We start from the raw sequence: 101053 nt of genomic DNA, 5'->3' as shown, positions 1-101053 counted from the left end.
AAAATAATTGTGAGGCACTTAATTTTGGTGCATTCCCAGTATTTCTTTTATTTAAATTTTTAGTTTTCCTGATTTTCTGCAAAAGCAACTAGCAATGGTAGAGCAACACAACCTTGTTTATTTTTAAAGAAAGCTTGGTGACTTCCTGGGACAGTGAAATTGGTGACATAAAGAGGTGTCCAGCTACACAACAAAATTGAGATCAGCTCATTAGCATTATTTAAAAGGACACACCCAAAAATGGCACATTTTTACTCACACCTACAAAGTGGCAATTTTAACATGCTATAATTCTGGACGGAAGTTGAAACACACATCTTATGTGCATCCTCTGCATTTCATTTTAGTGTCACAATAGCAATGAAAACATCCAGTCTTTATCACAAAGTCAAACTGCCTATGCTCTCATTTTATTGTTACCAAAATCACCTGAATTATATCACACAAGGAGTAGAGCGAGTATATGAACACTGCCAGACACAGCTGTATAATACAAGACTGACTGGTGGAGCTTCTCTCCGTTGCTGAATAGATGTTGCTTTGCTGATTGTCCTGAATTCTCATGACCTACATAAGAGTCCACCAGCAGGGCTGAGTCAATATATTCACATGGACGTTTAAGCAACTAAACAGTCCCTGCATTTTGTACGCTTGTTTATCTCCAAGACAACAGATGGGGTCTTGAATGAATCATTATGTATCTACAAAGCCTAACAACAAATATTAACCCTAAAATTTAAACAAATGCTAAATCTTTCCGTTTTGCATGTATTTAATTGAGCATATTAAGGTCAACTGACCCTTTATATTGCATTTAGCTCCCTGTAATTACAGTAAATGCATTAAGTTGTCATCCAAAATCCAACAGGACCTTATTTCTATATGAAATTATGAATTATGGCTTTGGATCAGTAACATTCCCTTGGATGAGTACTAACAGACATCCTGTGCTGGTTTGTTTATTTGAAGCATAGTTTAAAGCCAATAAGCTTTAGCCGCCCTGTTCTGCTTCCTCTATGACCGAATCAGAAAACATTATGCTTCTTTTCTCGAGGGTAAGAGACAGCGGGGTCAGATTTATGTGGTTTGACTGTATGATCAGTGTACTAGAGAGCCACAATGATTCAGTAACACATTGCCCTCTACCTGCGCTTAGAGGCAATATGACAAAAGCCTTCAGTTTCACTAGATGTCCGAGGAAATAAAGCACACAATGCTGTAATCTTAAAATGTACCACTACATAGAACAACCATTTTATCCAATCGTCCAATCAGTGCTCAATTTTAATTTTACATAATTTATTCTAAGGGTGTAAATGGGACAGTTTATTACAATGCGATACAATATCGATTTTCTTCACCAGCTCTGCAATATTTGCAGAAACATCAAACAATTCTTTAAGGTCTTTATTATATTTTTTATAACTTACAAATGCAACCAAAATATAAAACATTAGCGTTTAATTAAACTTTTTGAAAATGGCACAATCTCTGTCCCAATCTACAACAGAAAAATTACTTTTTTTAAAAAGGAAAGGGTGCAAAATGTAACATAAAATCAAGCTTATGATGTTAAGAGTCAAAGTCTTTCAATATTTTGTAACAAAATGTGCAATGATGACAATCACTAAGGTAGTTGTAGAATAAAATATTTAAATTGAAAATAAATGTTATATAAAAAATAAAGCTATTCAACTTAAGCATTTGATCTTTCACACAACTTTAAGATCTAATAGACAATATCACCTGCTGTGCTAAACACACGCTCGTCTTATGTTTTTTCAGCTTCAACCGCTTTGTTGCTGCATCGCAGTCACTTGCTGACACTAGCAGACAAAAATAAACGAAAATGAGTGCTTTGGCAAAAATGCGTAGATGGGCGTTATGTCAAGGAATGAGCACGTGGACAGTGTCAAAATAAAGGTACCTCATATTGATATTTATGTGCGGCATCTACACTGCAAAAAATGACTTTCTTACTTGGTATTTTTGTCTTGTTTTCAATAGAAATATCTAAAAATTCTTAAATTAAGATGCTTTTTCTTGATGAGCAAAATGACCCAAGTAAATAAGTCTAGTTTTAAGACAAATAATATACAATTTAAGTGAAATTGTCCTTAAAACAAGCTAAATTATTTGCCAATGGGGTCAGAAAAAAAATTGTGAAATAAGATTTCTTTTTTCTTAAACACTTAATTCAAGTCCTAACCTAACCTAACCTAACCTAACCCTAACCTAACCTAAAAACTAGTATTATTTTCTCAGGTCATTTTGCTCATCAAGAAAATATGTCTTGATTTTAGAATTTTTAGATATTTCTACTGAAAACAAGACAAAAATACTAAGTAAGAAAGTCATTTTTTTGCAGTGTATCCATTGTATCATTAAAAATATAATCAACGAATCAATCCATATCAATGTATTGTTAAATACTTACTTTATTCCTATATAGTGCATTTTGGATAATACAAAAAATATTAGGATACAGGAGCAGGGCTCTGAACCGGTTCAAGGAACGAAAACGAAAACCAGAAACGAACGAAATTTTAACAGGAACAAAAACGAAAACTAAAACGAAATCAATTTTAATCGTTCTGAACAGAAACGTTTATTTAAAATGACCATTAACCGGTTAATAACGTTATTTTATTGTTTTCTTTAATATTGTACTTATCAGTGACCAATCATGATTTGAACAGTACAACATGTGACTTTGACGCATCAAGCGTGAGTGACTTTGACACATAGCGTGAGTGAAATGCCCGCGCAGCAGTCATCGAGTCTCCGGCCCGATAGCATTTGTCTTAAATAACCACAAAGCTACCCATCAAATGTTTAGAGGTATGTTTAAGTTAAAGCTTGCTTGGAAATATGAAGATGCAAACTGTAACTCAAAAAAGCCAGGGGACTTATACCACTGTCAATTACTTTTTAGATGGGTCGCCACCAAGAAATTCCTTTTCGTTATTATTCGTTAGTCTTAACAAGTCTGTCTGCAATATTGAAGGATGTGGGGGAGAAGTACAGTAGCCGGGAATCACTGAGGTAACTTACAGAGGCACATTTAACATAAACATCCAGCAGAGTATGCTTCGGTTTCAACCAGTAAAAGACATGGTTGAAAACGGGTCGTTTTTTTCAGCTGTTTATACTTAAAATGAATGCAGGTATTTCTTTTGTGGTTTTAACAATTAATGAAATGTTGAAGTTTAGTTATATCATGTGTTATGTTATTATTTTTTGTGTGAAAATTAGTCTGTATGCATGCATTTGTTAAAGTATAGCCTGAATTAAAATAACGTTATTAACCGGTATTTTTTCTAAGTAAACCGTTTTCGGAACGTAAATGTTCAATGAGGAACGCAAAAACGGAAACGTTAAAATATCGATTCTGCTCGGAGTGAAACGATTGATAATTTTTTTCGTTTTTAAGCCCTGTACAGGAGAGAAATTATCTTTTTGAATCCCATGTCATGCCTTGTTGAAACGCATAGGAGACCATCAGCATAAGTGCTGATGAATGCTGCTCCCCAATTTTTAACAATTTTTAACTAGCTTAACTTCAACAAGACTGCTCAACTAACCTCACCAAGTACCATGCTTGTTAATATGCAGTGATAATTGTAAACATTATGGCTACACAGATCCACAATATAGTCTAACAATGACTAGCCTGGATCAAGATGTAAAGTCATTCTGATCTTTACAGGAGTATAGACTAGGTTGGATGAGATGCCCTCATCTTTAAAATCCAAAATCACCTAAAGTAAACAGGAACCTGACAGCATTAAACAGTAAATATAATATTGTGTTGACACATGAGAAACTTAGTCTTAGAGTGTCTAAATAAAACCTCCTGTCCTGTTATTGTTTTCCACATCATGAGGACATTTAAACAGCATTGCTTCATTGATTCATCCCAGTAGAGTTGTGGGACAAAACGTTCCTTGGCTATCCTGCATTTAGTTCTATCACCATGATGAAAAACTTCAGGCCCAAATGGATAAAAAAACAGCTTATCGATGCAGAAGAACTGATATCAGGATGGGAAAGAACTACAGTACTGGTTCAGTCACTTCATTGTTTGCTGTCTTTCTCAGCACGCTGCATCAGTTGATTTTGTTCAGGCATTGTTGACAAAATGTTTGCCTCAAACTACTCATAATCCTTTGTTTTTCTCCCTTTTGCTGCCTGTTTTCTTCCTTCATTCATATTTTCGCTCTGGTCACGATTGGGGTCCCTGTTGGGTTTGCCGAGAGACCAAGAGCACAATCACAGTAACACCCAGAGCTCCATCACGCTAACAATTCTCACTGTTCATCATACCTCACTCCAATCTACATCAACACCCCCCATCACCAACTCCTTTGGCTGCATGGCAACCAGCTCCCATGGCAACCACTCCAACAAGGGTGTATGGGGTAAGTACCAGTGCCTGATGGGAAGATGAGAGAAAGCAGCAATGAAGAGCTGCAGCTCTCTATTCAGTCTCTTGAATGTAGCAATGTTTTATTAAAAGTCACCCAAAAATTCTCTCTCTATCATCATTTACATATTATATGATCAAAGATAAAATATTAAACAATTTGAAAGAATCATTAAAGGAGCAGTATGTAAGAAATTTATATCAATTGATCATAAAATGGCCCTGATATGTCACTAGACATTAAGAAATAATTTTCATTTCAAATACTTATATCACTGACAACAGTGGTCTGGGCAGGATATTGTCATTTAAAAAGTGGAGTTGCAGCCCTCAACTGATGTTTATGTTGTCATGTTGTGTATTGGCCACCAGTTGTGTGATTGCAGTACCAGTTTTAGCCACAAGTTTTGTGATTGCAGCACCAGTTTCGGCCACAATCCTACATACTGTTCCTTTAAAAAGTGGTCTAGACGAGATGAGTCTATAATATTCTATATCTGACTCATATAAGCTGTATTACAAGCCTTTTCATGACACGCCAAAAACGTAACATTTAAGCCAAAATTGAAGTGGACTAAACTAAAACACATGATTGAGGTGTCTCAACTGAATATGACTTGAACATACAGATCTTAAAATATGCCGGTGCCATTGATTTGTCTTAAGTTACACACCAATAACGTCTTTTCTAAGGCATGTTTTTAAAAAATGCTTAAACGTCTTTATTTAACTAAGACCTAGTCCTGACTTTAGCTAAGCCTTGTCTGTGAAACCAGGCATGAAAGTCATCATCTGAAAGTATGGGACTACTTTAATATCAGGGTTAAGGCTTCAGAATTTCAGGGAACTTTCACATCTGTAATTCGGTAGATTTGGTCCACATAAAATAATTCATTGTAGCTTTTTTAGCAGTTTTGGTTCCTTTTCACAACACACCGATTGCGCAACTGGTCCGCTCCAGTTAAAAATGAACCAAAATGCAGTCATGTGATAACATCCACATCACTCACTGGCCAAACGTATTTCCTAAACTGCTTTTCGATTGGTCAGAATCAACACGCGGGAAATTTCAACGAACCCAGAAGTAAACGTGTAAAAAGAAGCTGAAAATACAGCAGACATCGCGCCACTGTTTATGCAGTATGAAGAGATGAAGCGTTTTAGTTGTATGGTCGTTATATACTACATAGTTTGTATACACCACTTTAGGCAAACTATTCATTTTGAGAATGAAGCACCGATGCAGCTTAAAAATAATGTTTTAATGCACTGCAAACGACGAAGTTTGTCCGCGAGCTGCCATCATGCTTTTGTTGTCTGTACTAAAGGGGGTCGTGTCTATAGGACAACTCTGACGTATTGTACACCGGAAGTGCACATTAAATAGTGCAAGCTTAGTCAGATAGCGTCTACTTCAAAATGCAAAATATACATTGGCAGCCAATGTTAATCGCTAACGATTTGGGACAAATATGATGTCATTTAATGTTAAACTACCGGTATGTGAGTGGCGCTCTGTGGATTTGATCAGCGTCCTGAGTCATAGCGGACAGACACTGATGGTGTGCGTACATTCATAGAAAATAATGTATTCTGTTTTTAGATTCATTGCGCGGCGCTGTGCTTCCAGTGTGCAACCCCCTTAACTGTCAACAAACACTTCCTCATACCATAAGCCATAGCGCAGCTGGATTAGATTAGTTTATTAATTAGGTCTCTGTACCTTTGTTTGGTCCACTTTTGGTGCACACCCGAGTTTGATTGCTGCATTCTCACCTGACCAAATGAACCACACCAAGTGGGATAACGAACTATAGTTTGAGTTAACCGAACTAAATAAGGCATGTGAGGACCAATATCATGCAAATGCACAAGAACTTAAGACATATAATGACACATAATGAGCAAACATTTAAAGAATTTTATAAAGTATTTACCCTTGTTTTATAAAGTATTTACAAGGAGTAAATGATGACAGAATATTAATTTTTGGGTGAACTATGCCTTTAAGTACTAAGCTATAACATTATTGTGGACAGCACAGCAACAGTAATTTGAAAGAATTGAATGCGTTATTGGTCGGATGTACATTGTAGAATAAATGCCAAGATCTTATTTAAGACGCTTAACAAAAACCCGATTCAAAAAGCCCATTGACTATGGGACGATGGAACTGTAAGTGCTAAAATGCTAACTTGCTTCCGGGTTTTGCCTACAAAAGTGCGTCATCCCTGCGGCACTCTATTGCAAACTTAGCAACTCAACAAAGCATGTGTCACTCATGAGACTCTGAGACTTCAGATGAGACGCTGGAGTCTTTCTCTCAAAAGATAAAGCAGAAGACAACTTTTCATCTCACTGATATCCAGGAGAAACTATTGAGAAATAAATGAGATCTTACGTGTGACTCTTTCCTATGGGCACAGTTATTAGCCGTACATTGATGAGACGACTCAACTCTGTTCTTCGGAGGTACTGCTGGACTGTTAACAGTGAGCCACTTAAACCCCATTCACACAGACCTCTGGTCCCAGAAAATACCCGTAAAATTGCCAGACAAGCGTCTGTGTGAACAAAAACTCGTTCCGTTAATCTTCTGGGATCGTTGCCGGAAAGAGGACCTAGTAAGATACGCGGGTAACCCTCTGTGTGAACAAGAAGCCGGAAGAATGCCCTAAAGGGCGTGTCGAAGTGAGGACGCGCGCGTCATCATCACAACACAAGTTATGGTTCAGCTCCTTACAACGAGAGATAACATGCATATAAACATTCACCACGAGAAATGTTGCAAACTAGATTGAAGCAGTTATCAGGAAATGATAAATGAGACGCATAAACAATGACGCACGTGCCGTAGTGAGGACGCGCGTGTCATGGCAACATGAAGTTGGTTCAACTCTTTAAAATGAGGGATTTACAACATTCATGACGAGAAATGTCAGCAAACTGGACTGAAGCAGATATCAGGTAAGTTATCTCGTTACTTACTGCGTTGAAACGGAGATCATTCAGCAGCATAAAAGAATATCGCGTCACGTGCTCATTTGAGCTATAATAAACGAAAATACCCGCATGTCAAATATCCACTCTGAAGCTGAGATCATTCACCAGCATAGAACTGTGCGTTCACGCGCTCCTTTGTAGTCTTATTATAAACAAAAATGCACGCGAGTTGTTTCTGGAGAGAGAAATAATATATAATATGCAAACTTCAGACGTTGCGTAGAAGAGAGGGCGGGACTTTCAACAGGTCACGTGTCTTTCCGGGACCATCAGATGCCATGTAATCTTGGCAGTGTGAACAAACAAAAACTCTAACCATTCCGGAAAAATCCAGGATGCATTTTACGTGTATTTCCCGGAATGTCTGTGTGAAAAGGGCTTAAGTGAAAAGTGAAAAAGAGGACAGGCCCACAGATGGCCCACAGCAGGGTTGGGATGTGCCACATGGCTTCTCCTAGACAGCTAGTGGTATCCAACACAGGGAGCAGAAGTCTACAACTTTGTTATGCTAATGGAGGGGGACAGCTGCCTGGGGTCAAAGGGCAAACTTAGAAAGTAACAGCACGTGTGGAACGAAAAACCCAATGAACCTGTCATTACAGCTGACCCTGGTTCCTATGCAGGCGGCGGGTGCCAATTCTTGAATCCTATAATAGGGCTGAGGAGAAGATGGGCTTTTTGGTAGTCATAAATCTGTTCAAATTCAACATAGAGTTGTGCCGATACAGCATTTTCCATAATGCATAGTGATGTATCAAATTGTGACGTATGCATTGTGGCATGCATCACTTCCTGAAGCATGTTGTGGCACATTTCAATTAAGGTTTGGGAGGAAATAATCAAAGTTTTTAAGGAACATTAAGAGGTGTTCAATATGTCCTGCTTTTGTTTGAACTCAAGCCAGTGTGTCTACAAGCAGAAACCATTATCCTTTCAAGCTATGCCTGGAAACATTATCTCAAAATAAACAGCCCAAATCAAACATGGTCCATATATATCTGTTTGGAAACGTGTTGTGTCCTCCAGAATAAGAAATAACAGACGGTTGTAATTTTCAGACTGAATTGATGGAGCATTAGTAGTGGCTTGCAGGCCTTGCCCGATATACTAGATGACCTTCGCCGGGCTGATACAATGTATTGATTCAAACTAAAAGGCAGCATCAGCCCAGCAGACAGAATGAAATTAGTTTCCTGTGCTAGACGACAGTTATCTCCACCTTTCAAGCTGGCAGTGAAAGACTTGTGTCATTTAAGCTCGAAAAGTTCACCGTACCGTTGAGTGTTTAGTCTGGTTGTTAGGAAACAAAGCCCAGCGAGAGAAAAGGCCCTCTGACTTAACAAAAAGCAATTCAACCAGGCAGAGATGTTTCCTTTAAATGTTTCCAGCTTGATAAAGGCACGAATGGTTTGAGGGAAGTTCTTGTTTGGGCATCCAGGAAACATTTTGTTGCTCTTTAATTTAAGGAGAAATTAAAAAATGCAAGAAAATTAAGCCACATGATGACAAATGTAACCCTGGACAACAAAACCAGTAATAAGTCGCCATTATTGTCGCTGTATTGTTATGCAGCTGTTTACCAGTAACTTACTGTAAATTTAAATGATGTTATTTACTGGCAACAGTTTGTTCAACGTTAAATAAACATAAAACATTAACAAGTCTTTGTCTTTACAGAATAAACTATAAAATAACAGCCACGTGCAAAGCATTCTGGGAACCAAAAAACCTCATAAACCTTTTTCTGTAATTTTCCTTTCAATTTTGGGTGTTATTTTAGATTTATTCTGTAAATATAAAGACTTGTTAATGTTTAATTTAATTTTGAACAAACTGTTACCACTTGCCGGTAAATAACATATTTTATGTTCATTTAAATCTACAGTAAGTTACTGGCAAACCACTGCCAGTAATACTGTAATTTCTACAGTAATGTTTTACAGTGTATATTTGAATCAATAGCCAACAATACATTGTATGGGTCAAAATTATTAATCAAATTATCTTAATTAATCAAAATTATATTATTTTTATGCCAAAAATCATTAGGATATTAGGTAAATATCATGTTAGATCATTAGGGGCTGTCCACACGGAGACGCGAATCACTGTATACGCATAAATTTGTTATCGTATTGGCGTTTCATCCACACGGATCCGGCGATTTCAGAGAGTGAAACCGCTATTTTTTGAAACCTGGTCCTAAAGTGGATAAATCTGAAACCGACACCCTTGCGGTTTCGTCTGTACAGCCAATCCGTATATTTTGTGAAGCGAAAACGTCATCACATCACGTGTCGGAAGCGTCCCACGTAACAGCAACAACAATAACGGCGGATTACGTGATTGTGTTCGTGCTACAGAAGCTACTAAAGCCTACTAGCTTTATTACAGCAAAATCTATTGCGTCTATGCAATTGTGGTGACCAACAAGCGATAATGGACAACACCATACGTTGGCTATGCGCATGCTCAAAGTCTTCTTCTCCGTGTATAGTGTATATCTGTGGCAGAATTACAGCGCCCCATACTGGTAGTGATGTTACCAGTGACACCGAAGCTCCGAAGCGTGTGTCAAAAAAACGAACCGATTTTCATTGAAGCTTTGTATCGAAGCTTGATTCGTTCTGGCAAAATCACGTGACCAATGACGTCCGAAGCTTCGTTTCACACACACCCACGTGACTGCTTCGTTATCTGATTCAAAGGTTTAGAATTGTGCGATGCGCGGCGCGCCCTCATGGGTTGTATTGGAGTATTACATTACACGGAATCGATTACTGTATAGTGAGTTTATGAGATATATATATATATATATATATATATATATATATATATAGTAGTAAAAAGCCTTTTCTGCTTTACTTAATATCATGATATATTTTTTAATTGGTTCACACTTTATACTTTTGAGTCAAGGTCTATCCTTAATTTGTTTTTTGTTTGGAGTACCATTCGCATGAAATGGAACATGCTTTGGTCATGTATTTAATATATTGTTACATTTATTTATGAATCTATCCTTAATTTGTCAATCCATTATCTTTTGCATTTATAATTAATACGTTGTTTGGTTGTGGAACATGTTGTGAAACAGCACTTTCACCAGCAGAGGTCCTCATTGACCTCTGATTTGAAAAGCTTCGAGTAATGAACCTTTTTCCGATACAATTGGGTTGAAAGCTTCACTGCTTCAAGAAAGCTTCACTTCGCCATCACTACATACTGGTCCGGCATATATACTACACCGCTTTCAGTCGGTTTCAGTGGTTTCGTGTTTACGGATTATTTTTTTAGAGCAAGGAAAAAAATGATCGGATAGGGAATGCACCGGCTTCGTGTGGATATAGCCTTAGTAATATGTGTTGCTAAGGACTTCACTTTTGGCGATTTTCTCAATATGTTAATTATTCTTCACCCTCTCGACCAAATATTGTACTATCTGAACAAACCATACATCAATGGAAAGCTTATTTTTCAGATGATGTATCATTCTCAATTTAAAAAAAATACCCATATGACTGATTTTGTGGTCTTGGGTCACATATATTAAGAGTACATTCATTGTACAAAATGCTTGGTCAGGTATCCAAAGGTGTTACCAGAATTTGATTTGAAATGTTTGATTTCTTATCTCATGTTAAGTAAGACTTGCAAGACTTTATATCAGTTAGTGAGATCTCTTCGGAAAAAGGAGACAATAGAAACTAACCCCTAACTTTTGAGTATGTGAGTTTGTTTATAAAAAATGTTGTCTCCTTAAACAAAATGTTAAATGCATCCCTATTTGTAAAATTCTTTGGATAAAAATGTCTGCTAAATAAATACAATGCAATGCAACTATGGCCTTTTTAGGATCCAAATCTAAAAAGTAAGAGCCTTAAGCACCATCTGCTGTTTAGAATAAACAAGTGAAGGGATCTTGTGTAATTTTTCTATACTCTGGAATGAAAGATATAGGGTCCAGATACATCTAGGTCTCGTAAGTGTTTGAATGACAGACCAAGACAATTGTAAGGATTTGAGCCGGGTGGGCATACAGAGATTAAAAGCGGGAATCACAGATGGCCACCGCGTCTCATCTTTCGGTGGGCCCCAGCAAATAATTAGCAGAGGTATGCTACGCTTCTTTTGTCAGCACGTGCGTCTGTCAAAACGAGCGTGTGTCAAGAACAATGGCTGAAGTATAAAGGCCCACGACCCAGCCTCCCCGCCACTGCAATTGTTGTGAATTGCAAGGCACGCGTAACTGGTCACGGTCAGAACAATAGGGAAGGGGGACGGGTACTGGGTGGCATCGAGCCGAAACAAGGCCAACGCCTAAGGTATCTGTTCAAAAAGCTTTCACATTCTGTCATGGATTAAGCCTTCATGCTATGCTGAAATTTACTTTTACTGTCACTTTTAAACTGTTTTGTGTCCTGTTGTCTATAATAATAATATATAAAAATATAATAAAATGTTGTCAAGATTGAAATCAATATTTGAAATCAAACTTTGATGCTCCTAATCTTATAATTACATTTTATTTCAAGGGGGACATTTCGAACCCACGACCTTTACACTACTAACACAATCTTTTAGGGATGCACCGATACCACTTTTTTGGAATACGAGTACAAGTACGAGTACTTGCATTTCAGTACTTGCCGATACCGATACCCAGTACTTAATAAAAAAAACATGATTTAAATGTACAGGTAACACCTTAAGTCATATAATTAAACAAAAAAACAAAGGACTAGTTTTCCAGTTTGTTGTAAACTCTGCCTCTTTGGACAACACAAGAGGCATTAACCCCTTACACGCCGCTCAAACATAGACATTTTTCAGACTGTGATATCGATTCCAGGTATCGGAGGACTTTTAACGAGTACGAGTACTTTAGAAAATGTGATATCGAGGCCGATACCCGATACCAGTATCGGTATCGGTGCATCCCTACAATCTTTTACCAGTTGAGCTACAGTGTTGGGTATATTTGGCCATGGAGGTCTTTCGGACCCCAGACAGAACATTAGGATACCAGAATTGCACCGTTGCCCAATTCCTAAAATTCCCAAGATATAAAAGGGTGTGGCACGCAGTTTTTGAGCACATGCCTGCTGAATGTGCATGGAAGCCGGGTTTAATTCGGTGGAAGGGAGGTCACTCCAAAAGAAAGGACCATAAAAAGAGCTTAACAGCTGGGACAGATCTACAGGGATACAAAGGAGTCTGCATGGGGGAGGGGGACTGTCAGAAGAGAAACGGGACAGGAAAAAAATCAAGATGGGTAGACGGGCCACCTTTCTAGCGGCCTGACAGGGGTCCTTTGTTATGGCAGCTGGTAACAGAGAGGTCAGACCAGCTGTGATTCCACTGACCCCCTTCCCTCTCGCCCTGCTCTGCTCTCTGACCAAACACAGCCAGCTGTATAAGGGTTTGGGGGTTTATTGAGTTTGGAGGAGGGTATCCACTAGGGCTGAACGATACATCGAATTTTCATCGTCATCGTGATATGAACTCACATGATGAACACATCGAAACAGACAGCCTTGATGCGATGAATGAAGGGGAAACGGTAAGCGCATGTAATAAACGCTCGTTTTTTCCAGGTATTTCAAAAACATTTTAACTTTTCAGAATGACACAAGCGCAGCGTGCAGATCATGTGACAATAGCGTTTTCCACACATTTTAAGGCGCGACATGTGAATGGCCCCTAAAACATGAAAAAATATAAAATATTTATTGCAACTCACATCGTCATTGCAACATTAAACAATGTCATCGCACATCACAACTTTTCCTCACATCGTGCAGCCCTAGTATCCACATATAAAGCGAATGTGCTGGATTGTAATGCTCTATTATACTGTAGTAGTATATTACATTGACCACCGGTTTCATAGACAAGACTTAAGGCAAGTCCTAGACTAAGGGCGCACTCAGATTATCCAAACCAAACCAAACCAAGCCCCAGCGCGATTGTCACCCCTCCCTACTCCCCCAGATGCACGCACTCACACTGTATTTCTTATCGATCTGAGTCCAGGCGCGCTTTCGTCATTAAGATGCGATTGTTTTGAAAAAAGCAGGAAGTAAAGCTCTCTCTTAACACTGGAACCCACCGTAATGATAAGTCTGTGTTTTTCATTCAGAGTCGTTTGGTGCGCGATTACAGACAGCCCTCTCACATGTCATCATATTGCTTAGTTCATCTGTCACATGTGCAGCTCAGACATTCACGTAACCCCGCTGCGCGAATCAAAAGGTTTTTACGGAGGCAGATGAAGGTGAGTGGTCACGCAGCTGAGGTCTTCACCTTTTGAATCGCGCTCAGGCGCGATTGCGCTCACACCACAGCCTTCCGCGCCAGAGCCCAAGTGAACCGCGCTCCGGCCCACCTCTGCAACCCGGCCGCAGCGCGATTAAACAATCCGCGCCCGGGCGCGGAACGGAGCGATCACACTAGTCAAACAAACCAGGCTTTGGGGGTCAAACACGCCCGAGCGCGGTTTGGTTTGGATAATGTGAGTGCGCCCTAAAGCCCTTTTCACACAGAGATTACGGAAAATGCACAGAAAATGACATGTGACATAATTTTTCCACAGCGTACGAAAGTTAATTTCAGTGATTTCTCTCTCGAGAGAAACCACGCGCATGCATTTAATTTTAGGATAAGATCATAAGGAGCGTGCGTCATGCTGGTGAATGATCTCAGCTTCAGCGCGGATAGTGACGAGCACCCCTGATCACTGCTTTAGTCCCGTTTGGCAACATTTCTCAACGTAACTGTTGATCTGCGTTTAAATCCCTGTGTGAAAGAGCTGAACCATAACTTCTGGTTCCAATGACACGTGCTTCTTCACTACAGCACACCCTTACGGCTTTGTTTCTGTGTCTTGTTCACACAGAATGCTATCTGTGTATGCTACGGTAACGTTACTAGGTCCTCTTTATGGGAGCGATCCCAGAACATTTACAGGATGTGTTTGTGTTCACACAGAAGCCTCTCTGCCAATTTTACGGAATTTTTCTGGGACCAAAGTGCTGTGTGAATGGGTTTAAGACAGATGTTTGAGTTTTCTCAACTGAAACCGCTATTGTTTTTTCTCACACCAGTCACATATTTTCTAAGGGATATTCTGCCCAACATTAACCCAATCATGGGTTAAAAACAACCCAGCATTTTTTAAAGTGTACAGCACTAAAAAATTCAAAATACATTACTGTAATGAGTTTGGTCTGTGATGTGTAAAAAGCATTCAGCACATGCAATGAGTGGAACAAATGATCACTAAAAGATGCTTTTGCATTAGCCAGAAATGTTTCTTGTATTTTCAGCAATAAAAGCTGCTGAAATATTTAAAGTGAAACTATTGATCCCAGTATATGTACTAGCAGTCTGCTCGTAAACCCCCAGCAATGCTCATTCACTGATTGGCTCATGAGTCCTATGAATTCTGGAATAGACATTAAACCACCTGATGTCCTAGTGCCAGACACAATTGAGATAACAAATCCAGATATGGATATATAACACTTAAAACAACAATTTCGGTAGAGCTCTCTAGAATCTGCAATGATGGTCGACAGGCACATTAGGAAAATGTAAATGTTTGCAGTTGTAGTTCACTCTGAAACTGTTCAAACTAAAGTCTAAGTAGACTTTGAAATTTGAGGCCCACTTGAGCATGTGTGTGTGTGTGTGTGTGTGTGTGTGTGTGTGTGTGTGTGTGTACACCTGTGTGTCTATAAAACTGCCCTTAGTCATTTCAGATGGCACTCAGCTCTTCAGTTGCGGGCAATAAAAGCTTATATAAATGAAATTTCCATTCAGAATACGTCTCAATGGAGACCTACATCATGAGGAGGAAATTTTAGGTCATCGGAAACTTCCAAAGTTGGCCTTTAGCTATTGAAAGTATTCAGCCAAACATACAGACTGCTAACAGTCATCCCACAGTCCTAAAGTACAAAACTGACAAACAATAAGCGCACACATTCAGGAAATCTTTAACAAGAAAAGCAGATGCATTAGGGTTTGACTGTAGCTTTGAATGGCCAACAATATAAGATTATGGATTATAGGGATTTGCATTTTAATTATTTTGCCGACGACTACTCAACACAGTATAACTCTTTAAGATGAATAAGTGTGATGATGTATGAAATGCAAATTGTAGTATGATTTATTTATTAATGTACAGTATTTTCTGATCAAAAAACAGTTATGGCCGCTGCACCCAATGATTCTGTGTATCACTTAGGGATGCAACAATACAGTTGGTCCACAATAGTCCAAACAACTTACTGTTCGATCAAGCCAGTTGAAGTGTCTTTGCATTATTCTATGCTTAGGAAACAGGAACAGTGAGATGTTAAGGAAGAAAAGAAATTTAATGGTGCAACATCACTTTATGTTGTGTACACAGTATACCATATATATTCATCTCGTTCTAGATAACTTGCAGGATTTACTTTGTGTCAAGTGTTTAATGAAGTGATTAAAACGAAAAGCGCACATTTTACAATTTGCGTCTATCCGCATCCTTCCTTTGACTGTATGTAATCTATTAGTGGAAATTTGTGTTGTCACGGTACCAAAAATTCGGTAGATGGTACAGATACCAGTAAAAATTTACGGTTTTTGGTACAAATTTCGGTACCAAAGCAAAACACAAAAACATGCTAATTAAACACTATTTTATTAATAAAGTTAAAGGTCAATATAAAATCATAATAAAAAGCATTGTCATTCTGTATTTACTTTACATTTATACATTAAGTATAAAATTTATTTGTTGCTGAAAGGTTTCAACATCAAATACGTGATCCCTCGCATTTGGTGCAACAAATACGTGATCCCTCGCATTTGGTGTGTAAGCAGCATAAATCTGTAGTGTGTGTTAATTATTTGCACTAGGGTTGTCAAAAGTAACGGGTCTTTGGGAACCAAGCCGGTACAAAAAAAAGTCATCGGTACCAGGTTTTTTTTACTTTTCATAGAAGCAACAAAAAGATGCGAGTCATGACAAGCACAAATGCAGGGTCACTGAACTCCACAAAATTAAAGATGTGCAGAGTCGCGTTCTTGCGTACTTCAGATTTAAGAGGATCACCCAGAGAACGAGTGAAGTGTCGCGATGAAAGGAGGAAACACATTAAAGTTGTCAGCTTGATTCAATAGAGTTCAAGCAGGTGAGCTTCAGTTTTAATTGTGTTTGCATTATGAGTGTTGTGGTAGCCTTTTAATGTTGGACTGAAATAAACCCCTGTTTGTAAACTTAATAGTTAAAGGATAATTCCGGTATTTAACACTTTGGGTCTAATTTCTGGTTTGTTTTGGATGAACTACAGTGATGGACACAGAAATTTTGACAATGGGTCGTGTCTTGAGTTTTTGACTTGTTTAGAAGCGTCTCTGACTGCTTCAGAATGGAAGTCAATGACCATGCACAAACATGTCATTAAAACAACACTTAACGTTCATTTTCAAAACTGTACTACTCACCGAGTGGTGCGTGGCTGACACTGTCATCGGTGTATAAATGGGTGAATGTGAGGCTAATTGTAAAGCGCTTTGGATGGCCATAGGTCTGTTAAAAGCGCTATATAAATGCAGTCCATTTACAGTACCAACGGGGCTGATGCTCATTCTGTAAGAGGTCCTTATTAATTTTTTAATGCTTTAAAAACTTTTACATGGAATAGTGCAGATTAAGGGGCCGTATTATCCCCTTCTGACATCACGGGGGAGCCAAATTTCAATGACATATTTTTCCACATGCTTGCAGAGAATGCTTTACCAAAACTAAGTTACTGAATTGTTCTTTATTACATTTTCTAGCTTGATAGAAGCACTGGGGACCCAATTATAGCACTTAAACAAGGAAAAAGTCAGATTTTCGTGATATGTTCCCTTCAAATCTATGTAGTATTTTGTAAATGTAAAATAATAGCTCAGTTTTGTTATTTTAAACCAATTATTTAGTGCCAGTCATCTAATGTTATATGCATCTATGTTTAACTAGTTGTCACTGAAGTATTTGTCTTTTTTTTTTTGTTATTTTTTGGGCCATTTTTGCCGTTATTGTAAAAAAAATACAAAAGGAGATGACAGGAAAGTATAGGGTGAAGAGAGGTGTATGGGATTGGCAAAGGATCTCGAGCCGGGATTCGAACTCGGGTCGCCAAAAGTGCGTCTGCACCATGTGTTGGAGCGCCGTCCACTACACCATCGGCTCCGACATTGTATTCGTCTTTTAAAGCATCATAGGATGATGTTCATCAGCAGGAAGGCCACATTAAAAGACCGTGGCACTGCCTCGCATTGGTGTCTCTCTTCTCCGCTCACAATGGTAGTGTGTGTGTGAAATCTGACACCAGCATGGCAAGTTAAGCACCTGTAGCTTTAGCGCATAGTGATTGAATATTTTGTCGCGGGGAGGCGCATGGATTTGGAGACACACGAACAGATGCGCAGGGAATAATAAAACGGACCAATTTGGCCAAATACCCCCCCACAAAAAATTAAATAAATTTACATCTGTGTATTGGACAGTGGAGGTTGTACCGAACGGTTCAATAATATATTCAGAATTGTGGCATCCCTAGTATCACTGCGCAGCACCCTTGGCAATTTAAACATATGTGAAAATTTTGTTTTTAGTTGGTCAGGGACTATTTTTTCCAGCAGAAAGAAGTCTAAGGGGCCAATCTCACCAAAAGCTTTTTAAACGCTTGGAAACGTTCCATGTTACTGTAAACTTCCGTCACCACAAAAGGAAGGCATGCCCTCTCCCCTCATTCGATTGGACAATGGAAGAACGCAAATGACATCGTGCGCTTTTCCACTCCGAGCACTCCAAAAACACGTGGTGCGGCAGGCAGCAAAAAAACGTGAGGCATTTGGCGCACATAAAGCTCACTGCCCATAGAAAACCATTAAAAAAGGCACCTGCAACTGCCATAAACGCGTTTGTTGTGATTGGCCTTTTATGTAAGGGATAATGTAGAGGCAGCTTCGCGTCGGGTCCTGATCACACTGTCGGGGCTTATTACCCGATAACTACCGGCTGCCTCTACATTATCCCGCTTATTACACGGCTACTTGCCACATAAGAAAAAAAACTGGACATGAACATGAATTTGAAACATTTTATTGGCATATTTGTTTTAAATTAACATTTTTATCCTTCCGTGAAACTTTGCACAGATGCATAAAATGATCGTAATACCTTATTAAGATCCTCTGCTTTATACTTGTCTGTCTCCATTTTTTCTCTTTTAGCCAGTCTTTGAGAAGTTTTAATGCCCATTCTGTATTTTTTTGTGTGTTGGCTTCGTAGCTGTCATGCTCTATTTTGTCAAGTTCAGTCTCAGTAAGCTCTCTGTGTCTTGTCGTTGTTCGTTCTTCTATCCACTGTTTAAATGTTTTGTTTTTTCCGTACATGTTAAAATTAATGTCAAAATGTTGTGGTTGTCCAGTGTTTGTCACAAGATGGCGCCAAACAGTAATCTTTATTGGCGCGGAGCGATTTAAATCGTACAAGTAGTACCGGCTATGCAATATTACTTTGGAGCGGTTATTATTTGAAAAAAACGAACCTGCAAATGTCTCAACTGACCAATAAGAATCAAGCATTCCAGAGAGCCGTGTAATAATGTGATTTAACTTGATGAAAGTTGCACTAATACATTTTTTTCTTTATTATTTATATTGTGTGTTAACCATTTTATAAAAGCTATAAGTACTCAAAGCTAATGGGGTACAATACCTTTCATCCCTGACTTATTCCGGTAATAGTGTTGGCTAAGTCTAAGTTTCTTGGCTTATTAACAAGGGTGTTGTAGAAAATGACACTCAGTGGAGTATATTCAGGGAAATATTGCTAATGTTTTGCTGGTTAGTCTTGTATAAAACATTTCCACTCATTCTGACAAGCCCACCCATAATTATTACCGAAAAGAACTAGCTATATCTAGCTCTCATTTCTTTTCTTCACTGAGCCATGGCATATTTTAATGTACAGCAGGGAAAAGAAAGCCAGTAAAGTTTAAGTATTTTGTATTTTGCTAGTTAGGCAGTTAAGCATTTCTCTAAATGACTTCCAGTGCACATTGCTTGAAAAGTAAAGCGTTTGTCAAAGTGTCTATGCTTCTACAATAGCTTGTAAAATGAATTACTATCTTTTCTAGCTAATGTGCTAATATTAGCTTGCACATTTTGGCAAAACCAACTAGCATATGATGATCAAGTCAATTCAATGATGGGGTGTAAACTGTGGCTACAAATCTGTAATTAAATTAAACACAAATTTTGGCAGATGACAACATGAGAGTGAATAAATGATGACAGATTTTCATTTTTGGGTGAACTACCCCTTTAAAACCAGTGAGTGAGTTGTTCCCGCTTTCTGCCACACAAGAAATTTTAGAGACCCAAAGCATCAATTGGAAATAATGTCATCATGTTTAAGGAGGTTACAAAAAAATAACAAATAAATAAATGAGTAAACTATTGCCCCGCCCCCTGATACTATCGTGTATAGATCTCAAAGGTTGACGATAGGACAAACTCAGTATGGGGCATATCGCTATGCCTGTTCCTCTACTTCCCCTCCTCTTTTTTTTAAGTTGCCATAAGTTTAATGCCTTCCAGAAAATGTTCTTCTTTAAATATATAAACATACAACATATCCAATGAAAGAACAGACCCTCTACTTTAAAAAAAAAACCTTTTGTAAAGGACTTTTGTTAGAGATCAGATTCAGAACGATGATCAAAACATACGCAGAGTTTTTACAGTTTTTGGATCAGTGTATGCTTCAGTGTTTTATAAGTTGGGTAAGAGCACCATCAAGTGGAAAATAGCGGAAATATGGATTGTGTAAAAATTTATTGACGATATAACTCTTTAATGGCTGGGAAAGACTTAAACACGTAACATACTTTTTTTTTACTCTATTTATCTCTGTGTTAAAACTTAGCCTAAAGGTCTGGTTTACTAGCTTGTATTTTGCTATTTATTTACTGAACACTTTGCTCTGACTTTATCAATGGGACTTGGACTTCAACTACCAACAAGCATTGCTTCAAAATGACTTCTTTCCTACTATGAACTAATTGCCTTGCAAAGAAGTATTGAATCATTAGTAACATCAGTAATGTATTCAATCATTCACATTCATGTATTACAGATGAAGAAATAACTTGCACATATATCACTTAAAAACTCCCTAATACACACGCTTCATCCTCAGGAATTGAATACCTCACTTTTTCTTGTCTGCACTCAAACCGATGAAAAGTGAAAGTGAGTGAGGCCTTTTAGACCAAGCTAAAGAACAAGCGGTGCAATAATAGATGATTGCAATGCAACATGTATTGATTGAGGGCAGGAGGCTAAGCACAGCAAGACATGTACAGATGTGATTTAGCATACTGAGGAAGGAAAAGAAGGATACCAACTTTCTCCCAAGGGCTATGTCATCATTACTCCCCTCACTGTTCTCTTCATATATCAAATACTCAGGACAACACCATCCATCTTGATAGATCTTTTGCCCACTCTTTTGGTTATCAAACATCATATCATATCCCGTCCTTTAACATGCCGATACAGTCTATTTGTTCATCCACCAAAGAAAATCTCAAGTTTGCCAGCTAAGAAACATAACAGCCCGTCTAAAATATCTTACATGGACGCTGCACGAATAGTGTGGGCAATTAGTAGACTGAAAGTGTAACTACATACCACAGCAAGACTCATTGATCCTGTTGGTAAGATGAAACAATGCCTGCAGAACGGACTTGTTTCAATAGATGGAGGTCTGCTGGCTCATTAGAGGTTCACAATGCAAAACTTTCATCCAGGCAAGCAGGCAGCCAGCCTGGCATAGGAGAACCTACAGAAAGCATTCATGTATTTCCAGTTAGCTATCAGCGGTCACTGAACCACCAGTAACACACCGGAAAATGTCAAGCGCATTAATAAAGCCTGCATGCTCCATGGACTTCCATTCTCATTTCTCAATAAGTTGGCATTTCATTTTTATAAATTACCCTGCCTGACAAAACTGAACTGAAGCCATTTTTAGTGATTTACTGTTTTTTACATAAAATCATCCAAGGTAATGTAAGACCATTCTGTGAAAATGTAACCTTGATATCTATTGATATCTATCTGATTGATATTGACTGAGTAAGGTCATGTTAAAGATTGAAATCAACGTGAGAAAATAAACTTTGACGCTCCAAAAATTACAATTAGATTACGAGACTTTAGCCTGGATTTACAACATTAGCACATGTTATTTACCCCAAAACTGAAGGGCTACAAATATAGCAAACAGAAAATAGCATCTCAAAGGCTTCTTGTAGATATCGAGCTATCGAGATATCTCAAGATTCAAGATTACTTCATTGGTCCCAAAGGAAATTTGTCTTGGACAAAAGGCTGGCACATAAAACATCCAATTATAGTACAATTACAAAACAAAATACAAGACACTACTACTCAATTCACACTGCATTACATCCTGAATTTAGATTTACTGATAAAGGAATGAAAGAATCTATCTATCTGTGATTTAAAGGTTCTTTGTTTGAATGCCTTTTTGATAAAGATAAGATGCTGTACAAAAAATAAGCATATTACAGCTTTATGCACAAATAAACGTAAGATCATCCTGAAGTGGATTGCATGTACATTTGGGTAAATGAAGATTCCAAACCTGAAGTCATTACTGAAACGGTTATCAGTACTACTGTTTGGCTTCGAGGCTTAATAACACGCATCCAACTTGTTTCCTCCAACTCATCCTCCTCCACCTTATTCCAGCAGGATCCTCTGTCACAGATCAGAGGAGATGCTACAGTACATCTGTTAAACAGCTGAAGGCATCCGACAGATGTTTTGAAAGGGGAGGAATGGAAACAGGGAAACAGGCAAAAAGGGAAAAGCATCCACACCCTCCTTCATTTGTCTATGTTAGCATTAGGCGTGAGTCACAGATGTGTAATTGCACTGCAGGGCATTGAGGGGTGCACCAGTACAAGCCACACCCACCTTTAACCAAGTGACAGACATGCGATAGCCTTAACCTTTTCAGATGAGTATTTGTGGCAAGTCAAAAACAAAATGTAAATGTCTTGGCAAACAAAGTGTATGCCGATCTGGATGTCCCTAAACTGCCGTGTCGTTTTTTTTTTTTTCAATATTAAAATACTAGCCCAGCCCAGAGCACAGAGATCATAATAAGTGACCCATGGCATTCGTAGGTGGATTTTTCTTAAAAATGTATTGTTATTACTATGGCACATTTGTCTTTGCTTGCTACTAAGATAAGGGAAACAAACTGTTTTGATAACTATACAAAAAAGTGGATTATCACAGTAAAGGTGGCGAAACTGCTGCTGCTGGAAACTTGTAGCTAGTGGTCAAAAATAACATTTAACAGGTAAATATATCATAACAATGTCATAAATGTCAGCTTTTTGATTTGGAACCAACTTTGCAGTCCGTCCTTAACATTTAAGAACACTTACACAACACATGTAATTGATTTTCTAATCTATATTCTTATATCTATAAAAGTCTACACTCAAAAAAACGCTGGGTTGTTTAAACCCATTAATCAAATGTAAACATTTTCTGAGTTAAAGGACAAGTTCGGTATTTTAGACTTAAAGCCCTGTTTTCAGATTGTTTATGGTGAAATAGAACGGTTTTGACTGAAATTTCGACATTTGCGGCTGCCCTGAGAATTTTCGCGTGTTTGTGTTTCAGCTCAGACCTCTACAATGGGTTTAATGGTGCACTGGAACAATCCTTCCTAAAATGCATTAAACTTTCGTTTACAAAGACGTGAAACTCACCGAGTGGTCAGGGGTGTTCACTGGTATGCTCACACAAAAATCGCTCCAAAAGACGCATTCCAACAGGTTTTATCGTAGTTTTGTCCAACTCCATTGACTTGTATTAGATGTCCTGTGAGGTACGGTATTACTCCGCGCCGGGAACTTTGTTTCTATTCTTGCAATTGGCAATGGCGGATTAGCGCCACCACCTGGGCTGGAGTGTTTATTATTCAAGCTCTCAGCGGAAAAATATACGGGTGTGAGGTGTTTGGAAAAATAGGTCCACAAGTTAACAACGAATGCTAAAACAGCTGTTGGAAAGCATCTTTTGCAGCGATTTTTGTGTGAGCATATCAGTGAACACCCCTGACCACTCGGTGAGTTTCACATCTTTGTAAACGAAAGTTTAATGCATTTTCGGAAGGATTGTTCCAGTGCACCATTAAACCCATTGTAGAGGTGTGAGGTGAAACACAAACACGCGAAAATTCTCAGGGCAGCCGCAAATGTCGAAATTTCAGTCAAAACCATTCTATTTCACCATAAACAATCTGAAAACAGGGCTTTAAGTCTAAAATACCGAACTTGTCCTTTAATTTAACCCAGGTTTGTCCCTTTTTAACCTAACTATGAATTAAACATAACTCAGCATTTGTATAGTTTATGTTGAAATAAGCTTTGTTTGCTTTAGGAATGTATTGGATATCATAGAGTCGCAGACTGCAATGCATCTGCTAAAATTTGAGCTGTGCCCTGCGGTTTCAAGCTGTGGATGCCGAACACAGATGCTGCAAAGAACAAAAGCAGAAGATGCTCTATGGAGAAACTGGAATCAGACTGAATTTCATTTCATTTAGCAATGTCTCTCACTTTGCAACACGAGGAGCTCTCTAAGGTGCTACTATGTGTTTATACATCATATTCAGAGCATGAGCTCTTGTAAAGCATCTGCAGTAGTTCTGTTTACGACTAAAACGAGCTGATCTATTCTTACCGTTGAGCCTTTCAATTCCACCACCCTCCTTCACACAACCTGTAACCCCTGACTGAGCACTCCACCAACACTTATTCGACTTTTGGAAAACAGAATAAAAGATGCCAGATAATACAAAACTTGCCATTTGCAAGATTTGATTTTATTCACTTGGAATTGATTGGAAAGTGAAACGTAGGAGATTATGGCAAAATAAAGGCCTATAGCTAAATAATTATTGAAGAGAAAATATATGTTCAGCCCCTCCTTCCGAAGCTTCGAATATTCGATTTGATTTCTACTAGAGCTTCGAAGCTCAAAAAATGGTATTCGGAACAGCCCTACTTCATAGCATGTTTTGCCCCTTAATTATCGGTTTAAGAAAATACCAATACATGTGAGTATCATGATACTTTGTTTGAAAATACTGTAACGATTCTTAAAAAAAGGCAATACTAGGGCTGTGACAGTGGCAGTTTTTACCACCGCAGTGGTAATGCACAAATTCACTGCGGTGGTGCGGTGGTTATAGATTTATTGTGTGTGGGGGGCATGGTCGTATGCGCACGTGCACATTGATGCATATAGGTCTTAAATCATACATATATTTTGAAATATACAAATGTAAACGATGATCAGATATATCGTTCTTAACAAACGTGCGTGTTTATAGGCGCCACATTTTTTCTCCGCCGGTGGGTGCTCGTCACAGCGTCAAGCAATGCTTAGGTTACTTAGCAACGAAAGACGCTCTGAAGTGCCCACATGCTTTGAAGAGGAGGAAAGCGGCGCGGTCACGTGAAGCAACTGTGCGTTATGTGCTTGGCAATTTCGGTGGCTGCTCGAGCCGAGCCCCGGTGCACACAGGGGATCGGCGCATATCTGCGTGTTTATTATAGCACTTCCACTCATGAAACAACAAGTGAGAAACTTTTTTGGTGTTATAATTTTTCCGGCCGCGCTGAAAACGCGTTCTGATGGTGTACTGGTAGTGCAGATTGAAACTTTTTCGTGACCAAGAGAGAACGGCCGTTTCTTAATCTGAATCAATCTGTCATCAAGCCTGATTTATTATTTTTAGACATTTGCAAGTCATAAGCATATTACAACAATGTATGATTAACAAAGAATAATAGTCAACTTTATAATTGTTAATGTTATAAGTCTTGATGACGTATGCAGCTTGCAAATTCGACCTCCTGAGGCTACAGTCTTCGGATTGAGAAACCGCCAATATCTTTCCTCATTGTTCCGCCCCCAAGCCAGCGAGTCATCACTGATATCAGTTGCCTTCCCTTGCAAATTAGCGCATTAACTCCACGTTTGCTGGCTGTTTGCTTTAACACGAAGCTGAAGACATGTCACTGGGCGAGATTGTACTTTATGTTTTTCATCATTTGTGAGGTGCACACCACAGCGCGGCACACTTCCCGACTGCCGGTCGCACTCCACCACAGCGGTTGTGCGGTGGTAATTACTAGGGGTGGCACGGTTCACAAAACCCTCGGTTCGGTTAGTATCACGGTTCTATGGTCACGGTTCAGTACGGTTCTTGTTGTTATTTTTGCTTTAAATTTTTAACACTCCAGAAATGTATTATCTTATTAATGTATTAATTATCCATAATTTAGGATACAGTATTACAAAAAAAAGTTATATCATGTAATCATGCACAAACTGAATTTGACTTTAAGCACATTATTGGGACCATCTCTGAGGAAAGCCAGATGAGATTTTGATAGAGCAAGAGGGAAGACATTGATGATTTCAACATGCTTTTCATTTATTTGGCAAAAAAGAGAATGTGTATTGCCATCTACATGAACTTTATGTGCATTTTTAGCACACAAAGATAACTTGCATTTATTAAAATGCCAACTTCAGTGTAGCTCTTAGATTTATCACTGAGAGGCTGCTTTAATACTGAGAGTATATGTGGATGAGAGAGAAACATAACCTTTACACCTGTAATATTTAAATCTCTTTAAGTCTCTTTTGTCCACTTTTGACCACTTCTGTCCTGATTACTTTGAGGGGAAATTTCTGAAATAAGATCGCGCAACTTTCACACGCTAGCAAAATGAAACTACGCGGAAATCAGCCGCTTTAATTGTATCAATGAAAGGCTAAAAATAGCGCTGAATACGAAAAGACGTAAAACATTGTGTTCATTACCTCAGATTAGATAAATGGTCGGAGAGAAGGCGGTCTCCTGTGGCTGTTCGAGCACATTCGACTGCAGTTCTATCTATTGTTTTATTTCCGCTGTCATCATAAGTAACATGAAATAAAAATATGTTTCCACACACCAAACTTATACGACGCTGGCGCATCCTCCAACTGCGGGCAGACTTACTTTTCTCTCCCACTTGCCATTTCTACACGTAACATAACCCGCAGTACTTATACTCCAAACCAGTCACCTCTTCTTTCGCTCGAAAGGGAAACACGCTATCTGAGGTCACATACAGGGCATGAGACTACATTGCGCATGCCATGAACCGTTGAACCGTGCGGCACAGACGCGCTCCGAACCGAGACAAGCGAACCGAACGGTTCTGATTTTTTTCATGGACCGTGCCACCCCTAGTAATTACAACCGTCCCAGCCCTAGGCAATACCGATATTTTAAAAATAAAAATCATACAAGATGCAGGGCAGTTGTTAAGTTTGGAGTTTAAATACCGACCACTGGAAAGCATTCTTCTTATCTCTGAACTTAAAACTGTGACAGGAAGTACTAGCATAGGGGTGTGCCACCATTTTTATTTTTTTTTTTTTTGCATATGGTGGTGTGTTCTCAATGACAGCTTTCCTAAAATTATATCATATTATATTCCTAAAATAGGAAATATCCCAATATATTGCATTGCAATGTATCGCAACACGTTACGCAACAACCCATGTACACAAAATTGTTGCAGATACACAGCACTAGTTTTCATGTGGATCTAGATTTTTTTTTAAACCTGCTTAGATTTTTTAATGGAGGAAAAACTCTGTTTATAAAAATACTCATGTACGTGTCTACTGACAAACAATTAAACCAAGTCATTGACATTCAATTTCACAGTCACATTCACAGGCCAGCATAGCATCATGTTTATCATGACTTATCAACTTCTGATTTTATTAATGTATTTTCAAATAGACCCACTCAAAAAATACCTCTTTGTACATCATTTAAGTTAAGTGATCTAAAGAGCAGATCTAACAGAGTCTACGTGTCTAGATAACCATTTACACTCCTTAATTCAATAGAAGAAGGTCTGATAAGAGACAGACCTTTACAGAATCCGGATGCGTTACCATAACATCACTAAATCACCCATTATACGCACTAAGAAAGGAAAGAGCTGCATCATTCTGTTACTCTGGAGTCCATTCAAAGTGTGCTCATGCATAATGTAAACAGTCGTAGACCAGATATGAGCAAAAGAAAATGTGAGGTGTACAAACAAGCACTCAGACATGTGCATGCCGTGTAAAGAGAAACTATTTTGAATTTCATAGCTGAATGCCCTGCACATTTTGATGTGATTACATATAATCACCCAGGGATTTTCCACACAATGGAAATGGGAAAGTAATTTTTCCAAAGAATTTCTGAAGTCTTCCGAAAAGTCTTTTTAATGTTAACCTAAATTACCTCTTTGATCAAAACAAACAGGTGATGGAGAATTACACACTAAAAAATGCTGGGTTATTTTCAACCCAGTGTTGGGTCAAAAAAGAACAAGCCCAGCTGTTGGGTTAAATGAACCAAGAAAATGTTTATATTTGACCCAACAATGGGTTAAAACAACCCAGCATAGGTTAAATTACAACCCAACAGGCTGGGCTCGTACCTTTTTAACCCAACACTAGGTTAAAAACAACGAAGCCTTTTTTTAGAGTGTACTGGTCTTAGTCTCATATTAAAGCTTAAAATACTTTACATTTACATATAGATGTAAAGTTTGTGGATAAAAGTTTTTTTAATGTTTTTTTTTTTTTTTTTTGCAAAGTGCCATGTGCACAGAAAACTGCTGATTTGTGCAATACGCATAGCCTCAAGGTATATAAAAACTTTTTTTGTTTGTAATTGTCAGGTATGAGACAAGTGCAGAACCACAAAACCAAACAACCCTCTATACTGAGACCAGCTCACGGATGCTGTGCGACAAAACACTTCACTTATTTCAGTTCAAGAATGGCTGAGCAAAAAACGGAAAGGGATTTTTAAAGCAGCCGCTCCAGTCCATTGTGTACAAGTCACACCCTGATTATTACAAAGGAAATGACATCGTTCTTCGGTATCATAGCTTAGACGGCAGCCCATTGATTGGCCTTTGCCCTTGTGCTATTGTGGTTTCAGCTGCTGGGACCTCTTGTCCGTCCATCTGGATAACAATGGGGTGTAGACTTATACCGCAGACCCCAAAACAGACGGTACCCACTCTGGACAGTCAAAAAGACCCATTCAGCTGTCATGCACATCCAGTCCAATACCAACGGTGAGCGGGACAGGTGATTAAATAGTGTGGCACAGAAAAGCTTTATGATCATTATAACTTTTAATGGCCAAACCAATCCGTTTCACTGCTTTTTGGTTTACATGATTTTAAATACAACCACAATTTTTGGGGTGTACTTTATGAATTAGGCAAATATTAGGCTGTACACCATTAAAATGTTCATTTCAAATGTTCAAATGTTTACGACATGCTTCATGTAACAACAATGTAACAGCTACACAACTTTACTTTCTACATTGCATTGTGTGCAAATCCAACAGACAGGTTTTTGTTTTAGGATTAACTAGTCTTTATTTACAAGAAGTGTGCTAAGACAGTAGTGACCACTTTCAGTGAATTGCTACCATCCTAAAAAGGAAATTCGTCTTTGCATCAAAATCTAATTTAAAATACTCAAAAATCGGGTCAAGATCTCATGCAATAATGGCAAATAATGTATCTATTCTAGCACGTTTTGTAGTGTTAGCAGCGCAAAAGGTCATGGGTTCGAACCCCACATACTAATAAAGCACTCCACTTAGTATAAAAGCGTCTGCTAAAGGCATAAATATAAATAATCTCTTAATAATATTGTTTATAATAATACATATAAGTCATCTGACAGCAAGTAACACTTTAGTTGTCTTGTACTCATATTATATTTCAAGTGAGGACACTTACAAACTCTTGATAGTGTACGGCCTAAGCATTATGGATCGATAACAATCCTTTAATGTAAAGCATTTCTGTTAGATATCACAGGCCTTTCACCCAAGTCTTACATAATTTCACATTAGTTTACATTAGTCTAACAAAAGCACGTTTTTCTTACGTAAGCAAGCGATTAAATAAAAACAAAATGCACGTTGAAGAAACCGAAGCTGCGCTTGAAAACAGCGAAAAATTCGTATTTTTACTACAGACAAACACAATGGGACGTTTATGATGTGTACTCAGGAACATCTGGGTCCAATCGCAATGACATGTTGGTGTTGCCAGTTTACAAAAAGCTACCACTTTGGTATTGTATTTATCACCACTTAATACTTATAATACACTACCATATAGGTAGAAAAAGCAAAAAATCTGCATTTTCCACCACAGAAATAGACTTCATAAAACCAGATATCCGCTATATGGACAAGCAATCTTCAGTCACTTCAGCCCTATCCTGTGAATTCCCACAAGCTATTAATAATGCATGTTAAATGTCGTTTTAGAGCACAGATTGCCCATAGAGACTTACCGACTGGAAGGATACTACAATGAGTGCTCGTGCCTCCTTTTGTGTAATCCAAAGAAAATGTGAGGGGAAATATTTCAGATTATTCTACATCAGAACAAGATCGTTCAGCTCCCCACAATGACCCTCGATCAGATGCACGTGTAGTGAAGCTCCTTAAACGGTCGTAAATTTTTGAAGAGGATGGTAAGAAACGGACGGGTTTGTGATAATCTCTGCGCGTGTGGACGGACGGCAGCAGTCACTAGCGCATAGAGACAGAGCGCCGCGCGTCATAACCTGAAAACCACGCCCACCGGGGGGGAAAACAATCCAACCGTCTCCATTGACTTTGTATTGCGAGAGGCTGCCTCCTTGTCATTTCTGGCTTATAACAAAAAACAGAATAATGCCTAAAAACTGCTGTGTGACAATATGTACAGCTAACAAGCCAAAGAACCCAGAAATAAGTTTTTATAAGCTGTCGAGCCGTAAAACCCTGTCTTTAAGGAGAATAAAGTGGATCGCCGACTACGTTTCCCCCTATTGGACGCAGTTTTACTAATAGTATTACTATGAAAAGTTGCCTGTTTCCATTTTTGTGTCTTTAAACGCTCGTTTTTGGGGTCGACAGCTTATAAAAACTTATTTACATATTAAAATTAAAAACAGAATAATACATAAAAGCTGCTGTGTGGCAAGGTGTACAGCTAAAAAGCCAAAAAACCCAGAAATAAGTTTTTTTTAAGCTGTCGACCTCATAAAACGAGCGTTTAAAGAAACAAAAGTGGAAACAGGCAACTTTTCATAGTACTTCTATTAGTAGAACTGCGTCCACTAGGGGGAAACGTAGTCGGCGATCCACTTTATTCTCCTTAAAAGACAGGGTTTTACGGCTCGACAGCTTATAAAAACTTATTTCTGGGTTCTTTGGCTTGTTAGCTGTACATATTGTCACACAGCAGTTTTTAGGCATTATTCTGTTTTTTGTTATAAGCCAGAAATGACAAGGAGGCAGCCTCTCACAATACAAAGTCAATGGAGACGGTTGGATTGTTTTCCCCCCCGGTGGGCGTGGTTTTCAAATTTGCATATCGGCGCTCTGTCTCTATAAACTGCGCTCCTCCCGCGGCTCCACCCTCTAGCCCCGCCCTCTCGACGCACCCATTGGCGCAACCAAGCCTATATGCAAATTATTCTTCCCGCTGATGTTCAAGTCTTACTATTATTAAAAAATTATCATAAATATTTTATTTTAAACCTGAGAGGAGTTCGTAGTTATTGCTCTTTGGTTTGTATTCTGTCTCAGAAAAAAAACAGTACTACCATATTCGTGTACTACTGTATTTATATGATTTTTAAAAAGTGTTAGATTTCACAGTACTACTATTGTATTTTTTTTACATTGTTTTAATAAATGCTTCAAAAGTCAGTGGTCTCGTTGCAAATATAAAATACATTATTACACCGCTTGACGTGCAGCTCATACAGAAATGCCTGTGTCAGTTATTTTTTAATGATGATAAATTGTACAAGGATTTATGCTCTTCTAACACGAAATAAATTGCAATGTTGACTCAAAGCAACACAATGTCCCCACTTGATATGTATCCTATGATTTATATAATGCATCACAGTCAGATAAACATTTTGAGATGTAGTCTGCTCCTTTATTTTCAATGTTTCGAAAAAAGCTTTGCAATAGTAATTGAAGACATTCACAAAACAACTTTTACACTTGAAACACGTAAACAAATAAATGGGAATATCTTTTAATGATTTACAGTATAATATACATAAGACAAACACACAGTTGCAGTGCACAAAATCTTACCCTTATTATGTTAACTTATTCAAGTATAAAAATAAGCCACAGACACAGAGGTTTAACACCAAACATGTTAATTTTCTGAGTGACAAAATGGTCAAAAATAAACACTGTAGTAAGAATAATACAAGCATAAAACATGTCAGTCTTTGGCTGTAATGCAGTGTAGAGCATATACCATTTTATCATGGTACTTCATGGTCCATGTACTTCCTGTTAGACTTAAGCCTGGGTGCCTATTTTTTGTCTCTGATGGTTATAGGAATTGTAAATATCAAGAAACATTTTTCGGCAAGTGATGCGGGCCTTCAGCTTGGAACAGATGAGGAATGATCCAGCCATTTTTCGGTGTAGTGAATAAGACTCTTCTGGAGGGGGTGTAAGTCGGTGTCGAAGCATTACGGGGATCAGACTCTGGATGCGCTTTGTGGTGTTCTGGTTGCCAAAGTCAAACGCATCAGGAGAAGCGAACGCTTCGCCGAGGATCATGACAGCCTCGACGTGTGCATCCTCGAATGCCTACGGATTGTTATAAACCATAATGAAATTAAAAGCTTTGATGTATGTGTAGTATGTAATAGCAAAGGAAAAGAAGTACGTAGATAGAAAATATGCAAAATATTACAACAAGCTAACCTTGGCTTCAAAACCAGTGAGAAACTTCAGGTCCTTGGATTTCTGCAAGACAGTCGCTTTGTCTCCGATTGAAGCTGCATGCACCACCTTGAATAGGAATAGTTACTGTATAATAACATGATAACAAATACATAGTTTCAGGTAGACTACAGAAAAGGGTTCGAGTGGAACATTATGATATTACTGTTAAAGATTTACCTTAGATCTTTAATAAATAATACTCTTTAAACATTCAACATAATGTTCAACATCGTTTTACAGTTCCAACCTGAATTGTTAAGGAAGCCACATATTTACATTTGCACTTATCTATACTGTATAGTATGTACTCCTTAAAGCCACTTTACTACAATGTGTCATGTGCAAATATTCACAGCATACGCACCTCTATATAATCGTCTGTGAATGACGCTGGGAAGTCTCGACAGGCTCCAAAGTCCAACAGATATATCTGTTATAATCAAAGGTGTGCATACTGTTTTAATGGGAAGCACTAGACGGACAGTAGACATTTATCAAAGATACATAAAATTGAGAGTTGAGAGTGTAAAAGAATGTAAAAAAAGATCAATAATAGTGGTGTTATCAGTACCCTGGTGTCCACTTAACATTTGTGCAAAACTTTAGCGTTTAGCATTTTAACGCGGTTTCCATCAACCGATGTTAAGGGACTAAAGCATAATTTTGTTTTCTCGTTCATGTCCTTTAATTTATTTATGTGGTAAAATTTTTTATAAATCTGTCTAATAAATTTACTGTGAATTAATACAATACATTATCCCTTAAATGCCATGTTGTGCAAAAAACTGTTGCATGTGTTTGCCTGCGTCAAACTGATTCTGGCTGGAAAGGATTTACAGTGAGTTTTCAAACTCACGGTAATCAAACACGGTTGTAATGATTACATTTTAAACAATAATACTAACCGTCAGGACATTTTATCAAGGTTAATCGTGAAACCGGTAATCGTCCCATCCTCGTGAAACCGGAAATCGTCCTATCCCCTTTTCAATCCAACTAGCCATTTTTTTTAAGTTGCCTGCCAGCATTTTTTGTGAATTTCACAAAAGTTTCACAAAATGCCTTCCAGGAAAAAAATTTTTCTCTGATCATGAACTTTTAAATATGGATATTTTTCTTCAAAATTACAAAATTTTCAGCAAAAGCTAAAATAATTGCATTTTTGTGAAGGAATTTTGTTATAGATCAGATTCAGAATGATTATCAAAACATACACACACTGTAAAATTATTAATAAATTATTTTATGTTTCATTTTTATATATTGGGTAAGTGCGCCTTCTAGTGTATAACCACGGTATTACAGATAACCATTAAAACTCTTCAGGAACACGTTTTTCATGCAAATGTTTTCTTTTAATTGACAAGATAATTTGTCAATGGCAGGGAAGAGTTAAAAGTACACATGATTGTGTGATAGTAAAATGCAAAAGTACATCATTGCCATGGAAGACAATATGCTGTACACTTTGCTTATAGTTGTTAATCGATAGGGACTGTCGCAAAGAACAGGCGAGTATATACAGAGCCCCTCCATGTCATTCTTAACGATTAACGATTGCCTCTTTTACTGGAAGGCGTGACCTCTTTGCTAGAGTGGCCATATTGCGATCTCTCTCATTCATAGCAATAGCAGTGACACATCTTGGTAATATCAAATTCATATGGCCCGCGCTGACCAACATGCAGATGACATGAAAATACAGCGAGAGTGATTTAAAAGCATACAGAGCAGTCGACTCACGAATCGCTCTTTCGTATTTTGATGTTATGCGCTTGTCAGTTCTTGCGACACTACATGAAGTCGAACACATTTCTTCCTTTTTGTCCTCCAACCAAACATAACGTGCTATATAAAAAAGAATCATCATGTGACTTGTACGCATGTCAGGTGACCTATAAATGCGAAAAAACTTAACTAATATATTTTTTACCAATTGCCCGAAAAACAACCTTACTTGAGCATCAAAACATTTTTGCAATATATAGCAAATTAAATCATGAAATTGACGCGTTTTCATTTAGCACATTTTCAATATTCCATTTCAATTTGAAGGGTAATGAAACGTGTCTATTGTCTCGGTGGTTGCTTACCTTGTTTTGTTCACTATTATAGAAGAAGTTGGCCCAGTTGGGGTCTGTCTGCATGAAGCGAAACTCAAACAACTCTCTCAGACACAACTGCAGGATGTTATAGCATATCTAAAGAATGAAATTAATCTTAGTATTATAGATGCAAGAGGAAATACATATATTATTTATTTATTTACTTTAATTTAAATTAAATGGGGAAAACATGGTTAAAATAAAAAACAAAAAAAGATGCAGTGTTTTCCGAACAATTCCAAAAAATTGATAAATCATTTTCAACAACAAAATACTAATGTTTTTACATGTATTTTAGGGAAAAATCAAAAATGAATCTTGTCATGCTCTCAGTCTTTTATATTTGCTGTTGCGTGACTTTATGTCACTCCTGAGGTTTGCTCCAAGCCATCTCCAAACCATGACAAATATTATTGTAGCTTAATAGGTCATTTTTGGTAACAATACAACAAAATAATGAGAAATAATGAGTTTTTTTTTTTTACTTTACGCAAAAGTAACAGTAATGACCTAAATCTTAATTCATTCTTTGTGACTATAATTCACCTCATTTCTAGTCTCCTGATCCAAATCGACACAACGGTCCAAAGGAACTCCATTTACAAGCTCCATAGTAAGCACTCGACGTGCTGAAAGTTCATCAAAGACCTCAGGGACCACAAACACCGGATCTCCTTTAAGATAACTCCTGTAAAGGGCAGAATAAAATACATTTATGGTAGACTTTATTTATGGTAAACATTATTTCTTCAATAACTCTGACTTAAATAGGACACCAGACCAAAACAATCATTAACTAAAAGAGCACCTGAAGCGTTTCGCACAGTCTGTCTCTCTCCTGTAGTCGCACTCCCACGCCAGCTCTTTCTGAAGAACCTCGAGACTGCTGTCAGCAAAAAGGCCTGCGAGAACAAAACACAAGCAAATGATATGAATGACTCAATATCCATACTGCGATTCGTTTTTAAGTTTGTTCAAAACTTCTGTATAAAAATCAAAGTACTCACCATCAGGTAAAACAACACTCATCTTTAAAACTGACATGAGATTGTCGATGTCACTGTGAATGCTCTCAGCAACGCCCGGGTACTGCACAAGATCATATAATTATTATTAATCGCAGAGCAGTTTTACTGTACGTTAATACAATTTACATTTAATTGCAAAACAGCCAAAATTTGTTCAGGTCAAGCATTTGTCATCAGTACCTGTATCTTCATAGCAACTTCTCTTCCATCCAGCAACACTCCATGATGCACTTGGCCAATGGATGCTGCAGCAAAGGGTTTTTCCTCAAATGATGATAGTTTCTCTTTCCAATTGGACCCTAACTCCTCCTCGAGTACTTTCTGTATAAGGCACAGCATCAATACATCAGTCACAGAGATCATAAAGTGAACCGACAACATCTGACAGCTCAGAGTCCAGTGATGGCTCGGGAGATTTTCAGCAACCACAAGCAAAAGCAGATTTAAAATTGTGCACTTCTGAGAAAAGGGTCATGTACTTGTTTTTGGGGATTTCTTTTAAACAGGACCACTAAGAGTGTGTTTTTTCCAGAGCTCTATAATAGTACACTAGCATTGTTCAGCCCACTGGCGCCCCACAGTGGCTGGGGGGCAGAATGTCCACCTATTACACAAGCTGACACCAGAACAGCATTTCTCTGATTCATACAAGATGTAAGAAGAAACAAGTGCATAATAGAGCTGAAATATATTACTTACATTCATTTGCCAGGATGGCATGAAGTCTGCACTTTGTCGAACCCTCTCGAATATTTTCTGTAGTTGCGGGCTAATGAAGCTGTTGTCTATTAAAAACGTCACATACATCATGTAATGAACCATATCACAGTTCATCCAACTATTTATTTATTTTTACATTGGAAATGCTGTGTATAATATTTTGTGACAGGTCAGATCGCACTAATCTCAAAATGGATTAGTTTGATTTAACTAAATTAAATTCTGTACCCTGAATGCTCAGCATCTGTCCGATCTTGAGAGCTGCTCCTCTAACCTTACACAATGTGTCCACTATTCTCTCTGCATTGGCCTCTGACAGAAGTGGTGAGTCTAAAAGAGCCTTCATTTCTAAAAGAGAAAGACAACATAACTTTAACAAAAATGCCAAATAATCATTTTAATATGGATGATCTGTAAACAATTTTAGTAAAGAGACCAAGCCGCATGATCTAGACACCATAGCATATATCTTACCTGAACGTTTTCCCCCAAAAGACTGTTTTGCCACCTCAGCAATGGCTCCAATGCTAAGTCCGATAGCTAAACCTACATAAAAGCACAGCAGTGTTACTGTAGTTGGGACAATAAATGCATTATTTTACTGAGAAGTCATTGAAAAACTCAGATGCAAAACCCTCTCAGCACATCTGATATGTTTTCTTGTAAAACAGCATTTTTTTATAAGGCACTTATATTAAGGTTCAGTAATTTCACTTTAATGAAAAAGTTATTAGGCCGTTGTTCATCCAGTTCTTTTTACGTGCACTTAAAGGACTGGAATCGCTGTGGTGTTTTACAGTTTCTGCCAACTAACCAGTATTTCTGAATGAGGCTGGGATTATTCGGATTTGAAGCAGAAGTAAATGATGAACGTGTAATATGTGCTGAGAGCATTCGCTCAATATCATCATCTCATTTTTGACGCAGGTTGTGTGTAGCGGCTTATGCATTTGAGCTCTTCAACTGTACACTTATTGCAATAGAGAGGTGTACGTATCCATTTTTTTGCACTTCATAGAATTCGTAATGTTTAATAGGGCTGTAACGATTTATCGTGCAAATGCACATTTTCACATGAATTTGAATGAATTACGGTGAAATGCCGCCAAATCCAAAAGCCAGAGGGCGCTCTCGTGTAGAAACTCCAAATGTCTACAGGAATATTTATATCGCCTTTCTTCAGATTGTTTCAGGTATTTTCATGATAATAAAGAATATTTTGAATGATTTTGTTTAACGAGTGTTGCTCATGTTTTCTCATAATGTTTTTAGATTGATATGGACTTCTTACCGACCAAAACGCCCAAGTACACGCACAAGCTGCGCATGAAACACAGAACCGCAGCCTTGCGATGCAGAATCGATTTTAGACAGGTCTTTCTTAATGGGACACGCGATATATCGTTACAGCCCTAATGTTTTACAAGTATTAAGTAAACTACGTTATTACTGACCCCCAAAATTGGCAAGACGACTAATCCGTGTAGCAGGAACCTTCCGTTCTTTGGCTCGATCGCTAAGCTGCAAACCAAAAACAAAAAACTAAGGTTATAAAAGATGCATATGTTGATAAAAGACAGATTTTTAAAAAATATATTCCTTAACTCTTTCACCGCCATTGTCGAGTTAACTCGTCAATTAAGAGAAAACGCCTCCCTGCCAATGACAAGTTTTTCCGGCCATCCGTATTTCCCCTATTATCCACCAGGTGGCGCTCTTACCCAACTTTTAAAACCCGTAAGCAACCACTTAGGGCAAACTCTGTGTATGTTTTGATAATCGCTCTGAATCTGACCTCTATCAAAAGTCCTTCACAAAAATGCATTTATTTCAGCTTTTGCTCAAAAATTTTTATTTTTGAAAAAACTACCCATATTTGATAGATGATAAAAAGAGAACTGATGAAGGTAGGTTGAAACTTTTTTGTTATTTCAAAGCAGTGTCTGTTCTTTCATTTGATATATTCTACGTTTATATATTAAAGAAGAGCATTTTCTGGAAGGCATTAAACTTTTTTGCTGGCAACTTAAAAAAACGCTGGTGGGGAAAGCGTTAATGGCATCAGAGAAATGTGAAAATATTTTTAATATTAAAATTGTAACAGAAACCATTTAACATCAGTTCCAGTTTAATGTTTCTCACCTTTTGTCGTACAGGTCTGGCAATGTTCTTTTTTGCCTCCCTTGCCTTTTTAATGTCCTCAGGGCTTAACCCGGCCACCACAGAATCATGAAGAAACCTAACAGGGTGATGAGACATTGACACATGCAAAAATCGAGTGTTTTGACCAGGCCAGCCAGTTCCTTTGACTGTGCCAGTAGACGAACCAATGGGCATCCCTGATGTCTCTCCAACATCAATGCCATCTGTGCTGGAGATGTCTGGAGGCAGCTCGGAGCCCACCACCCACTTGGCGGCTTCATCATGTTCCATCTCCTCCCAATTGTAATTATCAGGGAACCCTTGAGTCTCGGGTATCTGATAATACCAATAACAATAAACTAAAACATTAAAAAAACTCCTTGCCTTGATTATTTTAAATATACAGATATGTAAATGAGGTTTTACCAACCACATCTGACTGCATGACTGTGCCCATCGCACCCTCGACCAACTCCTGCACCGCTTTGATCCCTGAACCAAAGGTTGAGTTGCACGCCATCAGCCTCAGCTGTTCACCCTGAGTTGTGGCAAATGCAGTGCCCACCCTGCCAGCCCCCCTCAACACCTGCAGCACTTCTGCCAATGTCACTGAAAAATCATTTATTTAAAAAAATATTTTTAACCTTAGATAATACAATTTTGACAATATAATTTCAATAGTATAATTGTATATGAACATTGCACAAGATTAGTAATAAACGCTACAATTGTACTTTAATAATATCATTAATCATATCATTGTATACTTTCTTTTCACTGTAATACACATGCATTTACATTTAACTTATTATTTTTCAAGGGCAGTCCTTGTTATTAATTATGATGTTTAGTGAAAACAGACATATTTTAGAGTGTTCATCTCATGTACAACCACAATACAAATATTGCTACATATCTTGTACAATAAAATGCAAGTTATTAGTGTATAGCATGGACACATAGATTTCAACACACGTGCACTGTTTCTTTCAGTTTTAGGAATGACTGAAACAGTATATTTCCCAAATCCTCTATCATTTCTTCTGATAATTATATTGAAAAAAACTCACTCGTGTTAAAAGATTTGATGCTTTTGAGTGTCTGCGGTTCAGTGTCCTTTCCACTCCATACAACTCTGCGTGTTTTGCAACTACTACCGGACACGGAAGGGCTTTGAAGGTTGACAACACGGGTAGCCAATCAAATTGACAAATACAAAGAAAGGGTGGGTTTTTATGTCTGACAACCAATCATGAGCGGGAACCAACCATGGCTCCTCGTGGCTGAATCTTGTGATAGACAGATGCTCTGGTGCAATCGGACTTGGCACAGGGCGTTCCTAAAATCTCAGTGGCCAGTAGTAACTGTGTACTGGGATAACACACGTGTAGGATGCGGCGCTGCGCAGACCGATCGAAGGACGACATACAAGTACCGCGAGAGCAATTGGAAAGCTGTGCTCTCGCGGTACTTTGCTGTTATATGCCAGTCAGTCCGCGCAGCGTATGTGTTTTTGAAGTGAAGCTTTGCAAGGATGTAAGTGACTTTCATTTGATTTTCAAAATGAAGCGGTAGCTTAGGATCATTCTTATCAATTAACAATGTCTTAAAGGATAGATACAAATTTTTAAATAAATATATTGTGTGTCTCTTTAATAACTAACTTAATACATGTTTATGTTTTAAGATAAAACACAGCTTTAAGAATTTAAATGTATATAATGTAAAGCAGATCAATAGTTAATATACATTATCAATATATGAATCATCATTTTATTGCATATTGAATATATTTAAATATATTTAAATGTTAACTCAATTTATCATGTAACAATTTAAAATAATATGTTTAATAAAAAAGAGTTGTAAAGTGTTACTCATATTTAAATACATTATTAATTTACTCAATTATTTGCAGCCAGTATATAGCTAGTTAGCTTATACCCCTTTCACACAGAGCAGTGATCTGAGAAAATTCCCATGCCTTCTGTGTAAACGCAAACACATCCAGGAAATACTCATGGGATCGATGCTGGAATGGGACCCTGGTAACATTGCTGGGAACAGTTTTGCAATGTGTCCTGTGTGAACAAAAGGCAGGAATAATGCCATAGGAGGTGTTTCGTAGCGATGACAGGTGTCGTTGCAATGACAGGTATTGTGCGACGCTTTAAATCTCTAAATACAGAATAAAGTTTACTAGGAAGAGATGTCTGCAACTTGGTATGAAGCAGACACCAGGGAGCTCCTCACTATCCACACTGAAGCTGAGATCATTCACAAGCTTAATGGAAAGATAATTGATGCTCTACTTTATGATCAAATCAGAGAAATGCACAAGCGTGGTTCCTCGGGAGAGAAATTGCAGAACATAAGCTGCTTAAACTTAAGACACTGCAGGAAATTTTCCACCAAGTGCACGATTACAATTGCATTACACGCCAAACCCTGCTGTCACGTGTCTTTACAGGATCTTTTCAAGATGTGTGTAAATGAACGTATGCACAGATTCCAGAAAATCACTGGCAGTGTGAATACACTAAAATTAAACAATCCCAGGGCAAATCCCGGAACACATTATCAGCATATTTTCCGGAATGTCTGTGTGAAAAGGGCTTAAGTGTTAAGAGTGTAAAAACAAAATAAATTAGTATTAATTTTAAATATATATTAATGATATTACTTTTATTTTAAATGCATTCATCTTAAAAACAGTATTAATGGATATATTATTAAAAAAGCTTACATAAAAGTACATAAAATATATTATTGGATATTTTCTTTCTTTATCTGAAAACACAGTGAATTATTGGCATGCATGGGCTAATGCTTTCTTTACAAGCTTCACATTTATGGAAAAGTGGTGAAAGTGAAAGACTCTGGTGGTGATGCAGAAAATTATTTCTCATTCTGGGTGTATAGAGATAGAGGAGGTGTCTAAACATCCATATATGGGCATGCCATCAACTTTGTCTTTTCATTGGCTACTAGCGTCTTGCAGCTGCTTGTCAACAAAATGGCCTTCCTCAATTTTTTTTCGTGGACTTACCAACTGTTTTTGTTTTGGTGAAATAGTATTGAAACACTGGTTAAATTAAAGAGACGGCAGTTTTTTGTGGCACAGTATTTATCAACATATTACTAGGATGACAGCAAACATGTTTCGTTGCTGGTAAAGCTGGGCGAGTATTGCGATTTTTCTGCATTACCGAGTTAGCTGACAAATGCTAACAGTCTCCCCTGCAACCATCATCGACATAAGCCTTAAATTCTGATGGTTTGAAAGACACGCAAAGAATTTTAAAGGATTGTTTTTTAAATTCAACAATATAGCCGTGTACTGGTTATACAGTAAAAGCTGTCAGAACGAAACCTGGGGAATTTTTTAATGGAAGGTAAGATATATGATTCTAGCTGACCTGCTCATGTTTTAGCCGAGCTAATTATTTATTGTTGTGAAAGACATTAAGTATAACTGTATAGAAACGTTTAATGCCATATAAAATGTACACATTCGGTACATCAGCGTCAGATTAATGTATGCAATAATTAATTATACAGTTTTATAGAGTATAAATGTGCGAGTTTTACACTTCATGGAGACTTTAGCTTAGCTAGCAATGCTAAACATTTGCTAATAACATTTTGACGCAGATAAATATAGGCTAACACCACAGTGAAAATTATTTTTTGGTAGTCTACCCTTTAAAGTTATCGCTACCGATTATATTGGTTGACAATTATAGTTTTAATGGAAGAATGTTAGTTCGTTGTCCGATACTAAAGCTGACTACTAGTTTGCAATGGTTGCTAGTCGCTAATCATTTTGGTTGGGGTTTTAACTGCCTCGAGTCCAACGACCTCCAATACTTTATATTCATTTGTGCCTTTCAGTGTTTACATTGAAAGATTTGTTATAAGTTTAAGAAAAACATTTTAGATGTGTTTGTGATTGTCTGCTAAATGCTTAAATGTATACATGGATCTGAAAGACGAGCAGGCCAAAAAGGAGAGCAAGAATAAAACAGATGCAGATGCCATAAATTACAACATAATTTATTGCTTATGGTGTTTGTGAAATCTAAAAAATTCAATCATTTATGAATCAGATATTCACTGCGAGTTTATTTAACGTTAGCTAGCTTTAATTAAATCACCAGCAGTGTCGATTATGCTTTCATTTTATTGCTGGTGCTGGGTTAACCTTTGATAGTGTGTGTTTATTGTCCTGTTTTAATGGTGGTGTTTTCAGGGTTTTTTTGTCTAATACGTCGAGTGTAATATCATATTAACAGCAGACAGGAACAAAACCAGAATAATTGTTGAGCCATGCTTAATTTACATTCAGCAAAACAATATTTCTGTATGTTCGTCGACTGACTTGTTTAGCAAGTCCTTTTAATGTTTGTTTTTCCTGATAGGCAAATCTCTAGTAATCTGGTCTTCTTTTGTGTTTGGCTCAAATTTATTTATTTTCCAGATTAACACAAACAACTCTGCATTTATTAAAAACAAATTCAAACTGCTATAACAATTTTTCTGTTTAATATTTTCACCTCAAACATTAAATTGTCTTCTTTAAAACAAGACCAAGATTAGACTTCTAGACCAAAAAAATGCTTATTTATGAGTTATATTCATGGGGGGTGACCGTAAAGGGGTTGATTTAAAAATAAAATTAACAAATGTAAGTATTTTACAAAATAAATACTGTTAACATACAACCATAAGTCTAAGTAGTTGTGATCCAAATTTCAAGTTAAAATCACAAAAAACAACGGTTTTACCAACAACTGCCACTAGGAGTCAACGGTTTGCTGCACACTCTTGTCACAAATTAATAAATTACTTTAACTGCATTATTATTACTGCTACGTAATACAAAGGAACAAAACGTTTGAAGTATGAAAACTACACTCTCAGAGCTTTCCAATTATATATAGTTTGTCAAGATTGTTTAGGTTTAGAATAGGGTATTAATGTTATAAATATTTTATACAACATGGGCCCACCTGTGGACCCGTGGGATTTTAGAAAATGGCTCTCAAAATGCAGATGATCAAAAAAAAAGCTTTCAAGTGAGATTGATTAGATAAGAATTCATATGCAAAACACTGAAGTAAATGTAGGCATCCCACTGGTGGGACAGTGACATTTAGCAGGATATAAATGTATTGAGGCACACTCTTTCATAAATGAATCAATTACTCTCCCTACACAATTTACTTTATAAAACACTGCTGAAATGTCTATTCTAGAGGCTTAGACCTTTCAAACAATATATAGTTTGTCATGATAGATTAAAATGTACATAAAAAATATTGAAGTAAACTTGTCGCGTATACAGGATTGGCAACAGTTAAGAGGTTAAAGTACATGGTTAGTGACATTTCTTTCAAAACCTAGATTCAGTTTGCAGTTTCACATTGCATTTAAGTTTAGCAAAGAGATTTACAAAGCGATGTGTTTGTAATGAGCAAACCTGAAGTACAACACTCCATCTTAAATCGCAATGTGTCAAATCTCCATGCATATGGTTCGATAATGCAGGTCTTTATTATAATCTCTATTTATAAGCCATAAACTCTAAAAGATGGTAGGTTTTAGAGCATTCAAGTTAAGATTGTAAATCAAGAATTAGTTTGGGTGGGGTTAAAATATCTTTTAGGTTTTTAAGGCGTCTTTAAGCTTTTTATTATAATTATATTCTACATTTTATTTAATCATAAAAATAATCAAATGCGAGGGGCGGTGTACAGTGTGGGTGAAGCAAATTTCATCATCAGAATAGTACGTGCAGGTCGGACATACACATACAAGAGTTCTACACATACGCACGTAAAAAAATGATGTTACCTATTTACCAGCAGGATAGAAAAGAGCAGTGTGCAGATGGTATTTTGTATCGCAAAACGTTGAAATCACCACTGCTTTTAGCTGTAGAGTTATCATGTAGAAAGCATCTCCCAGATATGGTCTTTAAAATAGACTCATTACAAAATCCTGCTTTTTTCTTATTTAAGAATGTGTAGCCCTAGGATGGCTTAGTGTTGAGAGGATTACAGCTACACTAGTAGCTTTTCATATCATGCTCATGCCTGTTCTTATTAAGAAGACATTAAATTTGTTAGACTACTAAAATCCATTGACATTTCATTTAGTGATTTCATAAATATAATTAATTGCAGCCTGTCGGGCTGTCAGGTTTATTGTTTGTCCTCTTGCCCTTCTGTTAAAGAGCAGTAGATGGTACCAATGCTTTAGATGTTTTAGATGAAAGGTTTCATAAAATGCATTTAAATTTCAGAGAGGTACACAAGCTTTGTTGATTGTTAGAGCTGGCCGGTTTACTAATTGGAAAGGATTCCATTAAACTATTAAAAAGTCAAGGTATTTTGCTGTTATTTAAAACGTTTTTTTTTTTTTTTTTGGTTGAACGTTTAGCAGTCTTTCCTCAAAATAAAGGAACTTTATGAATATTATTTTTATCATGTTTCAAATTAGGGATGCACCGATAGGATTTTTTTGGGCCGATACCGATTTAAACAGACAACTTCTGGCCGATACCGATGCCAATACTGATATTAAATACTTGTATACAATACTATACAGCTGGTCTATTAGCTAGTTTATTTCTGCATCAAAATATTTTTACTGAACATGGATTGGATCTAATTAACATTCAACTGACCAACATAATAAGAGAGACACAAATTAAGCTTAAACAAATATAATAAGACAGCATGACAACCTTCAAAGGTGGTTTTTGCTATTCAGCATTTATTTTATTAACAACATTAACTCATTTTTTTACATATAATGGATTTCTTTATGCAGTTAATTAATAGGCCGATACCGATTGTTTTTCTCATGCTATTGCCGATATGCCGATGGTTTCAAATTCATCAAAAATCGGCCGATAAATATCGGCGGCCGATACATCGGTGCATCACTATTTCAAATAGATATCAAGATAAACAGATTTTGTTGATGAAGAAGCATAATATACAGTATTAACAAGTGTTTAATGTTCTAGCAGTCATATCAAGGGGGGCATCTCACAGAACCAAGATTTATATAAATGCAATGACGTTAATTATTCCCCCTTTTTCTTTTTCTCTTCTCAGATGGAGTAATCATTCTGTTCAACTGGAACTTGCAGACCTGAACAGTGAGAATGAGTGGTGAATTGAAAAGTAGCTGCCCAGCGTAGAGGCAGGTATATGCTCCCTATGGGCTCACGATGAACCGTGACACCTTCTCCCACATCCGACTGTGGTGCCCACGCCCTTTTGGCACCTACTCCCAGAATAAGCCATACAGCAATGGAACAATTCACAGTGGAACAACTACCACCCATTGTAAGGCCGACGATGCTGGGGTAACAACCATAGAGGCCCATGGAGTCGGTGAGGAGCAAGACGAGGATGTTGGTACTGAGAACACCCCTCCAGATTCATCTTCGACCCTGCTGGCTCCACCACTCCCTGCTGCACCACCCTCTTCCAGTTCACAGATGGAAGATGGCAGGGTACTCCTTGATACATGGTATGTCATCAAACCAGGCAACACCAAGGAGAAAATTGCCTTCTTTGTAGCTCACCAGTGTAACGATGCTGGAATTCCCAGACCTAGTGCAATGAAATTCAAGGGAAATTGGGCTACTGATTGTACCAAGGCCAAACGGCGGCGGCGCTGTTCCTCCTATGACCCTCCCGCTAAAGCTCAAAATGTTGCTGTTGATATACCCAATGCCGAGTCCAACCTGGCAGAGGATGGTGTTGGAGTTAGTGAAACAGATCTGATTTCTGTAGCTGAAATGGTGGCCCTTGTAGAACAACGTACAGCCTTGGCTCTTCAAGGTATGGTCGCTCAAGGACAGACAAGTTCTTATACAGTTCATCAGAAACCTGTCGTAATCATCTCAGATCCCCATTTATCTGCACCAGCTTCTCAAAGTGACTTTGATCAGCAGCAGCAGCAAGAATCCAGACGGGTTGCTCAAGCTGTAGCACATTTTGAATCTCGACAGCAAAACCTTGACAATACTACTCTGCGGCCTGAACTTAATGGTTCAGCAAGAGATTGTATTCATACTGGGGATGCTGTCGGTGGTGCATCAAGCCATGGTCGAGGGGAAGTACGAATTGCTTTTCGGGTGTCGAGTTTGGACCCTCGCGCCCAATCTGAACCGGTCGGCCACCCAAAATGCATGTTTATGAGTTGTGGGGTAGGAGGGAGCCAAGCAGGAGCCAGGGGCAAAGAAAAGATCACTTGTGACCTCTATCAGCTGGTAAGTCCTTCATCTCGAGATCCAGGTACCCTCCTGGCTGGCTCAGCAAAGGGTGATTCACACAGTGAGAGCATCACAGATAGACCTTCATCGACAACACCAGACCCTAACCAAGAACCTGCCTCAGGAGAGAAGGCCACAGTGGCTAGAGAAAGGGTTACTGGCTTCCACGTTGAGGTTGTGGTAACTGGTGCAGTAGACCAATGTGTCTTTTATGGGAAAGACAGCACAGAGAATGTTCAAGAAGAGACTGTATGTTTTGCAATGTCTAATGGAGGTAATTCAAATGATGCCTCTGAGGACCCACCCCCTGGACAGCTGTTCTTCCTACAGTCACCAGCTACTGAAGATGAAACTTGTTCAGGGGTTAACAGTGGAATGAGGTCTTTAGATTGTGCAAACAACAATGGGCCTATGGGGACTTCAGTAGAAAGGCCAGACTCCCCACTGGCTACTGTGGATGATTGTTCTGATCCTCCATTGTGCCGCCTCTATCGCCATGTGTCCCATGACTTCCTTGAGATTCGCTTTCAGATCCAGCGGCTTTTGGAACCACGGCAATATATGCTTTCGCTTCCAGACCACATCATGGTCAATATCTTTAGCTACCTGCCTACCCATGCGCTTGCAGCCCTCAAATGCACCTGCCATGACTTTAAGGCCCTGATCGAAACCTACGGCGTACGTGCCACGGACTCTCGGTGGAACCAGGACCCCCTCTATCGTGATGATCCCTGCAAGCAGTGCAAGCGGCAGTATGAGCGGGGAGATGTGTCGCTTTGCCGCTGGCACCCTAAACCTTACCACCACGACTTGCCTTATGGACGCTCCTACTGGATGTGTTGCCGGCGCACAGATAAAGACACACCTGGCTGTCGAGTTGGACTTCATGATAACAACTGGGTACAGCCATGTGAGTTGGTTCATGCCCGCACCAAAAGAGACGATGGGAGGTAAAGGGCTGAATCAGGGAACTCTCATTTCTCCCCCTGTTCTCACTCTACTGAAACCTCATGCCACTGTACTATTTATGGTTGAGCTTGCCTCTCCTATCTTAGCTTGTTAACCTTGCTATTATTGTCAGTATCGGTTCTTATCAGTGCACCATACTTAATTCTCAGTCCTGTCAGTTGCAGACCAGTGTTCTCAAATACGAAAGCCAATGCTGGTTAAATGAGGTAGTTTTCTGCATGGGACGAATCTTTACATGAACTTGTGGATTGGTGAGAAGTTCTTATGGCTTGGCAATCTTCTAAGACCAGCTCTGAAGCTCACCCCAACCTTGCAAAGAAACTGCAGGCTAGACACAGAACTTGCGAGTATATACAACTTCAGGGGTTGTTGTCAAGTTTAATTTGCTGTCTCTTTGGTCAAAAGCGTGCAAAATGATGTCACTTTAACAATACCTGATGTCACTTTGTTTTCAAAAGTTTGATTGCTTGTTAGATTGTTCTGTTTTGTGTGTGGACATGATTGAATTGTATATCTTTTGGTTATCTTCAGTTTTTCTTTCCCTCAAAATGATTTATGAATCAATCTTTATTTCTTGACCAAACCTTTTCTCTTACCCATCTCTTTGCCTGCCAGGCTGTCTGTGTGCGTGTTGGCAAGGGCAGCTTTTGCCAAAGCAGTTATTAGCTTCATGTGGCTAAAAGAACAATTACAACAATGAACAGGACAACTCGACACCTGATTCTAGCCTTAACCCTGTTCGTTCTGCTCATTCCACCAGTCTGTGAAATATTACAAACAAAAACATGGATGCTGATGCCTCTGGTTTTGGGAGACCGTTATAGGTTTCACTGTCAATCTGCTATTGGGAATCTTTGCCTCTAAAGTGAATAAAAGTTATTTAAAACTGGCATCTGTGCTCTTACTTCTTTTTAGAAATGACACTTAAGCCTGGTTTCACATACAAAGCTAAGCTAAAGCCAGGACTAGACCTTAGTTAATTAAGATGTTTAATCCTCTTTAAATAACATGCCTTAGAAAAGACATTACTGGTGTGTATCTTAAAGGAATAGTCAATTTTCTTAAAAGAAAAATCCAGATAATTTACTCACCACAATGTCATCCAAAATGTTGATGTCTTTCTTTTTTCAGTCGAGAAGAAATTATGTTTTTTGAGGAAAACATTGCAGGATTTTTCTCATTTTAATGGACTTTAATAGACCGCAACAATTAACACTTAACTCAACACGTAACAGTTTTTTTCAACGGAGTTTCAAAAGACTCTAAACGATCCCAAACGAGGCATAAGGGTCTTATCTAGCAAAAGGATTGTCATTTTTGATAATAAAAATAACAAATATACACTTTTAGAGCGCAACTTCTCGTCTAAATCCGGTCCAGCGCGACCTAACGTAAATGCGTAGTGACGTAGGGAGCTCACGTGTTACATATATAAAACGCACATTTGCGGACCATTGTAAACAATAAACTGACACAAAGACATTAATTAGTATCAGTTGACATACAACAACGTAGGAACGGTCCTCGTTCTCAACACTTGTAAACACTGGGGTGGAGTTTCGCGTTCGTCCTCTGTGACCTCTTGACGTCATGACGTATTGCGTGGGGTCACGTTGGCGCATCACGACCGGATTTAAACGAGAAGTTGTGCTTTAAAAGTGTATATTTGTTATTTTTATTGTCAAAAATGACAATCGTTTTGCTAGATAAGACCCTTATGCCTCGTTTGGGATCGTTTAGAGTCCTTTGAAACTCCGTTGAAAAAAACTGTTAAGTGTTGAGTTAAGTATTAAGTGTTGGGCTCTATTAAAGTCCATTAAAATGAGAAAAATCCTGCAATGTTTTCCTCAAAAAACATAATTTCTTCTCGACTGAACAAAGAAAGACATCAACATTTTGGATGACATGGTGGTGAATAAATTATCTGGATTTTTCTTTTAAGAAAATGGAATATTCCTTTAAGACTAATCAATGGCACTGGCTTATTTTAAGATTTGTCTGGGCAAGTTAGTTGAGATGGCTCCAACATGTGTTTTAGTCTAGGACCAGGCTTAAACCTTGTCTGTGAAACCAGGGGTTAAAAATAAATACACTGATAACGTAAGGTCACGTAAACGCATAGACAACCTACTGGCTTCTCGAACGATTAGGCATACTATAGGTTGTGATGCTGCCACTGCATGCGAGAAACCTGACAAATCTCCAAATCTAAACAGTTTTCCGAGTAGCTGGTTTATTGATATGCTTGTAAATGCATGACAACAAATATTTATCAAAAATTAGCTGATAGAAATCTGCTTATTTTGTGCATGTAAATGCACTCATTAATGCCATTATAGGAGAACCATTTTTTTTTTGCTCCCCAAAGAACCTTGCTTACCTTTTTATAGTCTGTAAAAACGTTAGGCCTGTTAGAACCCTTTAGGGCAGTTTCCCGGACAGGGTTAGATTAATCCAGGACTAGGCCATAGTTATTAGGACATTTAAGGAGTTTTTACAAGCAAACCTTACAAAAAAACATTACTGGTGTGCATCTTAAGACAAAACAACAGCACTGATATGTTAAGATCTGTCAATGCAAGGTGTTTTTAAATTAAGGCACCTCAAACATGCGTTTTTGTTTGAATTAGAATAAACCCTGTCTGGGAAACAGCAAGTTTCTGTGGATGTCAAAGTTCCTTTAACCTCCAAAGACACATTTTTTTGTTGTTTGCATCATAATACTTAATTCTGTGTAACTGGAACCTGTTTTACACAATTTGGTTATTTTATTTATTAGTTCTTCCTAACCCCAAAATAGGAAGAAATCTGAAATAAAAAGACAAACCAAACCTCTGGTCTTAGGAGGTTAAGGAACCATAAGGAATATGTATATGTGATTGTTTTACTTATATGCATTGTGCATGAAATTCATCAGTATGGATTTGGTCTGCAAGTGTATCCAAAAAAAAACGGTTAAAGTCTGATAATGAGTTCTCACTCAGTTTGTCACACCACAAAAAAAAGGTGTTATTAACTACCCATCTAAATTGGAATGATGATAAAAAGAATTGACTTTACACAGACTTTAATTCCTTTAAACAGTGTCAACAATATTAGGGACATTGGATTTTATTAACTGATTCTATAAGATATGAAAATTTAAGTGAGTTTCCAAGGATTTTATACAGCATGAATTTCTAATGCTCTTAGGCATAGAAACCCCAACAATAAACCGCTACCGTCATCATTATAAGGGCATTAGCATTGACCAAATTCTTCCACAGTGGAGCCTCAGTTATGTCAGGCAATTGTTTTGATGCTTCAGTCACTTCCTCTTCTGTGGGTTCTGGAGCTTGAGTGTCATTTATGCCACAAAACCAGCCAATAATCTTCCTCATTACAGAACGCTCACCGGGTTCAACTATGACAGAGAGCATACAAATAAATATCAGTGATTATTTTGTTTGAAAATTGAGAAAAATAACCACCACACCTGAAATACAACTTATGTGTACAAATGCGAAGTCTTACTTTGTTCTTCGTCGGTTATGGCCTTTATCTTAACATCTGCTGCTCTTCGAGCATTTCTTCCCCGTTCTTGCTCTTCCCTGTCAAGATCGATTCTTTCTTCTTTAGAGTGCCGTAAGCTAAACACGAGCCGATGAAGCTTCACAGAGAGAATAAGGTGAATGTAATTGATGAAGTGAAAGCTTCTTAATGTGTTTTCAAAGAACTTACATGTTTGTCTTCTATAGGTGGACTGAAGAAGCTTATTATTAGCACCAGAATAGCAGTGCAGAAGAAGAGCAAAATAGCAAAATAAAGGTAATGGACTCCACATATGATTTTTGGGCAGTTGGTTGGTTTCAGACAAGTTCCAGAACCAAATGCAAACTCGGGAACCATGCGGCACAGACCCATAGCCAGTCCTCCCATCAGGCCCCAGAAAGCCCCCTAAGAAAATGGAAAGTGAGGATTAATTTTTTTGTAAAAATGGTTGTTTAAGCGATCCTCCAGCCAAATATCAAAAATTACCCCATGATTTACTTACCCTTAAGCAATTCAAGATATATATGTCCATCATCATTCAGACATCACATTAGGAGTTATTTTAGTAAATGTCTTTGCATTTCCAAGCTTATAATGGAAGAAAACAGGGATCAGGGAACAACTTCTTACTTTAAAGCCCAAAAAAGTGCATTCATCCTTTACAGAAGTAATCTACTCAGATCTAATGGGTTAATAAAGGTCTTCTGTGGGTAATCGGTGTGATATTGTAGAAAAATACACATATTTTAAACTATAATAACTACCTTCCATTACTATGCTAAAACTCTTGTAAATCGAGTCAGTCAAATATGGCTCCGTTACCGGAAGCTAGTTATTACAGTTTATAAAGTTTAAACTTTTATAAAGGATATTTTATAAAATACAAAATTGCATCGATTATCCACAGAAGACATTTATTAACCCATTGGAGCTGTGTGGATTACTACTGTGAAGGATGAATGCACTTTTTGGGGGGTTTAAAGTCAGAAGTTTATCCCTGTTTTCTACCATTATAAAGCTTAGTGGAGCAAGGACATTTCCTAAAATAACTCCAAATGTCTTCGGCTGAAAAATGATGTATATATGTATCACAGATTGCTTGTAGGTGAGTAAATCATTGGGTAATTTTGATATTTGTCTAAAGTATGCCTTTTCAAAAAAGAATGAATATGTACAAAGCAGATAATGACTTACTGACTCATTGACCCTCTTTACAAAAATGGCAAGGAAGAAGACTGCTGCGATAGGTGGAGCTAAGTAACTAGTCACTGACTGAATATAGTCAAACAGTTGACCGCTCTGGGCTGCCTGGACAACTGGGATCCAGCAAATGCTAATGCCGACAATGCAGAGTATCCAGACCCTGTTAAAGAAATCAATCAGTGTGTTCAAAACATTAATACAACCAAGACTGAGCACTTTAAATTACATAAAACTTTTAGGGGCTGTTTACAGACTAAATTAATCATTATTGTATTAAAGTGACTGTAATTTAAACCAGAATACACTGTAAAAAAAATCTGTAGAAATTGCAGCTGGGTTGCCGGTAATTTACCGTAGATTTAAATTTATGTTTTTTACTGGCAAAATTTTGTTCAAAGTTAAATGAACATTAAACATTTACAAGTCTTTGTCTTTACAGAGTAAAACTAAAAAAACAGCATCAAGCAAAACATTCTGGGAAACAAAATCTGAAGCAAAAAACAGAAAAAGGTTGATGATGATTTCTGGTTCCCAGAATGCTTTGCATGAGGCTGTTATTGTATAGTTTTATTCTGTAAAGATAAAGACTTGTTAATATTAAAAATGTATTTAACTTTGAACAAACTCTTGCCAGTAAATAACATAAATGTAAATCTACGGTAAATTACCGGCAACCCAGCTGCAATATCATTGTAATTTCTACGGATTTTTTTTACCGTTTAGTTAAATTTCCATCCTTATTTTGTAACTGCAATTTTTCACACTTTAATAAACAGTTTGACCTGACACAGTGCGTTTATGAAAAGTATTTACAGTTACTTTTTTACAGACAATTGGAAATGAAACATCAGTTTGAACAAACCTTCCAACAACCATAAGTTCTTGATCTTTAGCTTGAGGTCGGATCCGAGTCCAAATGTCCATGGTAAATAAGGTGCTGCTGCTGTTGAAGATAGATGCTAGGGAACTCATGAGAGCGGCTAACATTACAGCCAGCATCAAACCTCTGAGACCTGGTTAGTTATGGATTAGATCAGCGTGGAGAAGAAAGAAGCGTTAAACTTGCCTTACGAGCCGATCGGCTTACTCTTAATCTTATTTAGATGAATTTGTAAAGGTGATGATGTCATATGAATGTACTATAAAAATATACTTTAGCTCAATGGGTATAGCATTGTGTTACTGGCACAAAGATCAAAGGATTGATCCCCAGGGAACACACATACGGATAAAATGTATACTTTGTCGCTTAGAAGAAAAGTGTTTTTTTTTTAATGCATAGATGTATATGTTTGTTATTTACCTGATGGCATAACAGAAACCACAAGTTTGGGGTAGGCAATGTTGGAACAACCAACCTTTGTACCACACACTTTCTCACAGATCTCTGGTACCACACACCCCACCTCATCTGTCAAATTGAATACATTTTTAAAGATTAGAAAGTAAAACTCACTATGTATAGATGTATAAACTATTTAAATACATACCAGGGTAAAGCACTCTGCTGATCATGCCTGGAAACACCATGAGAAACATAGGGAGCAGTTTCAGGTACCCACACAATATACATCCAGCCTTTACGTGAGTCAGACTGCGGGCAGCCAGACAGCGTTGTACAATTACCTACACAACAAAAGGTTTAATGTGAAAAGTTAAGCAAAAATTGTGATGGTTATACTCACAATCTTTATAAGTCTCAGTTCACCTGATCAGAACACCAGTACCAGCTACCAATAATCGCAATGCCAAATACCACACCAGGCCATGGCAGATCCCCAGTCGTGGGATCCCTAAGCAGATGAAAGGCATCCTCACGTGGAGTATAACAATGTTCAGAGAGGTTTGCGGTCTGAGTTGGTAACGCTAAGCTATACTTCTCTAGTAAAGCATTGTAACCTCCAACTTCATAGAAGGCTGTAAACAAAGAGGAAAAACAAAAACATTATCTTATTTCTGGAGCCAGGTGACAAATTAAACATGCTAATTGTTTTGTGCCATTTTCCTAATTTATTACATTAACTAAATACTTAAATATGTGACACATTTTTTTTGAAAGATTTTTACTACTACATTTTTGCCATGTGGCTTAAGCTATATGATATGAAGAGCTCAGATGCAAATACCACTAAAGGCCACCACTGTCAAAAATGGGACAATTATATTGCTCTTTGGACGTGCTATACGTTTATCAAATACTTTTTTCTTTTCAGATCCGCTTAATCCTCGGCCTCAGGCCATTCAGAAATTCTGGTCTGTGACAGAATCTGTTAAACACCATGTCCTAGAAGTCCTAAAAGTACACGGAAGATAAAATTGGATGAACGTTGTTGCAAAGTTTTGGTTAATCGCACCCTGGTCGGCTGGTAGAGGTGTGCTTGGGCGCGGTTCACTCGGAGCTTGTGCCAGAACGCCGCTCAAAAAGAGAGACGTCAATTGTGCAACCACTCACCTTCATCTGCTTTCGTAAAAACCTTCTCATGTGCCTAGCAGGGATACATGAATGTCTGAGTTGCACACGTGACAGATCAACTAAGCAATTTGATTGATGATTTGAGGGGTGTGTGTCATCATTGCGCACCAAACAACTCAGCATAAAAAACGCATCATGGGTTCCAGTGTTGACATAGAGCTTTACTTGTTTTCTTTAAAACGTGACGAAAAACACGAAAGAATATGCTAGGCTCGGATCGGTCAAAGTACAGTGTGAATGCGTGCTTCTGGGGTAGTAGGGAGGGGGGACAATCACGCTCGGGAAGGTTTGGTTGGGTTACGTATGATATGAGTGCGCCCATAGAGGGTTTTGCATCTGAACTGAACTTCACATAATCACATATTTTGACATTTCAAGTAAGAAACACTTACAGAATCCCATGAGGACAAATGCTCCAGCAATGATAACAAAGGTCTGGACAGTATCTGTATACATGAGCGCTGCCAACCCTCCTACAGAGACATTACAGGTCAAAGATTATCATTTTGCAGACCTTAAGAAACTAAGATGCAGAGTTGTCACAAATTTTGTCACAGTATTTGTATATAATGAATTATTAATATGGTCACTAATCCAAATCATACACTTGAAAAAAAATTCCTTGTTGCACTTAAATTTGTAAGTTTAATCAACTTAAACTTACAATTCTTTCAAACATTCTTCACTTGTAAGGAGTTGCTATAAATTATAAAAATTAAGTTGTATTAGCATAAAATATTTCAACTTTATTTTATAGCATTTATAGCAACGAGCAATCTTGTCAATTAAGAGAAAACATTTCTCTGCCAATGACGCTTTCCTGATGAGTTTTTACGGTAATCTGTAATTCCGCTATTATTCACTTGATGGCGCTCTAATTCAGTTAAAAAAACTGAAGCAAAAACGAATTAAATAAATTTTAAACTCTGTGAATGTTTTGATAATCGTTACAAAAATTGTATTCTTTTAGCTTTTTGCTCAAAATTTGGTTTTTCGAAAAAACCTACCCATATTTAAGAGTTTATAAACAGAAAATAGATGAAATGAAAAAGATAGGATGAAATGGTTCTGTTCTTTCATATATTTGTATGTTTATATATTTATAGAAGAAAATTCCACTGGAAGGCATTTTGAAAATCACAAAAAATAAATGCTGGCAGGCAACGTTTTTACAAAAGGCTGATAGGGAATGAGTTAAGAAAGTTTAAATTAATTGCAATTTTAAGTTGATTAAACTTAAAAATTTAAGTGCAACAAGGAATTTTACAGTGTTTGCTGTTTTAATAAGCCTGCATAGAAAACCATTGTAAACAAATGATAGTCAGCATTTGAAGTCAATCAAAAAAGTTAATCAAAGTTGTCCTAAGCCAAGAACGGGTTTTATTAAACATTTTAAGACAACTTGAACTAGTGGGTTTGATCGTGGGTGTAGTTCCTCTTTAGATATATATTTTTTACCTGTTACAGTATAGAGTGCTGTTATGCAGAGCAAGGCAATGACGGCAACATAGATATTCCACCCAAGAGCCTGTTGTATAAAAACTGCTCCTGAAAACATATCCACCTACGTTCATTAAAGAGAAGATACGCAGAACATTTATATCACCACCCTTTCTTCTGTAATATGATTTATGTCATCTGTATATATTAATACTTACGGAAATCTTTGTAAAGATGTACAGGAAAAGTGAAATTACAGAGAGGTACAAACTTATTCTACTCCCTCCAAATCTTTTTTTGAGGTACTGTGGCATTGTAATCACCTTTCAGAAAAATAAAAGAGATGAAAAAATGATGTAAAATAATCTGCTTTACAAACACCATTCAATTAACTTTTGAAATGAACATCACAGTTAAATATAAAATAAACATACCCCTGCTGTTAAATAAACAGGGACGAACACCCATCCCAACAACAAAACGATAAATAACGCCTGCAAATAATCACAAATATTAATGACTGGAATCAAAATCGCAACAACAAATGTGACCCAATCTGTCAAAACCAGGCACAAGTAATTGTTTTATAATACATAAAATTAAAATATAACATTGATATCTTTAATATTGACTGAGTAAGGTCATTTCAAAGATTGAAGTCAACTAGTGAAACTTTGTTGCTTCAAATCTCATGTAAGTTTAGCCTGGATTTCACAGACAGGGTCGGGTATGAAAAAGTATAGAATATAGGATTTCTATGTGTGAAGAACGTCCTGCTTACATTCCATTCAAAACCACCGACGGCTATTCCACTAGCTGCTGCTGTACCAGCAAGACCAACAAAATGGCCACTGCCAATGTTGCTCGCAAAAAGAGACGTTCCCACCTGTGTACGCAGTGCGAACAAAATAAATACAAATGCTGAAAAAACTATAAAATCAGTAGATGTTTTTGCAGTATTTTGTTTTTAAGTAGGAGCCGATAGGACCAGACCAGGGTGTGCTAATTAAAATAAAAAAATAAAAGTGAATACTTACAGGCCACCACATCATTGTCCGACCTGCAAGAAAGTATCCCCCCACCGTACCACGATTTGTCCTAAACGTAGACTAAGATATGGACACAAAATCCTATTCATTAAACCACAATATAGCGAAATACAAAATTACATATAAAGTTTTCACTAACCCAAATTCCCACTGCAATAACCACCACAAAATAGCAGATGATCACACTGATGTCAGCAGGATTGTTAATGGTGGCATGTGTCTCTGTAGCGTTCTCCATTTTTTAATGCAGACCCAATCAATGCCGATTTCATTAATGCGATGTAACTGAAGCTATTTTCTTCATACAGGGGTTTTGGTTTAAAATCCATGATCTTTGCCCACTTGACAAAAAGGCTGATGAAGGTAAATAACTAACAATAATAATTAACAAGCCTTTCAATAAATACTTAAACAGTTTGAGCATTAACTGTTAATAAAAAAATCAAACACTCGTCTTTGGCAAATTTCCTTAAATCAAGCGAACATGAAGATATAAGAATTTGGCGTATATTGCACTGTTACAAAAATTGTCAAAATATGTACCCCAGCTGTCACTGGGGCAGTGCCCTTTTAAAAGATCTTAATATGTACCATTAGGTACAGATATGTATACGTTTGTATATACATTTGAAACACTTACATGTGTCAAAAAATAAAGGTACAAAAGCTGTCACTGGGGCAGTACCCTTTAAAAAGGTCCTAAAATGTACCATTTAGGTACAAATATGTATCTTTGAAGTACTAATATGCACTCTTTGGGTACAAATGTGTACCTTTTTGAAAGGGTACTGTCCCAGTGACAGCTTTTGTACCTTCATTTCTGAGAGTGTATCTTTAAGGTACACTTTAAAGATGATATCAAATCAACACATTTTTATGTTACTTCAACTTAAAGGGACATTCCACTTTAAAAAAAATATATATACTCATTTTCCAGCTCCCTTAGAGTTAAATATTTGAGTTTTACCGTTTTGGAATCCATTCAGATGATCTCCGGGTCTGGCGCTACTTCTTTTAGCATAGCTTAGCATAATCCATTGAATCTGATTAGACCAGTGGTTCTCAAACTGGGGGCCGCAAGATGGTGCCAGGGGGGCCCCAGTTTTATGACATTTTATAAAATACATTAATTTATCGTGAATTCTGTGTAATTAAACCTAAAAAAATAATAAGCCAACTAACCAACAGCACTACTAGGTATAATTTAATATGTTTTGTTTAATTAAAATACTACATTTTAGAACTGCTTTGTCATAAATTTTCTTTAGGGGAGCCGCGAAAGAATGCACCGTACACAAGGGGGGCCGCACGCTGAAAAAGTTTGAGAACCACTGGATTAACCATTAGCATCACGCTAAAAAAATAGCTATAAAAATATTTTTCCTATTTAAAACTTAATAAAACTTTCCTATATTAAACTCTTCTGTTACATCATGTATTAAGACCAACAGAAAATTAAAAGTTGAGATTTTCTAGGCTGATGTGGCTAGGAACTATACTCTCATTCTGGCGTAATAATCAAGGACTTTGCAGCTGTAATATGGGTGCAGAAGGCACAATGATATTACGCAGCAGCCAAAATAGTTCCCTTAGTAACTTTAAATGGCAAGGGACTATTTGTGATGTATATATGTATATATAACAAAACGTAAAATAGCAGGTTGAATTGACTTTCATAACCAAGCTGTTTTTACCTCATGCTGCATTTTCTACAGTGTACTATTAGGCTCTCTTGGGTACCAATATGTACCTCTGAGCTACTATGAACTCTTTAGGTGCAAAGCTGTACTTTTCGAAAGGGTACCACCCCCGTGACAGCTGGGCTACATATTTTGACATTTCACAGATCATACAATTAAAGATCAGAATAGACAGCAAAACAATGTATTATTTAATCACCATTCAATAAATGTTATTAATAAAATCCACTATTAATATTGTACTTTAATGTATATGAAATACTTGTCATATAATAAAATGATCTACACTGAAAAAAATGATTCATTGAATTTAATCAATTTTTTTAAGGTAAGTGGTTGCAATCAATTTATTTAAGCTACATTTAAACAAAAGTTTTATATTTCATTTTACGTTACTAATCTTTTTTGTTTAAATGTAGCTTAAATAAATTGATTGCAACCACTTACCTTAAAAAAATTGATTAAATTCAATGAATCATTTTTTTCATTATAATGCAACTTGTTTCTTCTGCATGTTATATCTTGTATGCACTTGAAAAAGTACTTTTTACAATTCTGACCTGATTAGGAAATAATTTATATCAACTATTGCCAAAAAAGGAAAAAATAGAAACAAATATGGTGGTTAACTGTTTCATGGGTGGTCAGCTCATGAATGCATGAGTCAATAGAGGTCAATTGTGTCACTGAGATCTGGTTAATAATCCTGCACTTTGGAATCTGAAAGCATCACTAATTTACTGTTTTTAATGCAACAAAACACGGCTACAAAAAGCAAAACATCCATCCTTGCGTTCAATTTATTGTAACTTCAAACCAGAACACAGGTCATTTTCCATTCAAGTAGCTTTTAGTATTTGACAATTTCATACTGTTAAAAAAGACTGTCTGACATCAGATGAAATTACAGGTCCTTTTGTCTTTGAGAAAGTAACTATACTGTACGACTGTATGAAATAAGAGCACATTAAACAGAGATTAAACAATAAAAGTCATCTGGTTTTAATCCTATTTGTCAGATGAGATATACTCGGTAATGACATTAAACCACTACAGATATACAGACATTATTCCACTTCATCTTCGCCTGCAGCTGGTCAGAAACTTTATTGCAGGAATTACATTTCAATAACATCCCATAATCACAGATTTAGAAATGTCCAACAATGGACATTACAAAATGCAAGCACACAACACATCGCAGGAATGCAGCGGCGTATTACTGCTAATGTTAATGGTTACTTTTTTCGCTAGTTTTTTTTTTTAAAATTTGTATGACAGAGATTTCATCATCCACCAGGTGGATTGAGTTATAGTATCTGTATGTGAGTTTCATCTTGTTAACAGGAATAGAAAGCATTTCAGATGAGATCTTTCAGCGTTTAAAGATGGACTATGCAGGATTTTTAATCATTACTTTATCCTAGAAGCATCTGGTGGTGTTTGTATGTACAACCCCAAAACAGAAAAAGTTGGGACACTGTAGAAATTGTGAGTAAAAAAGGAATGGAATAATTTACAAATCTCATAAACTTATATTTTATTCACAGTAGAATATAGATAACATATCAAATGTTGAAAGGAAGATATTTTGAAATGTCATGCCAAATATTGGCTCATTTTGGATTTCATGAGAGCTACACATTCCAAAAAAAGTTGGGACAGGTAGCAATAAGAGGCCGGAAAAGTTAAATGTACATATAAGGAACAGTTGAAAGACCAATTTGCAACTTATTAGGTCAATTGGCAACATGATTGGGTATAAAAAAGCCTCTCAGATTGGCAGTGTCTCTCAGAGGTCAAGATGGGCAGAGAATCACCAATTCCCCCAATGCTGCAGCGAAAAAATAGTTTTCTGAGTTTCTCAGAGAAAAATTGCAATGAGATTGAAGTTATCATCATCCAAAGATTCAGAGAATCTGGAACAATCTCTGTGCGTAAGGGTCAAGACCGGAAAACCATACCGGATGCCTGTGATCTTCGGGCTCTTAGATGGCACTGCATCACATACAGGAATGCTACTGTAATGGAAATCACAACATGGGCTCTGGAATACTTCCAGAACACATTGTCAGTGAACACAATCCACCGTGTCATTCGCTGTTGCCAGCTAAAACTCTGTAGGTCAAAAAAGAAGCCATATCTAAGCATGACCCAGAACCACAGGTGTTTTCCCTGGGCAAGGCTCATTTAAAATGGACTTTGGCAAAGTGGAAAACTGTTCTGTGGTCCAACGAATCAAAATTTGAAGTTCTTTTTGAAAAACTGGGATGCCATTTCATCCGGACTAAAGAGGACAATGACAACCCAAGTTGTTATTAGCGCTCTTTTCAGAAGCCTGCATCTCTGATGGTTTGGGGTTGCATGAGTGCGTGTGGCATGGGCAGCTTACACATCTGGAAAGATACCATCAATGCTGAAAGGTTTATCCAAGTTCTAGATACATATGATCCCATTCAGACGTCGTCTCTTTCAGGGAAGACCTTGCATTTTCCAACATGACAATGCCAGACCACATAGTGCATCAATTACAACATCAAGACTGCATAGAAGAAGGATCTGAGTACTGAAATGGCCAGCCTGCAGTCCAGATCTTTCACCCAAAGAAAAGATTTGGTGCATCATAAAGCGAAAGATGCGACAAAGAAGACCTAAGACAGTTGAGCAACTAGAAGTCTGTATTAGACAAGAATAGGTCAACATTCCCATTCCTAAACATTGGTCCTCCTCCAGCTGTTCCTTTATATGCACATTTAACTTTTCTGGCCTCTTATTGCTACCTGTCCCAACTTTTTTTGAAATGTGTAGCTCTCATGAAATGCAAAATGTGCCAACATTTGGCATGACATTTCAAAATATCTTACTTTCAACATTTGATATGTTATCTATATTCTACTGTGAATAAAATATAAGTTTATGAGATTTGTAAATTATTCCATTCCTTTTTTACTCACAATTTCTACAGTGTCCCAACTTTTTCTGTTTTGGGGTTGTAAAAAACACTGTCCTCAGCCTGGTTTTTTATTGTTTGGGCTACTCAGAGGTTTCTGGGAGGCAACTTTTGGGCAGTGGGTGTTTAGCACGAGTGCAGGACAGCAATGAAAATGGCCCATTTAATTTGTCCAGGAGGAGGGGCCAAGTTTGGATATTGTGTTTAAATACAGTAACTGAAAATACTGCATAGTGCACCTTTAAATGTAGATTATCCAATCATTTCATGAGATGTCAGATGTGACCCAGTCTGTGAAAACCCAACTAAAGTCGTTTCAGTGTTTTACTGTTTTGTACATAAATAAAATCATCCTACATAATGTAAAGGACATTATGTGAAAAATAACCTTGATATCTACTCAGATTGAAATCGATGAGTGAAATCGAACTTTGACGCTCCTAATCTCATTATTAAATTATGCAACTTTAGCCTGGATTTTACAGACAGGTCACATAATACTTAAGCATGATTTTACAGTAGTAACTGTAGTTAATATGGTATTTTGGCAGTACATCTACATTGCAAAGCAAACCTAACAAAAATTTCCTATGGTGACCAAAGTAAACGTTCAGCCTCACAGGCATAACACGAAGCAAATCAAATAAGTAAAACTTTTTGACCTTTTCCCCTTTTAAACCTTTTTAGAAGATCTTTATTATGATGCAAGCGTTATGTATATTTTCTGTTAACAAAATCATCAAGATATCAACCAAGAAAAAAAGTTCCAATTTCAGAAAAGTAGGCGCATAAGAAAAATTCCAGTTTGTCACTTCAAAAATCGCCCTCCTGAATGCGCAGGAGTCTGCATGACCTGGTCTGCCTTTTTTCGGCCTTATTCCGTTTCTGCTGAGCAGCCCGAAGCCGTGTAAAAATGTGTTTTTTGGGGAACTTTAGGGTAGTGCATCCAAACTGGCTAACTCCGCCCGTGTCTACCGGCAATTTCTCCCGTCTCTGGACCCAGCTACGCCAGCCAGGCTTCCAGCAGTATATGCTGTCATAAAACCTTGATCCGTTTTCACCACCCAATACGTATATCCTGTGCTTCCACCTTGCCACACCTGCAGCAGCAATGCGTCTTGGGAGGCCTGGAAAAACTACCTGGGTAGGAGCGCTACCACCCCCTCCACGGTCTGCTCCGACTATCAGCTCCCGCTCTAGTCCCGATACCCTTCCTTCTCGGAAGAACAGCACACGTCCTGTAGCGTCTAATGGTTCGGTGTTGGTGAAGTTGCCATCCATGAACATAGCGGCATCACGCAGGTAACCACCAACAGCACAAACACCTCCACGTACCGCTACTCCTCCAGCCAGGCAGGTGGCGCCAGAGTCTAGGGTAACACGGCACCAGGTCTTTGCAACGGTGTGGTATATAAGCACGCCAGCATGCACCACAGCCCTACTGTGATCCAGCGTGGTACCTCCAAGCAGGTAAAGGCGACAGCGGAGAGCGGCGCAAGCAAACGAACGCAATGGCAACGGCAAACGAGGTCCTGTTTCCCAGGTCAGTGCGTTAAGGTCAAATCTTTCGCATGTGTCTAGAAATTTCGTTCGGTTACAGCCACCCAAAGCATATAAGTAACCTTCGCAGCCGAGCAATCCCAACATAGCACGCGGTTCAGCCAGCAACGGCCGTGCAATCCAGCGGTTCAGCACCACATCGTACTCGTGTAATGAAGCCGACACTTGCCCGCTCCTCAGTATGCCACCCGCCACAAAGAGTCTACCATCAACTGCAGTGCATCCAGGGCAAAGCAGCGAGCCTAGGGATGCCAGCTTCTTCCACTTCCCGGTAGGCGGGTCGAAGCAATCCACCGTAAAGTCCCGCTCCTGTAAAGACTCGCTCTCTCTTGGCCTTAGATCCACACAAACTATTTTCTTCTCGAACATGCCTTCTCTTGGCCTCAGCGGCCCTTTCATCACTTCCGTACTGGCCCGAGGTCCGAGTTCTTGGTTCATCCGCCGACATTCTTCCGGGGTCAGAAGTCCAGGGCGTAAATGGCGTAACAAATTTGGCATGTGAACAAAACGATCATCGGGTTTGTACTCCGCCCAACGTCTTGCTGCGGCATAAACCTCCGTCTCGGTCTCCACGCCTAATCGATCCGACTCCAACAAGCTGCCGAGAGTTCCCGGGTCCAACAGGAGGAAGTCCCGCTGTCGGGACGCTCGGGGGAAATGTTGGCCCACCAGTCTCAACGAAGCCCGAAGAAGAAGCTGGTCATGGTGAGAACGAGCCAGAGAGTACATACCCAGGCAATTCTCGACAGAAAGGTGTTTAACGAGGAATCTAATGAAATGGGAAACGAAGTTATAAGTGTGACAGGCTTTACACAGTATCATAATCACAATAAGTCTGACCTAAATATTACCTCGAACAAAGATCCTGCAAGGGCATCACTTGAAGACGATTGGCCGCTACAAACAAATCCTCTGCTGTGTCGAGACTAAGACCTGCTTCCCCTGTATAAACAAACTGAATGACTGTCTCCATAATAAAGGGCGTCACCTCTTCCAGACGGATCTCAGTGAGACGAGACTCCACAAGAGGGCTGGTAAACATTGCACGGAAATACGGACTGACTGCTGCTAAAAGAACTCTGAAAGAAAAAAAGAAGTATAGTTTTATATGTATATCATCATACTTTTGTACAAGTGTCTGTGAAAGCCAGGCTTAAGTCTTATAATCTAAGGTTGAGATTAGATTAGATTGACATTGATTTCAATCATTGACATGACCTTACTCAGTCAAAGATATGAAGGTAAAATTCTCACAGAATGTTCTTTACATTATGTAGAAGGATTTTAAACGATTAGTTTGTTTTCTTAAAAAAAATCCAGATAATTTACTCACTACCATGTCATCCAAAATATTGATGAACTTGTGGTTTAAAAGTGCATATTTTTTATTTTTCTTGTCAAAAATGACAATCATTTCGCTAGATAAGACCCTTAAGCCTCGTTTGAGATCATTTAGAGTCCTTTGAAACTGCTATTTTAAACTGCATTAAAACAGTTAAGTGTTGAGGTCCATTAAAGTCCATTAAAATGAGAAAAATCCTGGAATGTTTTCCTCAAAAAACATAATTTCCTCTCGACTGAACAAAGAAAAGACATCAATATTTTGGATGACATGGTGGTGAGTAAACTATCTGGATTTTTATTAAGAAAATGGACTAATCCTTCAAGTAAAAAACAGTAAATCACAAAAAACAACTTTAGCTGGGTTTTCACTGGCAGGGGTCACATATAAAACATTGATGAAGAATATTAAAATTGGATGGCATTGAATAGTGAAAACAGAAGACCCACCGGTGACACATGAACTTCTTTCCCTCTACCAAAAGAGTGACATCACACAACTGCCGAGCATCAAATAGCTGCTTTAATCCTGTTTGAGATATTAAAAGGGACATGACAGTAAAGAGAGATTAGAGGAGTGAGATTTGTAAAAGCATGCATCACATTTTGGTCGTATTAAAATAAAATATATTTTCATATAAAACTAACTATTTTATAAATATAACAACAAGACCATCACCCAACAAGTAAGCTAGATACTAAACTACCCCGAACTGCTTTAAAGCGATAGTTCACCCCAAAATGACAATTTTATCATAAATTGCATCTTCTAAACCACCAAGTGCTCCAATTTTTTTTTTTAGATATTTTTGATGAAAACTGGGAGGCTTTTGTCTGTCCTGTTGACTTCAGTTTGTGTCACAATTCTTTCTAGGGGTGCAACGAGATTTCTTGTGGAGGTGTAATGCTGTCCGTTTCTGAAACAAAAAGGCTGCATCCTTGGAGGTCGCATTTGTAGACTGCATACTTCATAAAGACTTCTTATTACAGAATATTAACAATTCTAAAGTTCACTGTTATATTTAGTTCATGCTAAATTGTTGTAATATGCTTATGACTTGTAAATGTAATGCTCAGTTAACTGAAATAAACCAGGCTTGATGACATATGCAGCCTCCGGATGATGCAGCTTTCTGTTTGAGAAACGGCCATTGGCTCCTGATATCAGCATAAACTTTCTGGCTAAACTTTTTCCAGTGCAATGTGCATGCATTATATTCTGTATTTTACTGGGTGTGCTTTTTTGTTTGGGATTCCAATAATATTCATCTCGTCTGAGACGCGTGATTGTTGATCAGTGTCAGATGTGAAGTCTCAGCAGATTAAACCCTCACTCCGAGTTTACATGATTTAATGTTTGCATGTTCTTGCTCAAGAATAACAGTTCTTGTATCATTTCCATTGTAAAGAATTGGACAAATATTAAAGATTTTTAAATTGATTTAAACGTTGTTTGGCTAAAAGTGTGCATAAAATAATATAAGTGGGTCCTTTGGCGCCCCCTGCAGGCATTTGTTATAATACATAATGCTGGTTTTAATTACAAAGGCTACTTACATATTACTGTAATGTGTTTGTTGTGATAGTTTATTTGAACCATTTATTATTGCAACGTTATTATTATGTAATTTTAAAGGTCATTGCTCATTTGGGTCTATTTTTATTACCAAAAAAAACTTCATTATCAATTAGCAAGATAATTGTTAGGCACAGTCTTAGACTAGTTCAAACATTTCAAAATAATGTGATTTCTTTTATTATTAATTTATTTTATCATTGAGGATTTCTTAAAAAGTGAAAAAATCTTGGTTCTCTTCTCGTCACGTGTCTTGTCACACACCCATTTTTTCCCCAGAAAAGAATGAAAGACATTGCCAAAACGGCTTATATTCCAGCAGTAGTTGAATATTAATATTACAAAGTAACATGAACACTTTTGTGTGCAAAGAAAACTTAATTTGTTCTCCTCTAAGTCATTCAGTGCATGTTCATGAGCAGACTACGACGCATGCTGCTGACGTAGTTGCCAATGTTGTCTGTTTTTTCCGCTTTTTTATATAAGCCATTACGCAAACATTATAAACAATACTTTAACAGCCCATATAAATTCAAAAATTACTTGCCAGTGAAATTGTCATTTTCTGCATCCCTTTAACACTCAGATGCAGAATCAGGCCTCTGGTGACCATAGCAACCCATGTCAGAGCATCAAGATAAGACTGGTTTACAACCCTTTTGCAATGTAAGGATATTCACTCTCTCTTCCATTCATTATATGTATTCACTTATAAATGTATAGAAATGTCTTAATCAAATATTCCTAATCTTCTCATGCAGGGTACCCCCAGGATTGTCAAACCTAAATTCAAGGCTTTTTAAGACCTTTTTAATACCACTTCAAATGAAATGCAATACCTACATCGCACCCATTTGGGTAGAATAAATAATTTTAAATAACGTAATATACCTCAAATAATTACTATTTACAATTGTTTGAACATTCATGACAACATGCCTCAAAGGCTGAGTCCAAGGCCCAAACGGCCCAACCCTTATCTTAACCCAACAATCAAAACCAACAATCAAATAGATTTAATAGATTTAAAAGTACATTTATAAATTTATTGTATATTTGAAAATCCCTAAATCAGGGATGGACAACTGGAGGGCCAGGGGCCACATGCGGCCCTCCTCTTTATCTTTTGCAGCCCGCCACGTTTTAATATGACCATTATGTCAGATAAGGTAATTTATGTTAAAACAATAGACTTGTTTGATCCATGAAATAAGCTGCAAACCAAACAATAACACCAACTTTAAGGTATACATTTTTTTTGCTGTTTAATATAGTTAAGATAATAACATCTAATACCACTCATCAGTAATGCTCTGAATCAGAACAATACTGACAAACAAAATTAACCATATTATGGGAAATGAAACAAAAGAAACCTCAAACACAACAACAAATTAAAATGTAATGCTATTTTGACCCTAAAAAGACAAGAGATCTGTTCACTGCACCAGACAAAAAACTGGACACAAGCTCATATATAGATATATTTCTGTTAATCTTTATACAGGATCATACTAAAGTTTTCTAAAGCTTACTTAGTGTGACAATGTAAATATGTAGCCTATAGTATATATTGCAAGATGATATTATCTAATTAAACATTAAACAAAATATATAATAGCGTTCAAATTTGCTCATTGTTTGCAGCTTATTATTGCATGGATCACACAAGACTATTGCTTAACATATAAATTACCTTCTCGACATAATGATCATATTAAAACGTGTCTTCTCTACCTAGATTTACTAGAGACATTGTGGAACAGAAGATTGTTTGTGTCACTGATTAAATCAAAAAACCGATCACAGGTGCGAGGACACCAGTCATTGTCCTGCCCCACAGTCCCAAAGTCAACTTGATCGAGCAAGTGCATGTTGTGCAGCTGCGAGCGCATAGAGAGAGTCGAGCGAGCGCTCATCCCAGCCTTTACTTTATCATCCCAGCCTTTTTACTTAACTTTTTACTTTGCTCGCGTGACTGTGTTTGTGCGCTTTGAACAGAGGTGTGCTCTCGGGAGGATGTTTTTCTGCGCACGATTAGTGTTCTGTGAACACGCGAGAATGCTTTCCCGCGCGCAAACAGTGTTCTGCGCGCTTGCTAAGATGCTTTTCCAAACATGGATAGTGTTCTGCGCTCGTATCTATCGCTCCCGTGTGGTTTTCGTGCACGTGAGTTTTGTGTCTGAATTAACAGCATATAAATCTATTGATAATTTGAAAAATTAAGACCTCCGTGAAAAATTCAAGACTTTGAGGTGAAATTCAATACCTTTTAAGGCCTTAATATGGGAAAATTAAATTCAATACTTTTTCAAGATTTTTAAGACTCCGCGGGTACCCTGTCATGTATGATGTTCTTGGTGTTTAATGTTATATATCAAACTAGCTTAAAATAATGTTTTAGTATTGCTCACTGAATCAAAATCATATGTAGAACATGTTTGGTATATTTGAGTTGCACTTCTGATTTCCTAAACAGTAATATGCAATTCCATATGCAACACAGCATGTTGGAAGACAAAGAGAGTTAACTTTCCCTCTAAAAAGTACAACATCTGATTGGGTCAGACACCTCTTTAGGGTGTGACATCTTTACAGTTTGAAGAGAACTGCCTAAGAACAAACCCTGGCAGTTTCTTCGGGTCACCCTTTCTTATAGTCATATGTTTGAATCTTTGGAATCTTTTGGGGAATTTCATCAGAATGAGAATTCTAAACTAGAAGTCTTCAGCGTACCTCTAAGTTTTGTGCCTTGTCTTTCCATTTACCAAAGATCGTCAATCTGGTTTTCTCTTTCATCAATACAACTTTTAATCAAGATCAACTGAAGCCTCATCAAACTACATCAGGACACTTTCTTTTAATGGGCAAGGCATGCAAGTATCATACCTAGTTATATTCACTGATGCATCACACATCATTAATCCCTTTAAACCAGGACTTTCGCAGCGAAGAAATTTCCGGTTAATATGCGGTTTTATCGTCTTTTTATTCATAAATTAAATAATGATTTAAATCCAGAACAACGAGGTGCACCGCAGGGTAGGCTACATGTCTTTCCCCTTCTAAGAAAAAGATTTACACAAGCTATATATTATATTATACAGCTAAATATATATATTTTTACAACAAACATTGAAGAACATCGTTTAGACTTAAGTGCAAATTTACAGAGCCTCTGTAAATACAGAACACACAGTGTTGTCTTAATGAAATTAAAGTTTGCTAGTATTTGTGCACCTGTAAATGTACAAAAGGAATGTAATACAGAAGGCAATGCATATTAATAAAGGGCATTTTCAATAATATATTAGTAGATAAATAACGTGTATCTGTAAAGTATGAAAATGACTGAATCATTATTTAGGCAAAATTAAATTGGAGAGATCATTTTTATTCATTTAGATTTTGTCATAATTTTAGAACAAGCTTAAATGCTATCCATAACAACTTACATTTTATCCTGTGTGTTCGTTGATCAAAAATATGTAGAAATATATGCTAAGCAATCAGTTCTATTGTGGCGCTTTGTATTTGTGTTGATCAGTTAGATTAAAGTAATTTTACTAATTATGCTAATCCTGTCATCTCAGTTTCACTTTGCGTGCACAAGGCTTTTCACACATGTATTACATTTTGAATTAAAAAAATTAAAAAAATCACTCTCTTAACTCTTGACAATTTATTTGCCCTTTATTATACATGTATGATGTAAAACATTCATTCCACTTTTAATTCGAAGTTCGAGGTTGTGATTTAATTTCGATCGCTCTTAATTATAAATACTTTATTTTTGAGTGAATATTTGTTTCCCTTAAATAGGGATGGTGGTAAATGTTAAAAATATTATTAATAAGCAAAGCTTATTATAAAATTGAGACTTCAATGTTTGAAACAACATTGTTCTAGCCCCTCCTTTAAATTTACTACATTGTTAATGCATGAAGTAACAATAAGCAATATTGTTTTTCATCATTTATTAGTATTTGTTTATGTCGTTACAATTGTTCAAGTTAGTTAATGGTGCATTAACTAATGTTAACAGCTGAAGAGTTTGGTTCCAAAACACGTTAATTAGACTGCCTGAGACGTACACACTCACTCAATGGATGGACAATGTGACAGGATTACCTCCAGTTAAGTAAAGATAAATTGAGAGGCTATAAATCATTAGATGCCCATTACTATGTGCTGAATGGGCATGTAGATGATATAACTGATGCGCTGCAAAGTGAGTATTTTTGATGATTGTTTCTGTCCAGTCCTATCTACGTTTTTTTTGTTTGTTCTTTGCCTGGCACTGGTAGCAGGTGTGTGATAAAATTTCAAATTGGAGCCTGTACTAACACAACAAAATTGCATTTGCAGACACATTTGTACTGGCCGCTTTCAGTTTTCCTTTTGTTTTGCCTCCAGCTAGCGCGTGATGTAGTCGTGACGTAGGCACTTAAAGGGTCTACAAGTGAAGTATTTACAGTAGACTCACCCTGAGTTACATACTCCCCTAAGGGAGTGGAGTAATCATCTGGAAAATCCTCCTCCTCAGAGTCACTATCTGAGAGAGGTTCTCCAGCCTCTCTATCAACATCTTTCCATGGCTGTGGCCGCCAGGTAACGGTACCACCTCTGCCCGCATTCATCTATAAAAGAGACTCAGCATTAGTTCCAATAGATGCTCTTGATGCAAATTTATTTACAGTAATACAATTCCAGGTAAGGAATTATTTTTCATAGCATACTGGTGACATAAGTGTGCTCCGGTGTCTGCGATTTTGCAATTTATTGCCTGCCCCAAACATTTCAGCCTGAGTGCACCAAGCATTTTGTTGGTCGACTTTTGAAAACCATATACATACTAGACAAAAAAAACTATAGGTGCATCCCAAATTTCAGCTTTCTTTCACTGTTTACTAATGATCCCAAACATTTCCCAAAACAACTTGACAGCAATGTGTTTTCAGTTTGGTGCACAATAGTAAATGCATGTCATCATTGTGATGCACAATGATTTCTGCCCACCCCCACCCATCTGTTAAGACAAATCTTATGAAACAAGTAAAAAAGGCACACAAATAACCTACACTGCTACACGGACACGCCACGTGATTGTTTAAAAAATATTACCATGACAGATGAAGGTTTATATCTGACCCCAGCAGTACAGGTCTACGTAGCTGATACTCTCTCTTTTTTTGTGGTATCTTAGGTTTGAGAATCAAGGCTGTCACCATTCCGGCCAGTCGCAACGCTTTCACCTTCCTTTGTATTTTCAGCGCAAGTTGGTTGGTTTATCGCGGATTGTTGGAGGTCCTGCGCAAAACACGGCTGCATGTACTCCGGGGTGGCCATTAAACTGTTGAGCCAGGGAGAAAATGAATTATTGTTTACATGAACTTCTGCTCATAGCTGCAATAGCTTTACTGTAAGCAAGGCAAGTATGCTGAAGGATCTTCTGATTTGCCGGAACAACGCACACAACTTCCGCATAAGTACCGGATATGACGCGTTATTTACTTCCGGTCTTTTGTATTATTTAGTAAATATTATTTGTTCCGTACGGTTATATTTTATCTCCTTTTTCTTTAAAAACTAATTTAAACATTTCTTTAAATATGAAAGATATTTTGCTATAATACTACACATCTATTAATTATTATAACATTTGTTTAAACGTAAAAATATGTGTTAAATATTCATTGAACAATTGTAAAATCATGAATGATATTTAATGAAAACGCATAAATAACGCTTTTATTGTGTAAAGCTTTTAGTCCCCAAATTAATTTTGAATGTAGTCACTAAATCAGATGCGCCACTGTCCTGCAGAATTGTTCCAACCCTAATCAAACACCTACAAAAATATTTTACTTTGTTTACATTTCAGTAATATTAACAAAATAATACATTTGGTATATAATACTAACAGTAATAATTTTGATTTACAATCGCGTTTTGGCTAAAGAATCCCATCGGCCTCCGTAGTCAACTGTAGTCAACTTATCCAGCATGGCGTCCGCCGTAAGGACATCCATACGATTTTGCTCACTCGTTCTGCTCACGCGTAGAAGACAGAATGTCAACAGTATATTTCGATGGTCCTGTCGGCCATGCTCTTCTCGGTCAGTCAGGAGCAGTCTTTATGAGCACATACGAGAAGGGTACAGTCATAAACCCGAGCTGGATATGCGCCGGGTGTGCGAGGATACAGATACCGTGATGGCAGAGGTGGAGAATCGCAAAGGTGATCTGCGGGCAGCTGATGTCGGCCTCATAGTAAGATTTAAGCATGTCATTACATTACTTTTTAAAGCATTAACACTGCGTTTATAGTAATTAAATTAAGAATTATAGTTATTAATAATTGTAGAGTTATCGTCAATAATGTTTTTGCATTGCTTTGCAGATCACAGTATGGAAGAAATTACAGAATGTGCAAAAAGAAATATCAGAATTGGAGAAAAGAAAAGATGTAATCAGTGCTAAAGTCCGCGCTATTGTGGTAAGTGTATTGAAAACTTATAAGCTCATATAAAAGACTGTGGTTTATACTAAAGCATTGTAAAATTAATAGATACTGTAGTGTTTTAAAATCTTACTATAGTTCTGTATTGCTGTATAATACTACAGTGGAGTTACAAATATTCTATAGTATTTCTACATGTGGGAGTACACAAGCCTTTTGGAATAACACAAAACATTTTCCTAATAATTGTTCAAGCTTGGTCAAACTCTGATTTAGTGTATTTCATTTTTTTATACAGGATTCACATGACAAGTCAACTTTGTCAAGTGTAAGTGCTTTTTTCATTGAGCAATCTATTCAACTGAGTTGGATGAATTTGATATGGTTTCAAGGTGCATTTTGTAAAAACTGAATTTACAATAGCTGAAAAAAACAGTGTAATTGAAGAAAAATACATTTTGTTTATGATGTATATACTGTTTTAGTTATGTTAATACCTTTGCAATCTGTACTGAAAAAAAGTGTGTTTTATTGTCAGCTTGTGGAGTACAGGACTTGTAGAGAGGAGGGCAGAGAGCTCAGAGAGAGACTGACTCAGCTGTATTTACAAGAAAGTGAACTGGAGAAAGAGCATTACTGTCGTGCTCTAAGGCTGCCCAACAAAACACATCCCAGTGTGGTAAGATAACGTTTCACATTATATAAAATAAGTAAAAATACTGAAAAAAATTTAACTGTTAGATAGTCCAGTTGAAATGGAAATATAATTGTAGTTTTAAATTATAGTTAACTATTTCATATGTAATTTATTGCTAAAATCCAAAGCAAATGTATATATACAGCTGCGGAAAAGTTAAGAGACCACTCCAGTTTTGTTTTTAATCAACATTTCTACATGTATTGAGACCATTTCAGTCCAGTCTCCTCAGGAGTGACAGTAAAGCAAACAGCAAATCTAAAAGGCACATGTAAGATGTGATTTAAAAATCATGCACAACACATAAACATTCTGCTACTGAAAAATGAATTTGAACTTGTTTTCTTTGCAGTATTGAAAATCTGAAAACACTACATCTTTTTGTTATTTTAGCCATTTTTTTAGCTGGTAGGCTAGCTGATTTAAGGTGGCAGTCGCTTAAGTCCAGCTAGACCAGCTTAAAAAGTGACCAAAACACAGCAGACTAGCTTGCTAGGAGCTACACCAGCAATAGCAGCTAAAACCAAGCTGGGAGACCAGCTAAACCAGCTCACCAGCTTATTCTGGTCTTAGCTGGATTTTTCAGTAGGGTCAGTAAATAAATGCACATAAAAACGATTTTTCTTAGGAATTTGTCAGAAATGTTGTTGGTAGTTGATAGAATAAAAACAAATAATAATAATAATTTTACTTAAAACGCATACCTATAAATAGTACATTTAGAAAAAAATATCTTGAAGTGATCTCTTAACTGTATTTTTTTCAATTATGTAGAAAATGAAAAAACTTTATTCTCTGACTTATTAATGTTTTTCATCATTTAAGTTTTTTTCTCTGTATTTGTAGCCCATAGGAGATGAGAGCCATGCAAGAGTAGTTGAATTGGTCGGTCAGAGACGAGGTAACTTCATTTGAATAAAGTGTCATTTATTACCAAAAATTGGATCCAGTAACAGCAGAATCCTTTACAAAAAATATTGGGTGTTTTTTTTTTGTCTTACAACGTTCATCTTTCTGCTTTTTGATTTTATGTATTTGACCCCGGACCACAAAACCAGGTTTTGATAAATATAAGGGTCAACATAGGGTCAAAAATAAGGGTCAATATTTTAAAATTGAGATTTATACATAATCTAAAATGTTAAATAAATAAGCTTTCTATGGATGTGTGGTTTGTTTGGATAGAATAATATTTGGCCAAAATACTTAGAGGGGGTTTATGATAAAAGAGACAAATTAGCATTTTCCAGATACTCACTTCATCTCATCTCAAAGACATATTTTGAATTTGCACTTCTCGGAAGAGAAGTCACCGGTCCCCAATGAATCTGAGGGTGCAAAAATATTGACAAAATAGCCTTTAAAGTTGTTAAAATGAAGTCATTAGCTACTGCATCCACTCACAAAAATAAAGTTTTAATATATTTACAGTTGACAATGTACTTAATATCTTTATGGAGAATAATCTTAATATCTTAATGATTTTTGGCATAAAAGAAAAATAGATAATTTTGCCCAATACAATGTATTGTTGGCCATAGATACAAATACACCTGTGTGACTTAAAACTGGTTTTGTGGTCCAGAGTCAGTATATTTAGTATATTTTATATTTATTATTTACTGTTAGTCTTAAATTTCATGTGAGGTTTAATGCTATATGGTGTTGCGTGTCCACCATAGAATTTGATTTCAAACCTAAAGGCCATCTGGAAATTGGAGAACGTCTTGACATCATAAGGCAAAGGTTAGATCATTTGATTTAAAATTTTAATAAGACGTTTTCTTTTTCTTTGCTTTTCATTTTCATCTCTTCTTTCTCAGACGGCTTGCTCATGTATCAGGTCACAGATCGTACTACCTGAGAGGGGCAGGGGCCAGACTTCAGCTGGCCTTGCAAAATTTTGCTATGGACCTTCTTTATAAACGGGTTGGTGTGTTTCTGTTCAACCTTCTGTTTGAAACCTCCAGATTAACAAATCACTGTTTCTGTCTTCTTGAAAGAGAATTGAATTAATGCTTTGTTCGTATAATTTTTAAAGGGCTTTATTCCCATGGTTGTTCCTGATATGTTAAAAGGAGTGGTTTTTGTAAGTACTGCTTTCATTCAACTTGAGTGTACATTGTAACCATCTATATATATACATTTGGCAGATGCCTTTTCTACATTGAATGACCTAAAGTGTCGTATGTGTAGATCAGTAAGGATTGATTAAGGGATATTTTTGGATCTGTTGTTTAGGAAGGTTGTGGGATGCAACCTCATGCTCATAAATCACAGGTGTACTCTCTGGATCCCAGCAGCTTTCCTGATCTTAATCTTGCTGGTACAGGAGAAGTGGGCATAGCAGGTGAGAAATGAAATTACCTTTTGTAATGTTATTTAATCCCTACTGTATAATAGTCATACGATCATAAACAATTCTATATAATGCTGCCAAATTATAGTTTATCGTTTAGTTTAATCTGGTTTATTTAAATTGTGCATTTTTAAAAAAAATACCTTTCAATGAAATGAGTAAAAATACATCAAGTTTTGCTTGATTTTATCTCTACAGGCTATTTCATGGATCATGCTGTAAATTTAAAGGATCTACCTGTCAGGTATTAAACATTCTGATAGGTTGATGCATTTGAGCATGTTGTTCAGAGGAGAATAACATTTGTGTTGTTTTAATATGAACGTTTCAGGAGTGTTTGTAGTAGCACATGCTATCGAGCAGAAACAGACACTGGCAGAGAGCCGTGGGGTCTCTACAGAGTTCATCATTTTAACAAGGTGATATAAAAACACTGGTGTCAACACTGATACTTTCATATTATTATAATGACACTAACACTGTTTGCATTTATGCAGGTTGAAATGTTTGGTGTTACAGGAAATGAGACGGGAGAGGAGAGTTCACAACTGCTGAATGAATTTGTTTCATTACAGAAGGAGATTTTCTCATCCCTTCAGCTTCATTATAGGTACAGGTCTTTTAAATGTGTCCAGATATTTACGTAAAATCTTGAATCAGTCAATAACACATTTTTTTGTAATGTGACAATAAAATCTTTTATTATCTTACATGCTTGATATGATTTATTTTGTGTAATTGTCTTGGGCATGTTGTACAGTCTGTTGAAAATTGAGATTTTATTTCATTACATATTTCATTTTAATATTTGGCCTTGACAACCATCAATTTTGCAATATTGTTCTCAAACAAACATATACTTTTTATACATAGAGTCTTGGATATGCCAACTCAAGAACTTGGGCGTCCTGCTTACAGGAAGTATGATATTGAAGCGTGGATGCCGGGCCGCGGCAGCTTCGGAGAGGTTGGAAATATGTTTTAAAAGTCTTTCATTTATTTGAATAGCACTTTTTAAAGGGATAGATCACCCAAAAATGAAAAATCTGTCATTTACCCTCGAGTTGGAACACACCTGTATAAATTTCTTTGTTCTGATAAAACCATACTGATTAAGGGAAAGTAGGAAAAGGAATACTATGGAAGTCAATGATTGGTTTGGTTGAAAACATTCCTCAAAATATCTTTCTTTGTGTTCATCAGAACAAAGAAATTCATACAGATTTGTAATAACATGAGTGTGAGAAAATGACGACAGAATTATAATTTTTGGGTGAACTATCCCTATTATTAAATATATAGCTATAACAGAATATATAATAATATTGTATTTTAATTTTATTGTCCTTATAGATTATTGACTACCGAACATTTACTCACTAAAAATAAAAAACATATTAAACTAGACATGCCTTTCCATCTTACATAAAAATGGCCCTTAGAAGAAGAAAACATTATATTTGACATTACAGTAAGGAATTTGCAATAATACAATTAACAGCAGTGCAGACACACAGAGAAATTATAGCAAGTGCACCCCAGGACCACCTACAACATTTTAAGACATTTCAATTGTTTAACTTGATTTGCTATTTAAATTGAAATTCAATTAAAAGCACAATCCCCTGGTTTCACGGACAAGGCGTAAGGCTAGTTCTAGACTAAAACGCTTAAATCTGAATTAAGCTAATCTTTGTCTGTGAAGCCAGGCAAATATGTAGGATTTCACCACTAGAGGTCACACTTTCAAAACAACAACAAGGGTGAAGCTTGTAGATGTTATGAACGAGAGTGGAACAATGGACTTCTCTCATACTTTTTACAAGCAGAAACCGAAGTTAGCTCTTATATTCTTTCATTGATGGGTGATAATGACAAAGAAAGAGACGTAATTTAAAATAGAAATGTACAAATCATTTGGAAATTTTGGGATAATGAAAGTACACAACTGCATGACATACTGTATATAACACTGGTTTTTGGATATTTTATTACAAAAATCGTACATATTGTGGCTTTAAATTTTGTTTCAGGAATTACATCTGCATTTGTGTTGATTATCAACTTACAAAATCTTTTTATTAGATTTCCAGTGCATCAAACTGCACAGACTACCAGAGTCGACGCCTTAATATTCTCTATGAGGCAAATGATGGACACCTTAAGTATGCACATACGGTGAGTGGCTAGTTATAGCGGACTTATTGAGCAATAAGTGTGTTATTAACATTTGAGATATTATTTCAGTTGGTACAGAACCAAGGACTCCGAGAACGTTTAATGTTTAAAAGTAACAAAGAGAACAGAATGTACAAAAAAGCCTGCAGCAGTCTTAAACACTTCATCATTATTATAACACTTTGTTTTGTTTTAGGTAAATGCCACAGCTTGTGCTATTCCCCGTACCATCATTGCCATATTGGAGACACATCAGACCAAGGTAGAATTTAAACAAGAACACTCACTGCTGGAACATCAAATTGTTGTTTAAATATAACACCGGCACCCATTAAGTTTATTTCTCACAAGCAAGAAAAATCCCAAAAATGTTTTGGTGTAAATCACTTAAAATTCATTCTACTTATGTGAGGTTTCAGAATAAATGTTTGTTTTAGAAAATGTGTATTTTTTCCACTTCATCACTTACAAAACACTTATAACCATGCTGTAGACTGTAATACAATGGGATTTTAAAAACAAACTGGATATGTGTGCATGCTGAAAAAAACCTTAAAGCTCACTTTTTTCTGTTTTAAAGAAACGTTTTTGCAACGCCTGGCTTTTTGACATGCATAATGATTTTGTTTTCTTTAGGAGGGGACGGTTCGGGTTCCTGATGTCTTACAGCACTACCTTGGATTGGAAGTGATTGAGAAACCTACATACACTCCTATTAAATATGTTGGACCCAACCAGCCGAAGCGTCAAACCTCTAAATAACTCTTCATAGCATACCAGACCCCAATAAAGTATTTTTTTATGTATTCTGAAGAATAGTAAACTCTTAAAAAAAATGTTTGGGTATATTCAACCCAGCATTGGGTCAAAAAGGGACTAGCCAGGCAGCTGGGAACAAAATTAACCCACAAAATATTTATATTTCACCCAACAATGGGTTCATACAACCCAGCATTTTGGGTTGAAACAGCCCAGCATGGGTTAAATTACAAAATAACCAAATTTTTTAGAGTGTATGTAAACATCTGTATTTTCCATATTCATCAAACATTTTGTCATCCAATCACCTGGAAAAGATAAAGAATAGATTGTCTCATCTTCAGGGCTTCTGACAATGACATTGTGACACGTATGCACACAAACAACTGCTACGGCAGTTCAGGCCACTCCAGACCTTCATGTGCCTCTCTTTCCAAAGCTGAAGTCATACGCTATTGATGGCTTACTTCTCATCCTCTCCGTCTTATCTGGGCTCGGTTGCTCCTTAACAAGCATTTCCTCTTAAAGTCCATGTGATCCTCAACCCTTCAGCTGCTATCTTCACTCATCAGGATTGATGCTGCAGCGTCGTCTGAACTCCTGCCCGTACTCATGGACCCACTTGTTGGCAACTGAGAAAAAGGGCGAGATGTTTGTGTGAAATGTTTACAATATCACAGCTAAGGATTACACAACCATTTCTATTTGCCAGACCATCTGACTCGCATATTTCTGATCTACGACATCTTGTCTCTTACTGATATTTGGAGCGAGAATGAGTTGTGACATGTTAACATCTGAGAAATATTAAGCAGGCCATCCTGAAACTTTCGGTATATAATGGAGAAATGTATGTATATGATAATTTATATAAATGATCATCTAAAGCTCTTATTTTGTCTTCCCAACTGTTCTTTGTCAAACTTCCATGAAAATTCTCCCTTGATTATTCATTAAAAGTCTGTGTAAAGTCAGGTATTAACTCATTCACCGCCTGCCTTTTTGAGAAAAGTTGCCCACCTGCATTTTTGTGATTTTAACAAAAGTTTCACAAAATTCCTTGCAGGAAAAATTATCTTCTATAAATATATAAACATACAAATTATATCCAAATAAAGAACACACCTTCTGCTTTCAAACAAACAATAAACAAACAAACAAACAAACAAAATGGGGAAAAAACGTTTCATTATATATTTACTTTTTCCACTTAATTTAACCACTGAAATATGGATATTTCTCTTCAAAAATACAACATTTTGAGCAAAAAGCTTAAAAAATTGCGTTTTTGTAAAGGAATTTATGTTAGAGATCAAACTCAGAATGACTATCAAACATAAAGGCAATTAAAAAAATCATTAAATCTTTTTAACTTCCGTTTTTGATAAATTCGGTTTGGCCATCTAGTGGATAAAAGCGGTATTACACTTTCACTTTGAAATTCGTCCAGAAAAACATATTTATTAGTTAAATATTAACTCATAATTGACGAGAAAACTCGTCAATGGCGGTGAATGAGTTAAATGTGTTAATACCACCCAACCAAATTTGAATGATGGATTAAAATGGCAAGTAAATAAAATAATTCGACAAAATCTTGGCATTCTCTATTCTCAAGCGGTTGGGCGTGTCTGCTGTTTTTGCTGTGAACCATGCGCACTGGTGGGCTGCCTTTTCTCTCAACTTTTCAAGGATGCTAGATTCAAGAGATGAATCTTGTACTAATTGTTGTGAGAAATACATGTGTTCTTTTGCTAATTTTAATAATTAATTTGACAGCGACTGAGAAAAACTAATGCATTAAATTACTGTTAACAAATACAACCTTAATGTAAAATGTTACCAAATACTTTTGTTGGAAAATGCGTAATACAACATCATTCATGTGAGTCATCATTATACCCCATTTATCACCAGCAATAACTGGGCAACCAGCATGAAGAGTGTCACCATCTCCTTGACCATTTCTATGAAGATTCCACCAGAACAGCGCACCATTCTGCAATGAAGAAACAAAAAGTGTACTGACAAATACACTCTGGTTTAACTTTTCATATTAAAGGGACACTCCACTTTCCTTTAAAATGGGCTCATTTTCCAGCTCCCCTGGAGTTAAACATTAAATTTTTACCGTTTTGGAATCCATTCAGCCGATCTCCAGGTCTGGCGCTAGCACTTTTAGCATAGCTTAACACAATCCATTGAATCTGATTAGACCATTAGCATCGCACTCAAAAATGACCAAACATTTACGATATTTTTCCTATTTAAAACTTGAGTCTTTTGAAGTTACGTCGTGTACTAAGACCAACAGAAAATTAAAAGTTGCTGGAATTGCTGCCGTACCATGGGTGCAGCAGGCGCAATGATATTATGCAGTGCCCGAAAATAGTCCCCTTGGTAACTTTCAATAGCAGAGGACTATTTTCGGGCTTGCGTATATCATTGTGCCTTCTGCAGCCGTGTTACGGCAGCAAAGTCCTTGATTATTACGCTAGAATGAGAGTATAGTTCCTAGACATATATGCCTAGAAAATCGCAACTTTTAATTTTCAGTCGGTCTTAGTACACGATGTAACTACAGAAAAGTCAAGTTTTTGAATAGGAAAAATATTGAAACTCTTTGGTTATTTTTGAGCGTGATGCTAATGGTCTAATTAGATTCAATGGATTGTGCTAAGCTATGCTAAAGTGGTACCACCAGACCTGGAGATCGGCTGAATGGATTCCAAAACTGTAAAAATCAAATGTTTAACTCTAGGGGAGCTGGAAAATGAGAATACTTTCTAAAAAAAAGTGGAGTGTCCCTTTAAGGGGCGGTTTCCTGGACAGGTCTTATCCTAGTCCTAAACTAAAATGCAGGTTTGAACTTCCATAATTTAAAATCACCTTGCACTGACATATCTTTTGTAAGGTTTGAATGTATAAACTACTTAAATGTCCTAATATCAGGCATAGACTGGAATTAATCTAAACCCTGTCTGGGAAACTGCCCAATATGATTATTGTAAGTCCTTAGTGTTCTGTAAATCACTACAGAATAATAAATACTACAAATTGTTCTCTCACTGGAAAACATCTTGTTTTTGAATATGAATTTTCTGAAAATTTCTGTGACTATATATTCCTCTGCATATTCACTTATTTCCCCTAAAGGTGAACAAAAGGGCAGAACTGAACCATCCACTGACAGTTCATTTTATTAAAACAACAGTTAATCCCCAAAAACCCTATGATGTAACAGGACACCATGAAATGCCTGACCTCATCTGTTATCACTTTGCAAAGCACACTGAAAACTGAAAAGTGGTGTAGAGTGAAGTTTATAGATGTGTTCTGTCTTGAGTTATCTGACTGTGAAAATAATCTGCGGTATGCTACCTCCACAACAGGAACGCTGAAGTTGCCGTAAATAAAAGCCGTGCACCCTCCTGCTTCCACAGAGCTTAGCTGAAGAAGATGACAATCAACATGATAGAAATCAGTGAATCATTGTTATTGCTAAATAAATGTCCAAACTCACATTCTGATAAACAATTATTTACTTACATATATCATGAACGTCGCCACTCGATTTCCTGTTTTAAGACTGTACAATGGACTGGAGTCAGACTGTTGGTAACAAAATAATACAAAAAAGATTTCATGGTTGCTAAACACATTAGTTACTGTATATTTTTCTTGTCATATCTGCGTTTTTAAGTTTGTGTATATAATACACACAATATTATGGAAAGTTCAGAGTTAAGGAAAATCCAATAAGGCCTTTGGTAAGGAGACCTTGGTTTCACCAGTGTTACCACTATATTTTAAGCAAGCTGCTTAAAAGAGCTTCTTATCCCATATGTAGTTATAACTATAAGAATCTGACATTACGAACTGCATTTAAGTTTTACGGTGTGGTTGGGTTTACTTACTGTGGCGTGATCAAAGTGAGGTTCATAATGTCCACCAATCCCATAATTAACCACTTGCAGATATTCGGCATATGGAGGCTGAACATCCAATCCGGTGACCATAGTGATGCGATGATCCAATTTGCCCACGACTGAATGAGCCGAATCTTTAACCCATGCGCTAAAAGATTACAACAAAGTGATCTGCTGTTTCAAAATTAAATGGCTTCAGACAGTGAGACATTTATATTTACAGTACATAAATATAAGTTATAAATATAATTTAACTTGATATCTTTAATATTGACTGACTAAGATCATGTCAAAGATTGAAATCAATGTATGTGAGATGCTCCTATAGATCAGGGGTTCCCAAATGTTTGATTCTGCGACCTACTTAAGTAAAATCTATCCGGTGACCCACAAACATAAATGTAAATATAAGAAAAAACATTTTTTCTCTTTTATAATTGACTAGATTTTATTAATAAAATGTATGTTTAATTGAAATAGGAAAATACCTTATGGTATATCATATCAAACTCATTGTCATTGGTTGGACTGGTTTTTGTGTCATTCACTGCTACAGTCAAGGGACTTTCACTGCAGAACACGACATCCAGGGGGCGGGGTTGGAATTAGATCCAACTCCTCCCACTTTATATACTTTGTTCCGCCAAATTAACCGTTGTTGCAGCCCGCAATTAGTTGCATCCTCTGGTCGGCAACGTTTGCTCTTATCAGTTTAAGTCTACGTTTAATTAATATTATAGTCGAGAATGATTCATAATTTAGTAAGTAATGATCACAGTTAGTGTAAGGGGAGGTAAGGGAGACGTTTCCGACAGGGTGATATCACTGAAGGGATTTATTTGCGCCTCTCTTGGCTGTACATTATCCCACATAAAACACTAATTTATTTTTTTTATTAGCACATTTTAAAAAAAGTAAACCATGTTTACGAAACCTGTTTCCTAATAGAGACAGAGCGCAGCGCGTCAATACCTGAACCATGCCCACCGGGGGGAAACATCCAACCGTCTCCATTGACTTTGTATTGGAAGAGGCCGCCTCCTTGTCATTTCTGGCTTATAACAAAAAACAGAATAATGCCTAAAAGCTGCTGTGTGACAGGATGTACAGCTAACAAGCCAAAGAACCCAGAAATAAGTTTTTATAAGCTGTTTAGCCGTAAAACTCAGCCTTTAAAGAGAAAAAAGTGGATCGCCGACTACATTTCCCCCTAGTGGACGCAGTTCTACTAATAGGAGTACTTTGAAAAGTTGCCTGTTTCCACTTTTGTGTCTTTAAATGCTCGTTTTTTGGGGTCGACAGCTTATAAAAACTTATTTACATATTAAACTTAAAAACAGAATAATACCTAAAAGCTGCTGTGTGACAAGGTGTACAGCTAACAAGCCAAAAAACCCAGAAATAAGTTTTTTTAAGCTGTCGACCTCAAAAAACGAGCGTTTAAAGACACAAAAGTGGAAACAGGCAACTTTATATATTACTCATCTTAGTAGAACTGCGTCCACTAGGGGGAAACGTAGTCGGCGATCCACTTTTTTCTCCTTAAAGGCTGGGGTTTACGGCTCGACACCTTATAAAAACTTATTTCTGGGTTCTTTGGCTTGTTAGCTGTACATATTGTCACACAGCAGCTTTTAGGCATTATTTTGTTTTTGTTATAAGCCAGAAATGACAAGGAGGCAGCCTCTTGCAATACAAAGTCAATGGAGACGGTTAGATTGTTTTCAACCCGGTGGGTGTGGTTTTCAAATTTGCATAACTGCGCTCTGTCTCTATGGCTGTAAGCAAAGATGCGTTAAAACAAGTTCAAAGTCCCTACAAGATAAACATTCAATTTATTAATTTCTAAATAATTTGCAATATATATGTTAATAATTATGCATATTTAAACTGTATACATTCATAGGTATTAAACTGCATGTGGTAAGATTACTCGTAGTGCCCGAAATGTTTTACTCCAAAACATTATAGCAAAAACATTTACATTTCACCTTAAAGTCGCTACTTTTATTGTAGTCATGAGTAAAGTTTGTTTTTCTGTCAAAAAAACCCTTACTTTAGTTACGACTCAATGCGGAAATGGTAACGCAACAACACATGTATGACATGTCTTGTGGTAAAACTGCCGACCAATCAAAATGCAGTGGGAAGAGATCTCTGAATTTGGATCCAGCTCCACCTCTGGATCTGAATCCAACCCCGCCCCCTGGATCTGGATCCACCCCGCCCCCTGGATGTCGTGTTCTGCAGTGAGGCACTACTGGGACTGCGCGACCCACTGTGTGACCCAGAAGTGGGTCCAAACCCACAGTTTTGAAATGCCTGCTATACATTATCAGACCTTTGCATAGATTTCACAGACATGATGACATATAATCTGCTTTTCAAAAGTTTTGAAATTACATTTTGGAAATTATGATGTGACTAAAAGCATCCAAAATGAATGAAAACTATTTAATCATATTCAGTGGTCACCATTTGTCTAGAATTTGTAAAACCTCTTGTCAAGCAGCTTAAGATGCATTTTAAACAATATTGAAAGAATTTACATCTATTCTGAGCTCTTATTGGTGAACACCAAAGTAAAAAGATTAAAAAAGAAAGTGGAGAAGGTTGGACAAAGCAATTGATTTTACAAATAATTTCAAGTTAAATCAACTTGGACTTAAGTGCACCGAACAGTTCAGTAAAAATCACACTATAAAAATGGCTGGGTTATTTTTTTGGTAAATATTTGACAGAACACACCGCTGGGTTAAAATTGACCCAATGCTGGGTTGTTTTACCTAACTGCTAGATTATTATAACCCATTGTTTCATAACAACAACCCAGCATGTGTTTTGTCCAATATTTACCCAACATGGGTTAAAAATAACCCAACCATTTTTAGAGGTCACTTATTTATTTTAATTCACATTACTTAATGTTTACAGCATTTTAGAGGAAAGTGCATAAAAGACATTTTGAGTTTTTGGCATCTTAAAAAAAATGATTTGTACCTCTTGCTGATGCGATAGTCTGCAGTGGACTGATTTACTCCAGACGCTACCACAGATCTTCTGAGCTGAGAGAGACATGGACAAAAGCATTAAAATCTTGAATTTACACTATACCTAACTCATTGTAAAACTGTGTGCTGGGAGAAACAGTAAGATAAAACCAAAATGTTTAAAAATAGCTTTAAATAAAGTGAATTTTTAGTTTATTTGGAAATCTCACTATAACATAATAAACAAAAACCATTAGCCTGGCAAGGACAAAGACTTTTATTCCTACAGGAAAAATGCAATCACGGAAACATATGATATAATGTTCACGCTGCCCACACACAAACTCTGGGTGTGAGCACATTTGATCCCAACCACATGACGTATTCACATAATGTGCTCTCCATCTTCTCCCTCCAACTCTGTCAGCAGCTGGCGCAACTTATCTGGAAAGAAGTTAAGGCTAATATACAATATTCAATGTCTCCCCGCAGACTTCATGAGGGTTTCTCCATGTCACGGCCTGCTGGCAACTGGCAAGCATATTTTCCATGAGGTATAGAAGTAAGATGAGATTTTAGAATATGTCTTTTTTTTAATAATAATTTTTTTTTGCCACGTCTCAAACATCCAACATCCACATGACATCTAATTTTCAGTAAAAAAAGAACAGGTGTGTTCTGGTCACTCACTTCTCCTTGTGCATAACAGAATGGGTTCGTACTGTATCATTAGTGATGTATCATTACATTTACAATGATGTAGGCTTATTGAAAAGTGTACACTCACCCCTGGCACTGCATAGTCTCTGATGCTTTTAGCCTCCACATTGGTGACGAAACCATGAAAGAGCACAACGTAGGGCTGTTGACTGATCAGCTCTCGCTTCATTGGTTGTAGAAACAGACCAGGGTTGCCATTGGTGAAATAGTCACAAAATAAAGCAGGGTTCTCAAAATGCTTTGGCTGCAAATGAAAGTTTATTGGCATCAGTCATTTTTACAGCAAAACCCCACCCCCTTTCACGTTTTCTATTTTTGCTTTTTTAAAGTTTCTCTGTGCAAGTAAATCCCATAAAGGTTATGCTGAAATACATTCGCACAATACTGGCCAACCACCTGACATCACTGTTCGGTGAAGCTTGGTTGAACTGGTCTGAAACTTCAGTACTTTATCATTAATTATTTAGCAATGATAATCATTTAACAAATGCATTAAATGCTTGAAGCTGCTTTGTTCGTGGTGATATGTGGTTACTTTATTATATTATATACTGTAATATATAATTTAACATTAAGATGCTTTTTTATACCTATTTATTCAAATAATTTAATAAGAAAGGCCATTTTAATTGGTGAAGGACTCTTATTTACAATTTATATTAGTTTTAAGCGGCATAATTTTCTTTTATATACATTTGTAAAACATGCACATATTTCTATAACATATAAATTGATTCATTATATGTTAGTTATTAATATACAGCCTCTGATGAATATTCAGCCTGATCTCACAGGTATTCGTACGAATTTTAAGGGTTGGCTAATTCGTGTGAACTATTAGACAAATCGTATCAAACAAAACATATGATTATTATAAAAAACAATAATGAAACCCCACCTCTAACCCTAAGATCATGGGACGAAAGCAAATTGTACAAAAATATACAAATGTGATCGTACAAATGTATACGAATTCACCACCTCGTAAAATACGCACAAATTTCCATGAGATTGCGTTCACTGTAAAAAAAAATTATATCAAATCAACATATAATTTTATTAGTGCTGGGCATAGATTGATCTCATACAAAATAAAAGTTTTTTTTGCATAACATATACGTTTTTTTTGTGTAATTATTATGTAAATACACACACATTCATGTATGTATTTAAGAAACATTTACATGTGCATATATATTTATTAATATTTTATATATTCTATATTATATATAAATAAACTATATATAAATAAAACATTTCTTAAATGTATATTTATGTATGTGTGTGTGTTTAAATATACATAATATTTACACACAGCACAAACTCATATATTATATACACTAGATTAATCTATGCCCAGCCCTAAATTTTATATTACTTAAACTTAACAAATAAAGTTGAACAGTTTCAATTTGTTTTTATAAGTTATGTCAACTTATCACATGTCAAAACTTAAAATAGTAGGTTGAATTGACTTGCAAAACCAAGTTGTTTTAACTTTATGCTGCATTTTTTACCGTGTTGAAATATTAGATCGGATCACGTGTCTGATGTGTTATAGCACCTGAGAACCTTTTGTTTGGCAGATCTTCTCATAGACATTCCTGGTTTGGAGGTAGGTTGTATCCGGTCTCTTTAAAGCCAAGCCTTGGCCAGGAACTGGTGGACTTTCAACAAGAAGCTTCTCATACTTCTCCACATTTAAAAGTATCCTTCTGTTTACTGGATCTTAAAGACAAGAAATTGATTTGGGTCAACTACAAATTTATCAACTACAACCTTAAATGTGTTTTGTAATAGATATGACGATCATCGCCGTTGGTTTACCATGAAGCAGTAGTTCCTGAGATAAACTGAGGGCATTTGATATGTTTCCTGTCTGAAACAAAATTACATTGAAAAGTCAGCCGGAAATGGTTAATTCAATAGGTTAATATATAAAGATAGACTATAAATATATAACTACCTTAAAATGGGAGAAGGCTAAATGGTCAAGGGCATCTACAAGCGTGCCTTCGTTTTCTGGACTCCACTCAGTTTCTCGAAAGAGCCGAACTGCCTCTTCAAACCACTGCACAGAATGGTAGAAATCCTCCAAATCATATGCCACCTACAAAGGTTTTAATGACATGAGTCAACCAAAAACCACATAGACCTATAACAGAAAAGGCATGATGTTTCTGTGTACTATATCACCCTGACAGACTATAATAAAAGTGTTCCCGTAGCTCAGCTGGCCGGGCATTGCATTAACAGTGCAAAAGGTCATGGGTTGTACACTTCAATTTGCTTTGGATAAAAGCTAGTCATAATTTTTAGTAACCTAAAAATTGGGTTATTCACATTCTTCATGTAGTGGGGTTATTTAAGTCAAAAATATGATTGAATATGAAGTATTAAACTGATTATATTTGTGGAAATCAACAAATTCATGAAGGGGTTTGAGCGGATAAAAACGTTCTTTAAAGTTACAATAGCGTTTTTTACTTTTTACAATACACTGCCAATGAAAATAATAGAAAAAATTGACGTTACATTCCACATGTCTTACACTAGAAGCTGATTTTAAATGAAGTATGAAGGTTTTTGAACAAATATTTAATGACTTAGTGAATAAGCAGGCATTAGTTACTTGGTAGCTGTAGGATGGTGGTCAGGAGAACAGATGGTGCTTATTAAAAGAAGCGATGATAAAGACAAGAAAAACACAACTCTTCTTTCTGTATAAAGTAAGAATTCGAGCCATTTGGTAGTCATTAGTCCAGTCATTCACCACATAAGAGGTATCACCAAGCAAGCAAGTAACCAAGCATATTGAGCAGTATGGAATTTAAATCAGAGCAATAATGCCTGAAGCTTTTCCATGATAGTATTACACGTCTTCTTGATGTGTTGAGCTTATATTGCACAAAGAAAGCATGAAGTTCACAAAGTTTTCTTTGACGACATGTAATGTATTTTTAACACAATTGTGTACACGTGTCCCACCTTTCCAACAAGAAAGCAGTCATCACCAGAGAGGGTATCAGACACAGGGGGGTTGTATATGTCAACAGCACGTCCATTTGTGATTTGCTGGAAATGCCCTCGGACGAGCCCGTCCACGCGAAGATCATACACATCCTGAAGTCTCATCAGCCCCTTCGCTGCCCCCTGAAGATCCTCCAGCTTCGGCATGCTGTCCTCCATCATACTAAATCTCTCCCTGAGGACTAAAGAAAAACAACGGGGCATGTGAAGGACGGAGAGGTAGACTTTAGCAGAAGAACAGCAGAGAAAAAATGTTTGAGACCATATGTGAGATATAAGATTTTGTTTAATGTGTCTGTGTTTGAATGTCAACAAGCTACCTTGAAGGTTTTCTTCAGCTTCATTGCTGTGAATGACATTGGTCCATTCTGATTGAAGTCTTTTAAGCAGTTTGAATGCAACAAGAGGATTTAATATAACTGATGGTTCATTGTGCAATGCCATGACTCTTGATAAAAACCTATAAGTTGTTGAAGAACAAATTTCAGTCCGTACATTTAAACAGATGTAGATGGAGAAATGTTCTTTATAACAATTTAATTTGGTACAAAAACCAATGTTAATCATAGATTGTTTTACTGTAAGTCTTCATTGTAATGCAATTTTTATCCACTTTTTTCCAAAGTTACAAAATCTAAAGTGTCAAATTAATTGTTTGTTTAAAAACTTAGCTACTTAAAAAACTGAAATCTTCATGACTCATGGCAATGGTGAATTATACTATAAAAGTTATCCAAGTTTAAATAATACTGATAGTGTAGTATATAGTTTTCTTACCTTTTAATGTCATTTAGTCTTTGTGTCTCGTGCTCTACGTATATTCTCAAAGGATCGATGAGTTGCCTTTCTGTTAAAACCGCTTCGTTTACACTCATCATCGATGTGAACATCTCACCAAATGATTTGTGCGATATATTGAACAAGTATAAAAACACAAAGAAGTTAAAATATAAAGACATTCTGATAGCATTGTGCTGAAGCCTTAAAAATACGTAAAAAAGTTTTCCTGTCGTGGCTTTTCTGTGGGTCATAACGGGTTTTCCTCAGCTTTCATTCCATAGCGCAGCGTTGCTCACACAGCGTGTGATGACTCAGAGAGAGAGAGAGAGAGAGAGAGAGAGAGAGAGAGAGAGAGAGAGAGAGAGAGAGAGAGAGAGAGAGAGAGAGAGAGAGAGAGAGAGAGATCATTTCAGTCTTTTAACGTCGCCAAATAAACAAATACAACATGAAATATTTACTTCAGTTGACATTTATAAATAATCTAAAAAAGGAAGTGTTCATTTTTTTTACACATTTTTTGTGTTATGCTATTTAACATTATTACACGGCTCTCTGGAATGCTTGATTCTGATTGGTCAGTTGAGACATTTGCAGGTTCGTTCTTTTCAAATAATAACCGCTCCAAAATAATAACGCATAGCCGGACTACTTGCACGAGTAAAATCGCTCCGCGCCAATAAAGATCAATAAAGATTACTGTCTGTTTGGCGCCATCTTGTGACAAACACTCGACAACCACGACAAGACACAGACAGCTTACTGAGACTGAACTTGACAAAATAGAGCATGACAGCTACGAAGCCAACACACAAAAAAATACAGAATGGCCATAAAAACTTCTCAAAGACTGGCTAAAGAGAAAAAAATGGAGACAGACAAGTATGAAGCAGAGGATCTTAATAAGGTATTACGATCATTTTATGCATCTGTGCAAAGTTTCGCGGAAGGATAAAAATGTTAATTTAAAACAAATATGCCAATAAAATGTTTCAAATTCATGTTCATGTCCAGTTTTTTTTCTTATGTGGCAAGTAGCCGTGTAATAACCAGGATAATGTAGAGGCAGCCGGTAGTTATTGGGAAATAAGCCCCTTCAGTGTGATACAAGACCCTCCGCTTCGCGTCGGGTCCTGATCACACTGTCGGGGCTTATTTCCCAATAACTACCGGCTGCCTCTACATTATCCCTTACTTAACGGCTATGTGTCATGATTGTGTTGTTTTTAACACGTCCATTTTATTTAATAAGAAAGGCCATTTTAATTGGTGAAGGACTCTTATTTACAATTTATATTAGTTTTGAGCAACAATGTTTAAATAATTTCCTTTTACATAAACTATATTTGTATAACATGCATATATTTCTTTAACATATAAAGCCATTTATAATATGTTAGTAGTTATTAATATACAGCCTATAATAAATATTCAGCCTGATCTCACAGGTATTTGTATGACTTAAGCATTGGCAAATTCGTGTAAACTCAGAAAAAGCGTATTAAACAAAAACATATGATTATTAAAAAAAAATGAAACCCCACCTCTAACCCTGGGGCGAAATTAAATTGTACAAAAATTTATAAAAGTGATCATACAAATGTATACAAATTACCACCACGTAAAATATTGCGTTCATTTACTGTAAATTTTTCAATCAACTCAACCTATAAAATCAAATCAAATCAACCTATATTTTTATTTTACTTCAACACTGATTGTGTTGTTTTTAACACATCCATTTTTAGAGTGTATTACAAAAAGGTTTTCTAAGCAAGCATTAAAATAGTAGCCTATATAATAAAAATATTGTTATTATTGTTAATATATCAGATATATCAGTATTATATTATTATTCTTATTATTATCATCATCATCGTTATTATTCTTATTATTATATCACTTTACAAAAAGGTTTTATTTGTTAACAATTAGTTAATTAATGCACCATAAAGGTTGATGCATCATCATGTTTGAACCAGACAGGCCTTCTATAAACCTACTGTCCCTTATTATGTTTTAGAAAAATATCAGTGTTTATCATGGACAATAAATACATGTGCTGAGTGTGAAAAAAACCCTCACTTAAAATCAAAACTTTAATGTTCTGCTTTAGCTAGCATCATGTGTGTGTGTTTTACCAGACATTTAAATAAACATATAGACATGAATATACATTTACATTTAAATAAACATATAGACATGAATATACATTTACATTTAAATAAACATATAGACATGAATATACATTTACATTTAAATAAACATATAGACATGAATATACATTTACATTTAAATTAAATGTGTGCAAATGCAATGAAATGGTTTGTACAAAGTAGCAAAATTAAGCCATAGCAATCTTAACAGTTAAACACACATTTGCAGTATAAGATAAACATGATAAATAAAGCAGCACTGGTTTTTGCCAGTATGGTCTGTACAAGCTCAGTCAGAGTATATTTATTTATCAGTGAAGCAATTAAAACTTAAAATAAAATGATAACAATACATTAAATAAGGATATTTGTAAAATACAGTATATTAAGAATATGTGATATATTATTAACATGAATATAAAACATCATAGTGTTTTAACTTCATATAATATTGTGTAACTGTACAGAATATATCAACCTTATTCATGTATTCTGTGGTGAAACCTTCTTAAGTGCACAAAATGCATAATGTTTCAAAGCCATGAACAACTTTTTATCTCTCAGCCCGTATACAAGTGGACATAAGCACCGTGGGGAAAGCATAAATACAACATAATTAAAATACCTGACTTCCACGTAAACATAAATATCGACATCTAATAAAGCCTCCTCAACGAACGGACACCACAGCTGGACCAGTGAGAGCAGCATCTGTACTCCATGCAACATCACAGTTTTTAAACCTCGTGCAGCTGATTTACTATCAGCAGAGGTTGCATGTTTTGCAGCTTGAGTTATTTTGACATAACTAAATAAAATGGCACAGAACATTACCACAAAGTACATGTTAGTCATAACTATCCTCAGATCGTATTGCCAGCTGTGAATGACAAACACTTCTATCTGACATATAGCATTTGACAAGTATATGTATTGAGGAACCGAGGCCATGTAGATAACAAACATTGTAATGGGCTCTATAGAGCAGACAGCGTGGATGATGATAATGCTGTGGAAAGATCTGGGAACGCTGGAGAGCTCTGAGTGTCGCAGGGGCATACAGATGGCAACGTAACGCTCCAGACTCATAGCAGTGAGAGTCAGAGGAGAAGTAAAAGTCAATATGTCCATTGCATAACACATAATAAGACATATCCATACAGGAATGGCAACGTTGAGGAAGATTAACATGAGGAAAAAATTTGCCAAGAACAAAAACAGCCAGTCACAAAACAAGGCATGGGCGAAAAATATGTACCGCATCTTGGTGCGAAAATAGTCCTTTGAATAAAATGTGAAAATTAATAAGCTATTCACATAAAGGAAGAATGCTGACAGTGTAAAGACGATAATGACTTGCTCTCTTCCTCGTGGATTTAAAAAGCCTGTGCTGGAGTCTGTTGAATTGTTTTCTACCATTCTTAAAAAGGTTCCCAGTCTCAATTAATACACATTTCTTACAAAGCTATATTACATGAGAAGTAGAAAAAAGCATAGATGTAAAAAGCACTTTGTTAGTGACAAACAGATATATGTCTTTCAAAATGGCAAGACAGTTCTGAAATGAAAGGAGGAGTGAGCAGGGTTTTTACAGTCTAGGCAGGTCTTAGATGTGCTCATGGGGAAATAACTGACAGCCTGTCAATGATGGTATTTTTAGAATAGTGCAAAAAAGCATAAACAGACACCGAATGTGCCATCTTAAGGACTATATTCAGAGCTATTGTTACCCAAAATACAACATTTGGACTTACAGATAGAATAAATCAAGACAACAGAGCTATTAAGAAAAGTACAAATTAGAGAAAACTATGATTTATTGTTTTATGTGCTATTAAGGTTTGCCTAGCCTGGTATGTAATACTAGAATAAAAAATGATTGTTGCCACATACACACTTTTTATTTCACTGTTGGGCAAAATGCAGAAATTTTATAGGTTGGGTTTGTCCATATTTTACCCAACCAGTGGTTGAAATTGGCAATGGATGAACCCCAATCAGATGAATAGTCCATGACAATGGCCAAGATTTGGATTTGTTTCCAGTAAGCTAGTTCTAGTATTTATATATTTTATATAGTGGCAAGAAAAACTATGTGAACCCCTAGGAATAAGCTGGTTTTCTACAGTGATTTGCCATAAAATGTGATCTGATCCTCATCTAGGTCACAACCACAGACAAACACGATGTGTATGAGCTGACAACGCAAATAAATCTATTTCTTGTGTCTTTTTAAAAAACACCCATTAAACATTCACAGTGCTGGAGGAAAACATTAGTGAACCCTTACACTAATTACTTTAATAAAAGCTCATTTGTGTCAGAAGCTGACAAACTGGAGTCCAATTATTAAAATGACTTTAAAGCTGTGGTTAAGTGCAACTTTAATTGATTAAAAGACACTTAAACATTTTAAGTTTGCTGTCCTTAAGAAGCATCAGCTCTTCTGAACCATGCCTTCCTAAAGATATCCGATCAAGAGTTGTTGCACTCTATAAGGCTGAAAAGGGATACAAAACAATTTCAAAATGTTTAGACATTCATCAGTCGACAGTTAGACAAATTGTCTATAAATGGAGACAGTTTATAACCTTCCTAGAAGTGGACGCACAGCCAAGATGACTTCATAGGCACAACACAGAATACCCAATGAAGTAAAAAAATAACAACTAAAGGCTTGAAGACATCATTGGAACAGGCACATATCTCTGTTCATGAGTCTACCATACGTAGTCTTTGAACAAGCACGGTGTGGTGGCCGAAGACTTCTTTTTTTGAGGGCGCACGATGCGAAGTTCGCCACAACATGTAAACTCACCTAAAGGATTATTAGGAACACCTGTTCAATTTCTCATTAATGCAATTATCTAATCAACCAATCACATGGCAGTTGCTTCAATCCATTTAGGGGTGTGGCCCTGGTCAAGACAATCTCCTGAACTCCAAACTGAATGTCAGAATGGGAAAGAAAGGTGATTTAAGCAATTTTGAGCGTGACATGGTTGTTTGTTCCAGACAGGCCGGTCTGGGTATTTCACAATCTGCTCAGTTACTGGAATTTTCACGCACAACCATTTCAATGGTTTTCAAAGAATGGTGTGAAAAGGGAAAAACATCCAGTATGCAGTGAGAGTCAGAGGAGACATCTGGTTTTATGATAAAAGAGATGCTCGCGTTTGCCAGATACTCGCAAAATATCATGCATAATCAGAGTTTACTGTTAAGGGAGTGTCTTGCATGTATTTGAGTGTCTTTTTTATCATAAATGGTTTTGTGCAGCAGTCACTTATTTTGATAAAACATGTGATGCACATGGTTCACGATGCAACAAACCCATATTTTGAAAACACAAGCAACACATATTATTGAATTTGCGCCCCTCGGATAAGCAGTCACAAGCTGCCACTGACGGTGTCTATGGCAGGACACCACGGAGAAAGCTGCTGCTCTCCGAGAAACATTGCTGTGAGCCTGAAGTTTGCAAAAGAGCACCTTGGCAACCCTAGTGCTACTGGGAAAATATTTTATGGATTGATGAAATAAAAGTTCGGGAAAAATACTCTGGTGCAAAAAGTGCACAGCTTACCAACATCAAAACTTCATCCCAACAGTAAAGTATGGTTAAGGGAACCTCATGATTTTGGCATGCTTTGCTGCCTCAGGGTCTGAAACACTTGCCATCATCCAGAGGAAAATGAATTCCCAAGTTTGAGCCAAAAATTCCTTCTGTGCAGGTCTGATTCAGAACTACTAAAAACACTTGCTTGACTTGCTGCCAAAGGAGGTTCAACAAGCTATTATATCCAAGGGTTCACGTACATTTTCCTCCAGCACTGTGAATGTTTAATGGGTGTTGTTTAAAAAGACACAAGAAACTAGAATTATTTGTGTGTTGTCAGCTTATGCACATTGTGTTTGTTTGTTGTTGTGACCTAGATGAGGACCAGATCACATTTTATGGCAAATCACTGTAGAAAAACATTTTGTTTTTCACGTACATGGTTATTTTGAAAAACGGAGACCTTTCCCTTCGCTTGCGCCCTTTGTTTACACGCAAACAGAGAACTAGCCTCTGAATCCGATTCTTTCGGAAAACTCCAGCCAGAGTGGAGATTTGGAAAATTTTCGGTTACACGGTTGCATGTAAACTGAGACAAACGGATGTTTAGGCAGCCAACGTCACAGTGTGTGCCAGACCTCGCACCTACGCCAAAAGTGAGACCTTGTTTAAAATAGGAACAGGAAGTGATTTGTTTCATTTTGTTTCATTTTGTTGATCACTTATTTAAAGGGACAATAAGTAGGATTTTCCCCCATCTAGTGGTGAAATTGAATTTTGCATTCAAACGAATAGTGCTCTCTAGCGCCTCGCTTTTCCAAATGCGTGTTGAAACTACGGTAGCCTTCATGTACCCACTGATCTTGTTGTCTTGTTGATCTTGTTATGAATGAAAACGCGTTGTGGAACCGCGTTGGTAGGCTAGTGCTTTTTGTCTCTCTCTGCTCTTATAATTGATCAATACGGCGAAACGACATGGAAACCTCCTTGGACTTACCCGTTCAATGTAAGTAAAGAGAAGAAATTCTAAGCTTATAAAAAGTGAGATCATTGGCAGAGGTCATTTGACACCGATGAGGACATATTTATAAAAAAGATATTGATTTTGATTAATCAATTTTATTTGCATTTGCATTTATGAGTGGGGAATTCTGTAATTTTGTTTAAATCTGATTATTTAAAATAATTGGACTTTCTTGCACATTGCACTGTTATTTTGTATTTCCTGTTAAACAAACTCAACAAACTATTTGTCCCCATTTTGAAAACACAATCTGAGCCCAAGTGAACCACACTCCAGCCCACCTCTGCAAGCCGGCCAGGGTGCGATTACCCAAACGCGGTTTGGTTTGGATAGTGTGAGTGGACTCTAGGCCTTTAGTTTCACCCAGCAGGTGAAACAAAACACACGGAGTGAGGTTCTAACAGTGTTTTTAATATTAATCCTTTTTGCAATATGTGTAAAATTAAACATGTTACTTTGAAGCATTTCTTCAGAAATCTTCAAAACTGTGTAACCTCCACATCATTAAGTTATTTGTTCACAACATAAAAGCAAATTCTCATTGTTTTGGACAAATTGCAAATGATTTAGTACAATCATGCACTTTACAGGCTTTTTAACAGGACATCCAAGATGTTCTGAGGAATATTTTAAAATCTTCATATTTAGATTTGATTTCATACATAGATTTGAGAGGTATAGTAAAGTTTCAAACACACACGCATGCACGCAGACACAGACAGACAGACAAAAAGGTGACTGAGGAAAGAAAAGATTTATCATGTTTGAACCAGACAGGCTGCAGTATAAACCATGTAGGCCTACTTCCCCTAATTATGTTTTAGAAAAATGTCAGTGTTTATCATGGACAATAAATACATGTGTTGAGTGGTCTGAATGTGACAAAACACTTGCAAATCAAGTTCAGAAATAAACTTTTATGTTCTGCTTTAACTAACATCATGTGTTTGTGTTTTAACAAACATTTAAACAAACATATAGCAATGTATAATGTGAACAATAATGAGAAATGAAATGACTTGCAAATGTAATGCAATCGTTGGTACAAAGTAGCAAAATTAAGCCATAGCAATCTTAACAGTAAACACACATCTGCAGTAAGAAAAACATGATAAATAAAGCAGCACTGGTTTTTGCCAGTATGGTCTGTACAAGCTCCTGTCAGTGTATATTTATTGTTTTTTTATGTTTTTTTATCAGTAGAAGCAATTAAAACTTAAAATGAAAATACATTAAAAAAGCATATTTGTCAAATACAGTAAGAAGATGTGATACACTATAAACATGAATATAAAACATCATGTTTTAACTTGATATAATATTGTGTAACTGTACCTTATTCATATATTCTGCGGAGAAACCTTTTTAAGTGCACAAAATGCATAATGTTTCAAAGCCATGAACAACTTTTCATCTCTCAGCCCGTATACAAGTGGACATAAGCACCGTGGGGAAAGCATAAATACAACATAATTAAAATACCTGACTTCCATGTAAACATAAATATCGACATCTAACAAAGACTCCTCAACAAACGGACACCACAGCTGGACCAGTGAGAGCAGCATCTGCACTCCATGCAACATCACAGTTTTTAAACCTCGTGCAGCTGATTTACTATCAGCAGAGGTTGCATGTTTTGCAGCTTGAGTTATTTTGACATAACTAAATAAAATGGCACAGAACATTACCACAAAGTACATGTTAGTCATAACTACCCTCAGATCGTATTGCCAGCTGTGAATGACAAACACTTCTATCTGACATATAGCATTTGACAAGTATATGTATTGAGGAACCGAGGCCATGTAGATAACAATCATTGTAATTGGCTCTATAGAGCAGACAGCGTGGATGATGATAATGCTGTGGAAAGATCTGGGAACGCTGGAGAGCTCTGAGTGTCGCAGGGGCATACAGATGGCAACATAACGCTCCAGACTCATAGCAGTGAGAGTCAGAGGAGAAGTAAAAGTCAGTATGTCCATTGCATAACACATAATAAGACATATCCATACAGGAATGGCAACGTTGAGGAAGATTAAGAGGAGGAAAAAATTTGCCAAGAACAAAAACAGCCAGTCACAAAACAAGGCATGGGCGAAAAATATGTAACGCATCTTGGTGCGAAAATAGTCCTTTGAATAAAACGTGATTATTAATAAGCTATTCACATAAAGGAAGAATGCTGACAGTATGAAGACGATAATGATTTTCTCTCTTCCTCGTGGAATCGAGAAGCCTGTGCTGGAGTCTGTTGAGTTGTTTTCTACCATTTTTTAAAAGTTTCAAGAAATACACATTTCCTATAAAGCTACACTACATGAGAAGCACAAAAAAGGCATATACGTAAAAGGCACTCTTTGTTAGTGACAAACAGATATATGTCTTTCAAAACTGCAAGATATGTTCTGAAATGATGAAAGGAGGTGTGAGCAGGGTTTTTACAGTCTAGGCAGGTCTTAGATGTGCTCATGGGGAAATAACTGACAGCCTGTCAATGATGTTATTTTTAGGATAGTGATGTCAATACAAAAAAAGCATGAACAGACACAAAATGTGCCATCTTAGGACTTTATTCAGAGTTAGATAGAATAATTCAAGACAACAACAGAGATATTAAGAGAATTTTAAATAAAAATAAAAGAAAACTATGATTTGTTGTTTTATGTGGGCCATTAAGGTTTGTCAAGCATGATATAATACTAGAATTAAATGCTACACTATTGTTTAACTCATTCACCGCCTGCCTTTTTGAGAAAAGTTGCCCAACTGCATTTTTGTGATTTTAACAAAAGTTTCACAAAATTCCTTGCAGGAAAAATTATCTTCTATAAATATATAAACATACAAATTATATCAAATTAAAGAACACACCTTCTGCTTTCAAACAAACAAAAAACAAACAAACAAACAAACAAAACAAAATGGGGAAAAAACGTTTCATTATATATTTACTTTTTCCACTTAATTTAACCACTGAAATATGGATATTTCTCTTCAAAAATACAACATTTTGAGCAAAAAGCTTAAAAAATTGCGTTTTTGTAAAGGAATTTATGTTAGAGATCAGACTCAGAATGACTATCAAACATAAAGGCAGTTAAAATAAATCATTAAATCTTTTTAACTTCCGTTTTTGATAAATTCGGTTTGGCCATCTAGTGGATAAAAGCGGTATTACACTTTCACTTTGAAATTCGTCCAGAAAGGCATATTTATTAGTTAAATATTAACTCATAATTGACGAGATAACTCGTCAATGGCGGTGAATGAGTTAATCCATTGTTGGTCAAAATATGAACATTTTATAGGTTGGGTTTGTCTATAATATTTTACCCAACCAGTGGTTGAAACAGCCCAGCATTAAGAGAGTAAAGTACCACACAGAAGTAAGGTTGAGCCCATGGAAATGGATGAACGTCAATCTGATAAATAATTTGGATTTGTCTCTATGAAGCTAGTTCTAGTTTTTCATATATTTTATATCTGTATAATATTTCTTCAGAGCAAAAAATATGGACAAAATCTGAGCACACACTCTAAAAATGTCTGGGTTATTTTTGACCCATAATGTGTAAATATTTGACAGGACACGTGCTGGGTTAAAAAATTGACCCAATGCTGGGTTATTATACCCCATGGTTGCATAACAACAACCCTACATTGGGTCATTTTTAACCTAGCACAGAGTAATTTTTAACCCAGCATGTGTTCTGTCCAATATTTACCCATTATGGGTCAAAAATAACCCAGCCATTTTTAGAATGCAACAAACATCATCGAAGCATATACAAAACATCATGTCTGAGTATGGATAAAGAACATGCACAAGAGAAAAATGTTATGTAAACACAAAGAAAAGTATTTGAACAC

General features: G+C 36.8%; 7 protein-coding genes across 7 annotated transcripts; 2 read left to right on the top strand and 5 right to left on the bottom strand.

Moving 5' to 3' along the window:
* Positions 1-31624: 31624 nt before the first annotated feature.
* coq8b (coenzyme Q8B) lies at positions 31625-39628 on the bottom strand. Its single transcript, XM_065281518.1, has 15 exons — positions 39519-39628; positions 38879-39057; positions 38449-38784; positions 37761-37827; positions 36781-36852; positions 36535-36654; positions 36286-36371; positions 35767-35907; positions 35566-35647; positions 35367-35460; positions 35105-35246; positions 34547-34654; positions 32818-32883; positions 32433-32519; positions 31625-32315 (listed from the first exon to the last, which is right to left on the bottom strand). Coding segments are annotated over exons 1-15 (1878 nt in total). The 5' UTR covers positions 39520-39628; the 3' UTR covers positions 31625-32018.
* A 1816-nt stretch (positions 39629-41444) lies between these two features.
* On the top strand, positions 41445-48603 carry fbxo46 (F-box protein 46). The gene is made up of 2 exons (XM_065281517.1): positions 41445-41843; positions 45576-48603. The coding sequence occupies exon 2, from the start codon at positions 45692-45694 to the stop codon at positions 47696-47698; it is 2007 nt and encodes a 668-aa protein (XP_065137589.1). The 5' UTR covers positions 41445-41843; positions 45576-45691; the 3' UTR covers positions 47699-48603.
* Positions 48604-50901: 2298 nt separating this feature from the next.
* slc5a2 (solute carrier family 5 member 2) lies at positions 50902-57762 on the bottom strand. Its single transcript, XM_065281516.2, has 15 exons — positions 57549-57762; positions 57398-57469; positions 57142-57246; positions 56795-56854; positions 56579-56683; positions 56379-56484; positions 55313-55393; positions 54156-54364; positions 53938-54073; positions 53751-53858; positions 53310-53460; positions 52439-52607; positions 51434-51649; positions 51227-51362; positions 50902-51116 (listed from the first exon to the last, which is right to left on the bottom strand). The coding sequence occupies exons 1-15, from the start codon at positions 57645-57647 to the stop codon at positions 50902-50904; spliced, it is 1968 nt and encodes a 655-aa protein (XP_065137588.1). The 5' UTR covers positions 57648-57762.
* Positions 57763-62069: 4307 nt separating this feature from the next.
* On the bottom strand, positions 62070-72030 carry LOC135771316 (kelch repeat and BTB domain-containing protein 8). Its single transcript, XM_065281515.2, has 5 exons — positions 71661-72030; positions 71023-71176; positions 65411-65489; positions 64471-64698; positions 62070-64388 (listed from the first exon to the last, which is right to left on the bottom strand). Exons 1-5 carry the CDS (start codon positions 71661-71663, stop codon positions 62873-62875), a joined length of 1980 nt encoding a protein of 659 aa, XP_065137587.1. The 5' UTR covers positions 71664-72030; the 3' UTR covers positions 62070-62872.
* A 196-nt stretch (positions 72031-72226) lies between these two features.
* sars2 (seryl-tRNA synthetase 2, mitochondrial) lies at positions 72227-79007 on the top strand. The gene is made up of 16 exons (XM_065281514.2): positions 72227-72809; positions 72940-73035; positions 73298-73327; positions 73538-73678; positions 74543-74597; positions 75379-75442; positions 75520-75625; positions 75738-75785; positions 75938-76046; positions 76254-76299; positions 76387-76474; positions 76553-76665; positions 76929-77022; positions 78141-78233; positions 78430-78495; positions 78870-79007. Exons 1-16 carry the CDS (start codon positions 72543-72545, stop codon positions 78993-78995), a joined length of 1542 nt encoding a protein of 513 aa, XP_065137586.1. The 5' UTR covers positions 72227-72542; the 3' UTR covers positions 78996-79007.
* A 478-nt stretch (positions 79008-79485) lies between these two features.
* Positions 79486-90746, bottom strand: p4ha3 (prolyl 4-hydroxylase, alpha polypeptide III). Its single transcript, XM_065281512.1, has 13 exons — positions 90439-90746; positions 89982-90121; positions 89620-89843; positions 88598-88741; positions 88459-88510; positions 88196-88359; positions 86699-86875; positions 85922-85986; positions 82910-83069; positions 82542-82604; positions 82374-82442; positions 80895-80991; positions 79486-79624 (listed from the first exon to the last, which is right to left on the bottom strand). The coding sequence occupies exons 1-13, from the start codon at positions 90690-90692 to the stop codon at positions 79554-79556; spliced, it is 1680 nt and encodes a 559-aa protein (XP_065137584.1). The 5' UTR covers positions 90693-90746; the 3' UTR covers positions 79486-79553.
* Positions 90747-98517: 7771 nt separating this feature from the next.
* Positions 98518-99165, bottom strand: LOC141282513 (odorant receptor 131-2-like). The gene has a single exon (XM_073815577.1). The coding sequence runs from the start codon at positions 99163-99165 to the stop codon at positions 98518-98520; it is 648 nt and encodes a 215-aa protein (XP_073671678.1).
* Positions 99166-101053: the final 1888 nt, after the last annotated feature.

The sequence above is a fragment of the Paramisgurnus dabryanus genome, chromosome 8, assembly GCF_030506205.2.
Source record: "Paramisgurnus dabryanus chromosome 8, PD_genome_1.1, whole genome shotgun sequence".
In the NCBI taxonomy this organism is placed as follows: Eukaryota; Metazoa; Chordata; class Actinopteri; order Cypriniformes; family Cobitidae; genus Paramisgurnus; species Paramisgurnus dabryanus.
Note: the sequence above shows the minus strand (reverse complement) of the source record. Positions and strands in the feature narration are given on the sequence as shown.

Excerpts from the sequence above, each read along its gene's own strand:
- sars2 (XM_065281514.2), top strand. The coding sequence starts at position 72,543 with ATGGCGTCCGCCGTAAGGACATCCATACGATTTTGCTCACTCGTTCTG. Across the intron at positions 76,300-76,386 it reads TTAAAGGATCTACCTGTCAG|GAGTGTTTGTAGTAGCACAT; the intron begins GTATTAAACATT and ends TGAACGTTTCAG. Across the intron at positions 77,023-78,140 it reads GCCGCGGCAGCTTCGGAGAG|ATTTCCAGTGCATCAAACTG; the intron begins GTTGGAAATATG and ends TCTTTTTATTAG.
- p4ha3 (XM_065281512.1), bottom strand. The coding sequence starts at position 90,692 with ATGACCCACAGAAAAGCCACGACAGGAAAACTTTTTTACGTATTTTTA. Across the intron at positions 86,876-88,195 it reads GCCAAACAAAAGGTTCTCAG|CCAAAGCATTTTGAGAACCC; the intron begins GTGCTATAACAC and ends TTTCATTTGCAG. Across the intron at positions 85,987-86,698 it reads GAGACTATGCAGTGCCAGGG|CTCAGAAGATCTGTGGTAGC; the intron begins GTGAGTGTACAC and ends TGTCTCTCTCAG.
- fbxo46 (XM_065281517.1), top strand. The coding sequence starts at position 45,692 with ATGAACCGTGACACCTTCTCCCACATCCGACTGTGGTGCCCACGCCCT.
- coq8b (XM_065281518.1), bottom strand. Across the intron at positions 38,785-38,878 it reads CAGTCATGCAGTCAGATGTG|ATACCCGAGACTCAAGGGTT; the intron begins GTTGGTAAAACC and ends TGGTATTATCAG. Across the intron at positions 32,884-34,546 it reads ATAATAGTGAACAAAACAAG|ATATATCTGTTGGACTTTGG; the intron begins GTAAGCAACCAC and ends TGATTATAACAG.
- slc5a2 (XM_065281516.2), bottom strand. The coding sequence starts at position 57,647 with ATGGAGAACGCTACAGAGACACATGCCACCATTAACAATCCTGCTGAC. Across the intron at positions 57,247-57,397 it reads GGACAATGATGTGGTGGCCT|GTGGGAACGTCTCTTTTTGC; the intron begins GTAAGTATTCAC and ends CTGCGTACACAG. Across the intron at positions 51,363-51,433 it reads CACCTATAGAAGACAAACAT|CTTCATCGGCTCGTGTTTAG; the intron begins GTAAGTTCTTTG and ends CTCTCTGTGAAG.
- LOC135771316 (XM_065281515.2), bottom strand. Across the intron at positions 65,490-71,022 it reads AGGGGAGTATGTAACTCAGG|GATTAAAGCAGCTATTTGAT; the intron begins GTGAGTCTACTG and ends TATCTCAAACAG. Across the intron at positions 64,699-65,410 it reads AAGAAGTTCATGTGTCACCG|AGTTCTTTTAGCAGCAGTCA; the intron begins GTGGGTCTTCTG and ends TTTTTCTTTCAG.
- LOC141282513 (XM_073815577.1), bottom strand. The coding sequence starts at position 99,165 with ATGGACATACTGACTTTTACTTCTCCTCTGACTCTCACTGCTATGAGT.